The sequence below is a fragment of the Ranitomeya variabilis genome, chromosome 6 (assembly GCF_051348905.1).
Source record: "Ranitomeya variabilis isolate aRanVar5 chromosome 6, aRanVar5.hap1, whole genome shotgun sequence".
NCBI lineage: Eukaryota > Metazoa > Chordata > Amphibia > Anura > Dendrobatidae > Ranitomeya > Ranitomeya variabilis.
The window spans coordinates 579,966,099-580,110,277 of record NC_135237.1 but is presented as its reverse complement, the minus strand read 5'-3'; the positions used below and the strand labels follow the sequence as shown (position 1 = coordinate 580,110,277).

Here is a 144,179-nt window from a genome sequence, read left to right as displayed (position 1 = left end):
GTGATCGGATGTATTCCATTGGTTAGTGGGTTGGGCATGAGCAAGTCCATGGGCGGATCCATGAGGTCATCAAGGTGGGTTGGTCCGTGAGGTCATCAAGGTGGGCGTCACTGTGGGTGGATCCATGAGGTCATCAAGGTGGGCGTCACTGTGGATACCAGACCGCACGGCATGCAGATACAGGAAATGGTGGCCATCTTTAGTGTCTTCATTGTTCATCTTGGATACCAGAGCACATGGCTCTGGTAGAGGAGATGGCAGCCATCTTAAGTGTCTTACTTTGTCTGAGGAAAACTTATGTAAGGTTAAACAATACATGTTATAGGTTGCTTCCCTCAATTACCTTATGTGTTGAGGTTAATTAAGTATTTGATCTTATGGCTCTCCTCAACAATACCCCTATGCATTACACTGTAACACCCCTATACATTACACTGTAACACCCCTATACATTACACTGTAACACCCCTATACATTACACTGTAATACCCCTATACATTACACTGTAATACTCCTATACATTACACTGTAATACCCCTATACATTACACTGTAATAACCCTATACATTACACTGTAATACCCCTATACATTACACTGTAATACCCCTATACATTACACTGTAACACCCCTATACATTACACTGTAATAACCCTATAAATTACACTATAACACCCCTATACATTACACTGTAATACCCCTATACATTACACTGTAATACCCCTATACATTACACTGTAATAACCCTATACATTACACCGCAACACCCCTATACATTACACTATAACACCCCTATGCATTACACTGTAACACCCCTATACATTACACTGTAACACCCCTATACATTACACTGTAATACCCTTATACATTACACTGTAACACCCCTATACATTACACTATAATACCCCCATACATTACACTATAATACCACTATACATTACACCGCAACACCCCTATACATTACACCGCAACACCCCTATACATTACACTGTAATACCCCTATACATTACACTGTAATACCCCTATACATTACACTGTAATACCCCTATACATTACACTATAATACCCTATGCATTACACTGTAACACCCCTATACATTACACTGTAACACCCCTATACATTACACTGTAATACCCCTATACATTACACTGTAATACCCCTATACATTACACTGTAACACCCCTATACATTACACTATAATACCCCTATACATTACACCGTAACACCCCTATACATTACACTGTATCACAGCTATACATTACACTGTATCACAGCTATACATTACACTGTAACACCCCCTATACATTACACCGCAACACCCCTATACATTACACCGTAATACCCCTATACATTACACCGTAATATCCCTATACATTACACCGCAACACCCCTATACATTACACCGTAATACCCCTATACATTACACCGCAACACCCCTATACATTACACCGCAACACCCCTATACATTACACCGCAACACCCCTATACATTACACCATAACATCCCCTATACATTACACCGTAATACCCCTATACATTACACTGTAATACCCCTATACATTACACTATAATACCCCTATACATTACACTGTAACACCCCTATACATTACACTATAATACCACTATACATTACACTGTAACACCCCTATACATTACACTATAATACCACTATACATTACACTGCAACACCCCTATACATTACACCGCAACACCCCTATACATTACACTGTAACACCCCTATACATTACACCGCAACACCCCTATACATTACACCGCAACACCCCTATACATTACACCGTTATACCCCTATACATTACACCGTAATACCCCTATACATTACACCGCAACACACCTATACATTACACCGTAATACCCCTATACATTACACCGCAACACCCCTATACATTACACCGCAACACCCCTATACATTACACCGCAACACCCCTATACATTACACCATAACATCCCCTATACATTACACCGTAATACCCTTATACATTACACTGTAGAACTGTAAAGCAGGATATACATAAATCCCTGCAGTTTGTGACATATTGTAGCAGCAGTGGGATAACTAAAATAAGCCCCTGCTGTAAATCAATAGGTCAATAGCCTTGTGTGTGTTTTCATCACATTGTGGCAGTGGAGGGATAACTAAGATAAGCCCCCTGCACATGTGATAGCCGGCTGTTGGTCTAAAGTCACCCCGATCCGTGAGGTAGGGGTGACGGTCACGGTGTGAATTCGTGACAAACTGGTGGCAGAGCGGTGGGATCTTAGAGCATTAGTGATTTGGTTTGAGCAATCATTCCTCTCACTAAAAACTTGCAAAGTTCTTGCGAGGACTCTGCGCAAATAAGTTTGGAGAACGAACTCAGTGATTATTAGTCCTGAGACAATTGTGTACTGGTAATTATCCCCTCACTTTCTCTTCGTTTTTCTGTCCTATCTTTTATTTGGCAACCATGGTTGTGCTGGGAGAAACCTTTTATGAGCAGCAGACCAAAGACACCCTTGTTGCCTTATGCAAGTCACAGCACATTGACTTTGCAGGCAAAAACAAAAGCGAACTGGTCGCAGATCTGGTGCAATGGGAAGCAGCTCTAGACCGCTCTCAGAGGCCAGTGGCCGCAGAAGCCAGCCCCAGCGAAAATGGTGCTGCAGCAGAGGTCCAACCACTGAATGCGGGCCCTATTAGGAACCAGGGCGGTTTGGACCCCAGTCTGCTGGCGGTCTTGGAACTACTCCCCGCCGATGACCGTGATGAACGTTGGCAGCTGATCCAGCAATACCAGGAGCGAGCTGAGCGAGAGGCCCAGGCCCAGTGAGCTGAGCGAGAGGCCCCGGCCCAGTGAGCCGAGCGGGAGGCTGAGAGAGCCGAGCGCCAAGCCCAGCGAGTCCACGAACTGGAGATGCTCTGGCAGGGGGGGATACCCTCCACCGCCCGGAGCCGTGAGCTCAGCAGCGCTCAGATACCGAAGCCCCGGCCGGATCACTTTCCTGTTTTGGAAATGGACGGGGACTTGGACACTTTTCTGCGGGCCTTTGAGAAAGCCTGCAGACAGTACCAGCTGCCTGCAGAAGAATGGGCACGATACCTGACACCAGGGCTGAGAGGCAAAGCTCTGGAGGCGTTTGCTGCCCTCCCTCAAGAACAAGATGGTGACTATGAGGCCATCAAGCAGGCCCTGATAGCCAAGTACCAGCTTACACTCGAGGTGTACCGTAGAAAGTTCCAGAACCTCCAACGTGGCCCACACGACCGCTACGGCGATGTGGTGCATGGACTCTTTAACCAGTTGATCCAAGGACTGTCAGTGACCACCTTTGAGCAGCTGGGAGACCTGATGATTAAAGACCAGTTCTTACATCTTAGCCTAGCTGAGGTGCGACAGTTCGTGATGGACAGAGAACCCAAAGACGCGACGAAAGCAGCGCAGATTGCCGATGCCTATGAGGCCAACCGTAGATCAGAAGTGCGGAAGCCAGTCACCACCAGCTGGAGAGGGGGTAAGCCTGCAACCAACGCCAGTACCCCTGCCAGCCAACACCCCAGAGGTCCTGTCCCCGTGGCCAACAGCACCAGACCTACCACCGAACTTCGCCAGTGTTTCTTCTGCAAGCGGACTGGTCATATCAGTCCCCACTGTCCAGACTGCCTCCCGTGACGTCACGGCTTGTGATTGGTCGCGTCGCCCATGTGACCGCGACGCGACCAATCACAAGCCGGAACGTAATTTTAAAATCCTGAAGGACCTGAAATTACGTCACGGCTTGCTGTGATTGGTTGCGTCGCGGCCACATGGGCGACGCGACCAATCACAAGCCGGGACGTCACGGGAGGCAGGACACGCGTGCATTTTAAAATGCGCGCGTGTCCTGCCTCCCGTGACGTCACGGCTTGTGATTGGTCGCGTCGCCCATGTGACCGCGACGCGACCAATCACAAGCCGGAACGTAATTTTAAAATCCTGAAGGACCTGAAATTACGTCACGGCTTGCTGTGATTGGTTGCGTCGCGGCCACATGGGCGACGCGACCAATCACAAGCCGGGACGTCACGGGAGGCAGGACACGCGCGCATTTTAAAATGCGCGCGTGTCCTGCCTCCCGTGACGTCACGGCTTGTGATTGGTCGCGTCGCCCATGTGACCGCGACGCGACCAATCACAAAGCCGGAACGTAATTTTAAAATACTGAATGCCTAGAAGGACCTGAAAATTACGTCGCGGCTTGCTGTGATTGGTCACGTCGCGGCCACATGGGCGGCACGCGACCAATCACAAGCCGTGACGTCACGGAAGGAAGGAAAAGCGCGAATTTTAAGCAAAGAACGCTGCCGGTTCCCTCGGTGAGGTCCAGGCTGCGTCGGAGAGGTGAGTATAGCAATATTTTTTATTTTAATTCTTTATTTTACACATTAATGTTGTTTCGATACCGATACCCGATACCACAAAAGTATCGGATCTCGGTATCGGAATTCCGATACAGCAAATATCGGCCGATACCCGATACTTGCGGTATCGGAATGCTCAACACTAGAGGCCATGCAATTGATCAGTGCCACCGAGGAAGGTAACTGGCCCATAAGTAGCACTGCTCCTGAGGTAATGGGGGTGGATGGGGAGGTAGAGCCCATAGCAGCGCCGGCTGATGGGGCTGTAGAAATCCCCGGGGAGACAGCCTACGTAGCTGCTGTCACCCACAGTCAGAGTGCCCGGAACGCAGATAACTGTCTGCCTTCCGGACCCTCCTCAGTCATCATTGTGACTGAACCAGAGGTGGACCCAGAGCAGGTCTCAGAGGGCTCCCGTGGGGAAGGGACCCTGACATCGCTTCTGGCTTCCCCTAGCCAAGAGTTTCAGGCCGCTCTGCACACAAATGCGAGCCTAGAGAGTTTGAGACAACTCGCCGAGACGCCCACCTCCGTGACTGATAAGGAGAGGGTGTTCTGGGAACGAGGAAGGTTGTACCGGGAGACAGTACCCGGAAAATCGCAAAAGGAGTGGTTGAGGGAAAGACAGCTGGTCGTCCCGCAGCCATTCTGGGGTGAGTTGTTACAGATTGCCCATGAGATCCCGCTAGCTGGACACTTGGGGATCAGCAAAACTAAGGCCCGGCTGTCTCAACACTTCTAATGGCTTAAGATGGGGACAGATGTGTCAAACTACTGCCGCTCCTGTACCACCTGTCAAAGAGTGGGGAAGGCGGGGCCTGCTCTTAAGGCTCCCCTGATCCCTTTGCCAGTGATAGAGGAGCCTTTTCCAGAGGATCGCGGTGGACATTGTGGGCCCGCTGGCCGTCTCCAGCAGCTCTGGAATGCAATACATCCTTACTGGGGTAGACTACACTACCCGGTACCCAGAGGCAGTAGCTCTGTCGTCAACTAGGGCAGATAAGGTGGCGGATGCCCTGTTGGCTATCTTTTCACGTGTAGGATTTCCCAGGGAGATGCTTACTGATCAAGGGACCTAATTCATGTCTCGCCTAATGGAGGCGCTCTGTAAGAGAATGCAGGTGAAGCATCTGGTATTGAGTGCGTATCACTCACAGACCAATGGCTTGTGTGAACGCTTCAATGGTACCCTCAAACAGATGCTACGCATGCTGGTTGAGACCCAAGGGCGCGACTGGGAGCGGTACCTCCCACACCTGCTATTCGCTTACCGAGAGGTTCCGCAGTCCTCGACGGGGTTCTCCCCCTTCGAGCTCCTGTATGGCAGGCGAGTCCGGGGACCCCTTGGGTTGGTAAGGGAATCCTGGGAAGAGGAGCCGAACCCTTCTGAAGTGTCCATAGTGGAGTATGTCATGCGCTTCCGTGACAAGATGCAGACCTTGACACAGTTGGTGCATAACAACATGACGCAGGCTCAGGCTGACCAGAAGCACTGGTACGACCAGAACGCCCAGGAGAGGACCTACCACGTGGGTCAAAAGGTGTGGGTGCTGGTCCCCGTACCAAAGGATAAGCTTCAGGCAGCCTGGGAGGGCCCATACGTCGTCCACCAACAGCTCAACCCGGTCACCTACATGGTCACGATTGACCACGCTCGGGGTAGGCGAAAGGCCTTTCACGTCAACATGATGAAGACTCATCACGAACGTGAACCTTTCGTCCTACCGGTCTGCAGCTTGCCCGAAGACGGGGAGGAAGACACCCCCCTGGACATGCTGGCCTAAGCCAAGGCCGGTGGGTCCATTGAGGACCTGGAGGTAAGCGCCTCGCTAACCGAACCCCAGCGGTAACAGTTGCAAACCACGCTGGAACCCTTCCGGGTCGTGTTCTCAAACCGACCTAGAAGGACTGAGTTAGCCGACCACGAGGTGGACACCGGGAATCATGCCCCACTACGGCGGACACCCTATCGAATCTCCGACCAGGTGCAGCAGGTTATGCGCCAGGAGATCGATGAGATGTTACAGCTGGGGGTGATTCGACGGTCAAAGAGCGCGTGGGCCTCGTCTGTAGTTATCGTGCCAAAGAAGGACTGGACCACCCGGTTCTGCGTGGACTACAGGGGGCTCAACGCCATCACAGCCTCTGACGCGCACCCAATGCCGCGCATCGAGGAGCTGCTTGAGAGGTTAGCTGACGCAAAATACCTGACAATAATGTATCTCAGTCGAGGATACTGGCAGATTCCCCTGAGCCCCGAGGCGCAGGAGAAGTCCGCCTTTATCACACCCTTTGGACTGTAGGAGTCCACAGTCATGCCATTTGGCATGAAGAATGCCCCTGCCACTTTCCAGCGGATGGTCAACCTCCTGCTTCAGGGACTGGAGAAGTACGCAGTGGCATACTTGGATGACATTGCCATCTTCAGTTCCTCCTGGGAGAAACACCTGCAGCATCTCGAGGAGGTGCTCAGGCGAATTTGGCGCGCCCCCACTGTCGCAGGGCCGAGGGCTACCCGGTACCGGGCCTCTCTGTCTCGATTCGGGGATTGTCACGGTGGCTAGACCCCATCCGTGACCCTGCTGAGGAGCGTCCAGTGAAAGTTGAGAATGATGTGGTGTGGTGCAGGTCGCGATGAATAACGAGGACACAAGGTTGCAGTCTCTTTACATCTTTACTGAAGGCTTCAGGATCCTCAATCCGGAGTACGGTTAACAGGGCTGTCTGAGACCGGCCGGTCCGATGGCACTTCCAGAGTTCCCTTTGCAGGTGGAAATCTGTGCCTACCTTCTAGCGCTTGTGTGTTGTAGTCCTTCCCTGCTGAGCACCACGGGATAGTCCTCACAACTGTTGTGTCTGTTTCTGAAGTTCCCTCACAACTGATTCTGATGTTCTTCTCCGTCCCCCAGATGATATGGCTGGGACGCACCCGTATGATGGGTAGGCCTGGAGTTCTTCTGGGACCCTAGAGTCGCCCCTCTCCAACTGTTGCCCCCTATGTCTGCTTAGGTGATTTAGGTGAGACAGCCCGCCTATAACTGACTGTTCTGCCGTAGGTTTGAAGTAAGGCTTGGAGCTCAATACTTCCTCGGCGTTTCCGGCCACCGGCTACGCGCCTCAGTAGGATGTTGTCTCGGTCTTACAGCACGACTCCTACTGGTGTTATCTCCTTGTTGCGTTGATTGTTATGACCCCAATGGCAGAGGGTCTCAGAAATAATAACCAAGTCTGCAAACACAAAAAAACAGCTCATAGGGCAGTGGTAACTGGGCTGACCATATATCTAATCCTAGCACCACAAATAGAAGCAGCCGGGGAACGTGCCTACTGTTATGACCCCAATGGCGAGGGTCTCAGAGGTACGTGGAAGTCTGCAGAATACAAAAATCCAGCTCATAGGGCAGTGGTAACTGGGTTGACCATATATCTACTCCTAACGCCAACACTAGAAGTAGCCAGGGATCATTCCTACGTTGATTCTAGATGACACGCTCCAGCCGGAGAATCTAGCTACCCCTAGTAGAGGAAAACAAAAGACCTTTCTTGCCTCCAGAGAAGGGGACCCCAAAGCTGGATAGAAGCCCCCCACAAATAATAACGGTGAGGTAAGAGGAAATGACAAACACAGAAATGAACCAGGTTTAGCACAGAGAGGCCCGCTTACTGATAGCAGAATAAAGAAAGGTAACTTATATGGTCAACAAAAACCCTATCAAAATCCACACTGGAAATTCAAGAACCCCCGAACCGTCTAACGGTCCGGGGGGAGAACACCAGCCCCCTAGAGCTTCCAGCAAAGGTCAGGATACAGATTTGGAACAAGCTGGACAAAAATACAAAACCAAAACAAATAGCAAAAAGCAAAAGGCAGACTTAGCTGATATAACTGGAACCAGGATCAGTAGACAAGAGCACAGCAGACTAGCTCTGATAACTACGTTGCCAGGCATTGAACTGAAGGTCCAGGGAGCTTATATAGCAACACCCCTAACTAACGACCCAGGTGCGGATAAAAGGAATGACAGAAAAAACCAGAGTCAAAAAACTAGTAACCACTAGAGGGAGCAAAAAGCAAATTCACAACAGTACCCCCCCCTTAGTGAGGGGTCACCGAACCCTCACCACGACCACCAGGGCGATCAGGATGAGCGGCATGAAAGGCACGAACTAAATCGGCCGCATGAACATCAGAGGCGACCACCCAGGAATTATCCTCCTGACCATAGCCCTTCCACTTGACCAGGTACTGAAGCCTCCGCCTGGAGAGGCGAGAATCCAAGATCTTCTCCACCACGTACTCCAACTCGCCCTCAACCAACACCGGAGCAGGAGGCTCAGCAGAAGGAACTACAGGCACAATGTACCGCCGCAACAAGGACCTATGAAATACATTGTGAATAGCAAACGACACAGGAAGATCCAGACGAAAAGATACAGGATTAAGGATTTCCAATATCTTGTAAGGCCCAATAAAACGAGGTTTAAATTTGGGAGAGGAGACCTTCATAGGAACAAAGCGGGAAGAAAGCCATACCAAATCCCCAACGCGTAGTCGGGGACCCACACCGCGGCGGCGGTTGGCAAAGCGCTGAGCCCTCTCCTGTGACAACTTCAAGTTGTCCACCACATGATTCCAGATCCGCTGCAACCTATCCACCACAGAATCCACCCCAGGACAGTCAGAAGGCTCCACATGACCCGAAGAAAAGCGAGGATGGAAACCAGAGTTGCAGAAAAAAGGCGAAACCAAGGTGGCGGAACTAGCCCGATTATTAAGGGCAAACTCAGCCAACGGCAAGAATGTCACCCAATCGTCCTGATCAGCAGAGACAAAACACCTCAAATAAGCCTCCAAAGTCTGATTGGTTCGCTCCGTCTGTCCATTAGTCTGAGGATGGAAAGCAGACGAAAACGACAAATCAATGCCCATCCTACTACAAAAGGATCGCCAGAACCTGGAAACGAACTGGAATCCTCTGTCTGACACAATATTCTCAGGGATGCCGTGCAAACGAACCACGTTCTGGAAAAACACAGGAACCAGATCGGAAGAGGAAGGCAGCTTAGGCAAAGGAACCAAATGGACCATCTTTGAGAAGCGATCACATATCACCCAGATAACGGACATGCCCTGAGATAGCGGAAGATCAGAAATGAAATCCATGGAGATATGTGTCCAAGGTCTCTTCGGGACAGGCAAGGGCAAGAGCAAACCGCTGGCACGAGAACAGCAAGGCTTAGCTCGAGCACAAGTCCCACAGGACTGCACAAATGACCGCACATCCCTTGACAAGGAAGGCCACCAAAAGGACCTGGCCACCAGATCTCTGGTGCCAAAAATTCCCGGGTGACCTGCCAACACCGAGGAATGAACCTCGGAAATGACTCTGCTGGTCCACTTATCCGGGACAAACAGTCTGTCAGGTGGACAAGACTCAGGCCTATCAGCCTGAAATCTCTGCAACACACGTCGCAGATCCGGAGAAATAGCTGACAAGATAACTCCATCTTTAAGAATACCAACAGGATCAGCGACTCCAGGAGCATCAGGCACAAAGCTCCTAGAAAGAGCATCGGCCTTCACATTCTTTGAACCTGGTAAATACGAGACAACAAAATCAAAGCGGGAGAAAAACAATGACCAGCGGGCCTGTCTCGGATTAAGGCGTTTAGCAGACTCGAGATACATCAGATTTTTGTGATCAGTCAAGACCACCACACGATGCTTAGCACCCTCGAGCCAATGACGCCACTCCTCAAATGCCCATTTCATGGCCAACAACTCCCGATTGCCCACATCATAATTTCGCTCGGCAGGCGAAAACTTCCTAGAGAAAAAGGCACAAGGTTTCATAACAGAGCAACCAGGGCCTCTCTGCGACAAAACGGCCCCTGCTCCAATCTCTGAAGCATCCACCTCAACCTGAAAGGGAAGTGAGACATCGGGCTGGCACAAAACAGGCGCCGAAGTAAACCGGCGTTTCAACTCCTGGAAAGCCTCCACGGCAGCAGGAGCCCAGTTAGCTACATCGGAGCCCTTCTTGGTCATATCCGTCAAAGGTTTCACAATGCTAGAAAAATTAGCGATAAAACGACGGTAGAAGTTAGCGAAACCCAAGAACTTCTGAAGACTCTTAACTGACGAGGGCTGAGTCCAATCAAGAATAGCTCGGACCTTGACTGGGTCCATCTCCACAGCAGAAGGGGAAAAAATGAACCCCAAAAAGGGAACCTTCTGTACACCAAAGAGACACTTTGAGCCCTTGACAAACAAAGAATTTTCACGCAAAATTTTAAAGACCAACCTGACCTGCTCCACATGCGAATCCCAATTATCAGAAAAAACCAAAATATCATCCAGATAAACAATCAAAAATTTATCCAGATACTTCCGGAAAATGTCATGCATAAAGGACTGAAAAACTGAAGGCGCATTGGAGAGCCCAAAAGGCATCACCAAGTACTCAAAATGACCTTCGGGCGTATTGAATGCGGTTTTCCATTCATCACCTTGCTTAATGCGCACAAGGTTGTACGCACCACGAAGGTCTATCTTGGTGAACCACTTGGCACCTTTAATCCGGGCAAACAAGTCAGACAACAGCGGTAAAGGATACTGAAATTTGACAGTGATCTTATTTAAAAGCCGATAATCAATACAAGGTCTCAAAGATCCGTCCTTTTTTGCCACAAAAAAGAATCCCGCACCAAGAGGGGAAGAGGACGGACGAATATGTCCTTTCTCCAGAGACTCCTTGATATATGAACGCATAGCGGTATGTTCAGGTACCGACAGATTAAACAGTCTTCCCTTAGGAAATTTACTGCCTGGGATCAAATCTATAGCACAGTCACAGTCCCTATGAGGAGGCAGTGCACTGGACTCAGACTCACTGAAGACATCCTGATAATCAGACAAATACTCCGGAACTTCCGAAGGCGTAGAAGAAGCAATAGACACAGGCAGGGAATCCTCATGAATACCACGACAGCCCCAACTTGAGACTGACATAGCCTTCCAGTCCAGGACTGGATTATGGGTCTGTAACCATGGCAGCCCTAAAACGACCAAATCATGCATTTTATGTAAAACCAGGAAACGTATCACCTCGCGGTGTTCAGGAGTCATGCACATGGTAACCTGTGTCCAATACTGCGGTTTATTTGCTGCCAATGGCGTAGCATCAATACCCCTAAGAGGAATAGGATTTTCTAATGGTTCAAGAGTAAATCCACAGCGCTTAGCAAATGAGAGATCCATGAGACTCAGGGCAGCACCTGAATCTACAAACGCCATGACCGGATAAGACGACAGTGAGCAAATCAAAGTTACAGACAGAATAAATTTAGGTTGCAAATTACCAACGGTGACAGGACTAACAACCTTAGCTATACGTTTAGAGCATGCTGAGATAACATGTGTAGAATCACCACAGTAGTAGCACAAGCCATTCCGGCGTCTATGAATTTTCCGCTCATTTCTAGTCAGGATTCTATCACATTGCATTAAATCAGGTGTCTGTTCAGACAACACCATGAGGGAATTTGCGGTTTTTCTATCACATTGCACCGAATTAGGTGTCTGTTCAGACAACACCATGAGGGAATTTGCGGTTTTGCGCTCCCGCAACCGCCGGTCAATTTGAATAGCCAGTGCCATAGTATCATTCAGACCTGTGGGAATGGGAAAACCCACCATAACATTCTTAATGGCTTCAGAAAGGCCATTTCTAAAATTAGCGGCCAGTGCACACTCGTTCCAATGTGTCAGCACGGACCATTTCCGAAATTTTTGGCAATACACTTCAGCCTCGTCCTGCCCCTGAGACATAGCCAGCAAGGCCTTTTCTGCCTGAATCTCAAGATTGGGTTCCTCATAAAGTAAACCGAGCGCCAGAAAAAACGCATCAATATCAGCCAATGCCGGATCTCCTGGCGCCAGCGAAAAAGCCCAATCCTGAGGGTCGCCCCGTAAGAACGAAATAACAATTTTTACTTGCTGAGCAGAGTCTCCAGATGAACAGGGTCTCAGGGACAAAAACAATTTACAATTATTCATGAAATTCCTAAACTTAAACCTGTCTCCGGAAAACAGTTCAGGAATCGGTATTTTAGGTTCTGACCTAGGATTTCTGATAACATAGTCTTGTATGCCCTGCACACGAGTAGCCAGCTGGTCCACACTTGTAATCAAGGTCTGGACATTCATGTCTGCAGCAAGCATAGCCACTCTGAGGTAAAGGGGAAGAAGAAAAAAAAAAAAAAAAAAACTCAGAATCTTCTTTCTTATAATCCCTCTTCTGCAATGCATTAAACATTTAATACCGGCCTGGCAAACTGTTATGACCCCAATGGCGAGGGTCTCAGAGGAACGTGGAAGTCTGCAGAATACAAAAATCCAGCTCATAGGGCAGTGGTAACTGGGTTGACCATATATCTACTCCTAACGCCAACACTAGAAGTAGCCGGGGATCATTCCTACGTTGATTCTAGATGACACGCTCCAGCCGGAGAATCTAGCTACCCCTAGTAGAGGAAAACAAAAGACCTTTCTTGCCTCCAGAGAAGGGGACCCCAAAGCTGGATAGAAGCCCCCCACAAATAATAACGGTGAGGTAAGAGGAAATGACAAACACAGAAATGAACCAGGTTTAGCACAGAGAGGCCCGCTTACTGATAGCAGAATAAAGAAAGGTAACTTATATGGTCAACAAAAACCCTATCAAAATCCACACTGGAAATTCAAGAACCCCCAAACCGTCTAACGGTCCGGGGGGAGAACACCAGCCCCCTAGAGCTTCCAGCAAAGGTCAGGATACAGATTTGGAACAAGCTGGACAAAAATACAAAACCAAAACAAATAGCAAAAAGCAAAAGGCAGACTTAGCTGATATAACTGGAACCAGGATCAGTAGACAAGAGCACAGCAGACTAGCTCTGATAACTACGTTGCCAGGCATTGAACTGAAGGTCCAGGGAGCTTATATAGCAACACCCCTAACTAACGACCCAGGTGCGGATAAAAGGAATGACAGAAAAAACCAGAGTCAAAAAACTAGTAACCACTAGAGGGAGCAAAAAGCAAATTCACAACAGCCTACGTTGGTTCTAGACGTCTCGCGCCAGCCGGAGAACTAACTAACCCTAGAAGGAAAAAGATAGACCTTTCTTGCCTCCAGAGATAAGACCCCAAAAAGTTGGATACAAGCCCCCAACAAATAATAACGGTGAGGTAAGAGGAAAAGACAAACATAAGAATGAACTAGGTATTTAGCAAAGAGAGGCCCACTAGCTAATAGCAGAATATAGTAAGATGACTTATATGGTCAGCAAAAACCCTATTAAAATATCCACGCTGGATATTCAAGAACCCCCGAACCGTCTAACGGCCGGGGGGAGAACACCAGCACCCCTAGAGCTTACAGCAAGGTCAGAAATCACATTTAGTACAAGCTGGACAAAAATAGAAGCAAAGCAAATAACCCAAATAACCAAAAAGCAAGACTTAGCTTAATTTTGCAAAAACCAGGACCAGCGGACAGGAGCAAACAGAAGGATCTGATTACAATGATGCCAGGCACTGGACTAAGGATCCAGGAAGTTAATATAGCAACACCCCTGGACTAACGGCCCAGGTGAGTGCCAAAGTAAAGAAAGACAATCCCAGAGTCATATCACTAGTGACCACAAGAGGGAGCCAAAAAGTCTAATTCACAACAGTACCCCCCCCTTAAGGAGGGGTCACCGAACCCTCACCAAGACCACCAGAGCGATCAGGATGAGCAGCGTGAAAGGCACTAACTAAATCGGCCGCATGCACATCAGAGGCAACCACCCAGGAATTATCCTCCTGACCATAGCCCTTCCACTTGACCAGATACTGAAGCCTCCGCCTGGAGAGACGAGAATCCAAGATCTTCTCCACCACGTACTCCAACTCGCCCTCAACCAACACCGGAGCAGGAGGCTCAACAGAAGGAACCACAGGCACAACGTACCGCCGCAACAAAGACCTATGGAACACGTTGTGAATGGCAAACGACACCGTAAGATCCAAGCGAAAGGACACCGGATTAAGGATTTCCAATATCTTGTAAGGACCGATGAAGCGAGGCTTAAATTTAGGAGAGGAGACCTTCATAGGAACAAATCGAGAAGACAGCCATACCAAATCCCCAACACGAAGTCGGGGACCCACACCGCGGCGGCGGTTGGCAAAACGCTGAGCCTTCTCCTGTGACAACTTTAAGTTGTCCACCACATGATTCCAGATCTGCTGCAACCTATCCACCACAGAATCTACCCCAGGACAGTCAGAAGGCTCCACATGTCCCGAGGAAAAACGAGGATGGAAACCAGAGTTGCAGAAAAAAGGCGAAACCAATGTAGCGGAACTAGCCCGATTATTAAGGGCAAACTCAGCCAACGGCAAGAAGGTCACCCAATCATCCTGATCCGCAGAAACAAAACACCTCAAATAAGCCTCCAGAGTCTGATTAGTTCGCTCCATTTGTCCATTAGTCTGAGGATGAAAGGCAGACGAAAACGACAAATCAATGCCCATCCTAGCACAAAAGGATCGCCAGAACCTGGAAACAAACTGGGATCCTCTGTCAGACACAATATTCTCAGGAATGCCGTGTAAACGAACCACATTCTGAAAGAACACAGGAACCAGATCGGAAGAGGAAGGCAGCTTAGGCAAAGGTACCAAATGGACCATCTTAGAAAAGCGATCACATACCACCCAGATGACAGACATGCCCTGAGAAACTGGAAGATCTGAAATGAAATCCATGGAAATGTGTGTCCAAGGCCTCTTCGGGACAGGCAAGGGCAAGAGCAACCCGCTGGCACGAGAACAGCAAGGTTTAGCCCGAGCACAAGTCCCACAGGACTGCACAAACGACCGCACATCCCGAGACAAGGAAGGCCACCAAAAGGACCTAGCCACCAGATCTCTGGTGCCAAAAATTCCCGGATGCCCTGCCAACACCGAGGAATGAACCTCGGAAATGACTCTGCTGGTCCACTTATCAGGAACAAACAGTCTGTCAGGTGGACAAGAATCAGGTCTCCCAGCCTTAAATCTCTGCAACACACGTCGCAAATCCGGAGAAATGGCTGACAAGATAACTCCCTCTTTAAGAATACCAACTGGTTCTGCGACTCCCGGAGAGTCAGGCACAAAGCTCCTTGAAAGAGCATCAGCCTTCACATTCTTTGAACCTGGTAAATACGAGACCACAAAGTCAAAACGGGAGAAAAACAATGACCAGCGGCCTGTCTAGGATTCAGGCGTTTAGCAGACTCGAGATACATCAAATTTTTGTGATCAGTCAAGACCACCACACGATGCTTAGGACCCTCGAGCCAATGACGCCACTCCTCAAATGCCCACTTCATGGCCAACAACTCCCGATTGCCAACGTCATAATTCCGCTCAGCAGGTGAAAACTTCCTAGAGGAAAAGGCACAAGGTCTCATCACAGAGCAACCAGGGCCTCTCTGCGACAAAACGGCCCCTGCCCCAATCTCAGAAGCATCCACTTCGACCTGAATGGGAAGTGAGACATCAGGCTGGCACAAAACAGGCGCCGAAGTAAACCGGCGCTTCAACTCCTGGAAAGCCTCCACGGCTGCAGGAGCCCAGTTAGCAACATCAGAACCTTTCTTGGTCATATCCGTCAAAGGTTTAACAATGCTAGAAAAATTAGCAATAAAACGACGGTAGAAGTTAGCAAAACCCAAGAACTTCTGAAGACTCTTAACTGACGTGGGCTGAGTCCAATCATGAATAGCTCGGACCTTGACTGGGTCCATCTCCACCGCAGAAGGGGAAAAAATAAACCCCAAAAAGGGAACCTTCTGTACTCCAAAGAGACACTTTGAGCCCTTAACAAACAACGCATTCTCGCGCAAAACCTGAAACACCATCCTGACCTGCTCCACATGCGAGTCCCAGTCATCAGAAAAAAACAGAATATCATCCAGATAAACGATCATAAATTTATCCAGATACTTCCGGAAAATATCATGCATAAAGGACTGAAACACTGAAGGAGCATTAGAGAGCCCTAAAGGCATCACCAAGTACTCAAAATGACCTTCGGGCGTATTAAACGCGGTTTTCCATTCATCTCCTCGCTTAATGCGCACAAGGTTGTACGCACCACGAAGATCTATCTTGGTGAACCACTTGGCACCTTTAATTCGGGCAAACAAGTCTGACAACAGAGGCAAAGGATACTGAAATTTAACAGTGATTTTATTCAAAAGCCGATAGTCAATACAAGGTCTCAAAGATCCGTCCTTCTTGGCCACAAAAAAGAATCCCGCACCAAGAGGGGAAGAGGATGGACGGATATGCCCCTTCTCCAGAGATTCCTTGATATACGAACGCATTGCGGTATGCTCAGGTACAGACAGATTAAATAGTCTACCCTTAGGAAATTTGCTACCTGGAATCAAATCTATGGCACAGTCACAGTCCCTATGAGGGGGCAGAGCACTGGACCTGGACTCGCTGAACACATCCTGATAATCAGACAAATACTCAGGAACTTCCGAAGGAGTAGAGGAAGCAATAGACACCGGCGGGGAATCACCATGAATACCCTGACAGCCCCAACTTGACACAGACATTGCCTTCCAATCCAAGACTGGATTATGGGTCTGTAACCATGGCAAACCCAAAACGACCAAATCATGCATTTTATGCAGAACAAGAAAACGAATCACCTCCCGATGTTCAGGAGTCATGCACATGGTTACCTGTGTCCAAAACTGCGGTTTATTTTCCGCCAATGGCGTAGCATCAATACCTCTAAGAGGGATAGGATTAACCAACGGCTCAAGAACAAAACCACAGCGCTTGGCGAATGACAGATCCATAAGACTCAGGGCAGCACCTGAATCCACAAACGCCATAACAGGGTAAGAGGACAATGAGCAAATTAAAGTTACAGACAAAATAAATTTAGGTTGCAAATTACCAATGGCGACAGGACTAACAACCCTTGTTAGGCGTTTAGAGCATGCTGATATAACATGTGTAGAATCACCACAGTAAAAACACAACCCATTCTGACGTCTATGATTTTTCCGCTCATTTCTGGTCTGAATTCTATCACATTGCATCAAATCAGGTGCTTGTTCAGACAACACCACCAGAGGATTAGCGGTTTTGCGCTCCCGCAAACGCCGGTCAATTTGAATAGCCAGCGCCATGGAATCATTCAGACTTGTAGGAATGGGGAAACCCACCATCACATTCTTAATGGCTTCAGAAAGGCCATTTCTGAAATTTGCGGCCAGAGCGCACTCATTCCACTGAGTAAGCACGGACCATTTCCGAAATTTTTGGCAATACACTTCAGCTTCATCCTGGCCCTGAGAAATAGCCAGCAAGGCTTTTTCTGCCTGAACCTCAAGATTGGGTTCCTCGTAAAGCAATCCAAGCGCCAGAAAAAACGCATCAATATTTGCCAATGCCGGATCTCCTGGCGCTAGCGAGAAGGCCCAATCCTGAGGGTCACCCCGTAAAAAAGAGATAACAATTTTAACTTGCTGAGCTGAGCCTCCAGATGAACGGGGTCTCAGAGATAGAAACAATTTACAATTATTCCTGAAATTCCTAAACTTAAATCGATCTCCAGAAAACAGTTCAGGAATAGGTATTTTAGGTTCAGACAAAGGACTCCTGGTAACAAAATCTTGTATGCCTTGCACACGAGCAGCAAGCTGGTCCACACTTGTAATCAAGGTCTGGACATTCATGTCTGCAGCAAGCACAAGCCACTCCGAGGTAAAGGGGAGGAAGAGAGGAAAAAAAAAAAAACAACTCAGAATTTCCTTTCTTATAATCCCACTTCTGCAATGCATTAAACATTCAATGTTGGCCTGGCATACTGTTATGACCCCAATGGCAGAGGGTCTCAGAAATAATAACCAAGTCTGCAAACACAAAAAAACAGCTCATAGGGCAGTGGTAACTGGGCTGACCATATATCTAATCCTAGCACCACAAATAGAAGTAGCCGGGGAACGTGCCTACGTTGGTTCTAGACGTCTCGCGCCAGCCGGAGAACTAACTAACCCTAGAAGGGAAAAAGAAAGACCTTTCTTGCCTCCAGAGAAAAGACCCCAAAAGTTGGATACAAGCCCCCAACAAATAATAACGGTGAGGTAAGAGGAAAAGACAAACATAAGAATGAGCTAGGTATTTAGCAAAGAGAGGCCCACTAGCTAATAGCAGAATATAGTAAGATAACTTATATGGTCAGCAAAAACCCTATTAAAATATCCACGCTGGATATTCAAGAACCCCCGAACCGTCTAACGGCCGGGGGGAGAACACCAGCACCCCTAGAGCTTACAGCAAGGTCAGAAATCACATTTAGTACAAGCTGGACAAAAATAGAAGCAAAGCAAATAACCCAAATAACCAAAAAGCAAGACTTAGCTTAATTTTGCAAAAACCAGGACCAGCGGACAGGAGCAAACAGAAGGATCTGATTACAACGATGCCAGGCACTGGACTAAGGATCCAGGAAGTTAATATAGCAACACCCCTGGACTAACGGCCCAGGTGAGTGCCAAAGTAAAGAAAGACAATCCCAGAGTCATATCACTAGTGACCACAAGAGGGAGCCAAAAAGTCTAATTCACAACAGTTGATCTCGTTTCTCACTCTTCACAATAAACCTCGCTTCTTGTCCTTTCTTGGGGTACCGCCGCAATGAAGTGCAGGCGCGGTCCCGTAACGTTCTTTCGGTTCGCTAAGCCTCTGTCAGGATCCCACCCCTGACAGGGACCCCCCTGAATCTTCCCCTGCAACACCCTCTGCCACAGGATGTTGCCTGGTTCCAACCCAGTCAGCTTTCTCACCAACTTCCTATCTAACCCCCAGTTTTACCAGACTGTGAGGAGTGGCCTAATACATAGCACCCTTAGCTCCCCCTGGAGGCCAGACTGTGAAGTGTATTGGTGTCTGTGATACCTGGTCAGGTGAACTCCTTCAGGTGCCATCAGACGTACCAACACCCCCCTTAGCGGCGGAGCATCATTACTGCAACGACCAGGACTCTGGGGCGCTGCAAATTCACCGAGCTTGACTGACTATCAAGGCGGGAAAGTGCCAGATGGGCATGAGGGAGGTCCACTACCTGGGGCACCGGGTAGGCAGAGGCACCCTAAAGCCAGAGCCTGAGAAAGTGGGAGCGATCGTGCACTGGCCCACTCCCAGGACCAAGAAACAGGTGATGTCCTTCCTGGGCACTGCAGGGTACTATAGGCGCTTCGTACGCACTATAGTAGCCTGGCAAAGCCTTTGACGGACCTCACCAGGAAGAAGCTACCCCACATCGTCAACTGGACCGATGGCTGTGAGGGGGCCTTCCAGGCGTTGAAAACAGGGCTGTGCAGCGCCCCTGTGTTGAGAGCAGTCGACAGCAATCGACTGTTCTTGGTGCAGACCGACGCCAGGGAGTTTGGCCTCGGTGCTGTGCTCAGCCAGGTTGACTCGGAGGACCAAGAGCACCCCGTGTTATACCTGAGACGGAAACTTTTGCCGAGGAAGTCGCCTACTCCACTGTCGAGAAGGAGTGCCTGGTCATAGTCTGGGCCCTGCAGCACTTGCAGCCCTACTTGTTCTGTCACACCTTTACAGTGGTGACCGACCACAACCCTCTGCGCTGGCTAAACGCCATGTGTGGAACCAACGGCAGGTTGCTACGCTGGAGCCTTGTCCTTCAACAGTTTGACTTCACCCAGGGCCGGCCCGAGAGATTACGGCGCCCTAGGTGAAACTATTTTGTTGCGCCCCTACTACTTTTAACATACCTCCCAACTTTTGAAGATGGGAAAGAGGGACAAGGTTTGCAATGCGCAAAGCGCGCCGCGGCAAATTTTAGGCCACGCCTCTGACCACAACCATTCATAACTAGCCACACCCATATCCACGTCCCAACCACACCCATTTAGCACTGCTGATCACACTGTTTCATAAAGAATAATTATAAACCAAAAATATGGCCACACAGTGCTCCATACTGTATAATGGCCACACATGATGCTCCATACTGTATAATGGCCACGCATGACGCTCCATACCGTATAATTACCACACATGATGCTCCATACTGTATAATGACCACACATGATGCTCCATACTGTATAATGACCCCACATGATGCTCCATACTGTATGATGGCCACACATGATGCTCCATACTGTATAATGGCCACACATGATGCTCCATACTGTATATTGGCCGCACATGATACTTCGTAGCATATAATGGCCACACATAGCTACTCCTACACACGCGGCTGCACTCCGTACACACGCGCTCCGCTCCATACACCTCATACACACACGACTCCGCTCCGTACACCTCATACACACGGCTCCGCTCCGTACACCTCATACACACACGGCTCTGCTCCATACACCTCATACACATTCAGCTCCGCTCCATACACCTTTTGCCTTTTGAAAAGATTTTTTATAATTGTTTCTATCTTTTCTCTGGCGCCCCCTTAGGGTCGGCGCCCTAGGCGGCCGCCTAGTTCGCCTATACGTTCGGGCCGTAACTGGGCAATATACTACGTCACTGGGCAAAATACTACGTGGCTGTGCAATATACTACGTCACTGGGCAATATACTACGTGGCTGTGCAATATACTACGTCACTGGGCAATATACTACGTCACTGGGTAATATACTACGTCGCTGTGCAATATACTACGTGGCGGTGCAATATACTACGTAACTGGGCAATATACTACGTGGCTGTAATAATTATAGGGGATAACTCAGGAGACTCTGCGTGGAACAAGACAACTACAGGACACAGTTTTATAAGTGGTAAAGTCTATATTATCACACGGTGATTCAAACAGGTGCAGAGAGTAGCTCAAGTCCACAACACTTGGTGCAAATAATAAATGCAGCTCAGCAGTCTATAGGAAACTTCAGAGAAAAATGCAATCAAGCAGAAAGTCTATGAAGCACAGTTATTCTTGAGGATGCGTGACACAAATAAATCCTTGTCTTAGTCCAGGCACAGATAGATATGCTTATTAGGCAGTTCAAATCATATCTTAGCTCAACCAGGGAGGCCTGGTTAAGTCTCAGGTTATTGCAAAGCAGAAACAGCTTACAAATGCAGCTGGAAGGAAACATGAACAGCAGATGAAGGAGGATTACTGGAAGCTTGTGTATGCAGCAGGAACTCAGAGCAGAGTGGCAGGATCACCACACGGTTCACAGGAGCAGGTGTATAGCCAGGGAGTAGGGTTGAGCGACTTTCATTTTTTTAAGGTCGAGTTGGGTTTTGTGAAACCCGACTTTGTCCAGAGTCGAGTCGAGTGCAGTCGGCCGATTATCGCTAAAAGTCGGGGATCGACCGAAACACGAAACCCAATGCAAGTCAATGGGGAAGCATAGTCGGCAGTGAGTGGAGGCCAGGAAAACACCTACAGTGCCCATTTTAATGCCAAAAACATCCACTCTTGTTTCTGAAGCTTGTCAATCTTAATTAACTTTATAATAATAGTTGGGCATTGGAACTTGGGGGTCATTTTGCAAAAGTTGTGGAGGGTAGGGCTGGTTCAAGCTTTTAGTGGGCCCAGGAAACGTGGACTACGTCACGGCGGTGGAGCAGTGAGAGGTAAGTATGTCAAGTTTGCAAGTGCTGTGAGCCTAAGCAAGCAGGGAGGCCCCCTCGTTGGCATTGGCACTGGCACAGGGCCCCTCAAAGTACAGCGGTGTGTTTGCACGGCGGGGGCGCCTCCCACCAGCAGCGACACTTTTGCGTACTCTGAGGGGCCCTGTGCCAGTGACGTCGCCAACACGAGTATGCCCCCCCCCACCTGATGAAGGAACCTGCACTTTCATCTGCACCTTCCTCTTTGTCCCTGTGTAAGGTGGTATAACATGCGGGAAGGGGAACCTTACTTTCAGCAGGGTCAGATTCTGGCTGTGTAGAGTGCAAGGGGAATGTAGTGGTCTAGGTCAATGTACCAGCAGACTCATCTAGCAGTGGCTGGGGAATGGGCAGGATGAGGAGGAAACAGATATAGGGCCAAAGAATAAAGTAGGCTAAATGCAGTTCAAAATTGGTAACAGGACTAAACAGGCGGCATTGCTTTGTTGAGTGGAGTAGCAAACCCAGGAGCAGCAGACACTGTTTTAAGGGCCCAAACACACTAATAGGCCAAATGCAGTTTAATATTTGCTACTGTAGGCCAAAAGCCTAAAGACTGAAGCTCAGCTTTATTCAGTTGAGGACAACACCAGGCAGGGGCAGACACCGTTAGTAGGCCGGAACCACCAATCTTTTAAAAAACAGCACTTAATGAGAGCCAGAAGGTAGAAGCTCAGCTTTATTCAGTTGAGGACAAACACCAGGGAGCAGCAAACAGAGGTATTAAGGCCCCGTCTCACTTAGCGATTTACCAACGATCACGACCAGCGATATGACCTGGCCGTGATCGTTGGTAAGTCGCTGTGTGGTCGCTGGGGAGCTGTCACACAGACCGCTCTCCCCAGCGACCAACGATCAGGGGAACGAGTTCGGCATCGTTGAAACTGTCTTCAACGATGCCGAAGTCCCCCTGCAGCACCCGGGTAACCAGGGTAAACATCGGGTTACTAAGCGCAGGGCCGCGCTTAGTAACCCGATGTTTACCCTGGTTACCAAAAAAAACAAACAGTACATACTCGCCTTTCGGTGTCCAGGTCCCTTGCCGTCTGCTTCCTGCTCTGACTGACTGAGCCGCTGTACACTGAGAGCAGAGCGCAGCGGTGACGTCACTGCTGTGCTCTCACTTCTCACTGTACGGCCGGGAGTCAGTCAGAGCAGGAAGCAGACGGCAAGGGACCTGACGGACATCAGAAGGGACACCGAAAGGCGAGTATGTACTGTTTGTTTTTTTTTACATTTACGCTGGTAACCAGGGTAAACATCGGGTTACTAAGCGCGGCCCTGCGCTTAGTAACCCGATGTTTACCCTGGTTACCAGTGAAGACATCGCTGGATCGGTGTCACACACACCGATTCAGCGATGTCAGCGGGGCCTCAACGACCAAAAAAAGGTCCAGGCCATTCCGACACGACCAGCGATCTCGCAGCAGGGGCCTGATCGCTGGTACGTGTCACACATAGCGAGATCGCTATGGAGGTCGCTGTTGCGTCACAAAACTTGTGACTCAGCAGCGATCTCGCTAGCGATCTCGCTATGTGAGACGGGGCCTTTAGGCCCCATCCAGCAATTAAAAAAAAAAAAAAAAGCTTAATCAGAGCCAGAAGGTAGAAGCTCAGCTTTATTCAGTTGAGGACTGCACCAGGCAGGGGCAGACACCGTTAGTAGGCCCATAACCACCTATTTTTAAAAACACAGCACTTAAAGAGAGCCAGAAGGTGGAAGCTCAGCTTTGTTCAGTTGAGGACAACACCAGGCAGGGGCAGACACCGTTAGTAGGCCGGAACCACCAATCTTTTAAAAAACAGCACTTAATGAGAGCCAGAAGGTGGAAGCTCAGATTTATTCATTTGGGGACAACTTGAATTAGGGACTGCAGACAGACTTACCAGGCTGTCCCCTGTGTGGACCATGCATCCAATACATTAACCCATTGCGCCACAAAGGACACGTAACCTTCCGTGGCCATGCCTACCGCTCCATGTGTCTGTTGTCAGGTGTACCTTTGGACTCACAGATTGACAGAATGAAAGGACAATGTGGTCTTTAACATGCAGGTGGAGGGGTGGGATGGCTTTTCTCGCAAAAGAATTGTCAACTGGGTAGCTCATAGCGTGGTACAGCGTAGTCCATCATGGCTTTATTAATATTAAATAAAATAAAAAAATAGGCTCTATGCACTGTAAAATAGGTTCCAGGGGTACACGGGCAGCAGTGGTCAGGTCAGTGGAGGCCTAGTGGAAGGAGGGACCGCAGACAGGCTTCCAAGGCCTAACATAATAAAATGGGCTGGCTGTAGGCACTTTATAATTGGTTCCAGGGGTACACGGGCAGCAGTGGTCAGGTCAGTGGAGGCCTAGTGGAAGGAGGGACCGCAGACAGGCTTCCAAGGCCTAACATAATAAAATGGGCTGGCTGTAGGCACTGTAAAATAGGTTCCAGGGGTACACGGGCAGCAGTGGTCAGGTCAGTGGAGGCCTAGTGGAAGGAGGGACCGCAGACAGGCTTCCAAGGCCTAACATAATAAAATGGGCTGGCTGGAGGCACTTTATAATTGGTTCCAGGGGTACACGGGCAGCAGTGGTCTGGTCATTGGAGGCCTAGTGGAAGGAGGGACCGCAGACAGGCTTCGAAGGCCTAACATAATAAAATGGGCTGGCTGTAGGCACTTTATAATTGGTTTCAGGGGTACACGGGCAGCAGTGGTCTGGTCATTGGAGGCCTAGTGGAAGGAGGGACCGCAGACAGGCTTCGAAGGCCTAACATAATAAAATGGGCTGGCTGTAGGCACTTTATAATAGGTTCCAGGGGTACACGGGCAGCAGTGGTCAGGTCAGTGGAGGCCTAGTGGAAGGAGGGACCGCAGACAGGCTTCGAAGGCCTAACATAATAAAATGGGCTGGCTGTAGGCACTATAAAATAGGTTCCAGGGGTACACGGGCAGCAGTGGTCTGGTCAACGGAGGCCGATTGTAATGAGTGTCTGCCAGTTAGTAGTCCAAAACAACAAATAAATGTGAATGTCTCGCATTAAAACAAAACAAAAACACTAAAGGGTGCAATCATTAGGTTCAGGGGTGGGATCCTCTGCGTTGTTTCAGACCTACTAATTTAGCGCAAAGTATTTACTGTGGTAAATAGAGGACACTGCCCTTGACTATGTTAAGTACCATCATACATGTCAACACAATGGTATTGTCAGTGGCAGGTATGGAAGGATGTCAGCGCATAGACTAAACATTGGTGGAAGTGTGAGAGATAACTGTGGAAGTGGTAGAGCAATGTTTGACCTGGGGGTGGGTGAACTCTCTTGTGGCCGGCGGTACAGGCCCAGGGCCCCTCATGTTACAACAGAGTGTCTGACGTTGGGTGCGCACCACCACCGCCAGAGACACTTTATTGTACTATGAGGGACCCAGTAGCAATGCCGTCAACCAAAAGCGAGCACACCCACCTCTTCAGACAAACAGCAGTCTCACGGGTGCTTGTGCCAAGTCGCGATACCACGGCCCCGTGTGGGGAGTTTGGCCATTTAGGGAGGTGTAAACATGTCGTATGCTGGACAATCAGCTGCAGCAAATTAGACATTAGAAAAGTAATTCACAGTAGTCCACAGGCAAGAGCTTTTCATAGGAAAGCTAGGTGTCGGCCGGGCAAGGTGGGGCAAAAGATTTCGAAATCCAGTTGTGGTTCATTTTAATGAATGTTAGATCGTCAACATTTTGGGTAGCCAGACGAGTCCTTTTTTCGGTTAATATTGAACCAGCAGCACTGAATACTCTTTCTGATAGCACACTAGCTGCTGGGCAAGCAAGCTCCTGCAATGCATATTCTGCCAATTCTGGCCAGGTGTCTAATTTGGATGCCCAGTAATCAAATGGGAATGACGGTTGAGGGAGAACATCGATAAGGGATGAAAAATAGTTAGTAACCATACTGGACAAATGTTGTCTCCTGTCACTTTCAATTGATGCAACAGTACCTGTCCTGTCTGCGGTCATAGCAAAATCACTCCACAACCTGGTCAGAAAACCCCTCTGTCCAACGCCACTTCTGATGTGTGCACCCCTAACACTCCTAGTCTGCTGCCCCTGCAGCTCGTGTGAGAACGATCACGTGCGCTGTGTGCTGGGAATGCCTGAAGCAAACGGTCAACAAGAGTTGATTGTTTGGTTGCTAATATTAGTTCCAAGTTCTCATGTGGCATAATATTTTGCAATTTGCCTTTATAGCGTGGATCAAGGAGGCAGGCCAACCAGTAATCGTCATCGTTCATCATTTTTGTAATGCGTGTGTCCCTTTTTAGGATACGTAAGGCATAATCCGCCATGTGGGCCAAAGTTCCAGTTGACAAATCTCCGGTTGTGATTGGTTGAGGGGCAGTTGCAGGCAAATCTACGTCACTTGTGTCCCTCAAAAAACCAGAACCCGGCCGTGACACGCAACCAATTTCCTGTGCCCCCGGGAAAGGTTCGGCATTAAAAATATACTCATCCCCATCATCCTCCTCGTCCTCCACCTCCTCTTCGCCCGCTACCTCGTCCTGTACACTGCCCTGACCAGACAATGGCTGACTGTCATCAAGGCTTTCCTCTTCCTCTGGTGCAGACGCCTGCTCCTTTATGTGCGTCAAACTTTGCATCAGCAGACACATTAGGGGGATGCTCATGCTTATTATGGCGTTGTCTGCACTAACCAGCCGTGTGCATTCCTCAAAACACTGAAGGACTTGACACATGTCTTGTATCTTCGACCACTGCACACCAGACAACTCCATGTCTGCCATCCTACTGCCTGCCCGTGTATGTGTATCCTCCCACAAAAACATAACAGCCTGCCTCTGTTGGCACAGTCTCTGAAGCATGTGCAGTGTTGAGTTCCACCTTGTTGCAACGTCTATGATTAGGCGATGCTGGGGAAGGTTCAAAGACCGCTGATAGGTCTGCATACGGCTGGAGTGTACAGGCGAACGTCGGATATGTGAGCAAAGTCCACGCACTTTGAGGAGCAGGTCGGAGAACCCAGGATAAGTTTTCAATAAGCACTGCACCACCAGGTTTAAGGTGTGAGCCAGGCAAGGAATGTGTTTCAGTTGGGAAAGGGCTATGGCAGCCATGAAATTCCTTCCGTTATCACTCACTACCTTGCCTGCCTCAAGATCTACTGTGCCCAGCCATGACTGCGTTTCTTGTTGCAAGAACTCGGACAGAACTTCCACGGTGTGTCTGTTGTCGCCCAAACACTTCATAGCCAATACAGCCTGCTGATGCTTGCCAGTAGCTGGCCCATAATGGGACAACTGGTGTGCAACAGTGTCATCTGCCGATGGAGTGGTTGGCCGACTGCGGTCTGTGGAAGAGCTGTCGCTTCTGCAGGAGGACGAGGAGGAGGAGGAGGGGGTGCAAACGCCTACAGCCAACTGTTTCCTAGACCGTGGGCTAGGCACAACTGTCCCGAAATTGATGTCCCCTGTGGATCCTGCATCCACCACATTCACCCAGTGTGCCATGATGGACACATAACGTCCCTGGCCATGCCTACTGATCCATGCATCTGTAGTCAGGTGCACCTTTGTACTCACAGATTGCCTGAGTGCATGGACGATGCGCTGTTTAACATGCTGGTGCAGGGCTGGGATGGCTTTTCTGGAAAAAAAGTGTCGACTGGGTAGCTCGTATCGTGGTTCAGCGTATTCCATCAGGGCTTTGAAAGCTTCGCTTTCAACTAAACGGTAGGGCATCATCTCTAACGAGATTAGTCTAGCTATGTGGGCGTTAAAACCCTGTGTACGCGGATGCGAGGATAAGTACTTCCTTTTTCTAACCAGAGTCTCATGTAGGGTGAGCTGGACTGGAGAGCTGGAGATCGTGGAATTTTCGGGTGTGCCGGTGGACATGGCAGACTGAGAGACGGTTGGAGACGGTATTGTTTCCGCCGGTGCCCTAGATGCAATATTTCCTCCTACAAAACTGGTGATTCCCTGACCCTGACTGCTTTTGGCTGGCAAAGAAACCTGCACAGATACTGCCGGTGGTGCGGAAAATGGTGGCCTTACAGTGACGGAAGGGATGTTGCGTTGCTGACTAGCTTCATTGGCCGAGGGTGCTACAACCTTAAGGGACGTTTGGTAGTTAGTCCAGGCTTGAAAATGCATGGTGGTTAAGTGTCTATGCATGCAACTAGTATTGAGACTTTTCAGATTCTGACCTCTGCTTAAGCTAGTTGAACATTTTTGACAGATGACTTTGCGCTGATCAATTGGATGTTGTTTAAAAAAATGCCAGACTGCACTCTTCCTAGCATCGGATCCCTTTTCAGGGATTGCAGACTGAGCTTTAACCGGATGGCCACGCTGTCCTCCAACAGGTTTTGGCTTTGACACGCGTTTTGGCCCAGATACGGGACCGGCAGATGGAACCTGTTGCGATGTTGATGCCTGCTGCGGCCCCTCCTCCACCTCCGCTTCTGAACTACTGCCGCCTGCACCCTGTTCCCCCAATGGCTGCCAATCGGGGTCAACAACTGGGTCATCTATTACCTCCTCTTCGAGCTCGTGTGCAACTTCGTCTGTGTCACCGTGTCGGTCGGTGGTATAGCGTTCGTGGCGGGGCAACATAGTCTCATCAGGGTCTGATTGTGGATCAGTACCCTGAGAGGGCAATGTTGTGGTCTGAGTCAAAGGAGCAGCATAGTACTCTGGCTGTGGCTGTGCATCAGTGCACTCCATGTCAGAATCTACTTGTAATGGGCATGGCCTGTTAAGTGTTTCACTTTCTAAGCCAGGGACGGTATGTGTAAAGAGCTCCATGGAGTAACCCGTTGTGTCGCCTGCTGCATCCTTCTCTCTTGTTGTTGTTTTTGCTGAAGAGGACAAGGAAGCGACTTGTCCCTGACCGTGAACATCCACAAGCGACGTGCTGTTTTTACATTTACCAGTTTCAGAAGAGGAGGCAAAAGAGCTAGAGGCTGAGTCTGCAATGTAAGCCAAAACTTGCTGTTGCTGCTCCGGCTTTAAAAGCGGTTTTCCTACTCCCAGAAAAGAGAGCGTTCGAGGCCTTGTGTAGCCAGACGACGAAACTGGCTCCACAGCTCCAGACTTAGGTGGAATATTTTTATCCCCACGACCACCTGATGCTCCACTACCACTGTTGAGGAGAGCCATAAGATCAAATACTTAATTAACCTCAACACATAAGGTAATGGAGGGAAGCAACCCATAACATGTATTGTTTAACCTTACATAAGTTTTCCTCAGACAAAGTAAGACACTTAAGATGGCTGCCATCTCCTCTACCAGAGCCGTGTGCTCAGGTATATGAACAATGAAGACACTGAAGATGGCTGCCATTTCCTGTTTCAGCAGACCATGCGGTCTGGTATCCAAGATGACGCCCACCCAGATGACCTCATGGATCCACCCACAGTGACGCCCACTTTGATGACCTCACGGACCAACCCACCTTGATGACCTCATGGATCCGCCCATGGACTTGCTCATGCCCAACCCACTAACCAATGGAATACATCCGATCACTCCCATTTTAGAACTAACCGAGCCCCCTTACAGGAGATATATAACATTGTGTTTGACTAATAAATCTCTTCTTGGAGCTGAGCCATACATTGATCAAGGAGAGTTACAGCTGACTGTGTCTGGTGTATTTCTTTAGTGCACATGATCAATATACATTAGGCCAGGAGTAGGCAACTAGAGAATTGAACATTTATATTAATTGTTCAACCATAATATTTGGCCGCCCAACGGGGGGCCAGCAGAGGAAGAGCCCTGAACCCTGGAAACCGGCGACTGGAACGGCTGGATGCACTGAGTACCCCGAATCTGGAGACTGATCAACTCCTTAACAGAACACGGTAAGTCTGCTGATTTTTATAATCTGTAGTCTTTACCTGTGTCTTTCGGGGTATCCTGTGCAGATTGCCTGACCGTGTCCGGTTTTCTTGGTATCTGTAAGACGGCAGAAAGGGTATCTCCGCTGCTGGTCATTTAATTGCAAGAACCGTCACGTTTTAGTTGCCTACTGCCTGTTACATGTTGTGAAGAGGGGAGATGATTGGTAGTAAAGAAGAGAAATATTGTGTAAGGACAGTCAAAGCAGGTTAGTGTTTACAGAGGGCTACAGGCAAGTGATAAAACAGGAAAAACAGGGTATGTACTGGTAGTTAAAGAAAAGCATTGTGTTTGGAACAAAGAAGGTTTCTAGGAAAGACAAAGCAAGTGTTTACAGAAAGAGAACCATTGTGTTTGGAACAGGGCAGGTTTGCTTTTAAAGAAGGAAAGCAAGCAAGTGTAGAATAATAATAATTTTTGTCTGTGGTATACGGTTGTCGCCTGTGATAAGATTTTCAGTTCTGTACAAGAGGACTAGGACCTTGAGTGAATTGACTCGGCCTAGGGGGACCCGGTAAATCTTGGAGCGAGTTGGCTCAGTTCGGGCATAATAAATTGTGTAGCGGCTCATTGAAACTTGGAGCGAGTTGGCTCAGTTTGGGCCAATTAAATTTATAGTTTTTCTTTTTTTGCCCCGTGACATCGAGTGAGTTGACTCTGCACGGGGACCGGTAAGTTAGGGAGCAATTTGACAAAGTAGGGAATAATTGGTTTGTAAAGTACGGAGCACGGAAGTCAGACAGGGACCACGTGACAAGAAGCAATAGGAGCTGAGTACTGCAGACTCAGTTCCCTTTAGAATCTCAGGTTTGAGTCATCTCCCCCGTCTTATTGTTTGTTTGGTGTTTGTTATCTTGATAGATAGATATATATCTATAGAAAGATGGAGAAATTAATGCAGTTCTGCCGTATAGGCACTAAGCCAAATTCAGATGGCAAGTTAGACCCGTGCACATTAGTAGCGACTCGTGAAGGGAAGAGTCATATTAAGCAATGTAAAAAGCTTATGAAGTTGTGTGGAATGCCAGAAGGGGGAAGGTTGCAGCCCCTGGACTGGAAGCTTGTCTTGAAAGAAAGAAAAGGTATCCTAGAAGATAATGGATTGTTGTCTACTGCTAGGGCATGGGAAAGAGTCTCTGAAAGTTTGTATAGAGAAAATTGGATAGAGGAGGAAAGGAAAAAAAGAGGTAGAGTTTTGACCTATGTGTATTACAAAAATATATCCTGTGAGCGGCCACCACCGTATAATGGTGGCTCAGAGCCATGTGGTAAATGTAATGGTCGCCATTTTGTTAATGGCCAATGTGTTAAATGTAATAGCAGCCAAAATGGTGGCTCAGAGCCATGTGGTAAATGTAATGGTCGCCATTTTGTTAATGGCCAATGTGTTAAATGTGATAGCAGCCAAAATGGTGGCCCAGAGCCAGGTGCTAAATGTAATGGCAGCCATCTTGTTGGTGGTAAATATAATTCTGATAGCAGCCATCTTGGTGGTGGTAAATATAATTCTGACGGCAGCCATCTTGGTGGTGGTAAATATAATTCTGACGGCAGCCATGTTGTGGATGGCAAAGGTGTTAATTCTGACGGCAGCCATGTTGTGGATGGCGAATGTGCTGCTCCTGGTGGTGAACATCTCAGATTAAGGCTACACACCACATCACCAAATCCTTGTTACCCAGTAATGACCACTAACGGCCAATACTATATTCCTTCGGGAAGTGAACAGGCTTTACCCATGTTTCCTATCTCTGTTGTTTCCAATGGGGCACCAACCCTTTCCTCTATCACTCCTGTTGTGAATCCAGCAGTCCTCCCACCTGGATCGTCCCCAGCACCTACCCTTTCTACTGTCACTTCCACTGCCAATTTAGCCGCACACCCACATGAGATGCTCCAAGCAGCGGCCTCTCCTCCCAATGCTTCCACAACAGCACTCTCACGCAGCCTACATAACCCTATGCCCAGTACCTCACAGGCTGTCTCGCAGCCAAGCGCACACCTGTATGGGACGGTGGCGACTGTATCAAGGGGGGGCTCAATGTGGGAGGGGGATACCAATAGCACAGGAAGCACAAAGGGGAGGGAATGTTGGCAACCTATTTTTGAAAAAGAACTTCCTGAGGGACCCTTGTTAGTGGTGGGAAAGGGTGATATAACAACAATGGAGACAGACGCTATTGTTAATGCTGCCAATTCTCGGTTAGAGCACAATGGAGGTGTAGCTAGAGCTATAGTGGAAGCAGGAGGGGCGACTATTCAAGCTGACAGTCATATCATTGTTGAGTCACGTGGTCAGATAGCTGTTGGGGACATAGCGGTGACTAAAGCTGGCAATCTTCCATGTAGAATGATCATACATGCTGTGACCCCTACTTATGACCCTATTCATCCAGACGTTAGTGCTCAACAACTTCGTGCAGCAATAACTCGCATTTTAGAGTATGCAAATATTAGTGAGCACATTGAGACCTTGACAATTCCCGCCATTGGTGTTGGCATTTTCGGTTTCCCTGTTCATGCATGTACAAGGGAAATCGTTGAAATTATAATAAACAAGTGTAGCCCACCAAGCATTTGCTGCCTTTCTGAAATCAGGTTAATTAGTAATGAAGACAGGACTGTTAAAGCTTTTAAGACTGCCTGCATCACCTGGACCCCACACCATGATACTGGAGCTGCCCAAATAGAGCCCCTCATTCCAGGACTGTTACCTCCTCCTGCTCCTCATAAACAAGGGATTACATCTGTACTCGCGGTGCCATCTCTACTCCCGCCTCAGGTGCCGCCACCAACAGTGCCGATGCTCATGTCTGAAGAGCCCACCCTCTATGTCAAGTTTACACCCCAGCAAGCTGCTACTCTGTTGAACCAACTTCCAGATCCAGAAAAACAGCCGATGCCTTTCTACAGGAGCATGCTTCAAATACAAAGGAATTACTCAGCCACGTGGCAAGATCTCATTTCCCTGGCAAATCTTAAAGCGGGCGATGCATATTGGCCTGTTATGGAGGCCGCATTCAATGATGCCTCACTTGCCAGTGACACCACATGGGACTCTGGTATTTTGTTTTGCCAACAACTTAAGACATGGGCCTCGGATAAGTTGGCGGATCAGTCAACATCTTTCAAGGATGTCACGCAGGAACCAGGGGAATCAGTGGAGAGATATCATGCTCGTTTAGCCCAAATGTTTAATGACCTTGGCTTCAGTAACCAAATAAAAGTTCAACGGACACTGCTCGTCTCCTCTTTTGTTGAAGGCCTACGAGAAGCCCTGAGGAAGCAATTTCAAGCAATCAGACCTGAATATGCTACATTGGATCCTAAGGATGTTTTAACAATAGCTAAGGGATTCGAAAAAACACTCCCTGAGAAATTGATACCCTCAAACAAAAAGACCCATATTCTATGGACTGATGTGCAATATCAAAACCAGCAACTTCTATCACCTCGTAGCAAAGACGTCTGCTTCAATTGTGGCAACCCAGGTCACCGAAAACGAGATTGTAGGGTCCCTTTCCCAAGACGCAGATTCAGGAATCACAACGATGATAATCGCAGATTCAACTATCCTCGTTACAATGACCAATACTACGAACGACCACTACAAGCTCAGATGCATCCCGATGTCAATCACACCGCAGCTCTGATGGATCTAAGTACCCGATAGGACAAGGGCAAGCCCGTGTCCACTACTTTGGCTTCCATGTCTGGTCCTATAGCCAAAGTAACTATCAACGTTCAAGGCAAACCCTTACCGTTTCTTGTGGATACAGGTGCAGCCAGAAGTGTTATCAGATTACAGGACCTGCCTTTTCCCGATCTGATATCCTCTGAAGCCGTGACATGCGTGGGAGTGGATGGCAAGCCTACTTCTAACAAGCTCACCCGTAAGATACAGGTTGGACCATACGAAGATATGTTTATGCGTCTAGTAGTGTCCCCCACTTGTCCTACCAACCTTCTGGGAGCAGACCTTCTCCAAAAGCTGAGAGCAACTATAGCTTATTCATCAGATGGTCTCACCATCACCATCACTGACCCGCTCGATCCGAGCGAAGAGTGTCAACTTCAAGCTGCACCTCTGCTTATGATGATGGATGAAGCTGCTAAAACAGTCTCGAGTGTTCCGCCAGAAGTAATGTCACAAGTTCCATCTACTCTATGGTCTACTGGCCCTGAAGATATTGGACGTCTTGCTGTGCCCCCGGTGCGGGTCATTCTTAAACCTGGAGCTCAGCTTCCAAGAGTGCCCCAATATCCACTCAAATCTGTCCAAGAAGAGTCTTTAGCCACTCAAATCAAGACTCTCTTGGAGAACGGGGCACTAGTCAAATGTAACTCTCCCTGTAACACACCTTTGTTTCCAGTAAAGAAGAGGACATTAAAAGGAGAAGCTCCAAAGTATCGTATGGTTCAAGATCTCCGGGCTGTTAATGCAGCAACTGTACTAGAAAGTCCAATTGTGCCCAATCCACATACATTGCTGTCGGAAATACCATCAGATGCAGAACGTTTCACTGTCATAGACCTGGCCAATGCTTTCTTCAGCATACCACTGCATTCAGAAGATTGGTACCTGTTTGCTTTCACTTACAGAGGATCACAATATACCTGGACGGTCTTACCACAAGGAGCACAGAACTCACCAAGTCATTTCTCTCAGGCCCTTGCCACTTGTCTACAGCCATGGAGAGAGATTAACCATCAAGTTGTCCTCCTTCAATATGTGGATGATCTCCTACTATGCTGTCCTAATCAGGCGACCGCTGAAGAGTCAAGTCTCAGTCTTCTTCTTCATCTTGCACAACAAAACTGTAAGGTGTCCCTCAACAAAGTCCAGTGGTGTCAGCCTAAAGTCGTGTTTTTAGGTCACTGTCTCTCTCCGAAATTGAAACACCTAACAGATGAAAGGAAGCTTGCTATTAAGACCATTCCTCTACCAAAAGGACCTAAGCAGTTACAAGCTTTTTTGGGACTTATCACATATTGTCGCCAATGGATTCCAGACGCCTCCAAGCTGATGCAACCGTTGTACGATGACCTTAAGACGTCAGCATTTCCACTATGTCCCAAATCTGTTGAAGCCTTCTATGCTCTTAAACAGGCCATACAGTCTGCACCAGCTCTTGGAATCCCAAATTATCAACTACCTTTTTACTTGTTTGTCAGTGAAGTAGCAGGACATGCTTCCGGAGTCCTAGCACAAAAACATGGGGGAAGAACAAGACCAATCGGCTACTACTCTGCCCGCCTGGACTCTGTGTCTCAAGCTTCCCCGACTTGCCTCAGAGCTGTTCATGCTGCACATATGCTTCTGGACAAAACTTCTGATATCATCTTAGGACATCCGGTTCTCTTAATGGCTCCACACGACATAAAAGCTATTCTAGGCCAGACTCAACCTAAACACCTGTCGCTACAGCGTCATATGAGACTCCAATGTTCCCTCTTGATTCCGGATAATGTCACTCTTGTCCGCTGCACCATCCTCAACCCGTCCACGCTGCTTCCTCTTTCCAGGGGGGATGTGGATGATGATACTGATGCTCTCGGAGAAGATGCCTCTACACACACAGAGGATCATGACTGTCTCGAACAAATGCAGGAAGAAGCAGCCTCCAAGAAAAACGTGTCTGAAGACCCACTCCCACATGCTGACCTGACGTTCTTCACTGATGGTTCCAGATTTGCAGATGAAACCGGAAGATTCCATACGGGGTATGCCGTGGTTACACATGACCAGGTCATCTCAGCTGGATCGCTACCACCGCACATGTCTGCACAAGAAGCGGAACTTAAAGCTTTGACGTTGGCTTGTCAGGAAGCGACGGAGAAGGTGGTCAACATCTACACGGATTCAAGATACGCTTTTGGAGTGGCTCATGACTTCGGCAGTATCTGGGCAGCCAGAGGATACCTAACGTCCAGTGGAACTCCTGTAAAACATGCTGCTATCATACAAGAACTTGTGGCCGCTCTAGATCTACCTTTGGAGGTTGCAGTGATCAAGATCAAAGCTCACGGGAGATTGGATTCTCCAGAAGCAAGGGGGAACTTCTTTGCTGACAAAACAGCAAAAACCTATGCTGTGGATCCATTTGGGAAAGAAAAAGCAGCGGTGTACGTGTCACAAGACACTGAAGAAGGGACTAAAGGCTCTCTTATGAGGATCATCCATCTACATCAAGACAAGACATCAGATGATGAGAAGAAGTCATGGCAAGAAGGAGGAGCTAAAAAGGATGAAGATGGAGTCTGGAGGATGAACAAAAAGGTCTGTCTACCCCGTAATCTGTACCCTTCAGTGACAGAATGGGCACACGGTATCACCCACAGAGGCAAGAATCAGATGAATGACCTAATTTGGAAGACTTATATGGCACCTGGAATCTCTACTGTTACCCAAAAATATTGCAAGTCCTGCCTTGTGTGTGCAACATGCAATCCAGCACCGCCTCAGAAAGTTACTCAGAAACATTTGGCTAAACCACTTTATCCCTTTCAGAGGATTCAGATTGATCACATTCAAATGCCAAAAGTAGGGAAGTACGAGTATGTACTGGTAGTGACTGACATGTTCTCAGGATGGCCCGAAGCCTATCCAGTAACAAACATGACTGCCAGAGTGACTGTTAAGAGACTGATGACTGAAGTAGTCTGCAGATATGGGGTCCCAGAGGTAATTGAGAGTGACCAAGGACCTGCGTTCACTGCAGCACTGACTAAGGAACTATGGACACTGGTGGGAGCGGATTTGGGTTTACATACTCCATATCACCCTCAGAGCAGTGGGAAAGTAGAAAGATTGAATGGCACCTTGAAAAATAAAATACTGAAAGCCAGTCAGGAGGTCAGACTCCCTTGGACAGACATTTTGCCCATTGCCTTATACTCAGTCAGAAACACTCCAAGGGGTCCCACTAAACTCACACCATACGAGATTCTTTTTGGGGGGCCTCCAAGGTTGGGTCAATATTTTCCACAACAGCTAGCCTTAGGAAGTGATACTTTGGTAAAATATGTCATTGCCCTTACTAAAGAACTGTCAGTAACACATGCACGAGTTTTATCATCCATTCCAGATCCAGATTCCATTGAAGGTACCCATACTTTCCAACCCGGTGACTACGTGCTGGTTAAGAAGTTCGTCAGAAAGACTTCCCTGGAGTTGAGATTTGAGGGTCCCTACCAAGTGCTCCTGACTACTCCTACTTCGGTCAAACTTGAAGGAAGACCGACGTGGATACACGCCTCTCACTGCAAGAAGTTCGTGCCACCATCAGAACCCTCTACATAATGTTGCATATCCTTTACTTTGTGTGTTGTGCCATTCTATACTCCTTTGTAGGAGCACAACAGGTCGCAATCACCCAAACTGGGGGGGTGATCACATTCTGGTACAATACTACTGCACACGTTGCTTCTTTTAAATTTGACTATTGTGATGTAGTACAGTGCGACACTAAGTGGGTTTCCTCACCTTCCACAATGAGTCAACCGGCACAGCTGAGATCAGGACAACAATATATATGTGTTACAGGTGATGGATGGGGACGAACATGTAGTTCATGGAGGGCGGTCGGGTGGAACACTGGTGAAGATTGGGGGTATAGACCAAACACAGCCTCAAGAAAACAGGACTCACAGGGCAAATCCCTACTCACTAGAATGACACTCTCCCGTACAAAAGTCCTCAAACCCTGTGATACCATTGGCCAATGCAACCCTTTAGTCCTCAACCTGGAGAACCCTCAACCTGGCGATAATGGCACCTATCTGCTGGGTACATATGTAAATGGTGTGTGTGCCAGTTGTGCCCATCTAGGTCAATTCATATTAGCAGATATAAAAGAAATGTCCCCAAAAGATAAAAATAAGCATTCAAACCCTCTTAACAAGGTGACAGCCATTGCAAACCCCACATTTGAAGATATTCTTGCCATTGAAACAGGATACACTGAGACCAACTTATGGTTGAAGTGGATGAAATATACAGCCAATCAATATAATAAATCTGATTGCTTTGTCTGTGCAGGAGCGAGACCCCACTTGGGATCTGTCCCTCTAGATTTACCCCCAGATGTGGAAAAATGTTTCCTGAGTCTGTTTACTAACAAATCCCTTGAGGAAACAAATTGCGAAAATTGGAAAAAGAAGTATCCCATAGTCTCAAAAACACCTAATCCAGGTGAAGGCATCACCATATACCCAGGAAAGTACACCTGTTACACTAATACTGAAGGGAGCATATTTTTGGGTAATTTCACAAAGGGATATTGCAGCAGATACAGTAATGCAAGCAGGGGGGACATGATTAACCAAACCCAGTCTATTTCTGATGTTTTCTGGATATGTGGAGACATGAAGATCAGAACTCATTTAGAAGGAGAGTGGATAGGAGAATGTACACTAGCCAAAGCCATAATGCCCTTCTACATAGCAGCAGAAGCTGAGGAAGCCCTAACTTCAGAAAATCTCCACAGAACAAAACGGGAAACAAATTTAGAACCAAGAGGCAGTTTTGACCCCCACACTTATATCGATGCTATAGGAGTCCCAAGGGGGGTACCAGATGAATTTAAAGCCAGGGATCAAGTCAAAGCAGGTTTTGAATCGTTTATCTTACCCCTAGTGACTATAAATAAAAATGTAGACTGGATCAATTACATCTATTATAATCAACAGAGATTTGTCAATTACACTAGAGAAGCTCTTCAAGGTTTGGCAGACCAACTAGGCCCTACATCAATAATGGCTTTCCAAAACAGAATGGCTCTTGACATGATATTGGCAGAAAAAGGAGGTGTTTGCAAAATGGTGAAATCTGCATGCTGTACCTATATTCCAGATAATACAGGTCCCACAGGGAAGGTTACAGTAGCCATAAAAAAACTGAACTCCCTACAAAAAGAATTAAAGAAAAATTCAGGTGTAGAAGATCCCTGGGACCAATACTTTTCATGGATGAAAGGGTGGCAGAGATGGCTAGCTCAGATAGGCGTAGTTATCCTCGTCGTCCTAATCGTTGCAGCTATTATTGTTTGTTGTGTTCTTCCCTGTGTAAGGAAAATGATCGAAAGAGGAGTAAAAACATCAGTGCCCATTTTCATAGCTCAGGAGGTGAGCTATTCTGCAGACATAGAACAGCTAGGCCCTCTACAGTCTTTTACAGTCCACAACTAGGCAGTCAGAGCAGCTGTATGCAAGTTTGTGCCTACTTCGCTCAGGGTTACTGAGCGCCTCCTGGATCCATCTCTCACATTGTAAACTTCTTAGACAGGTAGGGACAGAGTAGGATCTGACCTGCTTGTCAAAGTCCAGCTACAAAGGGAGGTTTTCCACAAGGGAAAACTTGTCTCAAACTGGTGAAAACTCCAATTCCCCCTCCCGGGCAAGACGGTCAGATCTAGGATGTAGACATCAGGGTTAGTCGCATGTGTATTTTACTCTAAGTAACCATGGAGATGGGAGATTGGAGAGTAATAGATCCAGCAGGTTGGGAAGTCCCGAGGACACTGGTAACGCGCTCCGATATACCTCCTCAGTATACCCATAATCGGTCACACATTCTCTGGTGTCTATAGCATCCATATTGTCATGAAGCCTCTGATGTCATAATAACACTTAACATCGATGGGTTAGGGAACCACGGTGGGATCAAGATAAAAGAAAAGGTTAATAAAGTATTTAGGGGGGACTGTTGAGGAGAGCCATAAGATCAAATACTTAATTAACCTCAACACATAAGGTAATGGAGGGAAGCAACCCATAACATGTATTGTTTAACCTTACATAAGTTTTCCTCAGACAAAGTAAGACACTTAAGATGGCTGCCATCTCCTCTACCAGAGCCGTGTGCTCAGGTATATGAACAATGAAGACACTGAAGATGGCTGCCATTTCCTGTTTCAGCAGACCATGCGGTCTGGTATCCAAGATGACGCCCACCCAGATGACCTCATGGATCCACCCACAGTGACGCCCACTTTGATGACCTCACGGACCAACCCACCTTGATGACCTCATGGATCCGCCCATGGACTTGCTCATGCCCAACCCACTAACCAATGGAATACATCCGATCACTCCCATTTTAGAACTAACCGAGCCCCCTTACAGGAGATATATAACATTGTGTTTGACTAATAAATCTCTTCTTGGAGCTGAGCCATACATTGATCAAGGAGAGTTACAGCTGACTGTGTCTGGTGTATTTCTTTAGTGCACATGATCAATATACATTAGGCCAGGAGTAGGCAACTAGAGAATTGAACATTTATATTAATTGTTCAACCATAATACCACTACCATCATTACCAGCTGACAATGAACGCCCACGGCCACGACCTCTTGCACCAGACTTCCTCATTGTTTGAAAAACTTAACCAAATTAACTTTATTTGTTGCTGTCAAACAACTTACACGGTGAGCTATAACTTCAGTATGATTTCAATATCCCTTAACAGGTTGGTGAGACCACAAGGAAAATCAGGCACAATGTTACACACTCTGTTTTCTGTGGCACAAAATCACAGAGATGACACACACGCAGGACTGTCACTCAAGCACTAATGTCAATATTAATCTCCCACCTAATTTATTTTTTTTTCAGGGACAATTTAGAAACCAAATAATAATAAAAAAAAAAGGCGTTCTATGGCCCACTGAGTGAGAGATGGCACACACAGGAGTCAGGAGTGGCACACAAGCCCTGACTGAGGCCAATATTTTTCTCCCACTGATTGATGTAGTGTTTTTTTTTCAGGTAGATTTTAGAACCCAAATCAAGCAAAAAAAATAATAGGCTTTCTATGGCCCACTGAGTGAGAGATGGCACACACAGGGATGGCACTCTAGCAGAAATGCCAATCTTAATCTCCCACAAAAAAAAAAAAAAAACAGGGACTGTCCTACAATTACTATCTCCCTGCAGTAATCTCAGCCAGGTATGGCAGGCAGCAATAAGGAGTGGACTGATGCACAAATTAACCCTGCTGTTCTGTTCGCATTTACTATACACTAGTTCTGTTCGGGTCACTATGACCCGGCTTATTAAACCTTGATTTTAGACACTCTAACTCATTTTTTTTTATAACTTTTTGCTTACTAGACTGTTTGTGAACATGTTTGGTAGTAAAAAAAAGAAAAATGAAACAGAAATCTTTTTTTTTTGTTTTTATTCTGAAAAAACAGATCAATGAGCAAAACGAAAATAGAAAAATACACATTTTTGTAAAAAAAAAAAAAAATCAAAACAATCAAATCAAACATTTTGAAAACTTCTGAAAACAAGCAGATAAGCCAGGAAGACAGACTTACTTAGCCCAAAAAATTATTTGCAAGACTTTACAGCTCAGATTTACAAACAAAAACCGTCTTAGACAGCACGTTCTGAGCAGTCCGTTCTGCGCAAAATATACACGTGTAGTGCACACCTAGTGATCTCTCCGGATGCACTCTACATTTTAGAATAGACTGCGCACCAAAAATAATCAATATAAAGCCATTTTTATGGTGCGCAGATCTCAATGCATACCCCCGGTAGAGCGCGCGTACGACCCCATTGAAATAATTTAGGAAAAAAATCAATTGATATACAATAGTAAATGCAATAAATAGACCCAACTGAGGTTATAAGTCCTTTATTTCACTGAAAATATGGCCTCACAGCTGTAAAAAACGATGCCGGGTCACTATGACCCGAACAGAACTAGTGTAACTTTTTTCGTGTAGCAAAAAGTAAACGAAAAAAAAAATATATATATATACTCATATGTAGGTCCCCCCAAATGAGGAAAAGTCAAGGAGTCTCAAGTTTTAGAGACTTACAGAAAAAAATCTACAGGGCCGCAAAAAGTCTGTTCGGGTCACTATGACCCGAACAGAACAGCAGGGTTAAATAAAAAGTGTGGACAAACAAAAAAGATAGCTGTGCAGAAAGGAAGGAACAAGAGGATTTGTGCTTTGAAAAAAGCAGTTGGTTTGCACAGTGGCGTACACACAGCAATGCAGCTATCAGGGAGCCTTCTAGTGCAGCCCAATGAGCTACAGCGCTGAGGAAAAAAAAAAAATGTAGCTTCCACTGTCCCTGCACACCGAAGGTGGTGTTGGACAGTGGAAATCGCTACAGCACAAGCGGTTTGGTGGTTAGTGGACCCTGCCTAACGCTATCCCTGCTTCTGACGAAGCGGCAGCAACCTGTCCCTAAGCTCAGATCAGCAGCAGTAAGATGGCGGTCGGCGGGAACGCCCCTTTATAGCCCCTGTGACGCCGCAGACAGCAAGCCAATCACTGCAATGCCCTTCTCTAAGATGGTGGGGACCAGGATCTATGTCATCACGCTGCCCACACTCTGCGTTCACCTTCATTGGCTGAGAAATGGCGCTTTTCGCGTCATTGAAACGCGACTTTGGCGCGAAAGTCGCGTACCGCATGGCCGACCCCGCACAGGGGTCGGATCGGGTTTCATGAAACCCGACTTTGCCAAAAGTCGGCGACTTTTGAAAATGAACGACCCGTTTCGCTCAACCCTACCAGGGAGTAATCAGAGGTCAGGAGCTGGATGCAAGGCAGAATACTCTAGCACAGACTGAAGGCTTGGGTGGAGTTTTATAGCAGGAAGACACAGTGCACATGAGACCAAAGACGCCATCTTGGAAAAGGGCAGTAATGCACAAAAGGTAAAAAATGTTCAGAGTCCTGACAGACAGTGAGTGTTGGAAGGACTGGAGGGGCCGTGCAGCCACAAAGATGCTGTAGCTCCGGGATAAAGAGAGCATAGAAGGAGGAACGTATTGTAGTAAGCGTGCAGGAGAATTAAGCACAGGAGAGTGACAACAAAACACAGGAGAGGCACAGCAAAAACCGCCAGGATAGCTGGACTACACACCACCTGTCCGCCCTAAAACACCCAGGAGACACAGTGACTCATAGAGCCTGGGTCGTGACGGAGACTCTGTAAAAAGGCTCGAGCCACCTGTCATATCGGTTAGTGTCCCACCTTTATGGAGGACAGAGAGAACTGTGAGGACCTTGATAGAAGCCACAGGCAGCAAGGGACTACACCAAAGCGCTAGTAGGAAGGCTTTCAACTCCACCTGGTAAAGGGAACTCTGAACTCGCTTCCAAGCCGGCCGGGCCCTGCTTGTACCTGTGATCTGGTGCCCTGGACTGTGGATGCCTGAAGTCTTTAGTAAACCAGGCAAAGAGACTGCAAATCTGTGTTCTCAGTTCTTTAGTGCACCACTCACCATTATCATCTATACACCGGGAGCCCTGGCTGACCCAACTTCACTTGTGGGAAGTTATACCATCTTAGCTACCATAACATCACCCCAGAGGACCCCTTTAAGCAGCTTCGGTCCCCACTGACTGAATACCCCAGGTGGTGTCACGAACACAAACTTTATTCAAAACCCCTTTAAGGACATTCCTATAACAACTCTGCTGGCATCACGGCATAGCCTCTCATCTCTCACACTATCTTACCCACTGCTCCAGGTCATGATGTGGTTTCTGTTTCTCACCAGCTCCATATTCTGTGCCTCTGCTCTCTGCATGCTTCCTGGCTGTGTGCATAGGGGGGCGGCGCCTGAACTCTGGTTCTTATAGGAATCAGGTGCACCTGTCTAATCTGTTCCTGACCAATTACCAAGAGGCCTCCAGTATTTAGTGCAGCTCCACCCAGTGGACTGGGCCTGTGCAATGTGTTAGCTCAGTTTGTGTTTAGCTTCTGAGTTTGCCAGGCCTTGCTGTGAGTTACTCCCTCTCTGGAGGCTTTTCTCTGTGCTATTGCCTTGATCTTGTTGTCCGCCCTCCAGGAGGCAGAATATCCTGGTCCCTGTGTCTTTGTCCTTGTTTCTTGTCTTGTTCCATTACCTTGTCTGAACTTAGTCTTATCTTGATCTCCTTGTCTGTGACTTCCTGCCCTGCTGTGTCTTTCCATGTGTTCTCAGTCTGCTTATGCTCCGCACTCTTGCGGCTCTGCCTGCTCTGTACCTTTGTGGCTTTACCTCTGCTCTGCACTCCTGCGGATCTGCTCCATTCTACTCTGCTCCACTCCTGTTGATGCAGGAATCTCTTGCTGCAGCTCCTCTCTGCATTCCTTGTGGTTCCACTCTGCTTTGGTGCTGCAAAACCTCTTGCTGCAGCTCCTCTCCGCATTCCTTGCGGTTCCGCTCTGCTTAGCTTCTGTTGCTGCTCCATCTCCTGCTGCTCTACCATTCCTATCCGCAGCCTTGCGGTTCTCTTCCTGTGTGAACAGGTCCCAACCTGTTCCTTCACACTCCATTCCTTCCTTCTTGTTTCCTTACCTGCATCTCCTGTGTGAACAGGTCCCAACCTGTTCCTTCATACTTCATTCCTTTCTGCTTGTCTCCTTACCTGCACCTTGTGTGTGAACAGGTCCCAACCTGTTCCTTCATACTTCATTCCTTTCTGCTTGTCTCCTTACCTGCACCTTGTGTGTGAACAGGTCCCTACCTGTTCCTTCATACTACATATCCGTACCTGCACCTCCTGTGTGAACAGATCCCTACCTGTTCCTTCAAACACACTAACCAGCCCTGTGTCTCTGCCGTGCCTGCCAGCCCTGTGTCTCTGCCGTGCCTGCCAGCCCTGTGTCTCTGCCGTGCCTGACAGCCCTGTGTCTCTGCCGTGCCTGCCAGCCCTGTGTCTCTGCCGTGCCTGCCAGCCCTGTGTCTCTGCCTTGCCTGCCAGCCCTGTGTCTCTGCCAGCCCTGTGTCTCTGCCGTACCTGCTAGCCCTGTGTCTCTGTCGTTCCTGCCAGTTCTGTGTCTCTGCCAGCTCTGTGTCTCAGCCGTGCCAGCCTACTCGTCTGAATCTCATCCGTGCTCATCTGCTAGTCCTGCCTGATGTCCACAACAATCCTGGTGCTCCTGATTCCCAAGTGGGATCAGCAGCCACAGCCTGACACCACCCTGGAGTAGCACCTGGCAGCTGCCTGCCGCACAAGCCTAACCTCACCATCAGAGGCTCCAGCAAAGACCAAGGCAGCTGTCATAGATACACCCCTTCCAGGGTAGTCTGGTTCGTGGCACAGTGGGGCCACAAACCCCCCGAGCTCATGCCAGCAGTCAGGGCGTGAGCATGACAATTCCCTTTAACATGGGGCACCCAGGGCCACGGACTGGGCCGCCTCCACCGTGACACATTCCCTTAAGTACTGGACCCTGTACCAAGTACCCCATGGCCCTGGTGGGCATTCCAATAGGATGGCACATGTAATGCCTTTCTTGCAGCTGGGTGACATGCTCACTGATGCTCCGATGTGGCGTGACCTCGGCTTCCCAAGTCTCCTTGGCGATGTCCAGTAGAACTCAAGGATAATACCTCTTAACTTTTGAAGAAGGGAAAGAGAGACAAAGTTTGCGGCGTGCGTTGCGCGCCGTGGCAAATTTTAGGCCACCCCTCTGACCACACCCATTTCACAACTAGTCACGCCCCAACCACACCCATTTAGCACTGCTGATCACAATGTTTCATACACAATAATTAAAAACAAAAATAAATAAGGCCACACAGTGCTCCATACTGTATAATGGCCACACATGATGCTCCATACTGTATAATGGCCACACATGATGCTCCATACTGTATAATGGCCACACATGATGCAGCGTACAGTATACTGGCCCCATGTGATGGTCCATACAGTATAATGGGCTCACATGATGCTTTGTACAGTATAATGGCCCCACACGATGATGGGTACAGTATAATGGCCCCACATGATGCTGGGTACAGTATAATGGCCACACATGATGCTGGGTACAGTATAATGGCCCCACATGATGCTGGGTACAGTATAATGGCCACACATGGTTACCCCACCCCCATCATTGCTTTCTCCATCACTACACACACACACCTTTCACCGCGCTCCCTCGCAGCAGCTGGCAGCTTCCACTCCCACGGCGCTGAATGATGTCATCCAGCTGCGCCGCTGACTGCTCATGTCGCTGCAGCTGTGATATGCCACTGATAAAGACCTCTCCATGTCTCCTGTGCCAGTGTAAGAACGAGGAGCAATATGTGCTCCGATCCGACACAGCCAGCGTCCACTCCGTACACCTCGTACACAAACGGCTCCGCTCCACACACTTCGTACACACATGAATCCGCTCCATACACCTTGCACACACGACCCCGCTCCGTACACACATGGCTCTGCTCCATACACCTCGTACACACGTGGCTCTGCTCCGTACACCTCGTACACGCACAGCTCTGCTCCGTACACCTCGTACACACACGACTCAGCTCCGTACACCTTTCACATGCTGCTCCGATCCGTACACCTCTTACACACACGACTCCGATCCATACACCTTTCACACGCTGCTCCGATTCGTACACCTCTTACACACACGGCTCCGCTCCGTACACCTCTTACACACATGGCTCTGCTCCATACACCTTTCACACGCTGCTCCGCACACCTCGTACACACGCGGCTGCACTCCGTACACCTCATACACACGGCTCCGTACACTTCGTACACGCACGACTCTGCTCCATACACCTTTCACACTCTGCTCCGATCCGCACACCTCTTACACACACGGCTCCGCTCCGTATACCTTGCACACACACGGCTCTACTCCGTACACCTCTTACACACACAACTCCGCTCCATACACCTTTCACACTCTGCTCCGATCCATACACCTCGTACACACACGGCTCCGCTCCATACACATTGCACACGCTGCTCCGATCCATACACCTCGTACACACATGGCTCTGCTCTGTACACCTCGTACACACATGGCTCCGCTCTGTACACCTCGTACACACACGACTCCGCTCCATACACCTTTCACACGCTGCTCCGATCCATACACCTCGTACACACACGGCTATGCTACATCCACACTGTAAACACCTCCTGACCTCACACATACACTTATCCTCGTCCAGCGCCATGACAACCAGCAGAGTCCTGTACACGGAGGTCCTCCCGATCATGTGACCCCTGACTCCTCCCATCCTGTGACCTCATCACAGGTCCTGTGCGCACAGAGCAGCCAATATGTGGTATGCTGCTCTGCGGGTGCAGGGACTCAGGGAGCTGACCGGGTGATATTACACACCTCCCAACCAGTGTGGGACAACTAATGTCCCGCCCAGGATCACGGGGCTGACTGTCAAAATCGGGACAGTCCCGCTGGATTCAGGACGGATGGGAGGAGTGTCAAGGATGTCGGCTGTACAGGAGCTCGAACGGCAAGAAACCAGTGGAGGCCTGTGGGACTTCTCTGATAGGAAAAAGCAAGAACGGGAACAGATAGTCCCAGTCCCAACAGTCCTTCTCAACTACCCTCTTGAGCATTGGCTTTCAATGTCTTGTTGAAGCGCTCCACCAGCCCATCAGTCTGCGGATGGTAAACAGAGATTTGTAGCTGGGCGATCTGGAGGACTCTTCATAGCTCCTGCATCACTTTGCTCTTAAACGGAGTCCCCTGGTCCATCAAAATCTCTTTGGGCAAACCGGTCCTGGCAAAGATATGAACGAGCTTCCGGGTTATACTCTTAGCTGTGGTATTACTCAGTGGCAAGGCTTCCGGGTACCTGGTCACGTAGTACATGACCACTAAGATGTAATGATGACAGCGTGCTGATTTAATGAAGTGACCTACCAGGTCCATAGCAATCCTCTCGAAGGGATTTCTATCACAGGCAAGGGCATGAAGGGCCTTCGAAAGTTAGAGGTAGGAGCAGTTATCTGACAGGTGGGGCAGGACCTACAATAATTCAGAATCTCTCATTAACACCCTGGAAAATAGAACCTCTGTAAGATTCCTGAGTTTTCTCCACCCCCAAATGTCCACCCAAAACATGTGAATGGGCCATGTCTAAAACCCTCCACCGGTAGGGTCCTGGAGCTAACAACTGCTCTACTATCTCCCCTCCCCTCAGTTTGGTCACCCTATACAATAACTCGCCATGTACTGCAAAATGAGGAAGCCTGGTGTCAGGCCCTGGCTCTTGAGCAACCCCATTGCATATAGTTACACACTCAAATGTCCCCTTCAATGTAAGGTCCCGAAGTTGAGCAGTCCGAAAGTTCTCTACGTATATAAAAAAAAATCTAAAACAAAAAATAAAAAAGCTGACCGTCACATCCAAACATAAATCAGGTTTGAACAGGTGTTTACCTAGAGTTGCCAACTCAAATACAATGAAACAGATAAGGCAGCACTCTAGTGCTATAACATGCAAACATAAAATATGAAAAATTGAGAATGCTTAGTGCATGAATTGGCCAATTCATGTGTACCTGGCAGCCATGTTAAGGCATTTCTCATTGCCAGGACCTAATGCCAATTCTCTCTTAGACACAGCATCGGCCTGGAGCACCTTGGGCCCACCAGAGAAAATCATTCTTGGGCCCACTTTGAAGCTACATAGAAATAAATACAAGACCACCAATTGTGTAGTAAAACACGCTAATATCAGGGTATAATATAAGGTAGTACACATCTTAATTGTGTAGAAGGGGTTGGGGTACCCCCCCACATAGAATATAATGCAGTCCCCCTCATGGAATATAATTCAGCCCCCTCGCAGAATATAATGTAGCTCCCTCACAGAATATAATGCAGCCCCTCATAGAATATAGTGCAGCCTCCCTCATAAGGTATAAGGCAGCACTCCACAAAATATAATGCAGCCCCTCTCATACAGTATAATACAGCCCCTCCACACAGAATATAATGTAGCCCCCTTAGAGTATAACGCAACCCTCTCATAAGGTATAATGTAGCCCCCCATAGAATATACTGTAACCCCCTCTTAGGGTATAATACAGACCCCCTCATATAGTATTATGTAACCCCCCAGGATATAATGTAGCCCCCTGAGAGAATAATGCAACCCCACACAGAATATATTGCAGCCCCCCACAGAATATAATGTAGCCTCTTCAAAGTATAACGTAGCTCCCCTCATAGGGTATAATGCAGCCACCCTCCACCTCCATCATTGTCCTCATCACCACCTCCATCATTGCCCTCTCACCCACAACCCCTATCATTGCCTCCTCCCTCACCACCATTGTCCGTTCCACCACTACCATCATTTTCCTTTCCACCACCTCCATGATTGCTTTCTTCCCCACCACCCCCTTCATTGCCCATTCTACCACCTCCAACATTGAATCACAAGAGCGTCCCACAATATAAAAATATTGATACTTCTCTAGACATATATAACCCAAGAAGCTACTATCCAGCAGCTAACTCAATGAAGCTCACCAATCACAAAATTATTTAAAATTTAACATTTATTTGATAACATGTAAAAGATCCAAGTGACCGCTCAAAATTAAAACAGTAACCCCAAGTCAGAGGAGAACATCCACCCACACTATGGCACATATAAAGAGATCAAAATATAGATAATATCCATATCAGCGGGCAAGGTAAAATAACCCCTTCAAGACGACCAAGTCCCCATCCTATCGTATAGTATGATTATATAAGTATGTATGACCTGAAGCACTTAATCACAACCATAGGGTATCCATCATGAAACGGTGTAACAAGCGCCAAGCAGCATCTCAAACCCATAAACTGATGAGACCCAGCGTGAAAGCCCAGGTAATAGCCTGGAAAAAGGCCCGTCCTTGAAGAGTACTATGCCCAGCACCTTACCCAGTGAGTGCCCGTCTAGTGGATGTTCTCCTCCGGCGCCCCGACCCGCGTTTCGCCCACTGCTTCTTCCGGGGGCGTCAACGGGCCTTTTTCCAGGCTATTACCTGGGCTTTCACGCTGGGTCTCATCAGTTTATGGGTTTGAGATGTTGTTTGGCGCTTGTTACACAGTTTCATGATGGATACCCTATGGTTGTGATTAAGTGCTTCAGGTCATTCATACTTATATAATCATACTATACGATAAGATGGGGCCTTGGTCGTCTTGAAGGGGTTATTTTACCTTGCCCACTGATATGGATATTATCTATATTTTGATCTCTTTATATGTGCCATAGTGTGGGTGGATGTTCTCCTCTGACTTGGGGTTACTGTTCGTGTTTTAATATTTGAGCGGTCACTTGGATCTTTTACATGTTATCAAATAAATGTTAAATTTTAAATAATTTTGTGATTGGTGAGCTTCATTGAGTTAGCTACTGGATAGTAGCTTCTTGGGTTGTACACCTCCATCACTGCCTGCTCCCCCACAACCACCATTGTCCTTTCCACCACTACCATCATTGTCCTTTCCACCACACCATCATTGCTTTCTTCCCCACCACCCCCACCGTTGCCAATTACAACACCTCCATCATTATCTCCCCCACCACCACCACAACCATCTTTGCCTCCTCCCCCACCACCCCATCATCCTTTCTACCACCACCAACATTGCCTTCTCCCCCACCATTCCCATCACTGCTCTCTCCATAACCCAGATCATTACCAATCTCCAATGCACACACAGCAACACACACACACACACAGACAGCACCACATACACTCACACAGGCAGAGACACAGCAACACTCACCTCTCCGCACGTTCCCCGCAGCCGCAGCACATCCAGGAAGCAGCATCTTTGGCTCCGGCAGCTTTCCCTCTGAAACAGCTGCGCTGAATGATGATGTCATCCAGCCGTGCTGTGTCAGACAGGAAGCGCCGGGCAGCGGACAGGAAGCAGGACGGCATCGGATCCCTGCAGCTCCGCTTCGCTGCCAAGCTGCAGGGATTAGACGCCCTGGATTTACATGCGGGCAGTGTTAGCCTCAGCCTGCGGCTAATGCTGTCCGCTATGTGAAATTAATACTCACTCCTCTCCATGCCCATGGGGGCGTCGAGAAGTGTGAATATTCATTTCTCTTTAGCGGCGGAGACAAGCTCCTGTCTCCAGCTGCTGCTCAGATGACACCGGACGGGCGCCCCTGACTCAGGGGCCCCTTAGCTGCTGGGAGTGCCGCTATTAGCGACACACCACTGGCTAGGTGCCCCTGGAGCAGTGGGGGCCCTAGGCAACTGCTGGTCAATATGCTAGCAGGTGTTAGTGTAGCGCCCCCACTGCCACAGGGCCGAGGGGTACCCGGTACCGGGCCTCTGAGTCTCTGTTCTGGGGTTGTCACGGTGGCTAGACCCGGCCCGTGACCCTGCTGAGGGGCGTACAATAAAGGTGGAGGGAATGGTGATGATGTTGTGGTGGTGCGGTGCAGGTCGCAGTAAATAACGAGGACACCAGGTTGCAGTCTCTTTACCTCTTTACTGAAGGTCCCAGGATCCTCAGTCCGGAATACGGTTAACCGGGCTGCACAAGTCCGGCCGGTCCGATGGCACCTCCAGAGTTCCCTTTGCAGGTGGAAATCTGTGCCTACCTTCCTGCGCTTGTGTGTTGTGGTCCTCCCCTGCTGTGCTTACGGGATAGTCCCCACAACTGTTGTGTCTGTTTCTGAAGTTCCCTCACAACTCGATTATGATGTTCTTCTTCGTCCCCCAGATGATATGGCTAGGACGCACTCATATGACGGGTAGGCTCGGAGTTCTTCCGGGACCCTAGAGTCGCCCCTCTCCTGTTGTTGCCCCCTATGTCTTCGTAGGTGATTTGTGTGAGACAGCCCGCCTATAACTGACTGTCCTGCCGTAGGTTTGAAGTATTGCTTGGAGCCTAGTACTTCCTCGGCGTTACGGCCACCGGCTACGCGCCTCAGTAGGATGTTGCCTCGTCTTACAGCACGACTCCTACTGGTATTTCTCCTTGTTGCGTTGATCTCGTTTCTCACTCAGCACAATGAACCTCGCTTCTTATCCTTTCTTGGGGTACCGCCGCGATCAAGTGCAGGCGCGGTCCCGTAACGTTCTCTCTGTTCGCTAGGCCTCTGTCAGGATCCCACCCCTGACAGTGGCCCCCCTGAATCTTCCCCTGCAACACCCTCTGCCACAGGATGTTGCCTGGCTCCAACCCAGTCAGCTTCTGTCTAACTTCCTATCCAACCCCCAGTTTTACCAGATTGTGAGGAGTGGCCTAATACATAGCACCCTTAGCTCCCCCTGGAGGCCAGACTGTGAAGTGTATTGGTGTCTGTGATACCTGGTCAGGTGAACTCCTTCAGTGCCATCAGACGTACCATAGCCCCCCTTAGCGGCGGAGCATCAGTACTGCAACGACCAGGACTCTGGGGCGCTGCATTAGTGTCTGGGCCCACCGGAGAATCCTCCGGTTCTCCGGTAGGCCAGTCTGACCCTGTGTACAAAGAAAACGTGTGCACAGCTGACTAATGGTGCTCAGGTAGGTTCCCAAACCGTAATAAATAAAAATAGAACCCGGCACTCAACTTAGTGTAAAGATTGTTGGTGATTTTATTCTATCCCAAACAGTAGCATTACAAAACAGTTCGGTCCATGTAGCGCCCCCACCGCCGCAGGGCCGAGGGGTACCCGGTACCGGGCCTCTGAGTCTCTGCTCTGGGGTTGTCACGGTGGCTAGGCCCGATCCGTGACCCTGCCGAGGGGCGCACAGTGAATGATGTGACGGATGCAGCAAATAACGAGGACACCAGGTTGCAGTCTCTTTACCTCTTTACTGAAGATCTCTGGGTCCTCAGTCCGGATTCCGGATAACCAGGCTGCGCAAGTCCGGCCGGTCCAATGGCACCTCCAGAGTTCTCTTCACAGGTGGAAATCTGCGCCTACCTCCTAGCGCTATGTGTTGTGGTCCTTCCCTGCTGTGCTTACGGAAAGTCCCCACAACTGTTGTGTCTGTTTCTTAAGTTCCTTCACAACTCGATTAGATGATGTTCTGCTAATCCTCCGTCCCTCCCTGTTGTTCTGGTTGGGACGGCACCCGTTTGACGGGTAGGCTCGGAGCTCTTCCGGGACCCTAGAGTCGCCCCTCTCCACAAGTTGCCCCCCAAGACTGCATAGGTGATTAAAGTTAGACAGCCCGCCTTAGACTGACTGTCCTGCCGCTGTTTGGAGTATTGCTTGAAGCTGAATGTTATGATACTCCCTCGGCGTTCCGGCCACCGGTAGTGCGCCTCAGTAGGATGTTGCTTCGGTCTTACAGCACGACTCCTACTGGTGTTTCTCCTTTTGCGTGATCTCGTTTCTCACTCAGCACAATCTATCTCTCTTCTAATCCTTCCTTGGGCACCGCCGCTACCCGGAGCAGGCACGGTCCCGTTACGTTCGTTCAAGTTGCCAAGCCTCTGTCAGGATCCCACCCCTGAGAGAGACCCTACTGTATCTTCCCCTACAACACCCTCTGCCACAAGGTGTTGCCTGGTTCCAACCCAGTCAGCTTTCTGATCTAACTTCCTGCCTGACCCCCAGTTTACCCACTATGGTGGGGAGTGGCCTAATGAATAGCACCCTTAGCTCCCCCCGGAGGCCCAGCTGTGAAATGTATTGGTGTCTGTGATACCTGATCAGATGAACTCCTTCAGTGCCATCAGACGCACCATAGCTCCCCATAGTGGCGGAGCCACAGTACTGCAACGACCAGGACTCTGGGGCGCTGCACCCATACAAAAGACCTTCGTCAGTTGCGTACTGAGGGTAGTCATACACATACTATGGCCAACCACAGGACAGCACTACGGTGGAGGCCAAGAGGCTATGTTGTAGTCAGATATACTAGGTAACAGGAGGGTGGATGCAGCCTTCGTTGTAGCTGCTGACACGGTGTCCACCAATGGACCGAAATGTTTTGTAATGCTACTGTTTGGGATAGAATAAAATCACCAACAATCTTTACACTGAGTTGAGTGCCAGGTTCTATTTTGAATTAGTCCGACCCTGTGGACCGTCAGTACAGTATATCTACAGGATGCCCAATGTCATTATGTAAGGAGCTTGACCTGTATTTTGATTTCTGCTCACTTCTATCTTTTCCTTGTCATAGTGAGCAGACACCAGACAATCTACCGGGTGAGTTCCATTGTGAGCAGGGGCGTAACTACCGCGGTCGCAGCAGTCGCGATTGAGACCGGGCCCAGCAGGTCAGGGGCCCGGGGCCGGCAGGTCAGAACAGCCGCTGCCAGTAGTGGGCCAATGGGAGGAGCCGTTGCCTTGGCAGTGGGCGCGGCTGGTGACGTCTGGGTGGGGCCGTTGTCCCTGTGCGATGCGGAAGTTGGCCCCCAGCAGTGAGGCGGGTGGACCGGAAGACTGTGTGAGGAGCGGGGATGTCCGACTAGGGTAGTGCAGTGCCGGGACTGGAGTCCCGGAGTGTTACGGAGGGAGCAGTCGAGATCTCGTCCTGTTCCAGCTATGAGTGAGTGCTGGGGAAAACTTTGGGTTGTAGTGGGGGGAGGTGGTCCGCAGCCGGGCAGTGACAGGAGCTGGGTTGCACACACTGTATATCCCGTCACCTGCCCGCTCACTGCTCTGCCACCTCCACAGTGTGGGGGCCAGGGTGAGCTGCTAATGGGTGACACGAGAAGGCTGGGGTCCTGGAATTGATGTGACACAGTGATCACTAGGGGTCTTCATACTGGTGACTCCTGAGTGATCAGTGCCCTGTACTATGCCCAGCACAGAGTGTAATGGCTCAGGTCTGTGCCCACTGTAATGTAGTACCCTGGACCTGTGGGTGTACCCCCTGTGTGGTCACATCATTTGGCTCTGGTCTGGAGTTATTGTAGGTGCTGTACCTATATCTGAGACAATGGGAGCCGCTGCACTGTTCCTCCCCCTCCCCCCGCCAGTGCCGCCGCCGCCGCATTTAAATATACCGGCGTCTATGACCTGTATATATCCCTGTGTCACGTGTGGGCTGTGCTGTATATACCCCTGTGTGGGCTGTGCTGTATATACCCCTGTGTGGGCTGTGCTCTATATATCCCTGTGTGGGCTGTGCTCTATATATCCCTGTGTGGGCTGTGCTCTATATATCCCTGTGTGGGCTGTGCTCTATATATCCCTGTGTGGGCTGTGCTCTATATATCCCTGTGTGAGCTGTGCTCTATGTATCCCTGTGTGGGCTGTGCTCTATGTATCCCTGTGTGGGCTGTGCTCTATGTATCCCTGTGTGGGCTGTGCTCTATGTATCCCTGTGTGGGCTGTGCTCTATATATCCCTGTGTGGGCTGTGCTGTATATACCCCTGTGTGGGCTGTGCTGTATATACCCCTGTGTGGGCTGTGCTGTATATACCACTGTGCGGGCTGTGCTGGCACCCAACACCATGTTGCAGTGCAGGAGATTCCTCCTGCATGGCAACAGTCCGAGGCGTATCTAGGGGAAGGGGGGGCCGGGGCCGGCCCGGGGGCGGGGCCTGCCCGGGGGGGGGGCCGGGGCCGGCCCGGGAGGGGGGCCCCATTTGGAAGTTCGCACCGGGGCCCATAACTTTGTAGTTACGCCACTGATTGTGAGATCTCATAGTTGTGAGTAGTGCCCCTGTTTCCATTATTAATAATGACCATTCGTGTTTTTACAGATGGGATGTCATTGTTTTCTTGATGTTCACATTTAGGAACAGGTTTCTCTACATCTTCACTCGTGAGGTTTAGGGTTCGCTCTGTCGCAGAATGTGACTGTATCGGCGCGCTGTGCACCCTGGTACAGTTATATGTAGGGTAGCCATGGGTGGGCTCCTCTGAGCGCTGGGCCCGGGCGACAGCACCCTCTGTCTCCACTTGTATGGGTACGTATCATCCGAATATCGGATACACTTGCACCATGCTGCCATTATTAATTGCACATCGACACTATCCCATAGTATAACACTGGGCCGAGTGCCAATGCGACCAAACATCGGCTAGCACTCAGCTGTGTTATTGTAGACAAGCCCATAAAAGAGCTGATTATTAGGCCTCATCTGCACTGACATGTTTTCGTCAGTATTTTGAAGAATAAATGTGAATCTTTCTATTATATTCTGTGTGGGCTCAGCTCTGGGTTTTGTCTTACAAATAACAATGCTAAATGGCGACCAAAATACAAAAGTGTGAACGAGGCCTAACTCCGCATTAGTCTTGTGTCCTGCTCTGGATCAGTACTGGAGCCAGTGCTGTAGAATTACATTACATCCTACAGTGTTGGGTTCTGTACTGATAACTGGAGTCTAGGAGACATACGAGCCTGGTGAGCTGTGTGTGTATATATATATATATATATATATATATATATATATATATATATATATATATATATATATATATACTGTATATTACACACACAAGTCAAAACCAAAGTCATGCAGAACAAAAGACCACCAGAAAGTATCCAGACAAAAGAATAATTAAAATGTGCCTTTATTTATAAGGATGGCAATAAGTTACAAAATGTAAAAGAAGACAAAAGTGCGCAAGAGCAGGACTAGATAAGGTATTAGCTAAAGTTTTAAATAAAATAATTATTCACAGCAACCCCAGAATACCTCAATAGAGGGATTGTTATATATTGCTCGGCTGTGCATATAGTGCAAAAAAAGACAATTATTAAAACAGCGTAGGCACGGGACCCAGCTCACTCCCCAGGTATATAGTATATATATTGCTGTGCTACATTTGCTGCAATAGTTCCACACTTGTGTGTTGTTTATCTTGCGCTATGCTTGACCCCTAATGATGGTCTTTTGCACCCCAGCACCTCATTTATCTATTTTATGATTAATCATTTTGCAGCGCCCCAGAGTCCTGGTCGTTGCAGTAATGCCATTCTTCCACCAGGGGGAGTGATATTACGTCTGATGGCAATAAAGGAGATCTTCCTACCAGCTATCACAAACCATACACCACACTTCACACTCCAGTCCACCAGGGGGAGCTATGCTCCTATCTACTAGGGCACTGCTCACAATTAGGTAAAACTGGTGGGCGGGATAGAAAGTGAGTCATTCAGTCCCTGTCAGGCAGGCAGAGGGGAAGGAGGAACATCACATAGCTGCAGACAGAGAGGTCCCTGACAGGGGTGGGATCCTGTCAGAGGCCTAGATAGAAGGCCACGGAGCTGCGCCTGCCCCACGTGCGGCAGCATCCTAAGAAAGGACACGAAGAGAATTGTATTGTAGAGAGTGAGAAACGAAGTCATAGCACAAGGAGAGAAAACCAGAAGGAGTTCTGCCCTGTAATAGGCTGCCTCCTTCTGAGGCGCAGACACCGGTAGCCAGAACACCGAGGGAGTAATAGTCTCTACGCTTTACTTCAGAGACCGGCAGGACAGTTAATTCCACGTTAGCTGCCCGACCATATACCCAGGAGGCACGGTGGCAACTTGTGGGGGCCGGGGCATCTCTAGGGTCCCTATAAAAAGCCTCAGGCCATCAGTCATACGGGTTTGTCCTATCCATACCATCTGGGGGACAGAGAGGAAGATACAACATCTAGAACATCCACAACAGTTGTGAGGACCTCACCGAGAAGCTCAGCAGGGAGGTACTACAACACACAGGCACTAGTAGGAAGGCTACTGATTTCCACCTGGCTAAGGGGACTCTGGATTTGCCTTCAGTCCGTCCAGACTCTGCCTGCCCTGTGGTCTGTACCCTGGACTGTGGATGCTGAAGCCTCCAGTAAAGGTAAAGGGACTGCAACCTTGTGTCCTCGTTATTCCCTGCGCCTTACATCATCCACCACCCATCACCTACACTTCTGGGAAGCCCTGGGGACACACTTCACCTGTGGGAAGGTATACCATCTAGCTGCCATAACATCACCCCAGCGGACCCCTAAGCAGCGTCGGTCACCCTGACCGAATACCACAGGTGGCGTCACCAACATTATACAAACTTTCCCTTTTATTGCACGTCCCTCAAAGGGTCACGGACGGGTCGGGCCACCGTGACATTCCCCGAACCGAAGGACCCGGTACTGAGTACCCCATTGCCCTTACGTGGGGGCGCTCCAACTTGATTGAATTTTTTGGTACACATAGTACTCTTGGTTTAGTTTTGTGCACACCAGCACTTTGTTGTGGCAATTATTATTTTTTTTTTGATTGATTGATTTATTTCCTACATATATTATACGGTGTTTTAATAATTGTCTTTTTTTGCACTATATGCACAGCCGAGCAATATATAACAATCCCTCTATTGAGGTATTCTGGGGTTGCTGTGAATAATTATTTTATTTAAAACTTTATCTAATACTTTATCTAGTCCTGCTCTTGCGCACTTTTGTCTTCTTTTACATTTTGTAACTTATTGCCATCCTTATAAATAAAGGCACATTTTAATTATTCTTTTGCCTGGATACTTTCTGGTGGTCTTTTGTTCTGCATGACTTTGGTTTTGGTCTCTTCTCTGCAGTGGTTTCCACTGACAAACCTCACAGTACACCACGATTGTGTGTTTTATTTTAATTAATATTATTGATATATATTAGACCTTTTTGGTTATTTTTGGGTGCTCTGTGTCTTTAAATAAATATAACAAGTCAAGCAATATCATAGTTTATGTAAATGACACTAAACTTTAATTAGCTGTGCACATTAAAGCATCACATAATTATGGCACATTGCAATACTTTCAGAAATTAGTTCACTTAAAGTATTACTCCGGGGTATTTTTTATTTTACCACCAGAGGGTTATCAGTAATGTAAGTAGCTTTGGTCCTCTTAGTTAGGGGGTCTGCATTAAACCCTTTGAGGGGGCTGCATTATACCCTATAAGGGGGGCTGCATTATACCCCATGAGGGGGGCTGCATTATACCCTATGGGGGGGTTGCATTATACTCTGAGGGGGCTACATTATATTCTGTGGAGGGCTGCATTATACCCTGTGAGGGGGCTGTATTATACCCTATCAATGGGCTGCATTGTACCCTATGAGGTGGGCTGTTTTACATTTTATGGAGTGGCTGCATTATACCCTGTGAGGGGTGCTACCCCAACCTCTGCTACATAATTAAGATGTGTAGTTAAGATGTAGTGTAGTGTATTTTTATAGCACCATTAATTCCATGGTGCTGTACATGAGGAAAAGAGTTATAGATATCGTTTACAGTAAACAAATTTACAATGACAGACTGGTACAGAGGGGTGAGGACCCTGTCCTTGCGGACTTACATTCTATGGGATAATGGGGAAGAGACAGAAGGTCGGGGGGTGCAGCAGCTCGGGCGGTTGGTGAGGCGGCAGCTCTGGTGGTGGTGAGGCGGCAGCTCGGGTGGTGGTGAGGTGGGATCTCAGGTGGTGGTGAGGCGGCGGAATGGTTATTGCAGGCTGTAGACTTACCTGAAGAGATGGGTTTTCAGGTTCCGTCTGAAGGATCCGAGGGTGGTGGATAATCGGACGCGTTGAGGCATGGAATTCCAGAGGATGGGGGATATTCGGGAGAAATCTTGGAGGCGGTGGTGTGAGGAACGAATAAGTGTGGAGGAGAGTAGGAGGTCTTGTGAGGATCAAATATTACGTGAGGGAAGATATTGGGAGATTAGTTCAGAGATATAGGGAGGGGACAGGTTGTGGATGGCTTTGTAGATCAGTGTTAGTAGTTTGAACTGGATTCTTTGGGGAATTGGGAGCCAGTGGAGGGATTTGCAGAGGGGAGAAGCAGGGGAGTAGCGAGGAGAGCGATGGATTAGCCGGGCAGCAGAGTTGAGGACAGACTGGAGCAGTGCAAGAGAGTTAGCGGGGAGGCCACAGAGGAGGGTGTTGCAGTAATCGAGGCAGGAGATGATGAGGGCATGCACAAGAGTTTTGGTAGATTGTGGGCTGAGGAAGGGACGGATTCTGGCAATATTTTTGAGTTGGAGGCGACAGGAGGTGGCAAGAGTTTGGACGTGCAGTTTGAAGGACAGGGCAGAGTCGAGAGTTACCCCGAGGCAGCGGATTTCAGGTACGGGAGAGAGGGTGATGCCATTTACCATAATAGATAGATCAGGTATGCGCTGATATTAGCGCATTTTACAGCACAATTGGTGGTCTTGTATTTATTTCTATGTAGCTACATAGTGGGCCCTAAGAATGATTTTCTCTGGTGGGCCCAAGGTGCTCCAGTCCAACACTGATGGGACATCTCACTCAGCAGACACTAAAGCAGTCTACTGGTCACCACTGACAGCCGGCGGACACCACACACCACAGACAGCCGGCGGACACCACTGGCAGCCATCAGATACCATAGACAGCAGGCGGACACCACAGACAGCAGGCAGTCACCACAGACAGTGTGTGGTAACCACAGACAGCGGACGGTCATCAGACAGCCGGTGGACGCCACAGATAGCCGCCGGACACCACAGACAGCCAGTGGACACCACTGACAGCCACTGGACACCACTGACAGCCGGTGGATACCACAGACAGCCAGCAGACACCACGGACAGCGGGCAGTCACCACAGACAGAGGGCGGTCACCACAGACAGCTGGCAGACACCACAGACAGCAGGTGGTCCCCACGAACAGCCAGCGGTCCTCACAGACAGCTAGCGGTCACCACAGGCAGCCACAACTTCAGAAAGCACCATTTATTTCTATTTCTCCCCCCTTTGTACCACCCTGTGATGTACGATGGTCCTCAGTCTCGTACAGGAGCGGCCACTACAGGACACTTTGCCTCAGGCTGTGGGGCCCGGTATTGGCTCAGTAAGACTGGGTGAACAAGGTCTCCTGGGTGGCTCATCATCACGTCATACACACTCTTATTGGGCGGCACTGCCCGTAGCATGCTGTCCAGATCCAGTGTGGGTGTTGGGCATGGCTGCTGGGGTCTGGGGGTGGTTGGCTGCGGCAGGAGCCCCCAGTACGGAGGTGTCATGTATGGGGAAGGTCCATAGTTATAGTAGGTATACTGAGGAAATGGAAAGAAGGGGAGCGCACTGCGGGGAGCCACCATGTTGGGTGCTACACACTTGGTGTAAGAAGTTGGCAGCTCTGAGGGAACAAATGCAGCTTTAGATGGAGGTCCACATGGAGAACTATCAGTACTGGAATCAGAACTACTACTGTCATCTTCCCTTTGCCGTTTTGCGGCCCCTTGTGGAGAAGTCCTGGGCACCTCCCTGCAATGCTCCGGACTCTGATCACAGCTGATAGGGGACATGGAGGGCAGACTGGTGCTGGAGAAGGAGTTCATGGAGTGGGTGGTAGTGAGCCTAGGACTGCTGGAACTCTGCAGGGAGTGAGGAGCAGGCATCCAGAGCTGGTCGGTCGGGGAGTCACCCTGTTCTTGGTTCTTTTCTGTCTTGGAGACATCTGGAAGTTCCACATCCTGGAGATCATGGAGTAAAGAGTCAATGGTGAATGAGCTGTGTAGTTTGCCGGCATTGTGGAGATTATGAGAGTCTTCCCCCAAGGAGCTGGCACTCGAGTAGTTACAGCCTGGCATCTGCTGCTGGAGCTCTGCGCTGCCATCATACTTGTAGTCGTGCAGGATGTAGGGTGATAAATCCAAGACAAAGCTCTCTGCTTCGCCACGAGACATGACCGTGTTCTGCAGCTTCATGGCGTCCAGGGGGATCCGGCTCACGTCCACCGACCAAAAATTACCTTTGGCCTGAGGCTTTCCCGGATCCTTCAGCACCTGCAAGAAACACCAAGATGCATTAGACCCTTATATTGAACCTACCGAGGAAGACCCCAAATGTCCAGCAACCATGGAACAACCTGCAGAAGAACCAATGCAAGAGACACAGGCCAGGACTGCAGAAGACTAGCAACATATCCCACAATGACTACAGAGGATAGGTAAAATGCCACACGCTAACTGTGACAACAAGCGAATCACCTCACAGTGACGGCAAAAGAAAACCGAACCATCCCGCACTGACCTCGAAAAAGAGCGAAATACTATCCTACAGTGACCACAGAGAACAACCAAAACAACACCCCAAATGAACCTCAACATTGAGCGAAACACCATCCTACAGTGACCCTAGAGGATGTACTAAACACCCCACACTAATCGCTAGAACAAGGGAATCACCCCACAGTAATGGCAGAAGACAACCGAACCACCCCATAATGACCTCGACAAAAATCAAAACACCATCCTACAGTGACCGCAGATGACAACTGTCATGGTTCTCAATGGCGAGAGAACATAGCCCAGCATATATGAGAACTAGCTCTTGGAAGATGGAAACTATACTGACCATGAACTAAACCTGCCGCACAACTAGAAGTGGCCGGGTAGCATGCCTACGTTTTTTATCCCTAGATGCCCAGCGCCAGCCGGAGAACTACCTAATCCTAGCAGAGGAAAAGACAGTCCTGGCTCACCTCTAGAGAAATTTTCCCAAAAGGCAGACAGAGGCCCCCACATATATTGGCGGTGATTTTAGATGAAATGACAAACGTAGTATGAAAATAGGTTTAGCAAAATCGAGGTCCGCTTACTAGATAGCATGAAGACAGAAAGGGCACTTTCATGGTCAGCAGAAAACCCTATCAAAACACCATCCAGAAATTACTTTAAGACTCTAGCATTAACTCATAACACCAGAGTGGCAATTTCCGCTCACAAGAGCTTTCCAGACACAGTAACGAAACAGCAGCTGTGAACAGGAACAAAATGCAAAAACACACAAGGACAAAAGTCCAACTTAGCTAGGAGTTGTCTAGTAGCAGGAACAAGCACAGAAGGCTTCTGATTACATTGATGACCGGCAAGAAACTGACAGAGGAGCAAGGTTATATAGCGACTCCCACATCCTGATAGGAGCAGGTGAACAAAGGGGATGATGCACACAAGTACAATTCCACAAGTGGCCACCGGGGGAGCCCAGAATCCAATTTCACAACAGTACCCCCCCCTCAAGGAGGGGGCACCGAACCCTCACCAGAACCACCAGGGCGATCAGGATGAGCCCTATGAAAGGCACGGACAAGATCGGAGGCATGAACATCAGAGGCAGTGACCCAAGAATTATCCTCCTGACCATATCCCTTCCATTTGACCAGATACTGGAGTTTCCGTCTGGAAACACGAGAGTCTAAGATCTTTTCCACAACGTACTCCAACTCACCCTCAACCAACACCGGAGCAGGAGGCTCAACGGAAGGCACAGCCGGTACCTCATACCTGCGCAACAATGACCGATGAAAAACATTATGAATCGAAAAGGATGCAGGGAGGTCCAAACGGAAGGACACAGGGTTAAGAATCTCCAATATCTTGTACGGGCCGATGAACCGAGGCTTAAACTTAGGAGAAGAAACCCTCATAGGGACAAAACGAGAAGACAACTGTTATGACCCCAATGGCGAGGGTCTCAGAGGAACGTGGAAGTCTGCAGAATACAAAAATCCAGCTCATAGGGCAGTGGTAACTGGGTTGACCATATATCTACTCCTAACGCCAACACTAGAAGTAGCCGGGGATCATTCCTACGTTGATTCTAGATGACACGCGCCAGCCGGAGAATCTAGCTACCCCTAGTAGAGGAAAACAAAGACCTTTCTTGCCTCCAGAGAAGGGGACCCCAAAGCTGGATAGAAGCCCCCACAAATAATGACGGTGAGGTAAGAGGAAATGACAAACACAGAAATGAACCAGGTTTAGCACAGAGAGGCCCGCTTACTGATAGCAGAATAAAGAAAGGTAACTTATATGGTCAACAAAAACCCTATCAAAATCCACACTGGAAATTCAAGAACCCCCGAACCGTCTAACGGTCCGGGGGGGAACACCAGCCCCCTAGAGCTTCCAGCAAAGGTCAGGATATAGATTTGGAACAAGCTGGACAAAAATACAAAACCAAAACAAATAGCAAAAAGCAAAAGGCAGACTTAGCTGATATAACTGGAACCAGGATCAGTAGACAAGAGCACAGCAGACTAGCTCTGATAACTATGTTGCCAGGCATTGAACTGAAGGTCCAGGGAGCTTATATAGCAACACCCCTAACTAACGACCCAGGTGCGGATAAAAGGAATGACAGAAAAACCAGAGTCAAAAAACTAGTAACCACTAGAGGGAGCAAAAAGCAAATTCACAACAGTACCCCCCCCTTAGTGAGGGGTCACCGAACCCTCACCACGACCACCAGGGCGATCAGGATGAGCGGCATGAAAGGCACGAACTAAATCGGCCGCATGAACATCAGAGGCGACCACCCAGGAATTATCCTCCTGACCATAGCCCTTCCACTTGACCAGGTACTGAAGCCTCCGCCTGGAGAGGCGAGAATCCAAGATCTTCTCCACCACGTATTCCAACTCGCCCTCAACCAACACAGGAGCAGGAGGCTCAGCAGAAGGAACTACAGGCACAATGTACCGCCGCAACAAGGACCTATGAAATACATTGTGAATAGCAAACGACACAGGAAGATCCAGACGAAAAGATACAGGATTAAGGATTTCCAATATCTTGTAAGGCCCAATAAAACGAGGTTTAAATTTAGGAGAGGAGACCTTCATAGGAACAAAGCGGGAAGAAAGCCATACCAAATCCCCAACGCGTAGTCGGGGACCCACACCGCGGCGGCGGTTGGCAAAGCGCTGAGCCTTCTCCTGTGACAACTTCAAGTTGTCCACCACATGATTCCAGATCTGCTGCAACCTATCCACCACAGAATCCACCCCAGGACAGTCAGAAGGCTCCACATGACCCGAAGAAAAGCGAGGATGGAAACCAGAGTTGCAGAAAAAAGGCGAAACCAAGGTGGCGGAACTAGCCCGATTATTAAGGGCAAACTCAGCCAACGGCAAGAATGTCACCCAATCGTCCTGATCAGCAGAGACAAAACACCTCAAATAAGCCTCCAAAGTCTGATTGGTTCGCTCCGTCTGTCCATTAGTCTGAGGATGGAAAGCAGACGAAAACGACAAATCAATGCCCATCCTACTACAAAAGGATCGCCAGAACCTGGAAACGAACTGGGATCCTCTGTCTGACACAATATTCTCAGGGATGCCGTGCAAACGAACCACGTTCTGGAAAAACACAGGAACCAGATCGGAAGAGGAAGGCAGCTTAGGCAAAGGAACCAAATGGACCATCTTGGAGAAGCGATCACATATCACCCAGATAACGGACATGCCCTGAGATAGCGGAAGATCAGAAATGAAATCCATGGAGATATGTGTCCAAGGTCTCTTCGGGACAGGCAAGGGCAAGAGCAAACCGCTGGCACGAGAACAGCAAGGCTTAGCTCGAGCACAAGTCCCACAGGACTGCACAAATGACCGCACATCCCTTGACAAGGAAGGCCACCAAAAGGACCTGGCCACCAGATCTCTGGTGCCAAAAATTCCCGGGTGACCTGCCAACACCGAGGAATGAACCTCGGAAATGACTCTGCTGGTCCACTTATCCGGGACAAACAGTCTGTCAGGTGGACAAGACTCAGGCCTATCAGCCTGAAATCTCTGCAACACACGTCGCAGATCCGGAGAAATAGCTGACAAGATAACTCCATCTTTAAGAATACCAACAGGATCAGCGACTCCAGGAGCATCAGGCACAAAGCTCCTAGAAAGAGCATCGGCCTTCACATTCTTTGAACCTGGTAAATACGAGACAACAAAATCAAAGCGGGAGAAAAACAATGACCAGCGGGCCTGTCTCGGATTAAGGCGTTTAGCAGACTCGAGATACATCAGATTTTTGTGATCAGTCAAGACCACCACACGATGCTTAGCACCCTCGAGCCAATGACGCCACTCCTCAAATGCCCATTTCATGGCCAACAACTCCCGATTGCCCACATCATAATTTCGCTCGGCAGGCGAAAACTTCCTAGAGAAAAAGGCACAAGGTTTCATAACAGAGCAACCAGGGCCTCTCTGCGACAAAACGGCCCCCGCCCCAATCTCCGAAGCATCCACCTCAAACTGAAAGGGAAGTGAGACATCAGGCTGGCACAAAACAGGCGCCGAAGTAAACCGGCGTTTCAACTCCTGGAAAGCCTCCACGGCAGCAGGAGCCCAGTTAGCTACATCGGAGCCCTTCTTGGTCATATCCGTCAAAGGTTTCACAATGCTAGAAAAATTAGCGATAAAACGACGGTAGAAGTTAGCGAAGCCCAAGAACTTCTGAAGACTCTTAACTGACGAGGGCTGAGTCCAATCAAGAATAGCTCGGACCTTGACTGGGTCCATCTCCACAGCAGAAGGGGAAAAAATGAACCCCAAAAAGGGAACCTTCTGTACACCAAAGAGACACTTTGAGCCCTTGACAAACAAAGAATTTTCACGCAAAATTTTAAAGACCAACCTGACCTGCTCCACATGCGAATCCCAATTATCAGAAAAAACCAAAATATCATCCAGATAAACAATCAAAAATCTATCCAGATACTTCCGGAAAATGTCATGCATAAAGGACTGAAAAACTGAAGGCGCATTGGAGAGCCCAAAAGGCATCACCAAGTACTCAAAATGACCTTCGGGCGTATTGAATGCGGTTTTCCATTCATCACCTTGCTTAATGCGCACAAGGTTGTACGCACCACGAAGGTCTATCTTGGTGAACCACTTGGCACCCTTAATCCGGGCAAACAAGTCAGACAACAGCGGTAAAGGATACTGAAATTTGACAGTGATCTTATTTAAAAGCCGATAATCAATACAAGGTCTCAAAGATCCGTCCTTTTTTGCCACAAAAAAGAATCCCGCACCAAGAGGGGAAGAAGACGGACGAATATGTCCTTTCTCCAGAGACTCCTTGATATATGAACGCATAGCGGTATGTTCAGGTACCGACAGATTAAACAGTCTTCCCTTAGGAAATTTACTGCCTGGGATCAAATCTATAGCACAGTCACAGTCCCTATGAGGAGGCAGTGCACTGGACTCAGACTCACTGAAGACATCCTGATAATCAGACAAATACTCCGGAACTTCCGAAGGCGTAGAAGAAGCAATAGACACAGGCAGGGAATCCCCATGAATACCACGACAGCCCCAACTTGAGACTGACATAGCCTTCCAGTCTAGGGCTGGATTATGGGTCTGTAACCATGGCAGCCCTAAAACGACCAAATCATGCATTTTATGTAAAACCAGGAAACGTATCACCTCGCGGTGTTCAGGAGTCATGCACATGGTAACCTGAGTCCAATACTGCGGTTTATTTGCTGCCAATGGTGTAGCATCAATACCCCTAAGAGGAATAGGATTTTCTAATGGTTCAAGAGTAAAACCACAGCGCTTAGCAAATGAGAGATCCATGAGACTCAGGGCAGCACCTGAATCTACAAACGCCATGACAGGATAAGATGACAGTGAGCAAATCAAAGTTACAGACAGAATAAATTTAGGTTGCAAATTACCAACGGTGACAGGACTAACAACCTTAGCTATACGTTTAGAGCATGCTGAGATAACATGTGTAGAATCACCACAGTAGTAGCACAAGCCATTCCGGCGTCTATGAATTTTCCGCTCATTTCTAGTCAGGATTCTATCACATTGCATTAAATCAGGTGTCTGTTCAGACAACACCATGAGGGAATTTGCGGTCTTTCTATCACATTGCACCGAATTAGGTGTCTGTTCAGACAACACCATGAGGGAATTTGCGGTTTTGCGCTCCCGCAACCGCCGGTCAATTTGAATAGCCAGTGCCATAGTGTCATTCAGACCTGTGGGAATGGGAAAACCCACCATAACATTCTTAATGGCTTCAGAAAGGCCATTTCTAAAATTAGCGGCCAGTGCACACTCGTTCCAATGTGTCAGCACGGACCATTTCCGAAATTTTTGGCAATACACTTCAGCCTCGTCCTGCCCCTGAGACATAGCCAGCAAGGCCTTTTCTGCCTGAATCTCAAGATTGGGTTCCTCATAAAGTAAACCGAGCGCCAGAAAAAACGCATCAAGATCAGCCAATGCCGGATCTCCTGGCGCCAGCGAAAAAGCCCAATCCTGAGGGTCGCCCCGTAAGAACGAAATCACAATTTTTACTTGCTGAGCAGAATCTCCAGATGAACAGGGTCTCAGGGACAAAAACAATTTACAATTATTCACGAAATTCCTAAACTTAAACCTGTCTCCGGAAAACAGTTCAGGAATCGGTATTTTAGGTTCTGACCTAGGATTTCTGATAACATAGTCTTGTATGCCCTGCACACGAGTAGCCAGCTGGTCCACACTTGTAATCAAGGTCTGGACATTCATGTCTGCAGCAAGCATAGCCACTCTGAGGTAAAGGGGAAGAAGAAAAAAAAAAAAAAAACTCAGAATCTTCTTTCTTATAATCCCTCTTCTGCAATGCATTAAACATTTAATACTGGCCTGGCAAACTGTATGACCCCAATGGCGAGGGTCTCAGAGGAACGTGGAAGTCTGCAGAATACAAAAATCCAGCTCATAGGGCAGTGGTAACTGGGTTGACCATATATCTACTCCTAACGCCAACACTAGAAGTAGCCGGGGATCATTCCTACGTTGATTCTAGATGACACGCGCCAGCCGGAGAATCTAGCTACCCCTAGTAGAGGAAAACAAAGACCTTTCTTGCCTCCAGAGAAGGGGACCCCAAAGCTGGATAGAAGCCCCCCACAAATAATGACGGTGAGGTAAGAGGAAATGACAAACACAGAAATGAACCAGGTTTAGCACAGAGAGGCCCGCTTACTGATAGCAGAATAAAGAAAGGTAACTTATATGGTCAACAAAAACCCTATCAAAATCCACACTGGAAATTCAAGAACCCCCGAACCGTCTAACGGTCCGGGGGGGAACACCAGCCCCCTAGAGCTTCCAGCAAAGGTCAGGATATAGATTTGGAACAAGCTGGACAAAAATACAAAACCAAAACAAATAGCAAAAAGCAAAAGGCAGACTTAGCTGATATAACTGGAACCAGGATCAGTAGACAAGAGCACAGCAGACTAGCTCTGATAACTACGTTGCCAGGCATTGAACTGAAGGTCCAGGGAGCTTATATAGCAACACCCCTAACTAACGACCCAGGTGCGGATAAAAGGAATGACAGAAAAACCAGAGTCAAAAAACTAGTAACCACTAGAGGGAGCAAAAAGCAAATTCACAACAGACAACCACACCAAGTCCCCAACACAAAGCCGAGGACCAACACGACGACGGCGGTTGGCAAAAAGCTGAGTCTTCTCCTGGGACAACTTCAAATTGTCCACCACCTGCCCCCAAATCTGATGCAACCTCTCCACCACAGCATCCACTCCAGGACAATCCGAAGATTCCACTTGACCGGAGGAAAATCGAGGATGAAACCCCGAATTACAGAAAAACGGGGACACCAAGGTGGCAGAGCTGGCCCGATTATTGAGGGCGAACTCCGCCAAAGGCAAAAAAGCAACCCAATCATCCTGATCCGCAGACACAAAACACCTCAAATATGTCTCCAAGGTCTGATTAGTCCGCTCGGTCTGGCCATTAGTCTGAGGATGGAAAGCAGACGAAAAAGACAAATCTATGCCCATCCTAGCACAGAATGCCCGCCAAAATCTAGACACGAATTGGGTCCCTCTGTCAGAAACGATATTCTCCGGAATACCATGCAAACGAACAACATTTTGAAAAAACAGAGGAACCAACTCGGAAGAAGAAGGCAACTTAGGCAAGGGAACCAGATGGACCATCTTAGAGAAACGGTCACACACCACCCAGATGACAGACATCTTCTGAGAAACAGGCAGATCCGAAATAAAATCCATCGAGATGTGCGTCCAAGGCCTCTTCGGAATAGGCAAGGGTAACAACAATCCACTAGCCCGAGAACAACAAGGCTTGGCCCGAGCACAAACGTCACAAGACTGCACAAAGCCTCGCACATCTCGTGACAGGGAAGGCCACCAGAAGGACCTTGCCACCAAATCCCTGGTACCAAAGATTCCAGGATGACCTGCCAACGCAGAAGAATGAACCTCAGAGATGACTCTACTGGTCCAATCATCAGGAACAAACAGTCTACCAGGTGGGCAACGATCAGGTCTATCCGCCTGAAACTCCTGCAAGGCCCGCCGCAGGTCTGGAGAAACGGCAGACAATATCACTCCATCTTTAAGGATACCTGTGGGCTCAGAATTACCAGGGGAGTCAGTCTCAAAACTCCTAGAAAGGGCATCCGCCTTAACATTCTTAGAACCCGGTAGGTAAGACACCACAAAATTAAACCGAGAGAAAAACAACGACCAGCGCGCCTGTCTAGGATTCAGGCGCCTGGCAGACTCAAGGTAAATTAAATTTTTGTTGTCAGTCAATACCACCACCTGATGTCTGGCCCCCTCAAGCCAGTGACGCCACTCCTCAAAAGCCCACTTCATGGCCAAAAGCTCCCGATTCCCAATATCATAATTCCGCTCGGCGGGCGAAAATTTACGGGAAAAAAAGGCACAAGGTCTCATCACGGAGCAGTCGGAACTTCTCTGCGACAACACCGCCCCAGCTCCGATTTCAGAAGCGTCGACCTCAACCTGAAAAGGAAGAGCAACATCAGGCTGACGCAACACTGGGGCGGAAGAAAAGCGGCGCTTGAGCTCCCGAAAGGCCTCCACAGCATCAGGGGACCAATCAGCAACATCAGCACCCTTCTTAGTCAAATCAGTCAATGGTTTTACAACATCAGAAAAACCAGCAATAAATCGACGATAAAAGTTAGCAAAGCCCAAAAATTTCTGAAGACTCTTAAGAGAAGAGGGTTGCGTCCAATCACCAATAGCCTGAACCTTGACAGGATCCATCTCGATGGAAGAGGGGGAAAAAATGTATCCCAAGAAGGAAATCTTTTGAACCCCAAAAACACACTTAGAACCCTTCACACACAAGGAATTAGACCGCAAAACCTGAAAAACCCTCCTGACCTGCTGGACATGAGAGTCCCAGTCATCCGAAAAAATCAGAATATCATCCAGATACACAATCATAAATTTATCCAAATAATCGCGGAAAATGTCATGCATAAAGGACTGGAAGACTGAAGGGGCATTTGAAAGACCAAAAGGCATCACCAAATACTCAAAATGGCCCTCGGGCGTATTAAATGCGGTTTTCCACTCATCCCCCTGCTTGATTCGCACCAAATTATACGCCCCACGGAGATCAATCTTAGAGAACCACTTGGCCCCCTTTATACGAGCAAACAAATCAGTAAGCAGTGGTAACGGATATTGATATTTAACCGTGATTTTATTCAAAAGTCGATAATCAATACACGGCCTCAAAGAGCCGTCTTTCTTAGACACAAAGAAAAAAACGGCTCCTAAGGGAGATGACGAAGGACGAATATGTCCCTTTTCCAAGGACTCCTTTATATATTCTCGCATAGCCGCGTGTTCAGGCACAGACAGATTCAATAAACGACCCTTAGGGTATTTACTACCCGGGATCAAGTCTATGGCACAATCGCACTCCCGGTGCGGAGGTAGTGAACCAACCTTGGGTTCTTCAAAAACGTCACGAAAGTCAGACAAGAATTCAGGAATCTCAGAGGGAATAGATGATGAAATGGAAACCAAAGGTACGTCCCCATGAGTTCCTTTACATCCCCAGCTTAACACAGACATAGCTCTCCAGTCGAGGACTGGGTTATGAGATTGCAGCCATGGCAATCCCAGCACCAAAACATCATGTAGATTATACAGCACCAGAAAGCGAATAACCTCCTGGTGATCCGGATTAACACGCATAGTCACTTGTGTCCAGTATTGTGGTTTATTACTAGCCAATGGGGTGGAGTCAATCCCTTTCAGAGGTATCGGAGCCTCCAATGGCTCCAAATCATACCCACAGCGTTTGGCAAAGGACCAATCCATAAGACTCAAAGCAGCGCCAGAGTCGACATAGGCGTCCGCGGTAATAGATGACAAAGAACAAATCAGGGTAACAGATAGAATAAACTTAGACTGTAAAGTGCTAATTGAAACAGACTTGTCAGGCTTCTTAGTACGCTTAAAGCATGCTGATATAACATGAGTTGAATCACCACAATAGAAGCACAACCCATTTTTTCGTCTAAAATTCTGCCGCTCGCTTCTGGACAGAATTCTATCACATTGCATATTTTCTGGCGTTTTCTCAGTAGACACCGCCAAATGGTGCACAGGTTTGCGCTCCCGCAGACGCCTATCGATCTGAATAGCCATCGTCATGGACTCATTCAGACTCGCAGGCACAGGGAACCCCACCATAACATCCTTAATGGCATCAGAGAGACCTTCTCTGAAAATCGCCGCCAGGGCGCACTCATTCCACTGAGTAAGCACAGACCATTTGCGGAATTTTTGGCAGTATATTTCAGCTTCATCTTGCCCCTGAGACAAGGACATCAAGGCCTTTTCCGCCTGAAGCTCTAAATGAGGTTCCTCATAAAGCAACCCCAAGGCCAGAAAAAACGCATCCACATTGAGCAACGCAGGATCTCCTGGTGCCAATGCAAAAGCCCAGTCTTGAGGGTCGCCCCGGAGCAAGGAAATCACAATCCTGACCTGCTGTGCAGGGTCTCCGGCAGAGCGAGACTTCAGGGACAAAAACAATTTGCAATTATTTTTAAAATTTTGAAAGTGAGATCTATTCCCCGAGAAGAATTCAGGCAAAGGAATTCTAGGCTCAGACATAGGTGCATGAACAACAAAATCTTGCAAATTTTGTACCTTTGTGGCGAGATTATTCAAACCTGTAGCTACACTCTGAAGATCCATTTGAAACAGGTGAACACAAAGCCATTCAAGGATTAGAAGGAGAGAAAGAGAGGAAGGCTGCAGCATAGGCAAACTAGCAAGTGATTCAATTAAGAGCACACTCAGAACTAGAGGAAAAAAAAAAAAAAAAAAAATTGTAGCAGACTTCTTTTTTCTCTCCTTTCTCAGCCAGTAATTTAACCCTTTTTTGGGCCGGTCAAACTGTCATGGTTCTCAATGGCGAGAGAACATAGCCCAGCATATATGAGAACTAGCTCTTGGAAGATGGGAACTATACTGACCATGAACTAAACCTGTCGCACAACTAGAAGTGGCCGGGTAGCATGCCTACGTTTTTTATCCCTAGATGCCCAGCGCCAGCCGGAGAACTACCTAATCCTAGCAGAGGAAAAGACAGTCCTGGCTCACCTCTAGAGAAATTTTCCCAAAAGGCAGACAGAGGCCCCCACATATATTGGCGGTGATTTTAGATGAAATGACAAACGTAGTATGAAAATAGGTTTAGCAAAATCGAGGTCCGCTTACTAGATAGCATGAAGACAGAAAGGGCACTTTCATGGTCAGCAGAAAACCCTATCAAAACACCATCCAGAAATTACTTTAAGACTCTAGCATTAACTCATAACACCAGAGTGGCAATTTCCGCTCACAAGAGCTTTCCAGACACAGTAACGAAACAGCAGCTGTGAACAGGAACAAAATGCAAAAACACACAAGGACAAAAGTCCAACTTAGCTAGGAGTTGTCTAGTAGCAGGAACATGCACAGAAGGCTTCTGATTACATTGTTGACCGGCATGGAAGTGACAGAGGAGCAAGGTTATATAGCGACTCCCACATCCTGATAGGAGCAGGTGAACAAAGGGGATGATGCACACAAGTACAATTCCACAAGTGGCCACCGGGGGAGCCCAGAATCCAATTTCACAACAGACAACCAAAACAACACCCCACACTGACCTCAAAGTAGAGTGAAATACCACCCTACAGTGACCACAGAGGATGTGTAAAACACCCCACACTAACCATGACAACAAGCAAATCACCTTACAGTGAGGGTAGAGGACAACCAAAACAACACCCCACACTGACCTCATCAGAGTGAAACGCTATCCTACAGTGACCGCAGAGGATGTGCAAAACACCAACCTGCAGTGAAAGCAGAGGACGAGTGAAACACCACCCTACAGTAACCAAACTCCCAGGCCTCTGGTAGAGGATGAGAAAGTACAAAAAAGACCACCCCCATTGTGGAGGGGGGTGAGAAGAAAGTTTTATATACAACTCTGGCAAAAATTAAGAGACCACTGCCCAGCTGTATAAAAATCCGCTTCTCTCCATGTCTGACAGCCATTTCATTCCAGAGTCAGTTGAATTCCAACCAGAGTACACTTCATTCTACTTAATTCTGATTAGGTGATCACCTGAACCAAATCTTATTTAATGAAGGAAAGTATAAAAACCCCGCCGTGGTGTTCACAATCCTCCTGCAATAGGACATGCTGGATGGCAAAACAAATGCTACCGTGTTTCCCCGATAGTAAGACAGCGTCCTACATTCTCTTACCACTCAAAAGTCCCACTATGTCTTACTTTCGGGGGGGGTGTCTTACATTGGGAAAAAAACCTGTGTGGTCGCTGGAGAGCTGTCACACAGACAGCTCTCCAGCGACCAACTATGCGAAGTCCCCTGGTAACCAGGGTAAACATCGGGTTACTAAGCGCAGGGCCGCGCTTAGTAACCCGATGTTTACCCTGGTTACCAGTGTAAATGTAAAAAAAAAAAAGAAAAAAAAGTGAGGTGTCATATCTTGTTTTTTCCAGAGGTGATTTTGGAGTTTTTGGGCTGTCGGGACAGAATACAGTGGCTCTTCCTTTGCCTTTTGGTGTTTTTAATCCTTCAGAAAGATACTGTTGACTTCCATCTCCAAGTTCTAATCGTCGCTTTGCCGGAGGGCGCCCCAGTGCAGGCTGCAGTAGGCCGGCTCTGGCAGCGGGTCCATGCGGGGTGGAGTAGATGAAGCTGGCCGCTGCTTGCTGCTCCGGAGCGCACAGTTTGTGCGGGGGATGGTGCACCGGGCCGGGGGAGGACAGGACGTGCAGGTATCCGCCGCCTCCTGCGCCAACCACAGCGCCGGCCACGAACCCCCCGGAGAAGCTGGAGCATTTGTCGGGGAGCAGCAGCTGGTCGTGCCCGAGGTGGCTTCCCTTTCTCATGGTACGGAGCCGCCGCCTTCTCCGCTCTCCTCGTGAGGCGTATTGCACGGCTGTGTGTGCTCGGGCCCCAGCTCCGACCTCCCTGCCACCGCCGCGGCTGAAAAATGGCTCCAGGAAGCTGACAATGAATGAAGGGATGCGGTTTACGCGCGAAGGTCGGAGCTGGGGCCCCGAGCACACACAGCCGTACAATCCGCCTCACGAGGAGAGCGGAGAAGGCGGCGGCTCCGTACCATGAGAAAGGGAAGCCACCTCGGGCACGACCAGCTGCTGCTCCCCGACAAATGCTCCAGCTTCTCCGGGGGGTTCGTGGCCGGCGCTGTGGTTGGCGCAGGAGGCGGCGGATACCTGCACGTCCTGTCCTCCCCCGGCCCGGTGCACCATCCCCCGCACAAACTGTGCGCTCCGGAGCAGCAAGCAGCGGCCAGCTTCATCTACTCCACCCCGCATGGACCCGCCGCCAGAGCAGGCCTACAGCAGCCTGCACTGGGGCGCCCTCCGGCAAAGCGACGATTAGAACTTGGAGATGGAAGTCAACAGTATCTTTCTGAAGGATTAAAAACACCAAAAGGCAAAGGAAGAGCCACTGTATTCTGTCCCGACAGCCCAAAAACTCCAAAATCACCTCTGGAAAAAACAAGATATGACACCTCACTTTTTTTTTATTTTTTTTTTTACATTTACACTGGTAACCAGGGTAAACATCGAGTTACTAAGCGCGGCCCTGCGCTTAGTAACCCGATGTTTACCCTGGTTACCAGTGAAGCCTTCGCTGAATCGTCCGCATCCCGCAGTTAATGCAGCAAAAGTTACCGGTACGGCTTATATTTTTCCAACGTACAGTACTATGTCTTACTTTCGGGGTGCGTCTTACATTAGCCGACCCCGCTAAAACCCCCACTACGTCTTACTATCGGGGGTGTCTTACTATCGGGGAAACACGGTAGTAATATCCCAGAAAAGTCTTGAGTGAGGAAAAGAAGGGCTCAATTCTGGCTTTACTAGCAGAGGGACACAGTGAGCATCATGTTGCCTCCATCCTTAAAATTTCTAAGACAGCAGTCCATTACAACGAGGTCAAGCAGCAGACATTGAGGACAACAAAGCTACAGACCGGCAGAGGGCGAACTCTCCACTGACCGGGATGACCGTCATCTTATTCGAATGTCACTCAGCAACCGCAGGATGATATCAAGTGGCCCTCAAAAGGAATGGCAAATGGCAGCTGGGGTGGAGTGCATGGCAAGACCAGCTGGTAACAGGCTCCTAGAGGCAGGACTCAAGTCATGTAAAGCTAGAAAAAAGCCTTTCATCAATGAGAAGCAAAGGAGAGCCAGGCTGAAGTTTGCCAAAGACCATAAGGATTGGACCATAGAGGACTGGAGTAAGGTAATCGTCTTGTCTGATGAGTCTAATTATCAGCTTTTCCTGTCATGAATCCCCAATGGCTAGGGATAGCACAGGACAAGCAAAGTACAAATATATTACGGACGAGCTCTAGGGTGATGGAACCTGGGCTGACCGCTGCCCTACGCCTGACAAACGCAACTAGAGATAGCCAGGGAGCGTGCCTACGTTGGTTCTAGACGCCACGCACCAGCCTAAGAGCTAACTAGTACTGCAGAGAAAATAAAGACCTCACTTGCCTCCAGAGGAATGAACCCCAAAAGATATAGTTGCCCCCTCACATGTATTGACGGTGAAATGAGAGGAAGGCACACACATAGAGATGATATATATAGATTTAGCAAATTGAGGCCCGCTGTAAACTAGAAAGCAGAACGATACAAAAGGGGACTGAGCGGTCAGCAAAAAACCCTAATCAAAAAAAACCATCCTGAGATTACAAGAACCCATGTGCCAACTCATGGCACATGGGGAGAACCTCAGTCCACTAGAGCTACCAGCTAGCATAGAGACATAATAAGCAAGCTGGACAAAAAACCAAACAACTGAAAATCAGCACTTAGCTTATCCTGAAAGATCTGGGAGCAGGTAGGCAGGAACCAAACAGAGCACATCTGAATACATTGATAGCCGGCAAGGAAATGACAGAAAGGCCAGGTAAAATAGGAAACACCCAGCCTCTGATGGACAGGTGGAAACCAAAGGCCGCAACCCACCAAAGTCACCCAGTACCAGCAGTAACCACCAGAGGGAGCCCACAAACAGAATCCACAACAGTACCCCCCCCTTGAGGAGGGGTCACCGAACCCTCACGAGAACCCCCAGGGCGATCAGGGTGAGCTCTATGGAAGGCGCGAACCAAATCAGTCGCATGAACATCGGAGGCGATCACCCAGGAATTATCCTCCTGACCATAACCCTTCCACTTAACCAAATACTGGAGTTTGCGTCTGGAAACACGAGAATCCAAGATCTTCTCAACAACATACTCCAATTCTCCCTCCACCAGCACCGGAGCAGGAGGCTCAACCGAAGGAACAACGGGCACCTCATACCTCCGCAACAACGACCGATGGAACACATTATGAATAGCAAACGATGCTGGGAGATCCAAACGAAAAGATACAGGGTTAAGAATCTCCGAGATCCTATAAGGACCGATGAACCGAGGCTTGAACTTAGGAGAAGAGACCTTCATAGGGACAAAACGAGAAGACAACCACACCAAATCCCCAACAAGAAGTCGGGGACCCACGCGGCGACGGCGATTAGCAAACTGCTGAGTCTTCTCCTGAGATAACTTCAAATTGTCCACCACCTGATTCCAAATCTGATGTAGCCTGTCCACCACCATGTCCACTCCAGGACAATCCGAAGACTCCACCTGACCAGAGGAAAAACGAGGATGAAACCCCGAATTACAAAAAAAAGGAGAGACCAACGTGGCAGAACTAGCCCGATTATTAAGAGCAAATTCGGCCAGTGGCAAAAAAGCAACCCAGTCATCTTGGTCAGCAGAAACAAAACACCTCAAATAAGTTTCCAAGGTCTGATTAGTTCGCTCCGTCTGGCCATTCGTCTGAGGATGGAATGCAGACGAGAAAGACAAATCAATACCCATCTTGGCACAAAACGTCCGCCAAAATCTAGACACAAACTGGGATCCCCTGTCAGAAACGATATTCTCCGGAATCCCATGCAAACGAACCACGTTCTGAAAAAATAAAGGGACCAACTCAGAGGAGGAAGGCAACTTAGGCAAGGGCACCAAATGAACCATCTTAGAAAAGCGGTCACACACAACCCAGATAACGGACATTTTCTGTGAAACCGGGAGATCAGAAATAAAATCCATGGAAATGTGCGTCCAAGGCCTCTTCGGGATGGGCAAGGATAACAACAACCCACTGGCCCGAGAACAGCAAGGCTTAGCTCGAGCACACACTTCACAAGACTGCACAAAGGTACGCACATCCCTAGACAAGGAAGGCCACCAAAAAGACCTGGCCACCAAGTCTCTAGTACCAAATATTCCAGGATGACCAGCCAACACAGAAGAATGGACCTCGGAGATGACTCTACTGGTCCAATCATCCGGAACAAACAGTCTTTCTGGTGGACAACGATCCGGTTTATCCACCTGAAACTCCTGCAATGCACGTCGCAAGTCTGGGGATACGGCGGACAATATTACCCCATCCCTAAGGATACCAGTAGGCCCAGAGTCTCCAGGAGAGTCAGGCACAAAACTCCTGGAAAGAGCATCTGCCTTCACATTCTTTGAACCTGGCAGGTATGAAACCACGAAATTGAAACGAGAAAAAAACAACGACCAACGAGCCTGTCTAGGATTCAAACGCCTGGCAGACTCAAGGTAAATGAGATTCTTGTGATCAGTCAAGACCACCACACGATGTTTAGCACCCTCAAGCCAATGACGCCACTCCTCAAATGCCCACTTCATGGCCAAAAGCTCCCGATTACCCACATCATAATTGCGCTCGGCGGGCGAGAATTTTCTAGAGAAGAATGCACATGGCTTCATCACCGAGCCATCAGAACTTCTCTGTGACAAAACCGCCCCCGCTCCAATCTCGGAAGCATCAACCTCCACCTGAAAAGGAAGTGAAACATCTGGTTGACACAACACAGGAGCAGAAGAAAACCGGCGCTTAAGTTCCTGAAAGGCCCCCACAGCCGCAGGAGACCAATTAGCAACATCAGCACCCTTTTTAGTTAAATCAGTCAAAGGTTTAACAATACTGGAAAAATTTGCAATGAACCGACGATAAAAATTAGCAAACCCCAAGAACTTCTGTAGGCTCTTAACAGATGTAGGTTGTGTCCAGTCACAAATTGCCTGAACCTTAACGGGATCCATCTCAATAGTAGAAGGAGAAAAAATGTACCCCAAAAAAGAAATCTTCTGGACTCCGAAGAGACACTTTGAGCCCTTCACAAACAGAGAATTGGCCCCCAGAACCTGAAACACCTTCCTGACCTGTAGAACATGAGACTCCCAGTCATCAGAAAACACCAAAATATCATCCAAATACACAATCATAAACTTATCCAGATATTCACGGAAAATATTGTGCATAAAGGACTGAAAGACTGACGGAGCATTGGAGAGTCCAAAAGGCATTACCAAATACTCAAAATGGCCCTCAGGCGTATTAAATGCGGTTTTCCACTCATCACCTTGTTTTATCCGCACCAGATTATACGCACCGCGAAGATCTATCTTAGTGAACCACCTAGCCCCCTTAATGCGAGCAAACAAGTCATTCAATAATGGCAATGGATACTGGTATTTGACTGTAATCTTATTCAGAAGGCGATAATCTATACAAGGCCTCAGGGAACCATCTTTTTTTGCCACGAAAAAAAAACCTGCTCCCAGAGGGGACGAAGATGGACGAATATGTCCCTTTTCCAAGGACTCCTTAATATAATTCCGCATAGCAGTATGCTCTGGCAGTGACAGATTAAATAAACGACCCTTAGGGAACTTACTGCCAGGAATCAATTCTATAGCACAGTCACAATCTCTATGAGGAGGGAGCGAATTGAGCTTAGGCTCCTCAAAAACATCCCTATAGTCAGACAAAAACGCAGGGATCTCAGAAGGAGTAGATGAAGCGATTGAAATCGGAGGTGCATCATCATGAACCCCCTGACATCCCCAGCTTAACACAGACATTGTTTTCCAGTCCAGGACAGGATTATGAGTTTGTAACCATGGCAGACCCAGCACTAGTACATCATGTAAATTATACAGTACAAGGAAGCGAATCACCTCCTGATGAACGGGAGTCATGCGCATGGTCACTTGTGTCCAATACTGCGGCTTATTCATAGCCAATGGTGTAGAGTCAATTCCCTTCAGAGGGATAGGAACTTCCAGAGGCTCCAGACTAAAACCGCAGCGTTTAGCAAATGACCAATCCATAAGACTCAGGGCAGCGCCCGAATCCACATAGGCATCGACGGAAATGGAAGACAGTGAAAAAATCAGAGTCACAGACAAAATGAACTTAGGCTGCAGAGTACCAATGGCAAAAGATTTATCAACCTTTTTTGTGCGTTTAGAACATGCTGATATAACATGAGCTGAATCACCACAATAAAAACACAATCCATTTTTCCGCCTATAATTTTGCCGTTCACTTCTGGACTGAATTCTATCACATTGCATAGTCTCAGGTGCCTGTTCAGAAGACACCGCCAACTGGTGCACGGGTTTGCGCTCCCGCAAACGCCGATCAATCTGAATGGCCATAGCCATAGACTCATTCAGACCTGTAGGCGTAGGGAACCCCACCATAATATCCTTAATGGCCTCAGAAAGACCATTTCTGAAGTTTGCAGCCAGGGCGCACTCATTCCACTGAGTAAGCACCGACCATTTCCGAAATTTTTGACAATATATTTCCGCTTCATCATGCCCCTGAGAGAGGGCTAATAAAGCCTTTTCAGCCTGAATCTCCAGGTTGGGTTCCTCATAGAGCAATCCCAATGCCAGAAAAAACGCATCCACACTGAGCAATGCAGGATCCCCTGGTGCCAATGCAAATGCCCAATTCTGAGGGTCGCCCCGCAGGAAAGATATTACAATCCTGACCTGTTGAGCAGGGTCTCCAGAGGAGCGAGATTTTAAAGAAAGAAACAATTTACAATTGTTCCTGAAATTCAGGAAGGTAGATCTATCTCCAGAGAAGAACTCTGGAATAGGAATTCTAGGTTCAGACATGGGAGTGTGAACAACAAAATCCTGTATGTTTTGAACTTTTGCCGCGAGATTACTCAGGCTGGAAGCCAAACTCTGGACATACATGTTAAACAGCTAAGATCAGAGCCATTCAAGGGTTAAGAGGAGGTAAGAAGCAGCTAGACAGCAATTAAGGGCTAGGCAGCAAAACTCTGAAGGGGAAAAAAAAAAAAAAAAAAAAATTTCCCTTAAACACTTCTTTTTCTCCTGCTTCAGCCCAAACAATTAACACTTTGTGGGCCGGCTATACTGTCATGAATCCCCAATGGCTAGGGATAGCACAGGACAAGAAAAGTACAAATAAATAACGGACGAGCTCTAGGGTGATGGAACCTGGGCTGACCGCTGCCCTACGCCTGACAAACGCAACTAGAGATAGCCAGGGAGCGTGCCTACGTTGGTTCTAGACGCCACGCACCAGCCTAAGAGCTAACTAGTACTGCAGAGAAAATAAAGACCTCACTTGCCTCCAGAGGAATGAACCCCAAAAGATATAGTTGCCCCCTCACATGTATTGACGGTGAAATGAGAGGAAGGCACACACATAGAGATGATATATATAGATTTAGCAAATTGAGGCCCGCTGTAAACTAGAAAGCAGAACGATACAAAAGGGGACTGAGCGGTCAGCAAAAAACCCTAATCAAAAAAAACCATCCTGAGATTACAAGAACCCATGTGCCAACTCATGGCACATGGGGAGAACCTCAGTCCACTAGAGCTACCAGCTAGCATAGAGACATAATAAGCAAGCTGGACAAAAACAAAACAACTGAAAATCAGCACTTAGCTTATCCTGAAAGATCTGGGAGCAGGTAGGCAGGAACCAAACAGAGCACATCTGAATACATTGATAGCCGGCAAGGAAATGACAGAAAGGCCAGGTAAAATAGGAAACACCCAGCCACTGATGGACAGGTGGAAACCAAAGGCCACAACCCACCAAAGTCACCCAGTACCAGCAGTAACCACCAGAGGGAGCCCACAAACAGAATCCACAACATTTTCCCAACACCTGTTTGTCTAATGGTTAGACGGAGACCTGGAGAGGCGTACAAGCCACAGTGTCTTGCACCCAGTGTGAAATTTGGTGGAGGATCGGTGATGATCTAGGGATGCTTCAGCAAGGCTGGAATTGGGCAGGTTGTTCTTTGCGAAGGATGTAAGAATCAAGCCACATACAAGGTTATCCTGGAAAAACAGTTGATTCCTTCTGCTCAGGCAATGTTCCCCAACTCTGAGGATTGTTTTTTCCAGCAGGACAATGCAAATCAGCTAGGTCAATCAAAGTGTGGATGAAGGACCACCACATCAAATCCCTGTCATGGTCAGCCCAATCTCCAGACCTGACCCCGTTGAAAACCTCTGGAATGTAATCAAGAGGAAGATGGATAGTCACAAGCCATCAAACAAAGAAGAACTGCTGACATCATTGTACCAGGAGTGGCATAAGGTCACCCAGGAGCAGTGTGAAAGACTGGTGGAAAGCATGCCAAGACGCATGAAAGCTGGGATTAAAAATCATGGTTATTCCACAAAATATTGATTTCTGAACTCTTCCTGAGGTAAAACATTAGTACTGTTGTTTATAAATGATTATGAAGTGTTTTTTTAGCATTAGTTGAGGTCTGCAAGCAATGCATTTTTTTTGTTATTTTGACCATTTCTCATTTTCAGAAAATAAATACAAAATGTATTGCTTGGAACTTCAGAGACATGTTGTCAGAAGTTTATAGAATAAAAGAACAGTTTACATTTTACTCAAAAATATAAAGAGAAAAATCAGACAAACTGAACATTGTGCAGTGGTCTCTTAATTTTTGCCAGAGCTGTATCTATATATATAATTGTCTAAGGGTTTAATTGTCTGTCTGTCCTGGAAATCCCGCGTCGCTGATTGGTCGAGGCCACTAGGCCTCGACCAATCAGCGACAGGCACAGTCTCTGATTGGTCGAGGCCAGCCGGCCTCGACCAATCAGCGATGGGCATTGTCCTCCACTGCTGTCAAGTGCCGCCATTGTGTTGTCTAAGGGTCTAATTGTCTGTCTGTCTCGGAAATCCCGCCTTGCTGATTGGTCGAGGCCAGCCGGCCTCGACCAATCAGCGACGGGCACAGTCTGCCACGAATTCTGGAATCATCGTTGTCCTTCACTGCTGTCAAGTGCCACCATTGTGTAGGGTGTGTGCCTGCGTCTCCCTGTATGGGCGGCATCTCCCTGTGTTTCTATCTTAGAATGGGTCGTAAATGAAAATACGCCAATGAGGATGACAGAAAAGCAGCAGCAGCAGCAAGAAAACGTCAACATCGGGAACAGGAGACACCACAACAAACTGCCACCAGACAAGCCCAGGATGTGGAATCTCACAGACAACGTCGCCAACAGGAGACACCACAACAAATTTCTGCTAGACAAGCCCAGGATGCGGAATCTCACAGACACCGTCGCCAACCGGAGACACCACAACAAACTGTTGTACGACAGGAACAACATGATCGCCAAATTCATAAAAAACGAATGCTCTACCAACTAAGGCACGACCAGGACAATATTCAACAACTTGCACATTATGTAACAGACAATGAAAGTACAATTCATGAACACTACTGTGGGAATATGAATGCAGTTTGCTCTAAATGCGACTCTCTGAATTTCATTGATGAAAAACCATCTGACAATCAGTTTACTCAATGCTGCCAAAAAGGAAAAGTTATGCTACCGAGACCTCACTACTCAGATCTGTTGAAGCAGTTAATGAAAGGAATGCATCAACACAGTAGAAATTTCATGGAAAATATCAGAAGCATCAACAGTTCTCATGCGTTTGCTTCATTCGGTGCCAACATTGCACTGCCCCCTGGATTCGGACCGTATTGTTTTAAAATTCACGGCCAGATCTACCACCGCACTGGAACACTTCACCCAGAAATAGGACAACCACCAAAATTTGCACAATTATACATCATTGATACAAATGAGGCTACAGAACAAAGGATGAACCTAAAAGAAAACGAAAAGTGTGATGCTGAACTGATGAACCAAATTGCTGTACATTTACAAATTGCATATGGAGCGCCCCCACTGCCGCAGGGCCGAGGGGTATCCGGTACCGGGCCTCTCTGTCTCAGTTCTGGGGTTGTCACGGTGGCTAGACCCGGTCCGTGACCCTGCTGAGGGGCGTCCAATGAAGGGCGTGGATGGTGATGATGTTGTGGTGGTGCGGTGCAGGTCGCGGTAAATAACGAGGACACCAGGTTGCAGTCTCTTTACATCTTTACTGAAGGCTTCGAGATAGTCAATCCAGAGCACTGTTAACAGGGCTGTCTGAGACCGGCCGGTCCAAAGGCACATTAGGAGTTCCCTTGACAGGTGAGAATCAGCGTCTACCTGCTAGCGCCTACGTGTTGTAGTTCTTCCCTGCTGAGCACTCCGGGATAGTCCTCACAACTGATTCTGTCTGCCTCTGATGTTCGTTCTCTCTCCGTCCCCCAGATGATATGGCTAGGACGCACCCATATGACGGGGTAGGCCTGGAGTTCTTCCGGGACCCTAGAGTCGCCCCTCTCCCGCAGCTGCCTCCGTTGTCTGCTTAGGTGTTTAAGTGAGACAGCCAACCTATAATTGGCTGTCCTGCCATGGTTTGGAGTAATGCTTAAAGTCTCTTACTTTCTCGGCGTTCCGGCCACCGACTGTTTGCGCCTCAGAAGGATGTTGCCTCGATCTTACAGCACGACTCCTTCTGGTCCTATTGCCTCTTTGCTGTATTCCCGTTGCTCACTTGTTGCGTTGTTCTCTTAGGAGTCTGCCAGGATCCCATCCCTGACAGGTCCTCTCTCTAGCTCTTCCCAGTTACTTCTCCCTGTCTTCCTGTCCAACCCCCAGTTTTACCAGAGTGTGAGGAGTGGCCTACTAGATAGAACCACTCCCCCTGGTGGCCGGAGTGTGAAGTGTAGTGTGAGTGTTACCTGGTCAGGTGAACTCCTTTAGTGCAATCAGACGCAACATCGCCCCCCCTTAGCGGCAGAGTGACGTTACTGCAACGACCAGGACTCTGGGGCGCTGCACTCCCCCCCGGTTAAATCCAGTACTCCCGGACTGGGAAAATAAGAACAACAATACATGTTAACAGAAAACACACGAAATTCTGAAATATCATAAACAATTAAACATAACAGTGCTTCCCTTTATGGGAGGTGAGGACTCTTGAACGTTGCAAAGGTTAGGTCATGCACAGTTTATGACTCTCAGTTCAGTGGTTGAAACAGCGGGGACCCCGGGTAAACAAAGGGGTCCCCTTCTAGAAGTTTTTGGAGCAATCACTGTCCATTACTCCGTTGTCCATTTTAAAACCTGTAACAAAAGATATGCACACAAACATTTTCAACTAAATAGCAGCCCTCACTAATACCTCCAAGTTTTGTAGCGGAGGGGAGTTTGATTCTTGGTGCTGCGTGTCGACCTTCGCAGCGTAGGGGTGGCTGCTGGCCTAACAGGGCCCACTATGCTTGCTACCGCTGGTGTAGTGCACTGTCTTCTAGCTACACTTCCAGTGAGTCTGGGTAGCACTGGCAGGCTGGAGCTCTCAGGGCTGCTGCTACCAACAGTGGGTACAGCAGGTTCGCCGATAGCAGAGGGAGGATTTGCTAGTTCAACGGTCGGCACGGCATCTTCAGGTAGGGCTTGTTGAGGTTGCGGGGCCGGATGATCTGGTACCACCATTGGTTCTGGTGGGTTCGGCTGGTGGAACGTTAGAACAGGTACCACGATGGCCTGATTTATCTGAGTCCAGGACTGGGGAAAATCACCAAGGACAGTGTGGATCATCTTCTCCTTTTCTACAGGTGGGGAGGTTCCTGGATCCATTTCCCTCACTCTCAGCTTATCAGGGCAGGCTTTAAGGTGGTCCCTTGATATCACCGTCGAGGTCTCCCCTCCATCCTTGCTGATGAGGCAAACCTTTGTGTTGTCGAAATCGGATGGCAGGACAGTATACGGTTCCGCTTCCCATTGGTCGTCGAGTTTGTGTAGCCTCACCTTTCGTTTGAGTACGTGCTCACCAGGTGGCAAGGGAATTGCAGGGGCATGCTGGTTGTAGTCCCTTTCCTGTTTTTGCCTGGCCTGAGCAAGGCTTCTTTCCACGCACTCCTGTACCTTGCGGTACCTTTGCCGCCTCTCGGTATCCCAATCGGCATCCGGCGAGGTATCTTCGGGGGTTAGGACCCCCATGTCCAGATCAACGGGTAACTTGCTAGACCTTCCTCGCATCAGGTACGCTGGAGTGCAGTTGGTGGAATTTACTGGGATGTGATTATATATGTCCACCAAGTCAGGCAACTTCGTTGGCCACAGGCTCCGTTCCTCTACGGGCAAGGTCTTTAGTAAGTCGATCACCACCTGGTTCATCTTTTCGCACATCCCATTGGTTTGGGGATGGTACGGTGTGGTTCTGATCTTCTTACACCCGTACAATTGGCAGAACTCTTGGAACACTTCCGCTTCGAATGCTGGTCCCTGATCGGTCAGTACCTTCTCCGGGTAGCCATGGGGCCTACAAAAGTACTGCTGGAAAGCCTTGGCGGCCGTCCTGGCCGTTAGGTCCTTGACAGGCACAACCACCAAAAATCTGGAGTAGTGATCCACGATGGTAAGAGCGTAGACATAGCCTGACCGGCTAGGTGTCAGCTTCACATGATCCAGCGCGACCAGTTCGAGCGGCCGCTTGGTGATGATAGGCTGCAAGGGAGCCCGTTGGCTGCCACGGTCCCTCCTGCGTAGGCTACATGGACCGCACTCTCGACACCACTTCTCAATGGCTCTCTTCATGCCAATCCAATAGAACCTCCCTCGGAGTAGCCTCTCCAGCTTCTTCCATCCGAAGTGTCCGGCTCCATCGTGGTAGGCTCCCAGAACCATGGGCGCATCTCGCCTTGGCACTACTATCTGCCATACCAATTCGTGAGTACGTGGGTCGATGCTTCTCCGGCACAGCTTGCCATCATGGATAAACAGTTTACTTCTCCCCTTCCACAGCTGTTGGGTCTCCTGTGGATCATCTGGGCCGGGATGCAACCCTGCCCGCGTCAAGAGCTCTTTCACCCGATGGACCGCGGGGTCACCATCCTGGGTCTCCGCCCATCCGTGGTGGGGCAGGGGATTCAGCATGGCATCCGGTTGGTTCTTGTGCCTGTTCTTCACATGATGGGAGTTCTGAGTGGCTTTGGGGCGATGGAACGCAGGCAGCTCCACCTCTTCAAGTGCCTCCGGGTCTTCTCCCATTTCTGGCAAATTGGGCATTCGGGACAGGGCATCGGCATTTGCATTCTTGCGTCCTGCCCGGTACTTGATGGTGAAGTCGTAGTTGGACAGTCGAGCCATCCACCGCTGTTCCAAGGCCCCGAGTTTGGCGGTATCCAGATGCGTTAGCGGATTGTTATCCGTGAAGACTGTGAATTTCGCTGAGGCCAGGTAGTGTTTGAACCTCTCTGTCACTGCCCAGACGATGGCAAGGAATTCCAGCTTAAAGGAACTGTAGTTGTCAGGGTTCCTTTCCGTGGGACGAAGCTTCCTGCTGGCGTAAGCGATTACCCTCTCCTGGCCTTTCTGGACCTGGGACAGCACGGCCCCCAATCCTACATTGCTGGCATCCGTGTACAGCACAAACGGTTGGTCGTATTCGGGGTAGGCCAGTACCTCTTCTCCCGTCAGTGCCGACTTTAACCCCTTCACCCCGCGGCCCTTTTTCGTTTTTGTGTTTTCGTTTTTCGCTCCCCTCCTTCCCAGAGCCATAACTTTTTTATTTTTCCGTCAATATGGCCATATGAGGGCTTATTGTTTGCGGGACGAGTTGTACTTTTGAACGACATCATTGGTTTTACCATGTCGTGTACTAGAAAACGGTAAAAAAATTCCAAGTGCGGTGAAATTGCAAAAAAAGTGCAATCCCACACTTGTTTTTTGTTTGTTTTATTTGCTAGGTTCACTAAATGCTAAAACTAACCTGCCATTATGATTTTCCAGGTCATTACGAGTTCATAGACACCTAACATGACTAGGTTATTTTTTATCTAAATGGTGAAAAAAAATTCCAAACTTTGCTTAAAAAAAAAAAAAAAAAAGTGCCATTTTCCGATACCCGTAGCGTCTCCATTTTTCGTGATCTGGGGTCGGGTGAGAGCTTATTTTTTGCGTGCCGAGCTGATGTTTTTAATGATAGCATTTTGGTGCAGATACGTTCTTTTGATCGCCCGTTATTGCATTTTAACGCAATGTTGCAGCGACCAAAAAAACGTAATTCTGGCGTTTCGGATTTTTTTCTCGCTACGCTGTTTAGCGATCAGGTTAATGCTTTTTTATAATTGATAGATCGGGCGATTCTGAACGCGGCGATACCAAATATGTGTAGGTTTGTTTTTTTTTTAATTGTTTTATTTAGGATGGGGCGAAAGGGGGGTGATTTAAACTTTCATATTTTTAATATTTTTTTCACATTTTTAAAAACTTTTTTTTTTCACTTTTGCCATGCTTCAATAGCCTCCATGGGAGGCTAGAAGCAGGCACAGCCCGATCGGCTCTGCTACATAACAGCGATCATCAGATCGCTGTTATGTAGCTGAAATGCAGGTGTGCTGTGAGCGCCGACCACAGGGGGGCGCTCACAGCTACCTGCGATCAGTAACCATAGAGGTCTCAAGGACCTCTATGGTTACCATCCTAATGCGTCGCCGACCTCCGATCATGTGACGGGGGTCGGCGATGACGTCATATCCGGCCGCCCGGCCGGATGCGGTAGTTAAATGCCGCTGTCTGCGTTTGACAGCGGCATTTAACAGGTTAATAGCGGTGGGTGAATAGCGATTTCACCCGCCGCTATTGCGCGCACATGTCAGCTGTCCAAAACAGCTGACATGTCGCGACTTTGATGTGGGCTCAGCGCCGGAGCCCACATCAAAGGGGGAGACACGGCATGCGCAGTACTAGTACGGCGCATGTCGTGAAGGGGTTAAGCAAGTGAAGGATCCCTCCAGCCCCTCGTTCCAATCAAATGGAGTGTTCCTCCCCTTGGTCTTCTTCGATTGGCCCACCAACAGGTCTTGCAAGGGCGCGGCCTTCTTGGTGAAGTCCTTAATGAACCTCCGGTAATAGCCTACCAGCCCGAGGAACTGCCGGACTTCGTGGAGGTTGCCGGGCTTTGGCCAGTCCTGGATCACCGTGACCTTGTCGGGGTCCGGGGCCACTCCTTCGGCGCTCACCACATGGCCCAGGTACTGCACTTTAGGTTTCAGCAGATGACATTTGGACGGTTTCACCTTTAAGCCAAAGTTGGACAGGGCTTCAAACACCTCGGCCAGGTGCTTCAGATGGTCTTCGTAGGTCTTAGAGAAGACAATGACATCATCCAAATACAGCAGTACGGTTTCAAAGTTCTTGTGCCCCAGGCAGCACTCCATCATCCTCTGGAACGTCCCCGGGGCATTGCACAATCCGAAGGGCATGTAGTTAAATTCGCAGAGACCCATCGGTGTCGTGAAGGCCGTCTTCTCTTTGTCCGCCTCCGCCACGGGAACCTGCCAGTACCCACTGGTGAGATCTAAGGTAGAGAAGTAGTTAGCAGATTTTAAGGCAGCCAGAGACTCCTCTATCCTGGGCAGTGGGTATGCGTCCTTATGTGTAATGCGATTCAACTGCCTGTAATCAACACACATCCTCATTGTACCATCCTTCTTTTTAACAAGGACTAATGGAGCTGCCCAGGGGCTACAACTGTCTCTCACCACCCCAGCCTCCTTCATTTCTCGCAACATGTCCTTGGCACACTGGTAATGAGCTGGGGGTACAGGGCGATATCTCTCTTTTATGGGTCGGTGATCTCCCGTGGGGATGTGATGTTGGATCCCTTTCACCTGTCCAAAATCTAAGGGGTGTTTGCTGAATACTTGCTCGTACTCGTGAACCACCCTGTAGGCCCCCTGTTTCTGATGGGATGGGGTAGAGTCAGTGCCCACATGCAATTCCCGACACCAATCTTTCGAGTGCCCTGCAGAACCGTTGTCCTCCGCCACGTTTGACGGGACCAAGGGTTCAGGTGTCTGTATCACACTATTATTGACAGCGAACAGTTTGGCGAGCGTGGCATACTTGGTGAGGTGGACCTCTTCCTCCCCACAATTGAGGACACGTACGGGCACCCTCCCCTGGCGGACGTCGACCACCCCCCGGGCTGTCAGGATAGTAGGCCTATTGTCTGAATATACGGGTTCTACCAAGGCCTGGTAGTCCTTACCCCTGAGGCCTATGGCTGCCCGACACCATATTAACATCTCACTCCTGGGGGGTATCGCGATGGGGTTTGAATCACTCACAGTGACACGACCAATCTCACCACCAGTCAGCTCTACCTGCTGTCTCTGCATCAGAGCTCTGATTTCTTTTTGCAGGGCGCGTTGTTCACTGTGGCCAGCGGTTTCTGCTACCTGTTGCAACAAAACAATAACTTCTGCAAGACAATTTTCTATAACATTAGTACCGATAGTCATCATGGGATTACATTCTCGTCGATCAATATCAACAATCACAATCCCTTGGGCTTTCAATTCCACCCGCCCCACCTTGATGGTGACCTCTTTATACCCCACTTGTGGCAACGGCTGACCATTACTGGCTATTATGGTGAAATTGTCATCGGGGCCACGAGTAATATCGGTGTCCTCCCAATACCGTTTATAAAGCACGTAGGGCATAGTTGTCACCTGAGAACCGGTGTCCAGCAAAGCGTTCATGGGGATACCGTCAACCACTACAGGAAGAACTGGTCGCCCTCCAATGTATTTGGCTCTCCAATGCTGCGGGCCTGACCGTCCTACTCCTGGGGGTTGGCCCTTTACCCCAGGGGTTGCTCGTTTAAAGGACAGTACCTTGCAAGGTGGCCCACCTGATGACAGCGGCGGCAGATGGGTCGTCCGTCCCGATGGAAGCGATCGTCGTCCCGGCCTCTGGTCGGCGGAGTCCTCCTCTGTCGCATCCAAGGGACATTCTCTGGTCTGGAGGCCAGCTGGATCTTCTCCTTGGGGGTCTCCTGTAGGGACTGCACCGTCCGGGCCAGGGCAGCAACGCTCTTGGTCAGCTCCTGCATCTGGAGGCGGAGTCCTGCAGGGGAGTTGTCCTCTAGGCTCTGGGCACCGGCCTCGGCGGCGACTGGGGCATCCGACGCCACCTCCTGGTGGTACGTGAGAGCGGGACGCCTGGGAGGTGCTGCACGGCTGGGCTGTCGCTCCTGCAACGCCTGGATAGCTTTATCCTTGAATTGCGCAAAAGTCAAGTCTGGATTTTGCATGGCCAGGAAGTGCAATTGGCCCCGTTGGTGACTGCACAGGAGCCCCTCAATGAACCGCTCCTTCAGGAGTTTATCCTCATCCTGCATGCTGTCGGGATCACTCTGCTTAATGGCCCGCAGCGCCTCCTGGAGATTAAGGGCATAGTCCCGTAAGCTATCCTGCGGTCTCTGTTTGCATCCATAGAAAGTCAGTTTAATTTCTGTAGCAGTGCGGGTATCGAAGGTGGCTTTAAGCTTTGCAAAAACCTGCTGTGCAGTTCCCTTATCCGCAGCGGGCCAGGACTTCACTTCCCTCAGAGCCGCCCCGAAGAGTTGGCCGATTATCATATGGACCTTCTGAGGCTCCGTCAGGGGATAGAACTCGAGCAGGCTGCAGATCCCTTCTTTAAAGTCAGTGAATGTATGCGACTCCCCGGAGTATCGCGGGAGCCAGGCCGCTCCGGGCAGGTATGGCATAGAGAAGGGCATTATGGCCTTTGTGGTAGCGGCAGTGTCCGACTGGCTGATGGTGACAGCGGGCTCTGTGGCCACCGGTGGTGGTATTAGGGCCGCGGCTACGTCCGCTACGTGGACCGGAGCTGCCTCTGCGTCCACGGCTGCGACCGCCGCCTCCGCTCCCCCTGACTCAGACATGGCTGTCCCTTCCTCCCACTAACCTGCTGGAGGTCGGAGTTCCTCTTCCGGGGTCGGCACTTTACCGCGCTTTCTCGTTCCGCGCTTCTTTTTGACCGGTTCCGCCCATAAAGCTAAGGCTCCTCCCTCCGTGCACAGCGATGGCGAATTGTGGCGGGAACTCTTGGAGGCAATAACAATGCACAGTCTTTGCAATAAGTCACAGTCCAAGCACAATAAATCACAGTTCCAAGGCACACATGACCTGTTTCTTCAGGCTTAAGTAGATCCTGTTCGTGACGCCAAGTTGGAGCGCCCCCACTGCCGCAGGGCCGAGGGGTACCCGGTACCGGGCCTCTCTGTCTCAGTTCTGGGGTTGTCACGGTGGCTAGACCCGGTCCGTGACCCTGCTGAGGGGCGTCCAATGAAGGGCGTGGATGGTGATGATGTGGTGGTGGTGCAGTGCAGGTCGCGGTAAATAACGAGGACACCAGGTTGCAGTCTCTTTACCTCTTTACTGAAGGCTTCGAGATAGTCAATCCAGAGCACTGTTAACAGGGCTGTCTGAGACCGGCCAGTCCAAAGGCACATTAGGAGTTCCCTTGACAGGTGAGAATCAGCGTCTACCTGCTAGCGCCTACGTGTTGTAGTTCTTCCCTGCTGAGCACCCCGGGATAGTCCTCACAACTGATTCTGTCTGCCTCTGATGTTCGTTCTCTCTCCGTCCCCCAGATGATATGGCTAGGACGCACCCGTATGTGTTGTGAATTAGACTTTTTGGCTCCCTCTTGTGGTTACTAGTGATATTACTCTGGGATTGTCTTTCCTCAGTTTGGCACCCACCTGGGTCGTTAGTCCAGGGGTGTCGCTATATAAGCTTCCTGGATCCTTAGTCCAGTGCCTGGCATCGTTGTAATCAGATCCTTTCTGTTTGCTCCTGTCTGCTGGTCCGGTTCGTGCAAAATTAAGCTAAGTCCTGAGTCTTATGGATCTATCATTTGCCAAGCGCTGTGGTTTTGTTCTTGAACCGTTGGTAAATCCTATTCCTCTTAGAGGTATTGATGCTACGCCATTGGCGGAAAATAAACCGCAGTTTTGGACGCAGGTAACCATGTGCATGACTCCTGAACATCGGGAGGTGATTCGTTTTCTTGTTCTGCATAAGATGCATGATTTGGTCGTTTTGGGTCTGCCATGGTTACAGACCCACAATCCAGTCTTGGATTGGAAGGCAATGTCTGTGTCAAGTTGGGGCTGTCAGGGAATTCATGCTGATTCCCCGCCGGTGTCTATTGCTTCCTCTACTCCTTCGGAAGTTCCTGAGTATTTGTCTGATTATCAGGATGTATTCAGCGAGTCCAGGTCCAGTGCTCTGCCTCCTCATAGGGGCTGTGACTGCGCCATAGATTTGATTCCAGGTAGTAAATTTCCTAAGGGAAGACTATTTAATCTGTCTGTACCTGAGCATGCCGCAATGCGTTCGTATATCAAGGAGTCTCTGGAGAAGGGGCATATCCGTCCATCCTCTTCCCCTCTTGGTGCGGGATTCTTTTTTGTGGCCAAGAAGGACGGATCTTTGAGACCTTGTATTGACTATCGGCTTCTGAATAAAATCACTGTTAAATTTCAGTATCCTTTGCCTCTGTTGTCGGACTTGTTTGCCCGGATTAAAGGTGCCAAGTGGTTCACCAAGATAGATCTTCGTGGTGCGTACAACCTGGTGCGCATTAAGCAAGGAGATGAATGGAAGACAGCATTTAATACGCCCGAAGGTCATTTTGAGTACTTGGTGATGCCTTTTGGGCTCTCTAATGCTCCCTCAGTGTTTCAGTCCTTTATGCATGATATTTTCCGGAAGTATCTGGATAAATTTATGATTGTTTATCTGGATGATATTCTGGTTTTCTCTGAAGATTGGGACTCACATGTGGAGCAGGTCAGGATGGTGTTTCAGGTTTTGAGTGAGAATGCTTTGTTTGTTAAGGGCTCAAAGTGTCTCTTTGGAGTACAGAAGGTTCCCTTTTTGGGGTTTATTTTTTCCCCTTCTGCTGTGGAGATGGACCCAGTCAAGGTCCGAGCTATTCATGATTGGACTCAACCCATGTCAGTTAAGAGTCTTCAGAAGTTCTTGGGTTTTGCTAACTTCTACCGTCGTTTTATCGCTAATTTTTCCAGCGTTGTTAAACCTTTGACGGATATGACCAAGAAAGGTTCTGATGTTGCTAACTGGGCTCCTGCAGCCGTGGAGGCGTTCCAAGAGTTGAAGCGCCGGTTTACTTCGGCGCCTGTTTTGTGCCAGCCTGATGTCTCACTTCCCTTTCAGGTCGAAGTGGATGCTTCTGAGATTGGGGCAGGGGCCGTTTTGTCACAGAGAGGCCCTGGTTGCTCGGTAATGAGACCATGTGCTTTCTTCTCTAGGAAGTTTTCGCCTGCTGAGCGGAATTATGATGTTGGCAATCGGGAGTTGCTGGCCATGAAGTGGGCATTTGAGGAGTGGCGTCATTGGCTCGAGGGTGCTAAGCATCGTGTGGTGGTCTTGACTGATCACAAAAATTTGATGTATCTCGAGTCTGCTAAACGCCTGAATCCTAGACAGGCCCGCTGGTCATTGTTTTTCTCCCGTTTTGACTTTGTGGTCTCGTATTTACCAGGTTCAAAGAATGTGAAGGCTGATGCTCTTTCAAGGAGCTTTGTGCCTGACTCTCCTGGAGTCGCAGAACCAGTTGGTATTCTTAAAGAGGGAGTTATCTTGTCGGCCATTTCTCCTGATTTGCGACGTGTGTTGCAGAGATTTCAGGCTGGTAGACCTGACTCTTGTCCACCTGACAGACTGTTTGTTCCTGATAAGTGGACCAGCAGAGTCATTTCCGAGGTTCATTCCTCGGTGTTGGCAGGGCATCCGGGAATTTTTGGCACCAGAGATCTGGTGGCTAGGTCCTTTTGGTGGCCTTCCTTGTCACGGGATGTGCGGTCATTTGTGCAGTCCTGTGGGACCTGTGCTCGAGCTAAGCCTTGCTGTTCTCGTGCCAGCGGGTTGCTCTTGCCCTTGCCTGTCCCGAAGAGGCCTTGGACACACATTTCCATGGATTTCATTTCAGATCTCCCGGTGTCTCAGGGCATGTCTGTCATCTGGGTGGTATGTGATCGCTTTTCTAAAATGGTCCATTTGGTTCCTTTGCCTAAGCTGCCTTCCTCTTCCGATCTGGTTCCTGTGTTCTTTCAGAATGTGGTTCGTTTACACGGCATTCCTGAGAATATTGTGTCTGACAGAGGATCCCAGTTTGTTTCCAGGTTCTGGCAATCCTTTTGTGCTAGGATGGGCATTGATTTGTTGTTTTCGTCTGCCTTTCATCCTCAGACTAATGGACAAACGGAGCGAACTAATCAGACTCTGGAGGCTTATTTGAGGTGTTTTGTTTCGGCAGATCAGGATGATTGGGTGACCTTCTTGCCGTTGGCTGAGTTTGCCCTTAGTAATCGGGCTAGTTCCGCTACTTTGGTTTCGCCATTTTTTTGCAACTCTGGTTTCCATCCTCGTTTTTCCTCGGGACATGTGGAGCCTTCTGACTGTCCTGGGGTAGATTCTGTGGTGGATAGGTTGCAGCAGATCTGGAATCATGTGGTGGACAACTTAAAGTTGTCACAGGAGAAGGCTCAGCGTTTTGCCAACCGCCGCCGCGGTGTGGGTCCCCGACTTCGTGTTGGGGATTTGGTATGGCTGTCTTCTCGATTTTTTCCTATGAAGGTCTCCTCTCCTAAGTTTAAGCCTCGCTTCATCGGTCCTTACAAGATATTGGAAATCCTTAATCCTGTGTCCTTTCGCTTGGATCTTCCGGTGTCGTTTGCCATTCACAACGTGTTCCATAGGTCTTTGTTGCGGCGGTACGTTGTACCTGTGGTTCCTTCTGTTGAGCCTCCTGCTCCGGTGTTGGTTGAGGGCGAGTTGGAGTACGTGGTGGAGAAGATCTTGGATTCTCGTCTCTCCAGACGGAGGCTTCAGTATCTGGTCAGGTGGAAGGGCTATGGTCAGGAGGATAATTCCTGGGTGGTTGCTTCTGATGTGCATGCGGCCGATTTAGTTCGTGCCTTTCACGCTGCTCATCCTGATCGCCCTGGTGGTCTTGGTGAGGGTTCGGTGACCCCTCCTTAAGGGGGGGTACTGTTGTGAATTAGACTTTTTGGCTCCCTCTTGTGGTTACTAGTGATATTACTCTGGGATTGTCTTTCCTCAGTTTGGCACCCACCTGGGTCGTTAGTCCAGGGGTGTCGCTATATAAGCTTCCTGGATCCTTAGTCCAGTGCCTGGCATCGTTGTAATCAGATCCTTTCTGTTTGCTCCTGTCTGCTGGTCCGGTTCGTGCAAAATTAAGCTAAGTCCTGCTTCTTTGTTTTTTGGTTATTTGCTTTGCTCTTTTTTTGTCCAGCTTGTACTAAATGTGATTCCTGACTTTGCTGGAAGCTCTAGGGGGCTGGTGTTCTCCCCCCGGGCCGTTAGACGGTTCGGGGGTTCTTGAATATCCAGCGTGGATATTTTGATAAGGTTTTTGCTGACCATATAAGTCATCTTACTATATTCTGCTATTAGCTAGTGGGCCTCTCTTTGCTAAATACCTATCTCATTCTTACGTTTGTCTTTTCCTCTTACCTCACTGTTATTATTTGTTGGGGGCTTGTATCCAACTTTTGGGGGTCTTTTCTCTGGAGGCAAGAAAGGTCTTTCTTTTCCCTTCTAGGGTTAGTTAGTTCTCCGGCTGGCGCGAGACGTCTAGAACCAACGTAGGCACGTTCCCCGGCTGCTGCTATTTGTGGTGCTAGGATTAGATATATGGTCAGCTCAGTTACCACTGCCCTATGAGCTGGTTTTTTGTGTTTGCAGACTTAGTAATTATTTCTGAGACCCTCTGCCATTGGGGTCATAACACGTATGACGGGGTAGGCCTGGAGTTCTTCCGGGACCCTAGAGTCGCCCCTCTCCCGCAGCTGCCTCCGTTGTCTGCTTAGGTGTTTAAGTGAGACAGCCAACCTATAATTGGCTGTCCTGCCGTGGTTTGGAGTAATGCTTAAAGTCTCTTACTTTCTCGGCGTTCCGGCCACCGACTGTTTGCGCCTCAGAAGGATGTTGCCTCGATCTTACAGCACGACTCCTTCTGGTCCTATTGCCTCTTTGCTGTATTCCCGTTGCTCACTTGTTGCGTTGTTCTCTTAGGAGTCTGCCAGGATCCCATCCCTGACAGGTCCACTCTCTAGCTCTTCCCAGTTACTTCTCCCTGTCTTCCTGTCCAACCCCCAGTTTTACCAGAGTGTGAGGAGTGGCCTACTAGATAGAACCACTCCCCCTGGTGGCCGGAGTGTGAAGTGTAGTGTGTGATACCTGGTCAGGTGAACTCCCTTAGTGCAATCAGACGCAACATCGCGCCCCCTTAGCGGCAGAGCGACGTTACTGCAACGACCAGGACTCTGGGGCGCTGCACATACATATTCTAGAATACCCGATGCGTTAGAATCGGGCCACCATCTAGTATATAATAAAGGGGCCTCCATGGTCCTCATGTCCAACCCCCTGCTCAATGCAGGAGTCACTAAATCATCTCATAATATCTGTCCAGCCTGTTTGAACACTTCCATTGAAGGAGAACTCACCACCTCTCGTGGCCACCTGTTCCACTCATTGATCATCCTCACTGTCACCCTCCTACTATCTAATCTGTGTCTTCTCCCTCTCAGTTTCATTCCATTGCTTCTCGTGTTTCCATGTGCAAATAAGAATAATGATGATCCCTCTACACTGTGACAGACCTTCAGATATTTGTACACAGCTATTAAGTCTCCTCTTAGCCTTCTTTTTTGCAGCTAAACATTCTGAGATAATCTAACCGTTCTCGTAGGACATACTTTGCTGTCTGCTCACCATCCTGGTTGCCGTTCTTTGAACTTGCTCCAGTTTTTCAACGCCATTTTTTAAAATGTGCCCAGAACTGGACATATTATTCCAGACGAGGCCTGACCAAGGTGAAGTAGAGGGGGATAATTTGATCTAGATCATTTATAACAATGTTAAACAACACAGGGCCCAGGACAGAGCCTCGTGGTCCCCACTTGTAACACTGGGGCCAGGACAGAGCCTTGTGGTCCCCACTTGTAACACTTGGGCCAGGACAGAGCCTTGTGGTCCCCACTTGTAACACTGGGTCTAGGACAGAGCCTTGTGGACCCCACTTGTAGCACTGGGGCCAGAACAGAGCCTTGTGGTACCCCACTTGTAACACTGGGGCCAGGACAGAGCCTTGTGGCACTGGTACCCCACTTGTAACACTGGGTCTAAAACAGAGCCTTGTGGTACCCCACTTGTAACACTGGGTCCAGGATAGAGCCTTGTGGTACCCCACTTGGAACACTGGGGCCAGGACAGAGCCTTGTGGTCCCCACTTGTAACACTGGGGCCAGTAAAGAGCCGTGTGGTAGCCCACTTGTAACACTGGGGCCAGAACAGAGAATTGTGGTATCTCACTTGTAACACTGGGGTCAGGACAGAGCCTTGTGGTACCCCACTTCTAACACTGGGGCCAGGACAGAGCCTTATGGTACCCCACTTGTAACACTGGGGCCAGAACAGAGCATTATGGTATCTCTCTTGTAACACTGGGGCCAGGACAGAGCCATGTGGGACCCCACTCGGAACACTGGGCCAGGACAGAGCCTTGTGGTCCCCACTTGTAACACTGGCGCCAGAACAGAGGATTGTGGTAGCCCACTTGTAGCACTGGGGCCAGAACAGAGCCTTGTGGTACCCCACTTGTAACACTTGGGCCAGGACAGAGCCTTGCGGTCCCCACTTGTAACACTGGGTCCAGGACAGAGCCTTGTGGTACCCCGCTTGTAACACTTGGGCCAGGACAGAGCCTTGTGGTCCCCACTTGTAACACTGGGTCCAGGACAGATCCTTGTGGACCCCACTTGTAACACTGGGCCAGAACAGAGGATTGTGGTAGCCCACTTGTAACACTTGGGACAGGAAAGAGCATTGTGGTACCCTACTTGTAACACTGGGTCTAGGACAGAGCCTTGTGGACCCCACTTGTAGCACTGGGGCCAGAACAGAGCCTTGTGGTAGCCCACTTGTAACACTGGGTCCAGGACAGACCATTGTGGTATCTCACTTGTAACACTGGGGCCAGGACAGAGCCTTGTGGTACCCCTTTTGTAACACTGGGGCCAGGACAGAGCCTTGTGGACCCACTTGTAACGTTGGAGCCATAACAGAACCTTGTAGACCCCACTTGAAACACTGGGGCCAGGACAGAGCCTTGTGGCACTGGTACCCCACTTGTAACACTGGGTCTAAAACAGAGCCTTGTGGTACCCCACTTGTAACACTGGGTCCAAGCCAGAGCCTTGTGGTAGCCCACTTGTAACGCTGGGGCCAGGACAGAGCCTTGTGGTACCCCACTTGTAACACTGGGGCCAGGACAGAGACTTGTGGTCCCACTTGTAACACTGGGGTCAGGACAGAGGCTTGTGGTCCCCACTTGTAACACTGGGGCCAGGACAGATCCTTGTGGTACCCCACTTGTAACACTGGGGCCAGGACAGAGCCTTGTGGTACCCCACTTGTAACACAGGGGCCAGGACAGAGCCTTGTGGTACCCCTCTTGTAACACTGAGGCCAGAACAGAGCCTTGAGATACCCCACTTGTAACACTGGGTCCAGGACAGAGCCTTGTAGACCCCACTTATAGAACTGGGGCCAGAACAGAGCCTTGTGTACCCCACTTGTAACACTGGGTCCAGGACAGACCATTGTGGTATCTCACTTGTAACACTGGGGCCAGGACAGAGCCTTGTGGTACCCCTTTTGTAACACTGGGGCCAGGACAGAGCCTTGTGGACCCACTTGTAACGTTGGAGCCACGACAGAACCTTGTAGACCCCACTTGTAACACTGGGGCCAGAACAGAGCCTTGAGATACCCCACTTGTAACACTGGGTCCAGGACAGAGCCTTGTAGACCCCACTTATAGAACTGGGGCCAGAACAGAGCCTTGTGTACCCCACTTGTAACACTGGGCCAGAACAGAGGATTATGGCATCTCACTTGTAACACTGGGGCCAGGACAGAGCCTTGTGGTACCGCACTTGTATCACTGGGGCCAGGACAGAACCTTGTGGACCCCACTTGTAACACTGGGGCCAGGACAGAGCCTTGTGGTACCGCACTTGTATCACTGGGGCCAGGACAGAACCTTGTGGACCCCACTTGTAACACTGGGGCCAGGACAGGGCATTGTGGTCCCCACTGGTAACACTGGGGCCAGAACAGAGCATTGTGGTCTCCACTTGTAACACTGGGGCCAGGACAGAGCACTGTGGTACCGCACTTGTAACACTGGGGCCAGGACAGAGCCTTATGGACCCCACTTGTAACACTGGGGCCAGTGTTGTGAATTCCGTCTGGTGGCCTTTAGCGATACTGCGGGTCTGGAGCTGGGCTCAGCTGCCTCATTTCCTGCTATGCTGGTTCCTATTTAACTCCACCTGCACCTTTGTTTGTTGCCTGCTGTCGTTGTATTCAGTACTGGTTCTGATCTTTCTGGACTTCCTTGTGACCTGTCTCCATCCGGAGAAGCTAAGTCTTGCTAGTTCATGTTTGCTCATTTTTCTCTTGAAAATATGTTTCATTATATTATGAGTTCAGTCCAGCTTGCTTATATGTGATTTTTTGCTTGCTGGAAGTTCTGGGGTGCAGAGTGCGCCCCTCACATCGTGAGTCGGTGTGGGGGTTCTTGTATTTTCTGCGTGGATAGTTTTTGATAGTTTTTGTACTGACCGCACAGATCCCTTGCTATCTTCAGTCTATTTAGCTTTAGCGGGCCTAATTTGCTTAAACCTGTTTTTCATTACTACGTTTGTATTTTCCCCTTAACTCACCGTTATTATTTGTGGGGGCTGTCTAAACTTTGGGGTCATTTCTCTGAGGCAAGTGAGGCTTTGCTTTCTCTCTAGGGGTAGTTAGTTCCTCAGGCTGTGACGAGGCGTCTAGGTTTTTAGGTAACGCTCCATGGCTGCCTTTAGTGTGTTTTGGATAGGTTCAGTGTTGCGGTCAGTATAGTTTCCACATCCCCAGAGCTCGTCCTAATATTCTGGTTTACCTATCAGGTCAGTTTGGTGATCCTACCACCGGATCATAACAGGCCAGGACAGAGCATTGTGGTACCGCACTTGTAACACTGGGGCCAGGACAGAGCCTTATGGACCCCACTTGAAACACTTTTCCAATTGGATGTGCAACCGTTTATTACCACAATTTGATTACGATCACTGAGCCAGTTATCAATCCACTGAACCGTAGCCTTGTCAATCCCATACGTGGTAATTTTTTCAATAATGTTAATATGATATACTTTTTCAAATGCTTTGCTGAATTAATACTGAATATTAATTTGTCTGTCCAGATTTGTTAAAATCTTAGGGAAGACATTGTAGAAGAAATATATCTAACCAGTGTTGACAGATGCTGTTCTTACAACCAGCCACAAGGTGGCAATGTGAGTCAGAAATACTAAATGTACGATATCGGTCAACTATTGATTATACACAAAAGTAATCCTTATAAATATATATGGATTTGTGTCTAAAACTTTCACCTTCTGAAGGCTATGATTATGGCACATTAATATATGGATAAAAGTGCCTTACACATGTCACTAATGCAAATGTGATACAAGTCTTCAGAATAAAGAGATCACTGGCAAAACAGCAAATTGTATACTGACAAATCAATAATACAGATGTGTGCAAAAGTTTACATACCCCGGCAGAATTTTTGCTTTCTTGGCCTATTTTCAGAGAATATGAATGATAACACCCAAACTTTATCTCCACTCATGGTTAGTGGTTGGGTGAAGCCATTTATTGTCAAACTATTGTGTTTTCTCTTTTTGAATCATAATGACAACCCAAAACATCCAAATGATCCTGATCAAAAGTTTACACACCCTGGTGATTTTGGCCTGATAACATGCACAGAAGTTGACACAAATGGGTGTGAATGGCTACTAAAGGTAACATCCTCACCTGTGACCTGTTTGCTTGTAATCAGTGTGTGCATAAAAGCTGAGTGAGTTTCTGGGATCCAGACAGACTCTTCCATCTTTCATCCAGCCACTGACGTTTCTGGATTGTGAGTCATGGGGAAAGCAAAAGAATTGTCATCGGATCTACGGGAAAAGGTAGTTGAACTGTATAAAACAGGAAAGGGATACAAAAAGATATCCAAGGAATTGATAATGCCAGTCAGCAGTGTTCAAACTGTGATTAACAAATGGAAAATCAGGGGCTCTGTAACAACAAAACCACGGTCAGGTAGACCGACAAAAATGTCATCCACAACTGCCAGGAAAATTGTTCGGGATGCAAAGAAAACCCACAAATAACATCATCAGAAATACTGGACTCTCTGAAAACTAACGGTGTGGATGTTTCAATATGCACAATAAGGAGGCACTTGAAGAAAAATGGGCTGCATGGTCGAGTCGCCAGAAGAAAGCCATTAACGCACAAATGCCACAAAGTATCTGGCCTACCATACGCAAAACAGCATAGAGACAAGCCTCAAAACTTCTGGAACAAGGTAATTTGGAGTGATGAGACCAATATTGAACTTTTTTGCCACAATCAAACATTACATTTGGAGAGAGGTCAACAAGGCCTATGGTGAAAGGAACGCCATTCCTACTGTAAAGCATGGAGGTGAATCGCTGATGTTTTGAGGATGTGTGAACTACAATGGCACAGGAAAATTGGTCAAAGTTGAAGGAAAGATGAATGCAGCATGTTATCAGCAAATACTGGAGTCAAATTTGCACTCATCAGCTGCACATGGGACGTACTTAGACGTTCCAACATGACAACGATCCAAAACACAAGGCCAAGTCGACCTGTCATTGTCTACAGCAGAACAAGGTGAAGGCTCTGTAGTGGCCATCTCAGTCTCCTGACCTCAATATCATTGAGCCACTCTGGGAAGATCTCAAGCACACAGATCGTGCTTGTGTGAGGCAGTGACTCGTGTCACAGGTAGGGGTCGCTGTGTGTTCTCCCCAGGTTTTGCATGGAAATGTATTAAGTCCATAAGTGTGCATGGCACTCACGGGCGTAGCGGTGACTGCAATGCAGGTTAAATGCAATAATCTCCCCAGGTTGTGCATGGAGACGGATGAGGTCCATATGTGTGAATGGGAGTCACGGATTTCCAGTCCGGGTTTTCCTTGTGGCTGGAAGCCACAGGTTTGTGTGTTAAAAACCCTGCAGTAAGGAGTATGGGGGTGTCAGGTGTGAGGTGCAACGTCAGTGTCAGTCTGGTGTGTGCTGGTGTGCAGAGCAGAGGCTTGCAGAGTGCTGGCTGAGTGCATGGGGGCACAGGCCAGCGGGAACCAGCACCCAGGGAGGCTGAATAGGCTGCTACCCGCAGCGTATACAGCTATGCAAGTCGTCCATGGTACTGGTCTCAAATGTGGACAGTCCTGTGCCCGGAGGTGGATGTCATGTGCCCGAAAGAGTCGAATGTGGACAGTCCTGTGCTCGGAGGTGGATTTCCTGTGCCCGAAAGAGTCTGATGTGGACAGTCCTGTGCCCGGAGGTGGATGTCCTGTGCCCGAAAGAGGACTAGCATGTGTAACGATTGCAAACAGGTGGATATGGTGCCCGGCTGCTATCCGGAGGATATCCTGGGCTGTGTACGGCTGTATGAGTAAAGTGACTGTGATACAGCGATGCAGTACACCCACAGAAACTAAAGGAGGGCTGGTTTGTGTAGTGTCTGTGTGTAAAGCTGTGTGTTTGGAGACTTTAATATGGCGTGCGGTCGCCCAGGGAAACTGGATAAAGGGAAGTCCGGCCTGTTTAGGGACTGTAAATCTAAAGCCATATGATTTGTAGTGCTATGAAATGAGCACTGAGGTGAGATGCAACTGTGTGTATTGAACTATGATGTTGTGTACTATAAAGTGCTATGCACGTATATGTGTGAAGTAACACATTAAACAGATTTTTGTATTTGAACTTTGTGGGTCATTGTCTCTTCTCTGCGTGCGGTGCAACCGCAGCATTACACTAGACAACCCAGGAATTTACAGGAACTGGAGGCTTTTTGCCAAGAAGAGTGGGCAGCTTTACCATCTGAGAAAAAAAAGACCCTCATCCACAACTACCACAAAAGACTTCATGCTGTTATTGATGTTAGAGCGGGCAATACACGGTATTAAGAAATGGGGTATGTGAACTTTTGATCAGGGTCATTTGGATGTTTTGGGTTGTTATTACGATTTAAAAAGAGAAAACACAGTATGACAATAAATGGCTTCACCCAACCACTAACCATGAGTGGAGAAAAAGTTTTGGCGTTATCATTCATATTCTGTGAAAAAAGGCCAAGAAAGCAAAAATACTGCTGGGGTATGTATACTTTTGAGCACAACTGTATACCTGTATAGTTAGCCGTTGTGTGAAAAGATGGAGGGGAGCGTCTGCCTTCTACCCTGACGCGCACGTTTCCCAAGCTTCTTTAGTAACAACAACACTGATAGCAGAAGACAAGCGAAACACCAGCTCACATTGACCTTGGCAATGAGCAAAACCTCACCCCACAGTGACATTGTCAACAAGTGAGACATCACCACACACTGACCTTGTCAACAAGCGAAACATCACCTCACAGTGACCTCGTCAATAAGCGAAACATCACTCCACAGTGACCTCGACAACGAGCAAAACATCACCCCACAGTCACTTTGACGAGAGAATCATTAACCCACACTGACATCGACAACGAGCGAAACTTCACCCCACACTGACCTTGACAACGAGCGAAACATCACCCCACACTGACCTCGACAAAGAGTGAAACATTCCCCCACAATGACCTCAACAATGAGAGAAACATCACCCCACACTGACCATGACAACGAACAAAACATCACCCCACACTAAGCTCGACAAAGAGCGAAATATTACCCTACAATGACCTCGACAACGGGAGAAATATCACCCCACAATGACCTCAACAATGAGCGAAACATTACCCCACTTTGACCTCGACAATGAGTGAAACATCATCCCACACTGACCTCGACAATGAGCCAAACATCACCCCATCGTGACCTCGACAACGAGAGAAACATCTCCCCACACAGACATCGACAAAGAGACATATTACCTCACAATGACCATGACAATGAGCGAAACATCACCCCACACTGACCTTGACAAAGAGAGAAACATTCCCCCACAATGACCTTGACAATAAGAGAAACATCACCCCACATTGACCATGACAACAAGCAAAACATCACCCCACACTAAACTCGACAAAGAGCGAAATATTCCTCAACAATGACCTCGACAAAGAGCTAAACATTACCCTACAATGACCTCGACAACGAGAGAAATATCACCCCACAATGACCTCAACAATGAGCGAAACATCACCCCACTTTGACCTCGACAACGAGCGAAACATCATCCCACACTGACCTCGACAATGAGCCAAACATCACCCCATCATGACCTCGACAATGAGAGAAACATCACCCCACACAGACATCGACAAAGAGACACATTACCTCACAATGACCATGACAATGAGAGAAACATCAACCCACACTGACCTCGACAACGAGCGAAACATCACTCCAGACTGACTTCAACAATGAGCGAGACATCATCCCACACTGACCTCGACAACGAGCGAAACATCACCTCACAGGGACCTTGACAGCAAACTAAAGATCACCCCACACTGACCTTGACAACAAGAGAAACATCACCCCAGTTTGACATTGACAACGAGCAAAACATCATCCCATACTGACTTCGACAACAAGTGAAACATCACCCTATCGTGACCTCGACAATGAGAGAAATATCACCCCACACACACCTCAACGAGAGAAACATCACCCACACAGACCTCGACAGCGAGAGACATATTACCCCACGATGACATTGACAACAAGCGAAACATCACCCCACACTGACCTGGACAATGAGTGAAACATCATCCCATACTGACCTCGACAACGAGTGAAACATCATCCCACACTGACCTTGACAATCAGAGAAACATCACCCCACAATGACCTTGACAACGAGTGAAACATCACCTCACAGTGACCTCGCCAACGAGAGAAACATCACTTCACAGTGACCTCGACAATGAATGAAACATCACCCCACTTTGACCTTGACAATGAGCGAAACATCATCCCACACTGACCTTGACAACGAGCCAAACATCACCCCATCGTGACCTTGATGACGAGAGAAACATCAACCCACACAGACCTCGACAAAGAGAGACACATTACCTCACAATGACCATGACAATGAGAGAAACATCCCCCCACACTGACCTCGACAACAAGCGAAACATCACCCCACACTGGCCTATACAACAAGCAAAATATCACCCCACATTGACCTTGACAAAGGGCGAAACATTACCTTACAATGACGTCTACAATGAGAGAAACATCACCCCACACTGACCTTGACAACGAGTGAAACATCACCTCACAGTGACATCGACAATGAACCAAAGATCACCCCACACTGACCTTGACAACGAGAGAAACATCACCCCATTTTGACCTTGACAACGAGCGAAACATCCTCCCACACTGACCTCGACAACAAGTGAAACATCACTCAATAGTGTATATTTACAAGAGGAGTGGTACTGTGCAGTGTAAATGTTGTGTCCCATGAATGGGAACAACTTGTTATGTATTTTCTGTGTTATGCACTGCATTCTGTTGTTGCTATGGAGAAGCTTTGCGCTCTGAAGTTTGTCCCTTTATCTCTACTATAGTTGACGATGTTAGCCCTTGTTCCTCCCTTCTTCTTCATTATCAGTTTGCTGTAGCTATCTTTGGATGCACATGTATATTTCTCTGTTTGGGATTACTCTTTCCACCTGCTGCATTGTACTTAAATACAAGATTTCAGAGATAATCAACTCTGTTTCTCATGGACTCTTATTACAAGTCAGTGTGGCTGAGTTGGCACTATCTGAGGACGCCTGGCATGTGAGTACAACAATCATACAGTTATCTAAGGGATTGATGGCTAAGGATTTAGAGACTCATACTGCCTTAAAGAGTCAGAATAATAATAATAATTTTTATTTATATAGCGCCAACATATTCCGCAGCGCTTTACAACTTATAGAGGGGACTTGTACAGACAATAGACATTACAGCATAACAGAAATCACAGTTCAAAATAGATACCAGGAGGAATGAGGGCCCTGCTCGCAAGCTTACAGACTATGAGGAAAAGAGGAGACACGAGAGGTGGATGGTAACAATTGCTTTAGTTATTCGGACCAGCCATAGTGTAAGGCTCGGGTGTTCATGTAAAGCTGCATGAACCAGTTATCTGCCTAAGTATGTATCAGTACAGACACAGAGGCTATTAACTGCATAAAGTGTATGAGAACACGATGCAAGGAACCTGATTATGTGTTTTGTTTTTTTTTCTATTTTTAATAGGCCACACAGGGATAGTTAGGTTAATGCGTTGAGGCGGTAGGCCAGTCTGAACAAATGCGTTTTTAGGGCACGCTTAAAACTGTGGGGATTGGGGATTAATCGTATTAACCTAGGTAATGCATTCCAAAGAATCGGCGCAGCACGTGTAAAGTCTTGGAGACGGGAGTGGGAGGTTCTGATTATAGAGGATGCTAACCTGAGGTCATTAGCGGAGCGGAGGGCACGGGTAGGGTGGTGGACTGAGACCAGAGAGGAGATGTAGGGTGGTGCTGAGCCATGGAGTGCTTTGTGGATGAGGGTAGTAGTTTTGTACTGGATTCTGGAGTGGATGGGTAGCCAGTGTAATGACTGGCACAAGGTAGAGGCATCGGTGTAACGGTTGGTGAGGAATATGATCCTGGCAGCAGCATTCAGGACAGATTGGAGCGGGGAGAGTTTGGTAAGAGGGAGGCCGATTAGTAGAGAGTTACAATAGTCCAGACGGGAATGAATAAGAGAAACAGTAAGAGTTTTTGCAGAGTCGAAAGTAAGAAAAGGGCGAATTCTAGAAATGTTTTTGAGATGCAAATAAGAAGAGCGAGCCAGTGATCGGATGTGGGGGGTGAATGAAAGCTCGGAATCAAGGATAACCCCAAGGCAGCGGGCATGTTGCTTTGGAGTAATGGTGGAACCACACACGGAGATGGCAATGTCAGGCAAAGGTAGGTTAGTAGAGGGAGAGAACACGAGGAGTTCAGTTTTTGACAGGTTCAGTTTCAGATAGCGGGAGGACATGATGTTAGAGACAGCGGTAAGACAATCACTGATGTTTTCTAAGAAGGTCGGAGTGAAAGCAGGAGAAGAGGTGTATAATTGGGTGTCGTCAGCATAGAGATGGTACTGGAAACCAAATCTACTGATTGTTTGTCCAATAGGGGCAGTATACAAAGAGAAGAGGAGGGGGCCTAGGACTGATCCTTGAGGAACCCCAACAGTAAGGGGAAGGTGAGAGGAGGAGGAACCAGCAAAACATACAGTGAAGGATCGGTCAGAGAGATAGGAGGAGAACCAAGAGAGAACGGTGTCCTTGATGCCGATGGAGCGGAGCATAGTGAGGAGGAGCTGATGATCCACAGTGTCGAATGCTGCGGAAAGATCCAAGAGAATTAGCATGGAGTAGTGACCATTAGATTTAGCTGTTAGTAGGTCATTAGAGACTTTAGTGAGGGCAGTTTCAGTAGAGTGTAAAGAGCGGAAGCCAGATTGAAGAGGGTCGAGAAGAGAGTTATCTGAGAGATAGCGGGTAAGACGGGAGTGGACCAGGCGTTCCAGGAGTTTAGAGATGAAGGGAAGATTAGAGACAGGTCTATAATAATGGAAACAGTGGTCTGCCACCAAGAACAGTATACAGCTTACACTCCAGAGAAAGGAACAACTATCAAGCTAATTGTGAAGACACAGTGGCTTACATAGAGTCTGCAGACACTGCTTGTGCTGCTTTTAAATAGACACATTGTATGCGAGTTCCTCTGCAGCTAGGAGCAGAATAACCCCCACCCTTACATTCCTTGTATAATGGCAAATATAGGAAGGATCTCTAATTCTCTGCCTGATTTACAACAGCAAGAAAAAGACACAGGATCTCACTCAGCCTTCAGTGAAAAATCCAAACTCTTGACTAAACCTACATGGGAGGTCAAAGAAAATCTAGAAACTGCCAAATGTGAATTACTTTACAGTGTATATTTCCTATGGCAAAGAGTGCAGAATCAAGTGACTGTCTTATCTATGCCTGCTGCTCATGAGTTACCACCAGAGGTAGCCCTGGAACGATTGTATTCAGCATACCAGTTTTTCAAGGACACTTGTGAGAAATATACCTCCGTCTTGGTGAGATTAAACATGCCAGCAGGGCCGGCGTCAGCACCCGGCGTACCCGGGCAAGTGCCGGGGCCCTGAGCAGGCAGGGGGCTTACTCGCCGTCGGGGACACTGGCGTGCTATAGTGCCGGCCCCGGCGAATGGACCCTGTTATGATCTGGTGACCTTGGAGCCGCATGAGAGACTTTCTCAGGAGTAGGTGGTACCTGTACTGACCGCAAACCCTAATCTAACACCGCAACTAGAAGTAGCCGTGGGATGTACCTAACACGTCCTAGACATCTCGACACAGTCGGAGGACTAAATACCCCTATAGATGGAAATGGGAATTCTTTCTTGCCTGAGAGCAGAACCCCAAAGGATAGGCAGCCCCCCACAAATATTGACTGTGAGTATAAGAGGAAAGACACACGCAGGCAGAAAAACAGGATTTAGCAAAAGAGGCACTTCTAGCTAAATAGAAAAGGATAGGACAGAATTCTAAGCGGTCAGTATTAAAACCCTAAAAACATCCACAGCAGATAATACAAATATTCCACATCTAACTAAAGACATAGAAACAACACCTAATAATATCCATACATATAAACCATGAAGCATATAGCAGAAAGACACCAAATAGTAAGCTTCACACTAGGCAATAGAATATGAATGATTTTATTAAATACAACAAAACATCTTTACAGTAGCAGTAAGGGCATACTTCCAAGTACAGGAACATGGGGGGCTATCCAAACAGAGATTACCATAATTATAATAGTATCATGATACAGACATAGAGAAAGTGACCATATGATGACGTCACTGTGCCAGTAATCGCATGTAACACCGCTAAATAGCAACATACATAGATATAAACAGACAAAAGTAAAGGTATAGTTACCAATGGGAAACACTGCAGGACAGCCCACCAACACCCGACGCGCGTTTCGCACCGAAATGCTTCGTCTGGGGGATCCCCCAGACGAAGCATTTCGGTGCGAAACGCGCGTCGGGTGTTGGTGGGCTGTCCTGCAGTGTTTCCCATTGGTAACTATACCTTTACTTTTGTCTGTTTATATCTATGTATGTTGCTATTTAGCGGTGTTACATGCGATTACTGGCACAGTGACGTCATCATATGGTCACTTTCTCTATGTCTGTATCATGATACTATTATAATTATGGTAATCTCTGTTTGGATAGCCCCCCATGTTCCTGTACTTGGAAGTATGCCCTTACTGCTACTGTAAAGATGTTTTGTTGTATTTAATAAAATCATTCATATTCTATTGCCTAGTGTGAAGCTTACTATTTGGTGTCTTAAAGACATAGAAAGTATATCTGCATCTCCTGAGAATCCAGCATGACTGAAAAATCCAAACAAAGTCTAAGCTGGACAAAAACACAATAAATTGCACTGAATTGCAAAGCACACTGCATGTGTGCACAGAGACAAAAAAACAGACACTTATCTTAGCTGAATTTGCAGCAGGGCATGAGGAGCCAGAGAGAGATGCAATCCCTCCAAGTACAATGGACAACTGGCACAGACTCATGGATCCTGCACACCTAAATACCTAATAGAGCTGCCATCAGCAGAAACACCTGCCCGGATTACAACCCCAAGACAACTGCACTACCACCAACAACCACCGGAGGGAGCCCAAGAGCAGAATTCACAACAGGACCCCCCGCCTGTTCCGGGCTCTGGCACTTGCGATACTTACCTCTCCCGGTTCCAGCACTGCAGCGTCTTCCATCCTCTGACTGTGACGTTCAGGTCAGAGGGCGCGATGACGTCACCAGTGCGCGCCCTCTGCCTGAGCAGTCGCAGCACAGAGAGCAGGAAGACGCCAATGCTGAGGAGTCCAGAGCAGAGCAGCGACAAGCAACAAGAGGTGAGTATTTCATTTTTTTTTTAAATATTTGGAGCAATACATGGGGACCATCAGAAGGGGCCTATATATGGAGTGGGTGCTGGGGGGTTCTGTAACATGGAGCATTATATGGGGCTAATTCTATATGGAGTATGTTATGGGGCCAATAATATAGGGAGCATCTTATGAAGCCAATTCTATAGGGAGCATTATATGGGGCCAATTTAATATGGAACATCTTATGGGGCCAATTCAATATGGAGCAGTATATGGAGCCAATAATATATGCAGCCCATTCTGTATGGAGCAATATATGGGACTCAGTATACTGTGTGAGGCCGATCATATACTGTATGGAGCATTATATGAGGCCCATTATATATAGAGCAATAGATGGGACTCATCATATACTGTATGGAGAATTATATGTGGCTCACTATACTGTATGGAGCATTATATGGGGTCAATTCAGTATGGAGCAATATATGCGGCTCATTCTGTATGGAGCACTCTATGGTGCCCATTATACTGTATGGAGCATTATATGAGGCTCATTATGCTGTATGGAGCATAATATTGGGCTCATTATGCTGTTTGGAGCAATATATGGGGCTCATTATTCTGTATAGAGGACTATGTGGTGCCAATTATACTGTATGGAGCACTATATGGGGCCATTATACTGTATGGGGCAATATATGGGGCTCATTATTCTGTATAGAGGACTATAGTGTCCGGTTTCTGAGCTAATGTAGACTGTACAATAGATATCACTCATGAAATGTAAGAAGTAAGTGAAATCTTTGGCATTGTACTATACCTATATTTCTCTGCCGTATCCGTGCATTATGAATTGTGCTATGTGTTAAAGGGGCCCACCAGGACTATTTTGCCCAGGGCCCATGAAAACCTGGAGCCGGCCCTGCATGCCAGAGTCTCTAAAGGAACTTCAGAGCTTTCATAAACTCAATTCTGAACGAGACTGCACTGTGCGCGACATCGTGAATAAAACAGAAGCAAAAATTGCACAGATGTCGGAAGTGTCATCTCACAAATCCAGGTCCGCTAAGTACTCGGAGCACTCATCCAGATCAAGTGCATCAAAATTCTCTACCCTCAGTGAACAGCTTAAAAGAGTGCGTGCCGAAGCGGAAACTACGAAAGTGCAAGTCATCTTCGATCAAAAGAAAGCAGAGATAAAAGCCGAATCTGCGCGCAGGAAAGCAGAGATGGAAACCGAATCTGCATGCAAGAAAGCAGAGATGAAGGCAGACATGGAAGCTGAATCTGCACGCAAGAAGGCAGACATGGAAGCTGAATCTGCATGCAAGAAGGCAGACATGGAAGCTGAATCTGCACGCAAGAAGGCAGACATGGAAGCTGAATCTGCACGCAAGAAGGCAGACATGGAAGCTGAATCTGCACGCAAGAAGGCAGACATGGAAGCTGAATCTGCACGCAAGAAGGCAGACATGGAAGCTGAATCTGCACGCAAGAAGGCAGACATGGAAGCTGAATCTGCACGCAAGAAGGCAGACATGGAAGCTGAATCTGCACGCAAGAAGGCAGACAGGAAGCTGAATCTGCACGCAAGAAGGCAGACATGGAAGCTGAATCTGCACGCAAGAAGGCAGACATGGAAGCTGAATCTGCACGCAAGAAGGCAGACATGGAAGCTGAATCTGCACGCAAGAGGGCAGACATGGAAGCTGAATCTGCACGCAAGAGGGCAGACATGGAAGCTGAATCTGCACGCAAGAAGGCAGACATGGAAGCTGAATCTGCACGCAAGAAGGCAGACATGGAAGCTGAATCTGCACGCAAGAAGGCAGACATGGAAGCTGAATCTGCACGCAAGAAGGCAGACATGGAAGCTGAATCTGCACGCAAGAAGGCAGACATGGAAGCTGAATCTGCACGCAAGAAGGCAGACATGGAAGCTGAATCTGCACGCAAGAGGGCAGACATAGAAGCTGAATCTGCACGCAAGAAGGCAGACATGGAAGCTGAATCTGCACGCAAGAAGGCAGACATGGAAGCTGAATCTGCACGCAAGAAGGCAGACATGGAAGCTGAATCTGCACGCAAGAAGGCAGACATGGAAGCTGAATCTGCACGCAAGAAGGCAGACATGGAAGCTGAATCTGCACGCAAGAAGGCAGACATGGAAGCTGAATCTGCACGCAAGAAGGCAGACATGGAAGCTGAATCTGCACGCAAGAGGGCAGACATGGAAGATGAATCTGCACGCAAGAGGGCAGACATAGAAGCTGAATCTGCACGCAAGAAGGCAGACATGGAAGCTGAATCTGCACGCAAGAAGGCAGACATGGAAGCTGAATCTGCACGCAAGAAGGCAGACATGGAAGCTGAATCTGCACGCAAGAAGGCAGACATGGAAGCTGAATCTGCACGCAAGAGGGCAGACATGGAAGCTGAATCTGCACGCAAGAGGGCAGACATAGAAGCTGAATCTGCACGCAAGAAGGCAGACATGGAAGCTGAATCTGCACGCAAGAAGGCAGACATGGAAGCTGAATCTGCACGCAAGAAGGCAGACATGGAAGCTGAATCTGCACGCAAGAAGGCAGACATGGAAGCTGAATCTGCACGCAAGAAGGCAGACATGGAAGCTGAATCTGCACGCAAGAAGGCAGACATGGAAGCTGAATCTGCACGCAAGAAGGCAGACATAAAAGCTGAATCTGCACGCAAGAAGGCAGACATGGAAGCTGAATCTGCACGCAAGAAGGCAGACATGGAAGCTGAATATGCACGCAAGAAGGCAGACATGGAAGCTGAATCTGCACGCAAGAAGTCAGACATGGAAGCTGAATCTGCACGTAGGAAGACGGAAATAGAAGTCCTAGAGAAGGAATGCGAACATGCGACAGCCCTGGCAAGGTTATACTTTTTTACCTATTGCGGGCGTTCTGACCAGGTTAGTCATGTGACTCCCTTCAGTGGGATTGTGTCATGTCATCTAAACCCCACCACGTTTTTACTGTCTACTCCCTCATTGCCTATTTTGTCTTATAGTATCTACTCTTGTGATTTATAATAAAATATTTTGTACTTTTGCATCAAACCCCTGGTTCTTGTATAGATCTTTTATATAGGATTTAATTAGCTATCAAATACCCTTTTGGTTTTCTATATTTTTTGGTTTTCTTCGGTATTCATGGCTCTGGCTCAGGGGTATGTCCTCTTATGGCCGTGGGGACACTCTTTTGTAGGTTTTCAGATTTACTGAATTTATTGTGTTTACAGACTCCCTAACAGGATATATGGATTATAAGAAACGAGACAAAACCTGGGTAACACAACTCGGGTCGGTATTTGGTGAGAGACAGTTGGACGAGAGAGAGACACATGACTTAAAGGACTTGAAACTGAGGATTAGGGAACTTCTTAAAAAGAGAACTAAAATCTGGTGGAATAAAGGTGCACTTGAAAATTATTTACAAAAGGACATTATCCCTAGGGTATTACGTATTCAACTCTTTCCCACTCTGGATATAGAAGATCCCACCTTTACTTCCAGGTGGGAAGAATCCCTGACCAAGTGTTCCAGAACTTTACTGGAGTTACTGGTGGGTGCTGACAAAAAAGCATTTGAGACCCTTGAAAAAGAGATTGAATCTATAAAAGAAAGGGTCTCTTTCAGGTGATGATTATAAAAAATTTGATTCATCATTAGAGGAAGATCTTTCTAAATGGGAATTGGAAATTCAAAATAATAAAACTAAAAAATATTTGCGTGATATTGAAGATTATCAACTAAAGCGAGTATATCGCTGGCGTCAGAAACATCCCCAAAAAAACACTAGAGCACAATCAGTCTCCAGTACCTCTACCACCTCAAAAGGAGCATGTGGAGATCATTTTTTAGACAAGGGATATACGCCCACCGGGGTAGGGCCTCTTACAAATACCCACCTCAAGCCCCTCCTCACACCGGTGGTGAAAAGGAAAAAACACTCGTACAACATAAGAGACAAGAAAACAGAGGTTTTGAAGGTAATTAACCTTTCATCATACTGCCTATCTCCACCACAGGTCGAGGTACTTTCAAAAGGTCTTTCCTTCTCACCGGTGGAGGGTTCTGATTGTTTTACTCTTATTAAGGACGTAGAACTCTTTGCTCGTAAACTAATTTTCAAAAAATATTTTGCCCCCAAAACTGACTTATCTATGTCCATGACTGAGTTACAGGTCTTAAATGATCTGGAATCACTGGAGGCGGAGAACGTGGGAGCTGAGTCATCTTCTGCTCCGGTTCATCTGCATCGTTCACAAATCTTTCCCCCTTTGTCTGCCTGTCCTCCGGTTGAGATTTTTGTGGAACTTGTTAAAAGAGATGTTAACAAACTGAATCCTCATATCCTTCAAGATAATCTTTCATTTGCTCAAAGGAAGGCAATTAAGGAACTTAAGGCCTTGAAGGATGTGGTAATAAAGAGGGCAGACAAGGGAGGTAATGTGGTAATATGGCCAGTTCAGCTGTATGAGGCGGAGGCTTTCAGACAGCTGAACAGACCTGAACATTATAAACGTCTGGATGCTATACCTTTACTCCTCTTCCAACATGAGTTAAAGCACTTACTGGACGAGGGAGAAGACGGTTCTGCCATTTCCGTGAAAATGAAGGAGGCATTACTCCCTGAACATCCTATTGTTCCCACCTTTTATTTGCTCCTTAAGGTTCACAAGGACCCCCTACGACCACCTGGGAGACCTATTGTCTCGGGTATGGGGGGTCTTTGTGAACCTACCTGTCAGTTTATAGATTTATATTTGCAGCAGTGCGTTGAGACTCTTCCGTCCTTTGTTAGAGACACCACCGATGTCTTGAGGAGATTAGATGGCCTAAACGTACCGTCTCACAGCAGCACTTTGGTCGCTACGACGGCACTATCCGTGACGCTCCAGCGTCGCTCCATTATCGCTCCAGCGTCGTAAACTGCGGTCACACTTCGCAATGCACGGCGCTGGAGCAATAATTTCATGACGTATTTGCAATGTAGAAGTCGTACGGGACAGTCGTACGGGCATGTCACACAGGAGGTGCTCTCACAATTCAGAGCACATTTTGCATAATCTATGCGTGACGTTGTTCACGAGGGGCGTGTTGTGCTGCTAGCTAACTGCACCTGTAATGTGCTGATTGGCTGTTGGTTACTGTGCACGCATTGGTTGGAGAGAAAAGAATACAGCGCTCGAGAGCCGCGGTTTTATCGGCCAGGAACAATAGTACCACGTCTGCCGAATGAGCGCACAGTATTGTACCGCCCAATCAGCACACAGGAGGTGGAGAATTTGGCGCTCCTACGTATCAAGCTCCTCCACCCATTACATCGTATACAATATCGTGCACACCTTTGTTACACGATGCGATCATGCAGCCACAGCGGGACACTTGACGACGAAAGAAAGTTTCAAACGATCTGCTACGACGTATGATTTTCAGCGGGGTCCCTGATCGCAGTAGCGTGTCAGACTGTTATAACCTGGTGGTTACGGAGAAGCACTGATATGACCTGGTGGGTAAAATGAGTCATGGGACAAGCTCTGGGAGGTGGTGGCTTTACTGACCGTAGTTCCTAATCCTAACACCAACACTAGAAATAGCCGTGGGACGTTCCTGTCACTCCCTAGACGCCTCGTCACAGCCTAAGAACTAGCTACCCCTAAAGATGGAAACCGAAAACTATCTCGCCTCAGAGAAATTCCCAAAAGGAAAGATAGCCCCCCACAAATATTAACCGTGAGTAGAGAGGGAAATGACATACACAGAAATGAAATCAGATTTTAGCAAAGGAGGCCAATTCTAATCTAGATAGACAGAAAATAGAAAAGGATACTGTGCGGTCAGTATTAAAAACTAAAAATCCACGCAGAGTTTACAAAAATGATCTCCACACCGACTCACGGTGTGGAGGGGCAAATCTGCTTCCCCAGAGCTTCCAGCTAACCTGAATATTTCATAATGACAAGCTGGACAAAAGAAACATAACTTAACTGAGCAGTAAGGTCCAAAGCAAATGGACAACCAAAGAACTAGCAAGAACTTATCTTATGCTGAAATGGACAGGCCATCAGAGAAATCCAAGTAGAGATCTGAATCCAACCCAGAGAACATTGACAGCTGGCATGGACTACAGACCAGAGCCAAGTTAAATAGCAAGGCCAGTGGAGCCGATTAGTGAAAGCAGCTGCTGCAGAACCTCAAGGAGCAGCAGTTCCACTCGAAACCACCAGAGGGAGCCCAAGGGCAGAAAAAGTACCGTTCATAACCACAGGAGGGAGCCCAAGAACGGAATTCACAACATCAGACACAGCGAGATCGTAAGTATATCGCTGGAACGTCACGGATCGTGCCGTCGAAGCGACCAAAGCGCCACTGTGAGACGGTACCCTTACCCTTGAAAAGGATATGGGGCTCGTTACCTGCGACGTGGAGTCCCTGTACACATCCATAGATCATAGCCACGGGATGCAGGCTGTGAAATTTTTTCTTAACATGAGTAACCTTGAGCATAACCTTGTTACCTTTTTATTAGATCTCCTCGGGTTCATACTTACTCATAATTTTTTTGTGTTCAAGGACCGCCCCTTCCTGCAGCTCCAGGGAACTGCTATGGGGGCGTCGTGTGCGCCCTCATACGCAAACCTTTTCCTGGGGCTGTGGGAGAGGGATACGGTCCTTGACACACCCGGACACAGTTCTGTTATCTCATGGCTACGCTACATAGATGATGTTCTTTTTATCTGGCAGGGCTCCACGTTGCAACTAGAGAACTTTTTGAATCAGCTTAACAACAATTTACTTAATATCAAACTTACATGGCAATATAGCCAAACCTCTGTGGATTCTTTAGATCTTGCTATTTCTAAATCCACAGACGGAACTATTAGCACGGATATTTTCCGCAAAAAAACGGCCACAAATGCGCTTCTGCATTTTACATCCTCCCATCCTCCTAAATTGAAAAGCTCTATTCCCATTGGGCAATTTTTGTGAGCCCGTCACATTTGCTCTGATAATGAGAATTTCCATAGACAAGCTAGACCTAACGTCTCGCTTTAAAAACAGAGGTTATAGGAATAGGGACATCCACAGAGGCTATTTACGGGCATTGCACTCTGATAGATCTGCTCTACTGACCAAGCCAACTAGTGCTTCTGCTGGGAATAAAGAATCAGCACCAAGATTTTTCCAGAAGGTTTTTCCACCAACATAGAAGAGGATTCTTTACTGTTAGGGCAGTGAGAATCTGGAATTGCTTGCCTGAGGAGGTGGTGATGGCGAACTCAGTCGAGGGGTTCAAGAGAGGCCTGGATGTCTTCCTGGAGCAGAACAATATTGTATCATACAATTATTAGGTTCTGTAGAAGGATGTAGATCAGGGGATTTATTATGATGGAATATAGGAATATAGGCTGAACTGGATGGACAAATGTCTTTTTTCGGCCTTACTAACTATGTTACTATGTTACTATGTAAGATTCATTACCAGATTCAATTCCAATTGGATTGAGGTTAACGACATCCTCAAAAGACACTGGCCGGTGTTACTGACTGATAAGGACTTACGTAATCAATTAACACCTTATCCCCTTATCACATGGTGTAAATCACGCACGCTTGGTGATATTCTGTGCAACAGCCACTATGTCCCCCCTAAAAGTAACCCCTTTGGTTCCACGAGAAAGGGCCCCCCATGGGGCTGCTTCCCCTGTGGAGACTGTTCAGCCTGTCAGTACATCCTGAGAACAAAAAATGTCACCAATTCAACTGGTGATCAGACATTTACAATCGTGCATCATATCACATGTAATACAGAGGCAGTGGTATATCATGCCTGCTGCCCCTGCAAATATATCTACATAGGTATGACAACAAGATCCTTAAAGGTCCGTGTACAGGAGCACGTTAGAGATATAAAAAATTCAGCTGGCTTTCTTGAACCCCATTTGCTTTCAAGAATACCTAAACATTTTTTTGAGGTCCACAACAGTAATCCTAAAGGATTTACAGTATGCGGTATCGATCATGTTTATATGGGGATTCGAGGTGGAAATTTAAAACAAAAACTGCTCCACAAAGAAACGTGCTGGATGGTTACTTTACATACACTTGAGGCTCCTCTCTGCCCTGCCAGTACGCCCGCACCTCAGCATCACCATGTCTCAAGGTATGATGATACTCTAATTATTACTGGGACCTTCCTCGGACGTGCTGACCCGTATAAGATCTTCTGATTTTGCTTTTTAGAGGATGCACCATGTGGGGCCAATCCTTATTTATATAGAGCATATACGGCCTTTTCCTCTTTAGCATTTTGTACTTTATATACTTTTTTACCTATTGCGGGCGTTCTGACCAGGTTAGTCATGTGACTCCCTTCAGTGGGATTGTGTCATGTCATCTAAACCCCACCACGTTTTTACTGTCTACTCCCTCATTGCCTATTTTGTCTTATAGTATCTACTCTTGTGATTTATAATAAAATATTTTGTACTTTTGCATCAAACCCCTGGTTCTTGTATGGATCTTTTATATAGGATTTAATTAGCTATCAAATACCCTTTTAGTTTTCTATATTTTTTTGTTTTCTTCGGTATTCATTTCTGGCAAGGTTAAGGGTCTTTGAACAAGCTCTAAGTGGGAGTCAAGGGGACAGTATCCGCTTGTGTGAGATCGATGCAGAAGACCCCTTTAAGCGCACAACGAACCACCGATCACCACTAATGTTCCTGTCAGTTCCGACACTTCTCCAAGGCACCAAGATGCTGGTCCACCTACAGCTCCCAGCGTTCAAGGTCAGTCCAACGCACAACCTATGTCCAAACCTGAATCTCATTCATGCTCCAACACGCAGCCAAACACTGCACCTCAGCAAACTCCATATGCTCACGTCTACATGCAACCTAACATGACGGCAAGTCACTATACTTTTGACAACCGCATGGTTCCAGCCTAGCATACGACAGACTGTATACACCAAACCGGTTGCCGCTCCATACCTTCCCATGTTCCTGAACCAAGAAACTATAACCAAAGTGAACAGCACTACTCAGCCAGCAAGTGTGCTCCCAAACTCAGAAAGAACAGACATGTCCGACTTTGTGAAGTACATGATTCGCCGAGAACTCACCAACGTCAGTCTCACAAGGTTCAATGACCAACCCGAAAACTACAGAGGGTGGAAGTGTGCCTTTAAAACTACAACTAGCGACCTCGGCACTACTGCTGCTGAAGAGATGGTCCTGTTTATCAGGTGGCTGGGACCAAGATCCACAGAACGAATCAAGAGTCTCAGATCAGTTTACATCAGCGATCCAGCGGCTAGCCTCATAACTGCATGCGACAGACTAGAGAAAGGTTTCGTCAGTCCTGAAGCTATAGAAGACCCACTGCTCAAACAGTTACAGAATTTTCCTAAAATATCCGGCAAGGATACTGCAAAATTCCAGGTACACAGCGGCCTGCTGTTCGAACTCCAGCTGGCCAAGACAGACACACACCTACCTGGCCTAAGCTACCTGGACACCGCACGTGGGGTAAAACCCATAGTCGCCAAGCTGCCATATAATGTGCAAGAAAGGTGGACTACGCTAGGGACAAGCTACAAAAAGAAACATCAGGTGTCCTTTCCTCTGTTCTCCTACTTCTGCGAGTTCATCAAACACATTGCAGAGTGTAAGGTCGACACAAGCTTCACCTGTGGAGAACCTACCGGCACAGCTTCACCTGCTCCCAAATATGAGAGCCATCGTCAAATTGACAGAAAACGTAGAGGCCCAGTATCGGTAAAAAAGACTGACGTTCTACCCACACCAGCATCGGTTCCTGATGAGGGCACAAAGGGTGAAAGAGTCGAGAATCCAAACCGTCAGTGTCCCATCCACAAGAAGCCATATCCACTGAAGAAATGTATAGGCTCCACAAAGAAACCAATCCAAGAGTGCAAGGAGCTTCTAGAGAAGTTTGGAGTATGTTTCAGATGTTGTGCTTCTAAAGAACACCTTACTAAGGACTCTAAGGTTACAATCAAGTGTATGAAGTGTGACAGCAAGGACCACGTACAAGTGCTCCATCCATCCCAGCTTAACCCTACGCCTACGCCTTCTCCCAAAACAAGCCATGGTGGGGAGAGTACAGGCCAAGCAGCAAGCCATCTCGCAGTATCTTCTTCATGCACAGAAGTCTGCAGAGAAGGTATTTGGGACAAGTCTTGTGCGAAGATTTGCCTGGTAAAGCATCCCTTTGTCTCTCCTGTAGTTGATGATGTTAGCCCTTGCTCCTCCATTCTTATTCATTATCGGTTTGCTGGAGCAATATTTGGATGCACATGTATACTTCTCTGTTTGAGATTACTCTTTCCACCTGCTGCATTGTACTTAATACAAGATTTCAGAGAAAATCAACTCTCTTTCTCATGGACTCTTATTACAAGTCAGTGTGGCGGAGTTGGCACTATCTGAGGACGCCTAGCATGTGAGTACAAGAATCATACAGATATCTAAGGGATTGATGGCCAAGGAATTAGAGACTCACACTGCCTTGAAGAGTCAGAATAGTATATATACAGGAGGAGTTGTACTGTGTAGTGTATATATACAGGAGCAGTGGTACTGTGCAGTGTATATATACAGGAGGAGGGGTACTGTGCAGTGTATATATACAGGAGCAGTGGTACTGTGCAGTGTATATATACAGGAGGGGTACTGTGCAGTGTATATATAGATGAGGAGTGGTACTGTGTAGTGTATATATACAGGAGGAGGGGTACTGTGCAGTGTATATATACAGGAGGAGGGTACTGTACAGTGTATTTACAGGAGGAGCGGTACTGTGCAGTATATATATATATATATATATATATATATATATATATAAACACAGGAGGAGTAGTACTGTGCATTGTATATATACAGGACAGGAGGAGTGGTACTGTGCAGTGTATATATACAGAAGGAGCAGTACTGTGCAGTGCATATATACAGGAGGAGCGGTACTGTGCAGTGTATACATACAGGAGGAGGGCACTGTGCAGTGTATATATACAGGAGTAGGGCACTGCAGTGTATGTATACAGGAGGAGCGGTACTGTGCGGTGTTTATACACAGGAGGAGGGTACTGTGCAGTGTATACATACAGGAGGGGGTACTGTGCAGTGTTAATATACAGCAGGAGTGGTACTGTGCAGTGTATATATACAGGAGGAGTGGTACTGTGCAGTGTATACATACAGTAGGGGGGTACTGTGCAGTGTATATATACAGGAGGAGCGGTACTGTGCAGTGTTTATATACAGGAGGAGGGCACTGTGCAGTGTATATATACAGGACAGGAGGAGTGGTACTGTGCAGTGTATATATACAGGAGGAGTGGTACTGTGCAGTGTATATATACAGGACAGGAGGAGTGGTACTGTACAGTGTATATATACAGGAGGAGTGGTACTGTGCAGTGTATATATACAGGAGGAGTGGTACTGTGCCGTGTATATATACAGGAGGAGTGTACTGTGCAGTGTATATATACAGGACAGGAGGAGTGGTACTGTGCGGTGTATATACAGGAGGAGTGTACTGTGCGGTGTATATACAGGAGGAGGGCACTGTGCAGTGTATATATATACAGGACAGGAGGAGTGGTACTGTGCAGTGTATATATACAGGAGGAGTGGTACTGTGCAGTGTATATATACAGGACAGGAGGAGTGGTACTGTGCAGTGTATATATACAGGAGGAGTGGTACTGTGCAGTGTGTATATACAGGAGGAGTGGTACTGTGCAGTGTATATATACAGGAGGAGTGGTACTGTGCAGTGTATATACACAGGAGGAGTGGTACTGTGCAGTGTATATATACAGGAGGAGTGGTACTGTGCAGTGTATATATACAGGAGGAGTGGTACTGTGCAGTGTATATATACAGGAGGAGTGGTACTGTGCAGTGTATATATACAGGAGGAGTGGTACTGTGCAGTGTATATATACAGGAGGAGTGGTACTGTGCAGTGTATATATACAGGACAGGAGGAGTGGTACTGTGCAGTGTATATATACAGGAGGAGGGCACTGTGCAGTGTATATACAGGAGGAGGGCACTGTGCGGTGTATATACAGGTGGAGGGCACTGTACCTTTCGGAAGCAGTCGTTGGAGGAGAGGTTGTGTCGCACTGAGTCTTTCCATCCCACGTAGTCACTTTTAAAGAATGGGAACAAGATTTCGATGTTTTGAATAATCTGTTAGAGATAAGAAGCATTAATATGTTGGAGGACCCGAATCTCCTGCAGCAAATAATGCGACCATGAAGCCTGGAAATGTGCAGGGACCTCCGCACAGGAGGGAGCAGCTGCCACTGAGGGTGAAGCAAAAGTTTCCTAATTGTGCGCCACATGTGGCGCTTTCCATAAGTTTCTCTCATTTCATCCGAGCACCACGAGTCTGATCTCTGTACATAGGAATGTAGCCCAGATGGAGTCAGAGGCCCACCACTGATGAGGCGCCCCCCACTGATGAGGCATCCTACACTGATGAAATAGCCCCCCTCGATGAGGCACCCCCTTCCCACTGATGAGGTGACCCCCACTGATGAGGCGTCCCCCACTGATGAGGCAGTCTCCCTACAATGAGGTGGGCCCCCCCACTGATGAGGCGCACCCTCCCCACTGATGAGGAACCCCTACTGAAGAGACAGCCCCCTCACTGATGAGGCGCCCCCTCCCCACTGATGAGGCAACCCCTTACTAATGAGGCAGCCCCCCTACTGATAAGGCGGCCTCCTCACTGAGACAGCCCCCCACTGATGAGGCATTCTCTCCCCACTGATGAGGCAGCCCCCCCAACTGAAGAGGCACCCCCTTACTGATAAAGTGTCCCCCCACTGATGACTTATGAGACGCCCCCCACTGATGAGACAGCCCCCCACTGATGATGCGGACCCCACTGATGAGACGCCCCTCCCCACTGATGAGGCATTTCCCCACTGATGATCCGTCCCCCCACTGATGAGGCATCCCCCACTAATGAGGTACCCCTCCCCACTGATGGAGACTGCCCCCTACTGATGAGGCAGCCCCTTCCACTGATGAGGCATCCCCCCACTGATGAGGTACCTGCAGCGCCCCAGAGTCCTGGTCGTTGCAGTACTGATGCTCCGCCACTAAGGGGGGCTATGGTAAGTCTGATGGCACTGAAGGAGTTCGCCTGATCAGGTATCACATACACCAATACACTTCACAGTCTGGCCTCCAGGGGGAGCTAAGGGTGCTATGTATTAGGCCACTCCCCACATACTGGTAAAACTGGGGGTTGGATAGGAAGTTAGACAGAAAGCTGAGTGGGTTGGATCCAGGCAACATCCTGTGGCAGAGGGTGTTGTAGGGGAAGATTCAGGGGGGTCCCTGTCAGGGGTGGGATCCTGACAGAGGCCTAGCGAACAAGATAGAGTGTTAAGGAACCGCACCTGCACTACATCGCGGCGGTATCTCAAGAAAGGACAAGAAGCGAGGTTTATTGTGGAGAAGTGAGAAACGAGATCGCCGCAAAAAGGAGATAAAGCCAGTAGGAGTCGTGCCGCAAGATCGAGGCAACATCCCACTGAGGCGCGTAGCCGGTGGCCGGAATGCCGAGGAAGTATTAGCTCCAAGCAATACTTCAAACAGCGGCAGGACAGTTGATTATAGGTGGGCTGTCTCACCTAAATCACCTAAGCAGACATAGGGGGCAATTGTGGGAGAGGGGCGACGCTACGGTCCCGGAATAACTCCAGGCCTACCCGTCATACGGGTGCGTTCTATCCATATCATCTGGGGGACGGATGCTCCAAGCGGCCAATTCCTGATTGTAGGTTGGCTGCATTAGTATTATTTGCACCTGTGTATTTGCTATCTCTATTTGGGCCTGGTGCACCCTGGTTAGTGCAATTGTTGGAGGCCTTGAGCAGGTAAGCATCTCTGCCTGTGTTCTGGTGTTTTTTTTGTTTAGTATAGTGGAGGTTTTTCCTCTAATGGTGTTTTTTTAGATTAGGACTGCCAATATACAAGGACCCTTGACGTGGGTTGGCAGCTTAAAATATTGTGGCCATAATATCAACCAATACCTTGCATACATTGTTATGTTTTTGGGCACTTTATATTTTTCCAGGGTGCGACTGGGCCCTAGATGGCTCTGTACACTGTGGCCTCTGTTCACACAGGATGCATCATGGTTAGCCCGCTATACATATGGCGTCATTAATAGGCTTTGCACCATATATTTTGCATTCCTGTGTGACCATGCCACATACAGACTATTTTTTGCACGGGTGCTCCAAGCGGCCAATTCCTGAATGTAGGTTGGCTGCATTAGTGTTATTTGCACCTGTGTATTTGCTATCTCTATTTGGGCCTGGTGCACCCTGGTTAGTGCAATTGTTGGAGGCCTTGAACAGGTAAGCATCTCTGCCTGTTTTCTGGTGTTTTTTTGTTTAGTATAGTGGACGGAGAAGAACATCAGAACAGATACGAGTTGTGAGAAAGAACATCAGAAACAGACACAACAGTTGTGAGGACTATCCCGTGGTGCTCAGCAGGGAGGTACTGCAACACACAGGCGCTAGAAGGTAGGCAGGCACTGATTTCCACCTGCAAAGGGAACTCTGGATGTGCCTTCGGACCGGCCAGTCTCAGACAGCCCTGTTAGCAGTGCTCTGGATTGCGGATCCTGAAGCCTCAGTAAAGAGACTGCAACCCTGTGTCCTCGTTATTCATCGCGCCTTGCACCACGCACCACCATCACACCTTTCATTGGACGCCCCTTAGCAGGGTCACCGACCGGGTCTAGCCACCGTGACGACCCCAGAACTGAGACAGAGAGGCCCGGTACCGAGTGTCCCCCGGCCCTGCGTCTGGGGGCGCTCCATACCCTCTCCCCACTGATGAGGTACCCCCACTGATGGAGAAAGCCGTCTACTGATGAGGCAGCCCCTACCACTGATGAGGCGCTCTCTCCCCACTGATGAGGTAGCCCCCCACTGAAGAAGCACCCGCGTTACTGATGAGGCAGCCCCCCCACTGATAAGGCGGCCTCCCCACTGATGAAGCGTCCCCCCACTGATGACCGATGAGGCACCTCCCACTGATCAGACAGCCCCCCACTGATGATGCGGCCCCCCACTGATGAGGCATTCCCCCACTGATGAGGCATCACCCCACTGATGATGCGCCCCCTCCCCACTCATGAGGTGTTTCCTCACTGATAAGCCGCCCCCACTGATGAGGTACCACCTCCCCACTGGTGAGGTACCCTCCACTGATGAAGCGGCCCCCCACTGATGAGGCACCCCCCACTGATGAGAAAGCCCACTCCCCACTGATGAGACAGACCCCCACTGATGTGACACCCCGTCCCCACTGAAGATGCAGCCCTCTTACTGATGGGGCAGTCCCCAAACTGATGATGCTTCCCCCACTGATGATGCTGCCCCCCCCCACTGATGCAGCAGCCCCCTTACTGATGATAAGCATAAACCATACAGGGCAACATTAGCATAGAGGTGCCACAGAGACCAATGCCCATGTAAATGTCTCAAAGGTGCACCTACGGGACACTCCTAGGCATGATATAAAACATAAGAAAGTTGGAGTACAGTCCAAAAGTAATCAAAAAGTATAGTTTTATTGAAGTAATAGACGCAACATATAAATAGACTAGGATCAGATAAAAAGTACAGACAGTAGTGTCCTGACTACAGATGTTATTGCTATTCATGGGTAAAAGGTGCTCAAGTGCCGCGAAAAAAAACCCTAAATGAAGACAGAAATGTAATAATGATACAAGTATCCAAATGGCTGTAGTAAACTGCGCGCTATGCCATTAATCAGAACAGGGTTAATTGCTCTCATCCGTGCTTACCCATGATGTTGCCACCACCGACGCGCGTTTCGCCTCTTTCTCAAGGTGCGGTGGTGTACTGTGTGCCTAACCGCCATTAAATACCCTCATCTCTATGTGTCCATCCTCACGGCGCATGTGTCCGGATCCGTGCGCCGGTGATTACATTACTTCCGGCAGAGTGCGTCAGACATGTGGGCCAAGGAGACGTCGCAATGACGTCACTGACCCGCATGCGTCAGCATCCAGCGCCATTATTATTATTATTTATTGTTATAGCGCCATTTATTCCATGGCGCTTTACATGTGAGGAGGGGTATACATAATAAAAACAAGTACAATAATCTTGAACAATACAAGTCATAACTGGTACAGGTGGAGAGAGGACCCAGCCTGCGAGGGCTCACAATCTACAAGGGATGGGTGAGGATACAGGAGGAGAGAGGACCCTGCCCGCGAGGGCTCACAATCTACAAGGGATGGGTGAGGATACAGTAGGTGAGGATAGAGCTGGTCGTGCAATGGTTTGGTCGATCGGTGGTTACTGCAGGTTGTAGGCTTGTCGGAAGAGGTGGGTCTTCAGGCTCTTTTTCAAGGTTTCGATGGTAGGCGAGAGTCTCATGTGTTGTGGTAGAGGGTTCCAGAGTAGGGGTAAGAGAGAAATCTTGTATACGATTGTGGGAAGAGGAGATAAGAGGGGAGTAGAGAAGGAGATCTTGTGAGGATCGGAGGTTGCGTGTAGGTAAGTACCGGGAGATGAGGTCACAGATGTATGGAGGAGACAGGTTGTGGATGGCTTTGTACGTCATGGTTAGGGTTTTGTACTGGAGTCTCTGGGCAATGGGGAGCCAGTGGAGGGATTGACAGAGGGGAGAGGCCGGGGAATAGCGGGGGGACAGGTGGATTAGTCAGGCAGCAGAGTTTAGAATAGATTGGAGGGGTGCGAGAGTGTTAGAGGGGAGGCCACAGAGCAGGAGGTTGCAGTAGTCAAGGCGAGAGATGATGAGGGCATGGACTAGGGTTTTTGCAGATTCTTGGTTGAGGAATGTACGGATTCGTGAAATATTTTTGAGTTGAAGTCGGCAGGAAGTGGAAAGGGCTTGGATATGTGGTTTGAAGGAGAGATCAGCGTCAAGGATTACCCCGAGACAGCGAGCTTGTGGGACTGGGGAGAGTGGGCAGCCATGCACCCTAATGGATAGGTTCGTTGGGGGGGTCGCGTGAGATGGGGGAAAGATGATGAATTCTGTTTTGTCCATGTTAAGTTTCAGAATCCAGCGGAGAAGAAGGATGAAATAGTGGACAGACATTGAGGGATTCTGGTTAGTAGGGAGGTGATATCTGGTCCAGAGATGTAGATCTGTGTGTCATCAGCATAGAGGTGATACTGAAAGCCATGAGATTCTATGAGCTGTCCCAGGCCGAAGGTGTAAATGGAGAAGAGCAGGGGCCCAAGGACTGAACCTTGTGGGACTCTGACAGATAGGGGGCGAGGTGAGGAGATGGTGTGTGAGTGGGAGACACTGAATGTCCGGTCTGTTAGGTATGACGAGATCCAGGATAGGGCCAAGTCTGTGATGCCAAGGGATGAGAGGGTCTGTAATAATAGGGAATGGTCCACTGTGTCAAAGGCAGCCGACAGGTCGAGGAGGAGGACAGAGTAGTGTCGCTTGCTCTTGGCGGTTAAGAGGTCATTGGTGACCTTAGTTAGGGCAGTTTCAGTGGAGTGGTGTGACCGGAAGCCAGATTGTAAGCGGTCATCCATAATGCTGCGGAATGCACGGGCCATTCCCTATTACTACAGATCCTCTCATTCCTTGGCATCCCCGTCTTGGCCCTATCCTGGATCTCGTCATCCCTAACTAACATTCAGCGTCTCCCACTCACACACCACCTCCTCACCTCGCCCCCTATCTGTTGGAGTCCCGCAAGGTTCAGTCCTAGGGCCCCTGCTCTTCTCCATCTACACCTTTGGCCTGGGACAGCTCATAGAATCTCATGGCTTTCAGTATCACCTCTATGCTGATGACACACAGATCTACATCTCTGGACCAGATATCACCTCCCTACTAACCGGAATCCCTCAATGTCTGTCCACCATTTCATCCTTCTTCTCCGCTAGATTTCTGAAACTTAACATGGACAAAACAGAATTCATCATCTTTCCCCCATCTCACGCGACCCCCCCAACTAACCTATCCATTACAGTAAACGGCTGCCCACTCTCCCCAGTCCCACAAGCTCGCTGCCTCGGGGTAATCCTTGACACTGATCTCTCCTTCAAACCACATATCCAAGCCCTTTCCACTTCCTGCCGACTTCAACTCAAAAATATTTCACGAATCCGTACATTCCTCAACCAACTTTAGTAATTAGATCTTGCTAGTTCGATAGAACTCCCCTCCCCGTTGTTGGCACCACCCGTGTTCAGGTGCGCATGTGTGCGGCCCATGCAGTCCGCAGCATTATGAATGGCGCTGGATGCTGACGCATGCGGGTCAGTGACGTCCTTGCGATGTCTCCTTGGCCCACATGTCTGACGCACTCTGCCGGAAGTAATGTAATCACCGGCGCACGGATCCGGACACATGCGCCGTGAGGATGGACACATAGAGATGAGGGTATTTAATGGCGGTTAGGCACACAGTACACCACCGCACCGGATGAGAGCAATTAACCCTGTTCTGATTAATGGCATAGCGCGCAGTTTACTACAGCCATTTGGATACTTGTATCATTATTACATTTCTGTCTGGATTTAGGTTTTTTTTTTGCGGCACTTGAGCACCTTTTACCCATGAATAGCAATAACATCTGTAGTCAGGACACTACTGTCTGTACTTTTTACCTGATCCTAGTCTATTTATATGTTGTGTCTATTACTTCAATAAAATTATACTTTGTGATTACTTTAGGACTGTACTCCAACTTTCTTATGTTTTATACCCTTACTGATGAGGCAGCCCCCCCCCACTGATGAGGCAGCCCCCCCCCACTGATGATGCAGCCCCCCACACTGTCTCTGGTCAGGATTTAGATAAGGAGCAGATTGTGATCAGGAGGATTGTGGCTCCCGGTGGGGGGCGGCGTTATCAGACAGCTGTCACTCAGGTGCCACATCCACAGACCCCCCCACAGAGGCCCCCAGTGACCGCTCTATGTCCTGACCTTTTGCCTCCAGGTTTCGTTTACTGTATGAGATGAGAATCCCCAGTTATCAGCTGCATGTGAATGAGCCCCAGCGGGGGGCCCCCACTGATCTGATGAGAAAAGCCCCCACACCACATTGTGTCAGTCACCCCCCATAGTGCCCTCTTAGGAAGGAGGTCAACGGCCTCTTAATCTACCTCTAAAAATGCATTGAAAAAAGGGTCTTCATGGATAAGGGGGTCCTCAGTGGTGGATGGCACATACAATGTGTGCTGTGTGGGGGTCTTATGAGGAGATTTCACCCATTGGTTTCCATCACAGGAACCATACCCCCCTTCTCTTTGTCCTGATCCCTCACCATCCCGTCCTGCTCCGTCTGGAACCCCCATCCCATCCTTTTCCATCTGGAACCCTCCATCCCCTTCTGATCCATCTGGAGCCCCCCATCCTGTCCTGATCCATCGGGAGCCCCCCATCCCGTCCTGATCCATCTGGAGCCCCCATCCCCTTCTGATCCATCTGGAGCCCCCCATCCTGTCCTGATCCATCGGGAGCCCCCCATCCGTCCTGATCCGTCTGGAGCCCCCATCCCCTCCTGATCCATCTGGAGCCCCCCCATCCTGTCCTGATCCATCGGGAGCCCCCCATCCCGTCCTGATCCATCTGGAGCCCCCATCCCCTCCTGATCCATCTGGAGCCCTTCATCCTGTCCTGATCCATCGGGAGCCCCCCATCCCGTCCTGATCCATCTGGAGCCCCCTTCCCGTCCTGATCCATCTGGAGCCCCCCATCCTGTCCTGATCCATCGGGAGCCCCCCATCCTGTCCTGATCCATCTGGAGCCCCATTCCCGTCCTGATCCGTCTGGAGCCCCCTATCCCATGCTGATCCTTCTGGAGCCCCCCATCCCGTCCTTATCCGTCTGGAGCCCCCTTCCCGTCCTGATCCATCTGGAGCCCCCCATCCTGTCCTGATCCATCGGGAGCCCCCCATCCTGTCCTGATCCATCTGGAGCCCCCATCCCGTCCTGATCCGTCTGGAGCCCCCTATCCCATGCTGATCCTTCTGGAGCCCCCCATCCCGTCCTTATCCGTCTGGAGCCCCCTATCCTGTCCTGATCCGTCTGGAGCCCCCCATCCCATCCTCATCCGTCTGGAGCCCCCCAATCCCTCCTGATCTGTCTGGAGCCCCCATCCCGTCCTGATCCGTATGGAGCTCCCCAATCCCATCCTCATCCGTCTGGAGCCCCCAATCCCATCCTCATCCATCTGGAGCCCCCATCCCGTCCTGATCCGTCTGGAGCCCCCCAATCCCATCCTCATCCATCTGGAGCCCCCAATCCCATCCTCATCCATCTGGAGCCCCCCATCTCATCCTGATCTATCTGGAGACCCCCATCCCATCCTGATCCGTCTGGAGCCCCCATCCCATGCTGATCCGTCTGGAGCCCCCATCCCATGCTGATCCGTCTGGAGCCCCCCATCCTGTCCTGATCCGTCTGGAACCCCCCATCCCATCCTCATCCGTCTGGAGCCCCCCAATCCCATCCTCATCTGTCTGGAGCCCCCCATCCCATTCTGATCGGTCTGGAGCCCCCATCCCGTCCTGATCGGTCTGCAGCCCCCATCCCGTCCTGATCCATCTGGAGCCCCCAATCCCATCCTCATCCGTCTGGAGCCCCCCAATCCCATCCTCATCTGTCTGGAGCCCCCCATCCCGTCCTGATCCGTCTGGAGCCCCCCAATCCCATCCTCATCTGTCTGGAGCCCCCCATCTCGTCCTGATCCATCTGGAGACCACATCCCATGCTGATTCATCTGGAGCCCCCCAATCCCATCCTCACCCGTCTGGAGCCCCCATCGTGTCCTGATCCATTTGGAGCCCCCATCCCATCCTGATCTGTCTGGCGCCCCCCATCCAGTCCTGATCCGTCTGGAGCCCCCCATCCCATGCTGATCCGTATGGAGCCCCCCATCCCGTCCTGATCTGTCTGGAGCCCTCCATCCCGTCCTGATCCATCTGGAGCCCCCCATCCCGTCCTGATCCGTCTAGAGCCCCCAATCCCATCCTCATCCGTCTGGAGCCCCCCAATCCCATCCTCATCCGTCTGGAGCCCCCCATCTCATCCTGATCCATCTGGAGCCCCCCATCTCATCCTGATCCATCTGGAGCCCCCCATCCCGTCCTGATCCGTCTGGAGCCCCCATCCCATCCTGATCCTTCTGGAGCCCCCCATCCAGTCCTGATCTGTCTGGAGCCCCCCATCCCATACTGATCCGTTTGGAGCCCCCATCCCATCCTGATCTGTCTGGAGCCCCCATCCCATCCTGATCCGTCTGGAGCCCCCGTCCTGATCCGTCTGGAGCCCCCCATCCCATGCTGATCCGTCTGGAGCCCCCCATCCAGTCCTGATCTGTCTGGAGCCCCCCATTCCATCCTGATCCGTCTGGAGCCCCCCAATCCCATCCTTATCCGTCTGGAGCCCCCCATCCCATCCTGATCCGTCTGGAGCCCCCCATCTCATCCTGATCCATCTGGAGCCCCCCAATCCCATCCTCATCTGTCTGAAGCCCCCCATCCCATCCTGATCTGTCTGGAGCCCCATCCCGTCCTGATCCGTCTGGAGCCCCCATCCCGTCCTAATCCGTCTGGAGCCCCCCATCTCATCCTCATCCGTCTGGAGCCCCCCATCTCATCCTGATCCATCTGGAGCCCCCCAATGCCATCCTCATCTGTCTGAAGCCCCCCATCCCATCCTGATCTGTCTGGAGCCCCCCATCCCGTCCTGATCCGTCTGGAGCCCCCCATCCCGTCCTGATCCGTCTGGAGCCCCCATCCCATCCTCATCCGTCTGGAGCCCCCCATCTCATCCTGATCCATCTGGAGCCCCATCCCGTCCTGATCCGTCTGGAGCCCCCCAATCCCATCCTCATCCATCTGGAGCCCCCATCCCCTCCTAATCAGTCTGGAGCCCCCCAATCCCATCCTCATCCGTCTGAAGACCCCCATCCCGTCCTGATCCGTCTGGAGCCTCCCATCCCATGCTGATCTGTCTGGAGCCCCCCAATCCTATCCTTATCCATCTGGAGCCCCCCATCCCATCCGTCTGGAGCCCTCCATCCCGTCCTGATCCGTCTGGAGCCCCCCCATCCCATCCTGATCTGTCCGGAGCCCCCCAATCCCGTCCTGATCCGTCTGGAGCCCCCCATCCCATCCTGATCTGTCCGGAGCCCCCCATCTCATCCTGATCCATCTGGAGCCCCCCAATCCCGTCCTGATCCGTCTGGAGCCCCCCATCCCGTCCTGATCCGTCTGGAGCCCCCCATCTCATACTGATCCGTCTGGAGCCCCCCATCCCGTCCTGATCCGTCTGGAGCCCCCCATCCCGTCCTGATCCGTCTGGAGCCCCCCATCTCATCCTGATCCGTCCGGAGCCCCCCATCTCATCCTGATCCATCTGGAGCCCCCCAATCCCGTCCTGATCCGTCTGGAGCCCCCCATCCCGTCCTGATCCGTCTGGAGCCCCCCATCTCATCCTGATCCATCTGGAGCCCCCATCCTGTCCTGATCCATCTGGAGCCCCCCAATCCCGTCCTGATCCGTCTGGAGCCCCCCATCCCGTCCTGATCCGTCCGGAGCCCCCCATCTCATCCTGATCCATCTGGAGCCCCCCAATCCCGTCCTGATCCGTCTGGAGCCCCCCAATCCCGTCCTGATCCGTCTGGAGCCCCCCATCCCGTCCTGATCCGTCTGGAGCCCCCCAATCCCGTCCTGATCCGTCTGGAGCCCCCCAATCCCGTCCTGATCCATCTGGAGCCCCCCAATCCCGTCCTGATCCGTCTGGAGCCCCCCAATCCCGTCCTGATCCGTCTGGAGCCCCCCATCCCGTCCTGATCCGTCCGGAGCCCCCCATCTCATCCTGATCCATCTGGAGCCCCCCAATCCCGTCCTGATCCGTCTGGAGCCCCCCATCCCGTCCTGATCCGTCCGGAGCCCCCCATCTCATCCTGATCCATCTGGAGCCCCCCATCCCGTCCTGATCCGTCCGGAGCCCCCCATCTCATCCTGATCCATCTGGAGCCCCCCATCTCATCCTGATCCATCTGGAGCCCCCCATCTCATCCTGATCCATCTGGAGCCCCCGTCCTGATCCGTCTGGAGCCCCCCACCCCCGGGCAGACGAGCCACTTCTTCCAGCATCTTGTAATGAATGGGATTAATGTAAAGAAGCAGCAGACAGAGAAACAATGGGGCCGGACAATGGGGGGATCAGGGGTCCGGGGGTCGCTGACCCATTATAACGAGGATCAGGATAAAACATCAGATACAGCTGTAGGGGGGCGGCGAGGACATCTGTGACCGGCCACACTGGGGGCATCTCCGCACACGGACCACCATCAGACAAGACCCCCAAACTGCAGGACACGAGTGGCCAGCGCCAGGTGAGACCACCGGACACCCCGCAGCGCCCCCCGGACCGGCTGCAACTGGGGACCCTCTCACTAAAGCGGCACTACAACCCCCAGCAGCTCCTGTCAGGGTAGCGTCACATCCACGCTGGGAGTAGTAGTCCTCCTCACCTGCGGCAGCTTCAGCATCTTGTCAGGGGAGTTCTGGATGACGAGGGCGATCATGGCCAGGTAGGAGTACGGCGGCTTGCAGTAGCGCTGGTAGTTCTTCTTCACCTTCCTGGTGGGCTTCTCGCGCTCGGGGGGCTCAGGGTCAGTCTTCCCATTGCTGAGCTGGGGTTCACCTTTACCTGTCTCCGAGCTCCGGGGACCCCCATCCTTGTGTGTGCTCAGGGGTCGCCAGGACTGGCACTCAGCAGCCATGTCACAGAGCAAGGGGTCCCAGCACTGAGAGTCTGGGGTCAGCAGAGTGGACAGGTCATGACTCTGCAGCCCCCGCCCTGGAGACAAGGTGTGGGGGTCTGACATGGAGACCACTTCCCTCCAGACCTTTATTATGCAGATGAGACTCCAACAAGTGGCCCTGTCTCTGGGGGTGGGAACTGGCCTGGAGGGCTAGAGCTGAGGTGTGAAAGTGAGGGGGTGATTACTGGAGCCCACCAGGAAGCCCCCTACATCCAAATTATGGAGGTCACCAAGGGGAGCTCAATGGAGACCCCAGAGCCCACCAGGAAGCCCCCTACATCCAAATTATGGAGGTCACCAAGGGGAGCTCTCTGGAGAACCCAGAGCCCACCAGGAAGCCCCTGCATCCCACTTATGGGGGTCACCAAGGGGAACTCAATGGAGACCCCAGAGCCCACCAGGAAGCCCCCTGCATCCGGCTTATGGAGGTCACCAAGGGGAACTCAATGGAGACCCCAGAGCCCACCAGGAAGCCCCCTACATCCAACTTATGGAGGTCACCAAGGGGAACTCAATGGAGACCCCAGAGGCCACCAGGAAGTCCCCTACATCCAACTTATGGAGGACACCAAGGGGAACTCAATGGAAACCCCAGAGCCCTTCAGGAAGCCCCCTACATCCGGCTTATGGAGGTCACCAAGGGGAATTCAATGGAGACCCCAGAGCCCACCAGGAAGCCCCCTGCATCCGGCTTATGGAGGTCACCAAGGGGAACTCAATGGAGACCCCAGAGCCCACCAGGAAGCCCCCTGCATCCGGCTTATGGAGGTCACCAAGGGGAACTCAATGGAGACCCCAGAGCCCACCAGGAAGCCCCCTACATCCAACTTATGGGGGTCACCAAGGGGAACTCAATGGAGAACCTAGAGCCCTTCCGGAAGCCCCCTAAATCCGACTTATGGGGGTCACCAAGGGGAACTCAATGGAGACCCCAGAGCCCACCAGGAAGCCCCTGCATCCTACTTATGGGGGTCACCAAGGGGAACTCAATGGAGACCCCAGAGCCCACCAGGAAGCCCCCTGCATCCGGCTTATGGAGGTCACCAAGGGGAACTCAATGGAGACCCCAGAGCCCACCAGGAAGCCCCTGCATCCTACTTATGGGGGTCACCAAGGGGAACTCAATGGAGACCCCAGAGCCCACCAGGAAGCCCCCTGCATCCCACTTATGGAGGTCACCAAGGGGAACTCAATGGAGACCCCAGATCCCTTCCGGAAGCCCCCTAAATCCGACTTATGGGGGTCACCAAGGGGAACTCAATGGAGACCCCAGAGCCCACCAGGAAGCCCCTGCATCCTACTTATGGGGGTCACCAAGGGGAACTCAATGGAGACCCCAGAGCCCACCAGGAAGCCCCCTGCATCCGGCTTATGGAGGTCACCAAGGGGAACTCAATGGAGACCCCAGAGCCCACCAGGAAGCCCCCTACATCCAACTTATGGAGGTCACCAAGGGGAACTCAATGGAGACCCCAGATCCCTTCCGGAAGCCCCCTAAATCCAACTTATGGGGGTCACCAAGGGGAACTCAATGGAGACCCCAGAGCCCACCAGGAAGCCCCCTACATCCAACTTATGGAGGTCACCAAGGGGAACTCAATGGAGACCCCATAGCGCACCAGGAAGCCCCTGCATCCGGCTTATGGAGGTCACCAAGGGGAACTCAATGGAGACCCCAGAGCCCACCAGGAAGCCCCCTACATCCAACTTATGGAGGTCACCAAGGGGAACTTAATGGAGACCCCAGAGCCCACCAGGAAGCCCCCTACATCCAACTTATGGAGGTCACCAAGGGGAAATCAATGGAGACCCCAGAGCCCTTCAGGAAGCCCCCTACATCCGGCTTATGGAGGTCCCCAAGGGGAACTCAATGGAGACCCCAGAGCCCAGCAGGAAGCCCCTGCATCCCTCTTATGGAGGTCACTAAGGGGAACTCAATGGAGACCCCAGAGCCCACCAGGAAGCCCCCTGCATCCGGCTTATGGAGGTCACCAAGGGGAACTCAATGGAGACCCCAGATCCCTTCCGGAAGCCCCCTAAATCCGACTTATGGGGGTCACCAAGGGGAACTCAATGGAGACCCCAGAGCCCACCAGGAAGCCCCTGCATCCCACTTATGGGGGTCACCAAGGGGAACTCAATGGAGACCCCAGAGCCCACCAGGAAGCCCGCTGCATCCGGCTTATGGAGGTCACCAAGGGGAACTCAATGGAGACCCCAGAGCCCACCAGGAAGCCCCCTACATCCAACTTATGGAGGTCACCAAGGGGAACTCAATGGAGACCCCAGAGCCCTTCCGGAAACCCCCTAAATCTGACTTATGGGGGTCACCAAGGGGAACTCAATGGAGACCCCAGAGCCCACCAGGAAGCCCCTGCATCCCACTTATGGGGGTCACCAAGGGGAACTCAATGGAGACCCCAGAGCCCACCAGGAAGCCCCTGCATCCCACTTATGGGGGTCACCAAGGGGAACTCAATGGAGACCCCAGAGCCCACCAGGAAGCCCCCTACATCCAACTTATGGAGGTCACCAAGGGGAACTCAATGGAGACCCCAGAGCCCTTCCGGAAGCCCCCTACATCCGACTTATGGGGGTCACCAAGGGGAACTCAATGGAGAACCTAGAGCCCACCAGGAAGCACACTGCATCCAACTTATGGAGGCCACCGAGTGGAACTCTCTGGAGACCCCAGAGCCCACCAGGAAGCCCCCTATATCCAAATTATGGAGGCCACCAAGGTGAACTCAATGGAGACCCCAGAGCCCATCAGGAAGCCCCCTGCATCCAGCTTATGGAGGTCATCAAGGGGAACTCAATGGAGACCCCAGAGCCCACATGGAAGACCCTGCATCCCACTTATGGGGGTCACCGAGGGGAACTCAATGGAGACCCCAGAGCCCACCAGGAAGAAACCTGCATCCGACTTATGGGGGTCACCAAGGGGAACTCAATGGAAACCCCAGAGCCCACCCACCAGGAAGACACCTGCATCCGACTTATGGGGGTCACCAAGGGGAACTCAATGGAGACCCCAGAGCCCACCAGGAAGACACCTGCATGCGACTTATGGGGGTCACCAAGGGGAACTCAATGGAGACCCCAGAGCCTACCAGGAAGACCCTCCATCCCACTTATCTATTACTCCCTGTTATCAGCCATTACTGGGGGAGGAAACTGTAGGACAGGAGACTACAATCTATTACTCCCTGTTATCAGCCATTACTGGAGAGGAGACTGAAGGACAGGAGACTATAAACTATTACTCTATGTTATCAGCCATTACTGGGGGAGATGACTGTAGGACAGGTGCCCACAATCAGTCACACCCTGCTAGGAGCACCACCTGCCTTGTGAGCTCCAGGACTTCCAGCAGGAGGCCCAGAGTCTGCCTCTCTTCTCCCCAGGGTGAGGCAGGCTTCCTGGGAGGCCGGCATGGCTTCCCAGGCTTCTGTTCCCCGGTCTGTGCCGGCGGGGGACAGAGAGCAGCAGCAGCAACCGGCCCAAGAGGGACTGAGGAGGTCGGGACGGGTGAGAAAACCTATACCCACCTACTCCAACCCTGAGACGGCTCATCGTCCGCCCAGAGAGGGAGACAGGGGCACCCCAGGCCCCAGGAAGGAGAGCCCAGGAACATCCTGGGGGGAGAGGAGCTCCGGCGAGTCCACGAGTACCTTCTCCTCCCGAGTGGTCGCCATGTTACGAGAGTACGAGGACGCCGGCAAAGCACTGACCGGGCTGAAGGAGGAGCTGCGGGAGGCTCGGATCCTGAATACCCGAGCCTCTAACAAGGAGAAACCCGCGACCTCCCAGAGGTTCAGAGCCCTCAAAGATGTGGTGGTCCGGTTAGTGCTCCTCCGGGAGGGGATTGAGAAAAGCGCAGGTCCCTTCCTGGAGAGGTTTAAGAACCAGCGGTGGTTCTCAGAAATGAATGGGTTAAATACCTCAGGAGAGCCGCCAGCCGGCGTCCTAAGCGACGAGGAGGAGGAGGAGGAGGACGATGTGGTTGTGACTGGAGTCCTACAAGCTGGAACCAGTGAGTGAGTCGCAGAGCCAACAACAGGGAAGCGGCCTCCCGGCACGGCAGAGGACTCCGACAGCACAGGCTGGAGTGTCAGCGGAGGAAGAGGAGGAGGGCGGTCTGCTACAGGAGATCAGAGAGCTGGAGTCTCCAGTGAACCTGGACCGCTTTTCCTTTGGTGAGGACGAGCCAGCAAAGGAAATGAAGAAGAGGAAGAAGACGACGAAGGAGACCGCACGGGAGGTGGTGAGTTACAGATATGTACTGATGGATGATGTTACACCTACCACCTCCTGTGTAAACCCCACCAAACCTAAAGGCACGGGCTCTGCAGTAGGTCCGGGGCATAGGCAAGGTGGGGAGAGGAGGAGGACGTCCGGCGGTGCTACCGTCTGTGCGGGGAACAGTGCAGGGGGCGAGGCTGTGGAGGTACTCACGGCGCCGGACATAGGGGACCCCGAGGAGTTTCCCTCCCTGCCCTCTGCGGCTAAGCCGGTTATCACCGGGGCTGAGGGGGGCGAGGGGGATGTCCACGCCGTTATGAAAGGGGGACGGTGTGGGCAGACTCCATCCCTGCCCACTATGGCTGAGCAGGCCAACGCCAGGGCTGTGGGGAGCAGGTCCCAGAAACTTGGTGCGGCGAAAGGGGGGCGCACTGTTGTGACAGGGGCGCAGTGCACCTTAAAGGAGAACAGGCACGCAGCTGTGACAGGGGAGCAGCGAGTCCAAAAAGAAAAAAAAACAGGATAAATCATCTGCAGGGAACACTGGGCGCCCTGCTGTGGTGGGAGGACAGAGTGTTCCAGCACCCAAACGTGACACCAGGACCCCGAAGTCTGTGGGTGCGGGGCAGGCGGCGCCCCCCAACAAGCAGCGGGCCCAGAATAATAAAATACCAACTGCTGCAGTGGGGGGGCAGGGCGCTCCAGAGACACAACAGGGCACCAATCAAGGGCACCAATCAAGGGAAAACGGGTGTTGTGCTACGCCCCTCCCCCGGTCCAGCAGGTGTGAGTGCAGAGAAGCCAGACACAAGTGAGGAAGGAATGGATGTGACTGTGGAAGGTGCAGAGAACACTGGGAAAAATGGTGGTGAGAATACTGGTAATAAAGTGATGGGAAGTGGTGAGGGGAATGATGGGAGTAGTAGTGGAGTGAATGGTGGGAGTAGTGGTGGAGTGAATGGTGGGAGTAGTGGTGGAGTGAATGAGTAGGACATTACTGGTGTTGGTGGAGGGGAGCTAGGTGGTGGTCCCGCTGCCCCCCCCCCCGGCGGTGGCTGGGGCTTCAGCCCCAAGCTATTCAGGAGCTGTCACTGCTGGGGGTAGTAGTGCGCCCTTGTCTGGTGACCCTGAGGATGGTGACTTGCAGCAGCGCTTCCTGGACGCCCTGAGGAAGGGAGAGTCCCATCAATGTAGAGGGGAGGGAGGTTGATCTGTCTTTCTGGATAGAGAGACACGGTCTTTCCGCCTTCCGAGATAGAGGGGCAGAGACTGTCTGGTCTCTGCCGACAGCGGGGCAGAGGAGTAACCGTAGGAACGTGGCCCGTCTCCAGTGGGTAAGCAAGGATGCCTGTCCTGATCGGTCAAAGGTTGCTGAGCTCCTGCTGGGGATGGGCTTCGTGGCATATGACATCTTCGCCTTGATCCATCCCTATGGGACCTCCTACTTCGATGTCAGCTTCGTGAGACCGGAGGGCCTTGAGTTTTCTGGTCTCGCCATGAGCTGGCTTGGGGTCGCTGTCATGATTCTCAATGGCGAGAGAACATAGCCCAGCATATATGAGAACTAGCTCTTGGAAGATGGAAACTATACTGACCATGAACTAAACCTGCCGCACAACTAGAAGTGGCCGGGTAGCATGCCTACGTTTTTTATCCCTAGATGCCCAGCGCCAGCCGGAGAACTACCTAATCCTAGCAGAGGAAAAGACAGTCCTGGCTCACTTCTAGAGAAATTTTCCCAAAAGGCAGACAGAGGCCCCCACATATATTGGCGGTGATTTTAGATGAAATGACAAACGTAGTATGAAAATAGGTTTAGCAAAATCGAGGTCCGCTTACTAGATAGCATGAAGACAGAAAGGGCACTTTCATGGTCAGCAGAAAACCCTATCAAAACACCATCCAGAAATTACTTTAAGACTCTAGCATTAACTCATAACACCAGAGTGGCAATTTCCGCTCACAAGAGCTTTCCAGACACAGTAACGAAACAGCAGCTGTGAACAGGAACAAAATGCAAAAACACACAAGGACAAAAGTCCAACTTAGCTGGGAGTTGTCTAGTAGCAGGAACATGCACAGAAAGGCTACTGATTACATTGTTGACCGGCATGAAACTGACAGAGGAGCAAGGTTATATAGCGACTCCCACATCCTGATAGGAGCAGGTGAACAGAGGGGATGATGCACACAAGTTAAATTCCACAAGTGGCCACCGGGGGAGCCCAGAATCCAATTTCACAACAGTACCCCCCCCTCAAGGAGGGGGCACCGAACCCTCACCAGAACCACCAGGGCGATCAGGATGAGCCCTATGAAAGGCACGGACAAGATCGGAGGCATGAACATCAGAGGCAGTGACCCAAGAATTATCCTCCTGACCGTATCCCTTCCATTTGACCAGATACTGGAGTTTCCGTCTGGAAACACGAGAGTCCAAGATCTTTTCCACAACGTACTCCAACTCACCCTCAACCAACACCGGAGCAGGAGGCTCAACGGAAGGCACAGCTGGTACCTCATACCTGCGCAACAATGACCGATGAAAAACATTATGAATCGAAAAGGATGCAGGGAGGTCCAAACGGAAGGACACAGGGTTAAGAATCTCCAATATCTTGTACGGGCCGATGAACCGAGGCTTAAACTTAGGAGAAGAAACCCTCATAGGGACAAAACGAGAAGACAACCACACCAAGTCCCCAACACAAAGCCGAGGACCAACACGACGACGGCGGTTGGCAAAAAGCTGAGTCTTCTCCTGGGACAACTTCAAATTGTCCACCACCTGCCCCCAAATCTGATGCAACCTCTCCACCACAGCATCCACTCCAGGACAATCCGAAGATTCCACTTGACCGGAGGAAAATCGAGGATGAAACCCCGAATTACAGAAAAACGGGGACACCAAGGTGGCAGAGCTGGCCCGATTATTGAGGGCGAACTCCGCCAAAGGCAAAAAAGCAACCCAATCATCCTGATCCGCAGACACAAAACACCTCAAATATGTCTCCAAGGTCTGATTAGTCCGCTCGGTCTGGCCATTAGTCTGAGGATGGAAAGCAGACGAAAAAGACAAATCTATGCCCATCCTAGCACAGAATGCCCGCCAAAATCTAGACACGAATTGGGTCCCTCTGTCAGAAACGATATTCTCCAGAATACCATGCAAACGAACAACATTTTGAAAAAACAGAGGAACCAACTCGGAAGAAGAAGGCAACTTAGGCAAGGGAACCAGATGGACCATCTTAGAGAAACGGTCACACACCACCCAGATGACAGACATCTTCTGAGAAACAGGCAGATCCGAAATAAAATCCATCGAGATGTGCGTCCAAGGCCTCTTCGGGATAGGCAAGGGTAACAACAATCCACTAGCCCGAGAACAACAAGGCTTGGCCCGAGCACAAACGTCACAAGACTGCACAAAGCCTCGCACATCTCGTGACAGGGAAGGCCACCAGAAGGACCTTGCCACCAAATCCCTGGTACCAAAGATTCCAGGATGACCTGCCAACACAGAAGAATGAACCTCAGAGATGACTCTACTGGTCCAATCATCAGGAACAAACAGTCTACCAGGTGGGCAACGATCCGGTCTATCCGCCTGAAACTCCTGCAAGGCCCGCCGCAGGTCTGGAGAAACGGCAGACAATATCACTCCATCTTTAAGGATACCTGTGGGCTCAGAATTACCAGGGGAGTCAGGCTCAAAACTCCTAGAAAGGGCATCCGCCTTAACATTCTTAGAACCCGGTAGGTAAGACACCACAAAATTAAACCGAGAGAAAAACAACGACCAGCGCGCTTGTCTAGGATTCAGGCGCCTGGCAGACTCAAGGTAAATTAAATTTTTGTGGTCAGTCAATACCACCACCTGATGTCTGGCCCCCTCAAGCCAGTGACGCCACTCCTCAAAAGCCCACTTCATGGCCAAAAGCTCCCGATTCCCAATATCATAATTCCGCTCGGCGGGCGAAAATTTACGGGAAAAAAAAGCACAAGGTCTCATCACGGAGCAGTCGGAACTTCTCTGCGACAACACCGCCCCAGCTCCGATTTCAGAAGCGTCGACCTCAACCTGAAAAGGAAGAGCAACATCAGGCTGACGCAACACTGGGGCGGAAGAAAAGCGGCGCTTGAGCTCCCGAAAGGCCTCCACAGCATCAGGGGACCAATCAGCAACATCAGCACCCTTCTTAGTCAAATCAGTCAATGGTTTTACAACATCAGAAAAACCAGCAATAAATCGACGATAAAAGTTAGCAAAGCCCAAAAATTTCTGAAGACTCTTAAGAGAAGAGGGTTGCGTCCAATCACCAATAGCCTGAACCTTGACAGGATCCATCTCGATGGAAGAGGGGGAAAAAATGTATCCCAAGAAGGAAATCTTCTGAACCCCAAAAACACACTTAGAACCCTTCACACACAAGGAATTAGACCGCAAAACCTGAAAAACCCTCCTGACCTGCTGGACATGAGAGTCCCAGTCATCCGAAAAAATCAGAATATCATCCAGATACACAATCATAAATTTATCCAAATAATCGCGGAAAATGTCATGCATAAAGGACTGGAAGACTGAAGGGGCATTTGAAAGACCAAAAGGCATCACCAAATACTCAAAATGGCCCTCGGGCGTATTAAATGCGGTTTTCCACTCATCCCCCTGCTTGATTCGCACCAAATTGTACGCCCCACGGAGATCAATCTTAGAGAACCACTTGGCCCCCTTTATACGAGCAAACAAATCAGTAAGCAGTGGTAACGGATATTGATATTTAACCGTGATTTTATTCAAAAGTCGATAATCAATACACGGCCTCAAAGAGCCGTCTTTCTTAGACACAAAGAAAAAACCGGCTCCTAAGGGAGATGACGAAGGACGAATATGTCCCTTTT

The 144,179-nt window shown here is 49.2% G+C and overlaps 1 protein-coding gene across 1 annotated transcript; it reads right to left on the bottom strand.

Annotated features, from left to right (window-relative positions):
- Nucleotides 1-60,463: 60,463 nt before the first annotated feature.
- Nucleotides 60,464-135,092, bottom strand: FOXH1 (forkhead box H1). Its single transcript, XM_077269280.1, has 3 exons — nt 134,736-135,092; nt 123,271-123,375; nt 60,464-61,468 (listed from the first exon to the last, which is right to left on the bottom strand). Exons 1-3 carry the CDS (start codon nt 135,090-135,092, stop codon nt 60,464-60,466), a joined length of 1,467 nt encoding a protein of 488 aa, XP_077125395.1.
- Between the last annotated feature and the right edge of the window lie 9,087 nt (nt 135,093-144,179).

Bases quoted from the DNA above. Each gene is read 5' to 3' on its own strand.
- FOXH1 (XM_077269280.1), bottom strand. From the start codon at position 135,092: ATGTCAGACCCCCACACCTTGTCTCCAGGGCGGGGGCTGCAGAGTCAT. The intron at 123,376-134,735 runs GTGAGGAGGACT...TATCTCTAACAG, and splicing joins AGATGCTGAAGCTGCCGCAG to ATTATTCAAAACATCGAAAT. The intron at 61,469-123,270 runs GTACAGTGCCCT...TGTTTCTTGCAG, and splicing joins CCAACGACTGCTTCCGAAAG to GTGCTGAAGGATCCGGGAAA.